Below are 138451 nucleotides of genomic sequence, written 5' to 3' on the forward strand. Positions count from 1 at the left end.
TAAGTTTTAAAATTAATTATTATAGTAGATTAATTTATATCTATATTCTAAGATCTTTATCTATAGTTAATTATATATAATTTTAAATTAAGTTATTAATAAGATCGATTTATTAATTATAGCTTTAGGCGATTTATTAAAAAGATAATTTACTTAGTCGATAAGATATATTAAGAATAAAATTATTAAATAAATTTTTTTTTTTTAAATAAGAATATAATTAATTAATAATCTATAGTAATAGAAGTAGATTATTTATCATATAGAAAGTAAATAAAGTCTAATTTAACTTAAGATTAAAGCTTTTATCTTCTTTATTAATTTCGTAATAATAGAAATAGATTAAAAACGTATAGCAAGCGATTAGAGTTCAATTTAACTTAGAGCTAAAGTTAAAATTTAATTTAATTTAGAAAAATCTAACTTTATAAATTTAATTTATAAGTCTTTACTTATTAGAGTATAATAAGATAATTATTAAAGCTAGCTATTAACTACGTATCTTTTATAATCGCTTTAATAAATTAATATTCTATATTATAAGACTTAATAACTAAATTATAAATTTAATTTAAGTATTATTCTTTATATTTCTTTTAAATAGATTTCTTAATATCGCGTAATATTATATCTCTAATATTTCTTTAAATCTACTTTTTAATATTTACTAATAAAGTAGAAGACTAATAAGTCTTTTCTTTATCTATATAAAAATTAATATAAAATGCTAAGACGATAAAATCGTTATAATTTTAAAGAAATATAGTTATCGAGCTATAGTTATTAAGATACTATATATTAAATATTTTAATAATACTTATTTTCTTATAACTCGAATTATAATAATAATTATCGCTATACTCGCGACGATATTTTTATATATTCTATATTTTAATTAACTTAAATTTTTTAATAACTAATTACTTTTTAATATTAAACTCTAAAAATCGATAGTATTAAACTTAAATTAAGTTTATAAGATAAAAATCTTTATTTATAAATAAAGAGTTATTAGATATAACGCTTTAATAATTATTATTTTCGTTAATAATATTATTAGAATTTCTATCGATATTAAAATTAGTATTATAATTACTTAATTATATAGTAGATATATTTTAATAAGAGTTATTTATTAAATTAAAAACGTTATTAGTTAATTATAATAAGACGTTTCTACTTTATAAGTTAATAAAATTAACTTATAAGTTACTTATTATAGCTAAATTAAGTAATTCTATATAAATAGAATTATTAGAATTATAAAATAGTAAAATATCTTTTAATAAAACTACGTAATAGCTATATAATTATAAGATTTAAATTAATAATTAAAAAATAAAGAAGAGAAAAAGAGAATTTATAAATATTTAAGACTTTATTAAGTATATTAAATACTCGTCTTAGCTACGTAGTTTACAATTTAGTAAGTAACGTAAACGAGCTTATTAGTTCGCTTCGAGTACTTTTACCCTTATATCTTATTACTTTTAAAATATATATAAGATAAATTTTATTAAATTTATAAAATAAGTAGTAAAGAACGCCTCTTTATTATACTATAGAAGTTTCTTAAATATATTAAATTAGTAAATTAAATAATCGATTAAATAATAGTAGATTTATAAAATCTATAAAACGAAATTATAAATTTAAATTTAATTTATATATTATATAATCTTACTATAATAATAGTAATTATAAACGCTTATTAGAGAAGTAAGTTCGATATAATTAAATATAATTTAGAGATTAACGATAATTTTATTATTAAAATAGTTATAAAATATTTATAAATTATAAAGTAAGATAGATAGATTAAGAATAAAGATTTATTTATATATAATAAATAAAAGAATTAGTTAAATTAAAAACCTCTTAGAGATATAAGTAAGATAGAATACTATAGTTATAAAAAAATCGAGTATTATAAGAGAGAGTATTTAAATAAGAAGAATAAAAAGAATAAGAATTATAGAATAAAGGATTTAAATAAGCGAAATTATAAATTAAAGAATTAATTAAAGAATTTAAAGATATTTAAAGATAGTAAATAAGAATATTTAGATTATATTATTATAATAGCGAATAAATTAGATAATAATAATAATATTAGTAATATAAGCGATATATATAATTAAAAGAAAGATTTATAAATAATTAAGAAAAAGCTAGAGTTTATAAATAGTATATTATTAATAAAGAATTCTTTTATAATAATAAATTTTTTAGAAGATAGTAACTAATTAATAGATTTCGAAGTAATTCGCTATATAATATTAAATAAAGAATTATTTATTAACTTATAGTTTTATTAAAAGAAGATAAAATTTAATAATTAAAGTAAGTTAATAGCGAGAGATAGAAGAATTATTCGAATTTATATAGATGATTATATATAGATTATAAAGAATATTCTATATATTTTAGAAATAAATAATAATCTACTATCTATTATAGTATTAGATTAATTTTTTTTAAAATATAATTTAAAAGTCTATATATTAGAATTATTAATATATTTATAAATAAGATAATAATAAGAAGTTATATAAGAAATAGCTTATATTAATTAACTAAATTAATATCTAATAGAGTATTCGCTTTTAGAGAGTTAAAACCTTCTAATAAAAGTATATCTACATCTACGAAATAAGAATAAATTAATTATTTTCGACTAATATATTAATAATTAAATTATATTAAAGCGTATTATTTAAAAAATTTATATCTCTATATAAAAGATATAAAGAAAATAAAATTATTAAAAGAATTTTAATATAATATATATAATTTTATAAAAATAATTTAATAGATTAATAAGAATTTTAGATTAAAGGAAATAGTATTAAAAGCTTAAATATATATTAATTTCTAGAAACTATATCTCGTAATTAATATTATATAAAATAATAAATATTTTATATTTTATATTAAAATAATATTATAGAATAATTTAATAGAATATTAATTAAATTTATAAGATTTATATTTAATTAGTTAGATCTATCTATAAACTTCTAATTAAAGATCGTAATCTATATAAATTATCTATAAAATAGATTATTATATAATAATAGAGAGAGTAAGTTATTCTATAAACTATAATTTAATAAGAAATTAGATTTAAATTATAAAAAAGTCTTCGATTATTTATATTTAATTTATCTATTAAAAAAAAAAAAAAAAAATAAGCTATATATTATAATCTATTAAAGTATATATATTAATTATTATTTATTTACTTAATATCGAATTTAAAACTCTTAAAATAATCGATTTAAATAATTTATAAATATTTATTTTTATAAGAATTATAAGGAAGTTTAACTAATAACTCTAACTTTATTTTTAATAGCCTATAATTTTATACGAGTAAATATTACTTTTATTTATTAAAATAATAATAATTTTAATAATATCTTTATTTAGAGTAGTATTAAGATTATATCTAATAATAATAATAATAAAAAGAATTATAGAAGATCTATATCGAATGTTATATCGTTATTATAAATTAAAGAAATTAAAGATATATAAGATTTTTAAATAGAGAGAGAAGTTTCTACTAACTTTCTAGAAAATATAAATAATAATAAAGATTCGGAATTAAGTAATTTAAACGTATATTAAATTAAATTAAAATCTTCGCTAGACCTTCGCGAAGTTAAAGAAACTCTTAATATCTTAAATAATAAGAAAATAATAAATTAAAGAATAATATCTAAGATTAATATTTAATAATCTATTATATCTATATTTATCTCTAATTCTTCTAATTATATTAAATAATATTTTATATTTTAAATTACTATCTTTATATAATAGTCTCGCATTAAAAAGCTAAACTATAATTTTTATAAATTCTATAATAACTTTAATATAAAGAATAAGACTAAGCTTATAAATATTATAATTAAATTTTTTATTTATTAGAAAGCTATTTATAAATTAAACGCTCGTAAATAAAAGTAAATTATTATTAAGAAAATTATTACTTTAATTATTAAAGGAATTTAAAAACTCGCTATTCTATCGATTAATAGACGCTTAATTATATATAAATAAGTTTTTAAAATTAAATATAATAGCGATAAAACTATTAATAAATTTAAAATTAAATTTATTATTAGAGAGTTTATATAAATAAAAAATATCGACTTTTATAAGATCTTTATTCTCACTCTATAATTTAACTTCTTATATCTATTTCTATTATATATAATAATAATAAATCTTCTAATAAAATAAATAAATATTAATAATACTTATTTTAATAGCGATCTCTATAAGAAAATCTATATAATTTTATTATTAGACTATTTATTAATAATTAATATTAAAAATAAGATATTACTTCTCTAGAAAGAATTATATAATCTTAAATAATTAGTTTATATTTAGAATAAGAAATTTAAATATATTATTAAGGAAATAAAATTTATAGCTACTATAGCTAATAGCTATATTTTTATTTAAGTATTACTAAAGAAAATAATTATTATAATACTTTATATAAATAATATTCTTATTAAAATTAAATTATAAAGTATTATAGACTATATTAAGTATTAAATTTATAAAGAATTTAAGACTATCGAAATAGGCTTAATTAATTATATTCTTAATATTTAAATTTATTATAATTAGAAATTCTATATCTTAATTATTAAATAAATATAATATATTAAAAAGATATTTAAAGAGTATTTAATATACTAAGCGACTTTTATTTATATCTCTATTAATAAATATAAATTAATTAGAGAAAGAATATATAAATTAACTATAATATTAAAAGTAAATAGAAATTTTTATATTCTTAATAATTAATATATAAATTAATTTAGTTTTTATTATAGAAAAGCTTAGTTAATTTAATTATAATTTTATTATTTATTATATAAATATCGTAAATTAAATACTTAAGTATATATAAGATATTATATCTCTAGAATTATATTATTAAAAGATAGAAATATTAAAAAAAATTATAGATTTAATATATAATAATAATTAGAAGAATTATAAATTTATTTATAAATTTAGTTTATTATATAAAAAAGTAATATATATATAATATAGTTAAAAATAGTAAGAAATAATTATATCTATAATAGAAGTTAAGTATATAATCTTAATAGAAGAAGATAAGACTATTATATAAACTATACGATAATTATAAGAAATCTATTTTCGAGTATTAGATAAAGGCTTTATAATATTACTCGATAATAATAAGAGAACTATTAACTTTATAAAGAATCTCGAGTATTATTAAAGAACTAAATATATTAGTATTTAATATTATTATATTAATTAATTAATTAATTAATTAAAAATAAGATAATTATAATAAATTATATATTTATAATCTAAATAGTAGTAGATATTCTTATTAAATTATTTAATAAAAAGCTATTTAAATAGTATAGAGAACTATTAGAGATATATAATTATTCGATTAATTAAAAGATTACTATTAAGAAAGTTCGATTATATATAAGATTTAAATATATTTTCTCGAAATAATTATATTATATATAAGAATTATTATATATTCTAGAAGAGTAAATTAAGAAGTTATATTAAAAGTTTATATTATTTCTCTACTTTCTCTATTTTCTCTATATTTTTTTTTTTAAAAAGTAATATTATTTATTTATTTTATTATTATTTATCTCTATCTTTTTAATAATTAAATAAAGAGAAAATATTAATCTTAATAACTTATAGTTATTAGCTACGATATATAATTATTAATTATAATATAATTAAGAATTATAATTAAATAGTTATAAATAAATATAATTATAAATAATATAGTTATTAATAATAGCTATATAATTATAATTATAATTATAATATATTAAGATAATTAGTTTACTTAGCGTATATATAAAACTAATATATTTAAAAGACTAAGATATAATCTTCGAAGTAATTCGATTTATTATAGACTATAAGTCGAAATCGAATAACTCGAAGAAATAAATCTCTAATAATTTAATAAGCGACTTTTTATATTTATATTAGACCTATATCTACTTATATAAAGTTCTTTTCTTATATTCTATCTATCTATATATGCGATCTATTTATATAGCATTCATATATAGCCCTAGCCCTAATTGTATTGGGCATAGCCTATCATATTGCCAACACATCCCAAGCAGGGATCTACAACATATGAACCTTCGGAAATGACATCGCGGCCCGGGGTTTCTCCGCAAGCGGGGTGCTCGGTTCTCTTCCGCTTTGCTCTTTCAAAGTCATTCCTTCCACTCACAAAATATATTGTCAGCTATCTAGTAAGGTCAGCATATTGATTCGTATGCACTAGTAAAGCAACAAAGCTGGGGAAGACACTATTTCCTGCATTAATGGTTTCAAATGGAAGGCTTATAGTTACTTTGAACATTATTAGCTCACACTTCTTAACGAACCAAAGATATGGGTCATCACATCTCAATAAGCCTCAGTTAACTCTTCAGTCGTTGAAGTTATTCTATCTTCTTCTCCACTACTGCTAACCATCCCCATCAGCTGAGTCCCCTAACTCGACGAAACCACCACCTACCGTAGATCAATCAAGGTTCTTTTCCCAAATCACATCTCGATCCTGATGCATCGTTGGCCACAGCGTTGAGCACCCTCCATATTCCACAAACATCACCCTTTCCCTTTACCTCTCTCCGCCCAACTCCGAAGAGCTATCAAGGAAGAACCCAAAAGCCTCCCTAGATCGGAATCTCCTTCCTTGGCCTCCTTGATAGAACGAGCGCGATGCCATCCGGAAAGATTGGTGTCTCCGTGTCATTGGTCTGCCAGCAGTGGCCCACGCATGTTCGAGCGGCCAGAAATACTGCCTGTCTCCGACCCGACCAAGCTGAAAGCCCACTACAGGCTCTTCCGAAAACCCATCGTGCACTCGCATCCATCCGATTTCAGACACGTCCTGAATCGCAAGCGCGCAACTGAGCCGATGTTCAAGAGATTCGAAGCCATCCACGCTCTCACACAACATCGACCGCATTCATACCTCGCTCTACCCCCACCCCCGTCCCATTCCCGCCTCCAAATCCCACTCTCCTCGTCCCCAATTCCACCACAAGCCCATTCTCAGCCCCCGACGTAATCCACCCCCCAGTCCTCTGATCGCCCCCCTCCTCAAACGGCAACCGGCACACGAGCAGCACCTTAACGGCCGCATTACGGATATCGACCCAAGACCCAATCTCGAGATCGAAGTCCTCGTTCAAGAGCACAAAGACGGTGCAAGTACCATAGCTTTCGCTGTGCGGCAGCCGCCAAAAACTTTCATCGGTGCCGATGTGGAATGTGCCGATGTAGGGGCTTTGCGGGAGCGAGCGGATGGCCCTGACGCAGTCTGGGGACAATGGCAGAGGAGGCGTGGTCGGTGCAGCTTGGGCGCAGTGGGCTTCGGGGTTGGGGTCCACGTTGGCTAGTCGTGTCACATTGACGGTCGGGTTTGAGACGGGAAGGGGAGGAAGAGTGAGCGCGGAGACGATGAGGTGGTATGGGATCAATGATAGAAGAATCGTAGAACAAAACATTTTCTGGCTCTGCCAACCGGACTCCGAGCTTGCTTGCTTGCTTGCTTGCTTGCTTTGAAATTTTAAAAGGACTCGAGGCCATGAAGTGCCTAAGCAGAGCCTGCATCCCATCCTTCTTCATACCATTCCCGAAGATCCATCGCAACGAGATGACGTGAAACGCATTGCCAGGCGCATGGCGCCTTTGAATCCTGGCAAAATCATTTTTCCTTCTCTACCGCGCAACAGACATCCCCACGCCGTGGAATTGGAACAATCGTCGCTATACAGGCAGCATGCGATTTCCAACGCTGCAGCGTTCCAACTGCCAACGCAAGCAGGCAACTCGCGCTGCTGGGCGGTTGTTCTAAAGGCGGGCCGTATCTACATTATCTCTGGCCGATGCAAGGGCGCGGGTAAGACTTCACGCATGCAAGCGCAAAGTGTATAATCCAATACCGTAGTTCTGCGGGGAAGCCGAAATTCATGAGTAGAGTTTCCCGCCGGGGTGGGTCCTTGTGCACTGACCTGAGACCACGTCGTAGAAGCGGGCCTCACTGCGAGAGATGCGTCTAAGAGGGGGGGATAATCACGGCAGTTGGCGGGAGTGTCGAAAATAGAAACGTCAATCAAAGACACTCCCATATCCACATTCTCCTTCAAAACCTTCCACTCCACACATCGTCCATCTTAGTTGACCCCGGCACCTCACCCATCACCCAGCACATTGTCCTTGATACTCCGCAGATAATTCTGTCAGAAAATCATCCGCATGGATCTTCATTGTGCCCTCAAACACACCTTCCTCGTAATGATTATTGATCGCATCCACAGCAACAACGTAGGGGTTACCTCTCGCTGGGTGACGAATGACCGATTCCATTGCGTCCCTATCGATCATGAGAAAAACAGCGCCGCATAAACCATCATCGCGCTCCGAAGGGACGACTTGATCCTCTGCCGCTTCCGGATCGACGGCCGGAGAGACGTAGGAAGGGTCGTGCCTCCTGTTGGATGTTCCGTCAGTCTGTTTTATACCGCAGACGACGGCTTCAGACCGATATCTGCAACGCAAATACTCACAGTCGAACTTGCTCAGCAGTAGCGCCATCGAGCTCGGGTTCGTCTTCGATGAAGTCGAAAATCACGCCATCCGGATCTCCACGTGCATCAACAATAGCATCACGTCCGCGCTCGACGTGTCTCGAAAGCTTTTGCTTGAAAGTCTGTCATTCGTCGTCGTTGCCGTAGACCGTGCGGTAGACGACGAAACCCCACGAGTCTGCTTCCTTTAATGCTTCGGGGGTACGTCCGTCTTCTTGGGAGACAGGGCCAGCTGGAGTGGATTCCTCTCGCTTCGAGCCTTCGGTCTCGTCTTCTCCGTCATCTTCGTGTTCTGATCCCTGCAGCGTTACTGATGATTCCATATGTGCAAGGGATGGTGGCATGATATCGGCGGTAGGGGTAGTAGACGCATGACGACGACGAGTTGATATGCGTCCTTGCTCGGAATCCCGGTCGCCATTGGCTGTTAGTGCTATTGTGCGCTTCGTTTGTAAAATCAAGTCTCGAGAATTAGGCGAAAATGAAGGAACGTGTAAATAGTATACTTGATCAAAGAGGTGCAAGGACAATCTTCTTGCCTATTGGGGATTTTAGCAACCAAGAAGGATCATAGATTTGCGATCGAAGCAAGACTGAGTGAGGTCGCCTGCTTCTGGAGGGTAAATCAGCCATCTCTATAATACTTACACAGCTGTGAATCCGAGTCTCTTGCGGATCGATCGTAAAGAGAAGACGGATTTCTTGGAACCTCAGAGGCTGAGCCGTGGAGGACCAGGAACACGGATGAGTGGAATCTAGACTTTGGCGCGCATGGATGACCTCATAGAAAAGCCGAGTCAAAATTCAATAAGACAGTCAGGAAGTTATGGTGATTACAATCAATCATCATTGGGTCTCAAAATGCCAGACATCACACTCTATTTCCTACAAGCATCCCGATCCATCAGGATTGCCTGGCTACTGGAGGAGCTAGGCCTTGACTACAAGCTCGAAAGTTATGATCGCGAGGATACGGGTCTAGCTCCTGCAGGATTTAAACAATCCTGCGGGACGGTATTGGGGAAGGCGCCTGTCCTCAAGGATGGAAATCTCACGATTCAGGAGAGTGGAGCCATCACCGAGTATGTTTTTCCATCCCCTGCCTTTATTTCCGCCCGTTCTGAGTATTGCACCATTTGACCGTGCCTGCCAGGTATCTCTGCGAGCATTACGACAAGTCCCACCGCCTCCTCCCTACAGACCAAGCCCAACGTGTCAAAGTGCGCGAATGGATCCACGCAGCGGAAGGTGCCTTCATGGTCCACTGCCTCCCAACGGTGTATGTCCGACGGATTGACGCCTCTGCCGCTGAGAAACTTGGGCCAGGTCTAGCAGGGAACGTAGCTAAAGACCTTGACTGGCTAGAAGCCGAGCTGAAGGGGGGCAATGGAGGGTATTTGGTGGGCGACCACGTCACTGCTGCGGACACCATGGTAGCCTTCTCCATTCAGTTCATCTTCTGGTTGAAATTGGCGCCGCAGGATAGGAAATGGGAGGATATTGAGGCATGGCTGAGGAACGTAGAGGCTGCAGAGACGTATCAGCGTGCTGTAGCCAAGACTGGGCACCACCTTTAGGTCTAGAGTACCGATTTATTTGAACGTTAGGTCCATCTCTGGCGTTGGCTTCTTGCCCCAAATGATCTTGATATCAGAGGATTCAGTCTCGTCCGCAGTAGCCTTGCGCATGACCTATCCTCGTATGCGAGCGTCTGAACCCATCTGCGCCAAATCTTCTGAACTTGCATGAGCGCAAATGCTAAGCTCTTCCTCGCTCGTAGGCCATCGTCTTGAAGCAAACGTCCCCGTATACTCTTGGCACAGCTTGCTCCTTCACTCCTGCAAATTCGTCAGTGGATCCGTCCGTTTCCTGTGTCGTCTTTTGAGGTCTTCAGAGGACGGGCAAGCCCGAGGATCGCGGAAACCGTTGACCATTTGGTAGCAACATGGACAACTGCGATGGATATGACGGAATTAGGTATAGATGAAATAATTGCAGAGTGCGGGATGTCTGCCTGACTGGTGAATTGAAGCTGAGCTTCTTCCGTGGCCCAGGATGATCGACGTGGAAAGTGCAGCGTTAGGAAGGGAAGCTTTTGCCGAAAAGCCAAGCGGAGACGACCATCCCGGGCCGTCATTTTCCCCGAGCTACAAGAACCCGCACACATTCGTTTTCTTCTTTTTCTTCTTCTTCGTCTTCGTCTTCGTGGATGCCAACGGTGGTACTGGTAATGTCTACTTCTCATAACATAACTGGTGTTGAGAATCTGCCGTCATACCGTGGGAGATTTGATTGCAGGATTCTCGCTTAAACATGGCTTCAACCGACACCATGCATGGCAGATGTCCATCTCTCAAAGGGGAAGGTGAATGCAGATTGATGTCATTCGGCCAACCAATCTTCTTCATCCATCTCCCACGTGTATCCAATCGCCTTTTTTCGATCAAGAAGCTCCGATTTATTCGTATCTGAATCGAATCAATCGTCATGCTGAACGCGTTGAGAATCCATTGCCTCCTGCCTCCTGCCTCCAAGCCTTAGCCACCAAGGCTTGACCAATTAGGCACAAAGAAGCCGTTACCGGTCCGAGTTGCTCAATCTTCACGAGTCCTTGCCATTCATGCGACAACATCCATCTATCATTGGTTCTCCACAACCCGAATACCCCCCCGGACCCTTTACATGCATCCTCTAAGCAGGTACCATGTGGAGCTTTCTATCATAGCTCTCACTCGGTGCGGTCACTCGTTGAAAAGTGACAAGTATATATGAAGCCTTCCCGGAATAGCAACTGTCCACTCCTTCAAACCCCCAAGGCAAAGATCATCCAGCTATTTCTCTTCGTCGCCTCTTGCGCTGCTCTTTCCGTCATGCTCTTCCAAAACATCGCTAGCCTTGCACTGCTGCAGTACGCAAAGCATGCAGCAACGGCAACAAACTATACGCCGCAAGCGCTGAACCCGCAACTGACCAACACGATTGGTGATAAGGGAGGCCCAACCCTCTATTACAATGGCTCCGGCCCAGTCCCGCCGTAAGCGTCTCTATGTACCCAAGTTTCATTAAACGCCGCTCACAAATTGCAGGTACAACGAGACCTCGCCAATACCAGCACCCTTTACTCCACTGTATCCGTATGTACACACCACGTGGCTCGTGTCCTCAATGCCATACTCATCAATCTTCTAGGACTAACCAGACGGAGAACTCCTTCTACAATCAAATTGCAGCCATTGTAGCCAACGGTAGTAATTACACCACCAAGTGTGAAAAGTGCCTTGCTTCCACCAATGTCTTCCACGAAGCCGCAATTTCACAACCAGTGTCTGTTATCACCGATTTGCTGATCCGAGTTTGTGGGTCTCCACCTATACACGTTGTTAGAACAATATTCGCATACTAATGTCGCCAAGGGAATCTGACGGATTTCGCAATTTATGCGGTGAATGGCGAATCCGAGTTTTCTGGTGTTGGCGGTCTCGGACCATACTGGGCGCAGTTGTGAGAGGCCTGCAGACTGGCAATGAGGAATCGCTTTACTGACCAGGTTTCAGATTTGCCAAAATGAACGAGTCTACAGGCGACTACCAAGCTTGGTGTTATTATCAATGGGTAAGTATAGAGGTCAGATCTTTGCTCAGCCGTGACTGAATAATTGCAGGATACGTGCACAGTCCCACCAACCATCGAGATAGATGAAAGTCTTTATTTCAGCCCCAAGCCACCGGCGGCTTCCATCGTTCCTAAACCGTCTGGAAAGACCATCAATGTTTTGCATCTTTCGGATTGGCATTTGGACCCTCGCTATGACATTGGGTCGGAAGCAAATTGTTCCCAGTATTTGTGCTGCAGACCTTATTCGACCAACACTAAGCTGGATACTGGGGTCAGCAATGCCTCGGTGCCAGCCTCGAGATTTGGTTACTTGTATTGCGACTCACCGCCAGACCTGGCGTTGTCTTCTTTCAAATCTATGCCCTCCTTCTTCAACGTCGACGATATCAGCTTCACCATATTCACAGGTGACATTGTGAGCCACGACGTAAGTTTCATTTCGCACTTCTGCTGTATGCCCGTGCTAATCCAGAATGTATCGGCAGAACGACGACCAACTGAGCAGAGCATACGTTGAGTACGAGGAAACTGTGACCTACGAGGTCTTCAAAGCTGAGATGGGTGACATTCCCATCTATCCAACTTTGGGCAACCACGACTCTTTGCCAGAGGCCTATAACACCCCAAACAACATCGATGGCAAGAAGACAGCTGGCGCAAATAACATTTTTAGCTGGAACTACGACCTTCTAAGCTCCATGTGGGAGCGAGACGGCTGGATCACTGCAGCAGAAGCGAATCACGCGTCCACGCATTACGGAGCCTACGCCCACACCACTGCTCAAGGTCTCCGAATCATCTCCATCAACACCGATTTCTGGTACGTTGACAATGTCTTCAACTTCTTCAACTTCACGAATCCAGATCAGTCCGGCATCTTGAAATTCCTGATCAAGGAACTTGAGGCTTGTGAAGCAAAAGGCCAACGTGCATGGATCATTGGCCACGTCTTATCAGGATACGACGGGTCCAACGGCCTACCCAACCCGACTGCGCTATTCTATTCGATAGTCGCTCGTTTCGCGCCTGCGACGATTGCCGCCATCTTCTTTGGTCATACTCATGAGGATCAATTACAGATATTTTATGACTATAGTGCCACTAGTCTCAACGGAACTCTCCGTAACACGAACGACATTGACATCTCCAAGCCACTAACAATGGGTTTCATCGGCCCCTCCATCACCCCCTTGACTGGCAACAATGCCGGCTACCAGCGATACCAGGTCGACGCGGAAACCTTCGAGATCATGGGCATCCAAACATACTTCGCCAACGTCTCCGAATCTCTCACCTGGACTAGCCCAGTCTGGCAATTCGAATACGATTCTCGCTCTACATATAATGTCAACGGCACATGGCCTGCTACGTCTCCTCTCAACGCCACTTTCTGGACCGATGTCACATACTCTATGCTAACCAACCAATCTCTTGTTGAGAGGTACAACCTTTTGGAGACCAAGAGTAGTGTCGTCACCAAAAATTGCTCAACCGCAGCCTGCGCAAAGCAAAAGGTCTGCTACATCCGGAGCGGAAGTGGTGGACAGGGTTATGCTTGTCCGTATGGTGATGGGCCATTCTAGAGCGTAATTAATGCACGCTCTGTCGTTGAGACGGCACTCAAATTGTGAGAGAACAAAGCATGTAGCAGTATACAAAAAGCTTATAATACATAGAGTAATCAAAGACACAGAGAAACCCGATTTCACGAAAAAATTCCAGTTAACAGTAGAATCCCAGAGCGTACCATCTTTCCCTGCACCCTGCGTAACCTTCTACTCTCGCTTTCTGGCAGACGAGAGCGCCAAGAGATTTCGGCAAAAGGTTCCGCCGTCCCGCTGCCTGATGCGCAAAACCTCGAACTCAGCACTTCGCTCAATCCAACCTCCATCAGCCTCCACCTTTGATTAGGATGGCAGAACCACCAGCCAAACGCGCAAAGCGCACTGATAGCTCCGCCATGTGGGAGCGTAGCAGCCCCCGCCCAACAGACGCCAGCAACCACCCGCGTGCTACAAACGGCACCAGCGGTGTCCGAGAAAAACGAGATGATAGAGACCGGCATCATGGACGCGACGATCGAAGATACAGATCTAGGTCTAAGGAGAGGCGGCGAGATAGAAGTCGATCCAGAGACCGGCCAGAAAAGCCCCGCAGGCAGCGGAGCGACTCAAGAGAAAGAGGAGGGCGAAGACATAAAGATGAGGATCGAGACGGAGCGAGAGATAGGAGGGATAGGGAACGGAGCAGGAGCCGGGAGAAGCACAGGTCGCGGCGAGGTTGGTGCACTGGATTTAATGCCAATACGTACAGGGAAGGCTGACCAGTGGTGCAGACGAACCCGCATCACGCCGCTCACGCTCTCCGCGAAAAGACCACACCTCCACCCGCGCCCGAACACGCACACCAGCTCGACCTTCCAAACCACCTCGATCTCGAAGCCCACCTTCGAAACCTGCCAACGACCGCGCCCCACCCACCGGTCCTCGCGCCTCGACCAGACCTCCACCGTCCAAACCTCCTCTCCCCGCCGCAGACTCTTCTCCCAAACCCGCCACCAAGATAAACGGCACCAGCTCCTCAACCGAGCCTCCTAAGAACCAGGAAACAGATGACATGCAAGTGGACGCAGATTCCGACCCCGAGATCGCCGAGATGCGTAAAGCGATGGGGTTCACGGGCTTCAAGTCAACGAAAAACACGAAGGTGAAGGGCAACAACGTGTATGGGGTGAGGAAGGAGAAGAAGACGGAGTACAGGCAGTATATGAACCGTGTTGGAGGGTTCAATAGGCCGCTGAGCCCGAGTCGGTAGCGGAGCGCTGAAGACGCGTCTCATGCCCCGGGGATCATGTAGAACAAGCGATTATTGGGACGGGGAGAATGTAGCATTCGGAGACAAGATGAACGGCCGTGTGTAGCAGATCTTGGCGCATGCTATTCACTCTTAGCAGCGATTCAAGAAGATAGCTGCCAAACACGAAGCATCTAAGAATGGAGCATCGACCATCTTGCCTTCAGCTCAGCCTCTACCTCGGAGCACAACTTTACACTGATAGCGCCTACACCTAGTTCAAATTTCATCCTCCTCCTCATCGAAATCATCCTCAACGCCCATATCATACAAGATCCTCCCCCCGCCGCCCCCTGCCCCCTTCTGCGCATCGAAATACGGCAACACCACACCCTCCCGATCCCTCCTCTGCTTCGCCGTCAAGCCCAATTCAAACGTCGCCAGCTCCACCCGAGCCTCCACCCCGTCCGACCTCCCCTCACGGTCATCGGACCGCCGATAGAGCTCCTGGTCCTCCAGCAGCACAACGCCCCCACTCCCATTCACCTCCGGCAGGAAAAACCACTCCTCGACCCCCCTGCCCGATTTCCGTCTATGTTCCATCTCGACGACGCAAGCCCGTTTGTCATTCGCGCCCACGCCCACCAGCACGCCCTCCTTGCCCTCGTCGGTTCCGAACAGCGGATCCGGCCTGCTTTTCTCCTTGGCGCGTTTGCGGGCGAGCATCTGCGAGAAGCTGTGGGTGGTGAGGACTGTGGTTGCGAGGTAGCGGAGGAGGGTCAAGGGGGAGGGGGTGTATATGCTACTGGTGGTGGTGGTGGTGAGGGAAAGGGAGGGAGAGGGTAAGGGGACGTCGGTGTGGTAGATTGCTAGGAGAGAAGTGGTGGGGGAAGGGAGTGAGGAAAGGAAGGATGAGAGGGGGAGGGAAGGGTGCGTGGTGAGGGGGTAGAGGGAGTCGAGGATCAGGAGTGTGCCTGCGGCTAGGGTTTAATATACTAACGTAAAGGAATTACTTGAAAAATCCGGGAAACAATTACTCACGTCTCGAGCTCGAAACACACCTTTCAATCTCCTTTCTCACCGCAGAAGGATCCTTCCCCCGCGCTTTAATCAAAGCAGTAACATCCGCCGGTGGCTTCAAGCTCTCATACGAAACAAAAACCACATCCATCTTCGACGCCTAAACCACCCCCCTCAGCCAAAGCCCGCACGAACAAAAACGAACAAAAGTAGACAAACAGATAGATAATAGAAGACATCAAGCATACCTTTGCATGATGGATATAATGCCGCACCAGCGGCCCCGCAGACTGCTCTACCGAATCCAACACCAGCGTAAACGGGGACGACGCGTCTCTGGACGCGAGCAGCTTCTGGATCAGGAGAAGGTTGTGCACGCGGCGGTGCTGGAGGGCTCGATCGGACATGTTTGCGCACTGGGAAGTGCATGTATCAACTCTTCCTCATGCGTACTCTACAACTGACTTCTCGTCAGAAGGTGGTTTCGTAGAGAAATTAAGATGAAGAATGACCCAATTGTGCGTGATGATGTAGCAGCTTGGCCTAAAGCGCTAGGGAAGGGCCTTGCCAATGTATTGGATGTGAGAGCGACCAGGTTACGAGGTTCTGGTGACTGGAAAGGCATTCGCGGAGGGATCTGGGAGATGTGATATGGCCACGGGTGGTCATTATATTTACACCCTGGAGTATCCCGACTAACTCTAGGTATTCTCAACATATTGAAAAGACGCTCTGATTACCATCCGATCGGCCACGGCATCCTTAAGTGTGACTTGACTCTAGATCAATCTCGCTCTGTAACTACATGAATCTTCATCAGCGGGAAATCAAATATACTGGACGTGAGTATCCGACCGTGCTTCTCGTCCTTCCTGCTGTCATAGCAATCCTCCCTAATTACCTTCACAATGAGTATGAGCTATCGAGATCCTATGTAAAAGCAGACGTGATCAGCACATACTCGGAACGGAGATGCGAGACTCAACGATGGTACGTTTCCCGTGGTGGAGCAAAGCATGTAGGCTACCGCAATGTTGTTTGCTGCCTACAAGGCTTCGCAAACATTTCCCAGCTTACTCAATGTACTTGAGGTTCTGTGAATCTTAATCATAATAATTCCAGATGAATTTTATGCTCAGGACTAGAGAATCTCGTTCTCATTCTCATTCTCATCTACCTCCGCGAACCCATGTAGTAATGTCTCATGGCAAACACAAGTTCAGTTATATCGTTGGTGGTTTGTTCTTGATGTTATTGAGTCGCACATGTGCATTTCCCGCGTCTGCAAAGCGATACGTAATCGAAGTGCTCGTCATCACTCGTCATCCAAATGCCCGCAGAGAAACAGCGTCTGTCGAATCTAACGCTAAATGATTGTCCATGGCCCCGGGTATGGTCCACCTACCCCATGGGCAAATCATCACTGTCTCATCCGTCTCTGCTGGCCTCTTCTTCAAAGCCAATGACCTGAACATCCATCACTCTATCTTTCCCCCCAGGCTGGACCATCATCCTCGAGACCGTCGACGGTAACGATGATAATAATGGCATCCGATCGCCTCCAGACGCAAGTGAGCAGCTCTATGGATTAGTAAAACATCCATCAAAGCGCTATGAGACTCCTACGCTACCTTACGACAGTATTATCTGTCCTTTATCTCGAATCCAAGCAATCCGGATTTCAAGCTCGCTACCTCTCCTACGCGACGAATAGCTATAGTGCTATAGGCGACTTTATAAGGATATTTATATCAGATAGCCCCCATCTGTGACGCCTTACGTGGACCATCAGACTGATTCTGGAGGCAAGCCCGCACCGAATGCGCGTCTCACCGCTGGCACACACCCAGATATACCAGAAGAAGGGAGGTCAACGGCGAGTCAATGTTAGAAGAGAAGGTGCATTTACATATGGCTACTTGGGCAGACATAGTTGTTCCTCTTGCTACACATTTTGTTGGGCGCTTCTGGTACAGTTTATGCAGATACATACCCCCGTTCGTAGCCTATTGCGTGATTGTCCATGAGGTCAATTGCTTCATGGGCCCTTCCACGTAACATTGCGCTTTCTGTCATTCACATCTGCACCGTTGGGACCTTTCCGTTCGAATCCTCATGTTTGTCATTTATCATTTACCATCATCTACTTTCTGTCACGCGCCACCGAGCCGACGTTTTTCGAGTCCCTTCGATCGATACTGCCGTCGCTGCCATCTATTCATCTTCATTACGCTGAGGCTTCTCCTCCTCTCCGTCGAAAGGCCTCAAAAACCCCCCAGCAGAGCCCGAACATTGGACTCAAAGTCGCCTCATTGCCGAGCGCTTCCGAAAGCGTCCCAGCCAGCCAGGCCTGAGGCGCTCTGCAACCTCAAAGATCGTCTGATACCGCTGTCCAGCAATCTACGACCATTCTGGATGCGAAGACTAGTACAGTCTTCTTTCACAGCACTTTCGCGGGGGGAGGGGGGGAATGAGGGAAAAAAAAAAAAAAAAAGAGGGGGGGGAAAAAAAAAAAAAGGTTTTTTTTTGATAACGCTCATAAACGGTCCAAGTACTTCTTCCAAAGTACCAAATCTATCGAAGGACCAGCTCTTGTAATCGGCTCTCAGAACATCACAGCTGATATCCAAAACCGATGTATTCTCGCCGGCGGGCAGTCCCTCCCTCCTGGCTCTACCACTACCATGGGATCTGGCACCTTCATCACAGTCCTAGCCCCCCAAAGCTCCGGCACCCAAACATTCCTCGCGTCAGGCTCCAGCACTGCGCTGTTATCCCACGCAACTGCCCCGCCTAAGCTTTCCAAGATACCACCGCTCCTCCCAATACGTTGGCAAAATATTATTAGCATTTTCCCATTCATCTTGTACAGACGCGAGACACATTACTCGTTGCATCGCATGTATGTAAGCAATGGTCCAAGCGCGACCGAGCCGTAAGCGATGCGTTGATGCGTTCTTTAGGGGTGTTACAAAATTGGCGACACTAGGCGCAAACAAAACGTGGGAATTGGGATTCATCCTTTTTCCGATACCTTTTCGATACCTATCTTCCGCTTCTGCACCTCCCATCCGAACTCCAGAACCATGTGCCCACTTCTCTTGGCCGCTTCTCTCCTGCTACCATTCCTCCTCGCTACTCCTCTCGCACTCGCCCCCACACAATTACTCGACCTGGCCCCCCTCACCCTCGCCCGCCTATCTCCCACCACCAACAACACCAACCTCGGCGCCAAAATCGGCTGCTTCAAACCGACCAGAGTCCCCCCCCTTCGTCGCAACCAACAAACCCGACTGCGAAGCCGCACTCGACGATTGGGTCCGCGGCCAATCTCTGATCCAGCCTCGCACCTTCAGTCGAAATCCCACCGCGGGCTCCACCCTCGATGACGTGCTGCTCCCTTTCCAGAAGGCGAGTGGGAGCTGTTTGATCTATTTGAATATGATCAATGAAGACGACGAGGACACGTTGACACTGGCGGAGATATATGCGGAGCTGCTCGGGCCGGACGGCGTGATGAAGCAGTGTTTGGGGCAGACGAGGTCGCCGGCTATTGGGGGGAGGATGTCGTTCGGGACGAAGGGGTTGTTGAAGGCTGTGGTTACTGGGGCGCAGGTTGGGGGTGTGGGTGCTGAGAATTAGCATTCGAACTTGGAATGATGCGGTCACTAGTGTGGCTGATGGTCTTGACGTGGGAATGGGTGAATTTTTCTGGTCAAAGGAGGAAAAACACTTGCGAGGACAGTGGGTTTCTCGACATCCGGGATTGTCTTCCGTTCGACTTTTTAGAGGAGAAAACAGCGAGTATTGGGAGGCGGTGAGGCTTGTTAGAACAAAATGGTATACAGAGGTCTAGAAAATGTCACTACCACTGATGATGTTGCCTGCTTTCCTGTGAAGTGCTATTTATGTTATAGGGTTCCAGAGTAAATTTATTCGGCAAATTTTGAGAGCCGATGACGACTTTCGAGGTTGCGGATGACGATCCGGATTTGGTATACGGGCATGAAGTATGAGAGGGTTGCTTTAGTTGATTCTATCAGGACGGTGGAGTGAAGAGTCAAAAGGAAATGCAACTGAGGTTGTTTATCAGGAACATACCAACATGACGGGGTCGGATGTGGCACAGAATTGAACTCAAATATATGAGACGGCATTGGCAAAGCTTAGTAGTGAACATTTTCCATTTGGGAGTGCATAAAACAAAGGTATGTGACTGTGCAAGATCAGTAATAGCTCGCGCCAACGATCGCATCTTATACCGGTAAAGGACACAGAAGAGATTCCCTTTGCTGGACGTTGGACGGTGTTGCGAAGGAACCTCTGCACAAAGGACATTCGGAAACCATGCCCGCTGTATCATCCTGGGCCTTTCGGTAGTCCCAGCGACGTACTTCAAGACTATGCTTCCACTCTTCAAAACTCTGGTGCGGATCAGGATTAGATAGTTGGGTTTCTAGCTTCTCCACGAGTATTGGCACCATCCCTGCTCGGTTGATCTGGTCGTAGCAGTCGTCCCACCAAAATATCCACGTGGATTGCTTCCAGTCCACGAAGTCCTAGTAATGAGGAAGGTATTCAAGGGCAGCAATCTCGGGCTTCATCACATACGATGCTAGCCACTCACATCCTGTGACTGAGCTCAGTTCCTACCAGCTCTTTGGGGGTTTGGTAGACGAGAAGTGTCTGAATAGAAGGGGCACAGCGGCCCCAGCCAAATTTTTGTTGACCATCCGCACGGCCACACTTACGGGCTTTTTGCTCTGTCCTGTTTACCTACAGATTTGTCGTTGTGTCAAATTCATCTTCCAGGTTTATCAAGGCCGCATTTCCTCAACATGGAAGCAGAGGGTAAATATAGGTGCCCTTTTCTTCTGACCTCCACTGCCAGAATGCCTGATAAGTACGTTGTAATTGACGGTCAGCAATTGCGTCCGTCGCAGCAGCCCGCACATACTGTGTTTGACTTGCAGTGACGGTCACAGGGTCTCGTGCTAGCAGAAGCTCGTGACCGTGATACCTCTCAGAGTTTGCTTGCCTGGCAATCAGAATGGCGGATGTCATTTCCTGATATAATTCAGCTTCCGCTCTCCTCTTCCACTTTCCAAACAGAACTTTGCTCTCAACAGATTGACATAGGCTCATCAATGACTTCTTCCGACCAGTCATCTCATGTTCCAAGTACAGCACACCAAACCCCTCTCGTAGAGACCACATACAAACTCGTGTACCCATGGATCAAAAGAGAAGCTCCCAGCGACTGCAGAAACTTCAACGACCATGTCCGTATCAAAAATGATACCGCCAGCTACTTGACCCCCGCCTCCCCTCCAACTCGAGACTAGTCCTCTGCCACGCTCACTCTGCCTGGGCCAAATACAGCGGTGACGTGAGCGGTGTCTACGACAAGGCGGAGAACACTTTCACCAGCACAAGATTGCTCGAACACACTTTGCTAAAAGACGTGGGAACCGAAAGAGCGATAGCAAACGCAACCATCACGCTGTTCAGAGAGCGCACACAGCTTTGGACGTTGGTGGAGAATGAGGGCCGATATCTGCGAGTAGATATGGAATTTGCTGGGTCTCCGGCCCGTTCTGCAAGGGTTTGTGGCAAGATGGTGACGGGCGACGATGTTTTGGGAGCTGTGCAGTTGAGCAGAGAGGAGGAATTGAGGCTTGGTATTGGGGGGAGAAGTGGACTTGGCAATCGGATTGACATGAGCGGCGCTATCATTCTCGACGTTCCTCAATTTAGGACGTAGGCTGTTGGTACGATTGCTTTATCTCCGGCGAAGGAGGATCACCGAGCCTTGAGCCTGGTTTTAGAGAGAGACCAATTATTTGTAAGCTTGCACTCGACGAAGAACAGCTTTGAAGAAATTCCCTCAAAACTCCGAATTTGTGAGGGTATGTATTGCAGCATTGCGTAGTCGTGAATGTGGAGGGATTCTGAGAAGACTTGCCCATGGGTAACCCGGTACGAAGAAATGGCGAGGTCGATATGGGGCACGAACGCTGGCGTGTGGGGCTCTCAATTTAAGTACCACAAACGCTATAGATCTTGGTATAGAAATCTTTTACTTGCTTCAAAAGCTACTGCGTATAGACTGGTGATGCAGCATCTTCCTCCACACCAACCCGAATATCACCCCTCGAACTGCCGCCCAGGTTCCTGAAAAAACAAGAGCCTTACAACTCTGACGTCCGTACCCGCCATGCACCAAAGCAGAGAACGCAGGAGCTGCAACGGGTTCGAGTAGGAGATGTTGCGCTCACCGAGAAGGTACCGCTAGACACAAATACCAGAAATCAGAACCAGGCTGTCCACCAAATGACTTGGAGTTGTCAGGGGTTTCCACAGAACGCTGGACCGAGGGCCAGCAAGTCTCGAATTTCTTGAAAACCTTTCGCTGTCTTTGCCAGCTGAGGATGGCCAAGCCGAACCGATACGATTCTTGCGCATGGTAAAGCCTTCGATGCCCCAAAGCAGTCAATGCGCTTTAGAAATTGGCGCAGATCTAACGACCATGTCAGGTTCTGGTGAATTTTTGTCCTTCGTGGGCCTATACAAATATAGAAATCATCATACCCTTTGGTGGTATTGATTGATCTTATTGCATCCGCTCTGTTGGGTTGGCCAAGAGAGATACTAAGCTCATCTGAGAATACAATCTTGGGGCAAAAATGTCGAATATGAGCAACATTTCTAAATAATGCATTTCTTGTATAATGGCATTTCCACTTTTCATCAGTATTGGTATATTATCTTTTCCTTTAGTCAATTCTCCAAATCAAATAATCTTCAACCAGTACTGCTGTGTAATCAATACGTCCTGGTCTCGATAACCCAGAGGTCTCTGCCCGTTCTCACAACAAGTAGCTGTGATCATGATCTCCGTTTCCGGCTCGCCCATGTGTCTCGCTGTGCTCAGCTGCTGCCTTCTACTGAGCTTCTTGAACAGCGCTGTGGCTTTTGCAGCCCCGAATCCTGGTTCCAACATCACCGTCAGCCGAGTCTACCAAACTCGTGGATCGAGTTCTTCTGTCTCTTCTCTCACCCATGTGCAATCATTGAAGGCTTCGTCGGTCTCCGGAAACAATGTTGTCACTGTAAACACCCCAGCCCATCTTGTTGACTCTGCCAATGCCACACTTAGGCTGGCGAACTACACAGCGGCGACGCCCTCTTTGGAACCCATAAGCCTTGCAAGCTCACGGGCTAAGGTGAACAAAACCGGTCCTGAAACTGTCACCTACGTCACCAAGGCCAAAGTACAATTCCCAGCTAACACAACAAGAAGCGCGATTGTACAGACTTTGGTATCGCAGTCGCTCAACGCGACGAGCCCTGTTATTGTACTTTCAACTGCGTATACTACCATTTTTCACACGCTGAAGACGGTCGTCAGTATAGCAACTTCGTCTGAGTATCAATCAGCCAATTCAAGCACTGCCGGTCTAACAAGGTATTTGTCGAGTCTCTCATCTATGCCCCCCGGGTTGGAACTCACGTCCGAGCACAACCCGACTTCAGCCACGATGGCTTTATCTTCTGGATCTGTGATGACATATCCTACGACTGGCCTCCTCAACGGTACATTGTCTGCTTTCTCCTGGGCGACTCAAGTCTTGACTTCTACCTCTAGCCGACCTATGACCACGGTCGGGAAAGTCCTGTCGTCTGAATCTCGGAAAGGAAACGCGACAGTAGTCAGATCCGTTTGCATATCATGTGCTTCTTCGTCGTTTATGACTTCGACTGTCATCTCGGCATCTGGCGCAGCTTCAACGACAAAATCTATCCCGCTTCGGATCCATGCCAGCAGCACCCCAAAGAGAACCGAAAGGTCTTCTATTTCGTCATCCGGAGCGCTGTCAACCCAAACAGCAACCAGTCAAAACCAGACTAATGATGCTACCTCCATTTCGCCCTCTGGTACAACACTCAGTAGAAGCCGTTCATCGAGCTCCCACAGGACGAAGACGACGAGTGTCAAATCGTTGAATAGATCCTTGAGATCGTCCTCAAAGTTTTCCAGATTCAGTTCAGAACCAGTCACCACTCGAACCCAACCCGTGAAAGTAACTTCATCTACTACCAACAACCCGACCACCACTCAGACCGTTTCTGCTGGCAATGACACAATTTTAGTTCTTCCACTCGCTGCAGTAGTGAGACCTTCCTCTACCCAAAGCACAGGATCCACGTCCGCAGCGATACCTACAGCTTTGCCACCCGCCGATCCTGCCCAGCATGCCAGGCATGTCGCCAAACTCGCCGAGATCCTCGCCCCTTCAATTGTTGGAGGCACAGGGCTCTCTATCACAGTTCAATGGGCGATCTGGAATTTTCTTAAGAAAAAAGCCGTGTCGGAAGGTAAAGCTGGGGTCGAAGTCGTCGAGGAGCAATCCGCCGTAGTACAGACACTTACGAGGGTGAGCAGCGTGTCACGGCTGTCCGAAGATACCGTGTGGCCGGGAGATATAGGAGCAGATCTTGACCGCGCTGCTGACATCGAAAACAGCATTTTGCAGGAAGAGGCTGTGAATCCCGGGATTTTGACGAATGTGCAGGTTGCGCAGATCGAGGATGCTGTTGTGAGTTCGACATTCTGTGTAAGCAGATGAATTGCTAATCTGTCAGACTGCTCCACCTCCCCCACCAGGCCCTCTTCCTGGGGAAGACACAGCCATTGAAGACCCGCCTTCCACTGGTGATCCACCTACTGTTGGACCGCCAAAGTTTGGACCTTTTGAAATAAAGCCTCCAAAATACGACGACCCAGAATCGGTCCAGTTTGCTGACACGCTACCGCCAATGGGGAGACCCGTGAAGGTTCCCGTCATGGGTGTTGTTCTGGACTACCCTGTCCGCATTGTTCCCCAGGGATACAGTTTATTATCCTTTGATGCCAAAATCTTCTATGCGAGCAAATACGGCGAGAACGTCTGGAGTCGCACTCTTGTATATGATAATGGGAGACCGGCGGCGGTAGGTCCGGACAACAAGCCCCTCAAGCTTCCTCAGGATCTCAAGTTGGACTCTGCGGGCAATGTTGTCAGTTACAAGGGCCTTACTGTTAAAGATTTGGAAACATTCGGTTTCCCGAAGGACGGTACATGGCGGGCACAGCAGGCCAAGCTAGACGAGATCAAGAAGCTCTTGTATCGATACGAAAAGAAAATCAAGGTAGATAGAGCCGAGCAAGAGCGCATCAAGCAGGAGCAAGAAGAGTACAAGCATCAAAAACACATGGCCAGGATCAAGAAGATGGAAGAAGGTTTAGAGAAGGTACGGAAAACGAAGGAAGACCGGAAGGAGGCTGAGAAAGAGGCCAAAGATGAAGCTGACCAGAAGGCCAAAGAAGAGGCAGACAGAAAGGCCAAGGAGGAAGCTGATCGTAAGGCCAAAGAAGAGGCAGGCAGAAAGGCCAAGGAGGAAGCAGAGGCAGATAGGAAAGCCAAAGAGGACTCTGACCGGAAATCCAAAGAGGAGGCTGACCGGAAAGCCAAAGAGGAATCCGACCGGAAGGCGAAAGAGGAATCCGACCGAAGAGCGAAAGAGGAAGCTAATCGAAAGGCCGAAGAAGAGGAAAAGCGAAAAGCGGAAGAAGAAGCTGACCAGAAGGCCAAGGAGGAAAAGGACAAGGAGACCGATGACCGTGACGACCCCAACACAGGCAAATGGAAGCACAAGTCTTACTGCGGGTCCAGCACTCCACCCTCTCAGCATCTTACATGCTAAACAGTCGGTACTATGCCGCGTCATGACCAAGACCACTGCAGCCGACAATGTATGATCAACATGACGAGGCGAGGGGACTGTAGTGATTTGCTGATTTCCGAGTTGAAGATACCCAGGTTGAGTTGTTGAGATTCTTGAAGGTATCGTTAGGTATAGGTAAGACCTCATAGAAATCTAGAAGAACTGATTCATTATGTAAAAGATACGAAAAGGCGAATATGCTCTTGATATCTGCAAAGTGCTAAAGAGACAATATCGATGCCAAGAGCCATAAGGCTGACAGATCCCTGCGAGCTTGGCGCCCAAATGCCGCAAAGACCCAGCCCTGCTTCTTCACAGCGGCCAACACTGTCTTATTGCTTTCCTCGACGAGTGATATCGCCTTAATTTGCATCTACAGTGTGTCGACAAAAACAAAACCATCCTCATCTATCAGTCTCTAAAATCGCATCTCTTCAAGTCCATCGGCATTCAGCGCATGCCTCCCCACTCAGCATAATCCAGGCCCCAGTCCGTGCACGCGACAGACCGACAGGATGGCAGCGGGCCTCAAGACTATCATCGCATTGTCCTTCGTATGCTCCTCCCTACTCCCCTTCTCTTCCACCCTCATCATCCGACCACTTTACCCCAACTAATCGCGGAAACGTCCTAGGTCCTCGCCATAGGCTTCCTCCTCGTCATCCTCTCCTCCGCTCTCTTTCACAGCTACCTGACCCTGCTCGTCGTAGCTACCTACATAATTGCACCCTTGCCGAACTGGATATGCGGAAGATGTGCGAATCCCGATGATTTCATGGAAAGTGCTGGGAGCGCAGTGGTGGATTTTGGAAGATTTTGTACGGGGTTTTTGGTTGTGATGGGTGTTGGTATGTGTGCTGTCCTTCCACAGAGTTGGCTAAGTGTTGGGCTGTGGGAGTGTGTGTGACGAAGGGTTTGTGCTGATGGGTGTCTGTCTACAGCTCTTCCGGCATTCCTGGCCCACTGCGGTCTGATCGCTGTTCCGGCTATGGCTATGTCGATAATTGGAGGACTGCTGATCTACGGAACCATCATAAGCTTCACAATGTTCTTCCAGGAGGAGCAGGATTTCTAGAGCCTGGTTTGGCATGTATGAATAAAGAGCGGGCGTCACATCGATAGTACAACCGAACGTCATATGTGAGATTGTGGGGTGTGGGCCATGGTAAAAATAAACAGCTGTATTCACGAAGTTTGTTTTGAAAGACGTTGAGAATGGTGTGGGCAAACGCTTGTTCCTTTCGTAATACCGCTGCTCCTCAACACTCTGCGAGGAAATGCAGCGATTCGTCTTAAGGTTCGTAATAAATTTGGCTTGCTCCTATCGTCGAAGATTCAGATGGTCGTAGATACTGAAGCAGGAAGTGGTGGTGATAAAAAGCAGCAGCAGCAGCCTGTTCCCATCAAAGCTTGACACAACTATGGCGCTTCGAGAAAGCTCGGACAAGGCTCGGAAAGTCTCGTAGAACTCGGAAGTGCCACTTTTGCCTCACGCGTCTCCACCATCCCTGCTAATATCACCACGACCAATTCATTATCCGCTCGGCGAATGATGCAACCCTCGACCGTATCACGCGCCGATAGGTCTGCATTAACCACGTCCACAACGTCCAAGCAATTGCCGCCCAGATAGCGACTCGACCTTGAGAGTTGAGACAATGCAGCAACAATGTCCCAAGTATGGAGCGGCAATATCAGCACGGATGATCTGGCTACCTGCATCCAAGGTAATGCCCGACCCCTGATGCAGCTACACGCACGCTGACCATCATGTAGATGTCCAAATCTGGGCTCCCCAATCTTCGACACAAGTCCCCCTTTCTCAGGACGCAAAGCTGCATTTCCTGTCCCTAGTAGAGGTCACTCGGATCCCTTTATATCTCGCCGCGGGACCATCCTGCGATGTTTCTACAGGAAATGAGGCTACTACAAGATGGTTGACGGAGGCACTGCTTGATTATGAGGAGTCTGACCTCCGTGGGGACGCGTCACGGGAGCCGTGGTGGTCGCACTCGGGCAGGCAGTCGGAAAATGGCATACTCCTCGGAGTTGAGACTGAGAAGGTGGAGGACCGTGAGATACGGAACGTGATCACAGAAGTGTTGCTCTATGCTGCGTCCACGAAGACTTATACATCGCTACCAACTCCGCCGACGTCTTCCTCCCCAGCGCCTCCGGATGAGGATACTTCGGACGCTTTGGACCAGGGTGGAAAGACGGTCAAGGTCTACGCTTTACCGCTATGCTCGAACAGCATCGGCCGCGCGAAACTTTCACTGGAAACCTGTCCATCAACCCTAAAAGAGTTCCCGAGCGTTCCGCAAGCTTGCTTTCTTCCGCACACGCATGATCCAGGTCGAGTCACGCAGCCGGTTCCTCAGAAGCGTCAAAGCATCTCCACCTTATTCGAGGATGCAACGAAGAAGAGAAGAAAGTTCAAAGGACGCGGCGGAGAGAGTATCTCTCAAGCCATGGCCAGCATTGACCGCCCACCTTCTCAGCATGGACTGCCGGAGAAGCAAGAGGCTCCTCAGCCGCAGCAAAACGACTTGAGAAGGAAGAGTCTCTCGCGAGCATCCAGCATGTCATCTGTCGCCGTCCCAGAACACCCTCGGCCTGGATCCCGCTCAGGGCTACTGGCCAATGGAAAGCGCTCATCGCTGCACCACGTAGAGAGGGCGATTTCTCCTCGCGACAGCCCAACACCCTCAGATTTAGATGGAAGCTGTGCCCAAAAAAATAGGGCCGCACTCACGAAGGTCATCATGGCTGGCATGCGCCTGCATGGACTACAGCAAAAGAAAAAGCCATCAAGCAAGCCACAGCCACCTAGTCAAGTGACATCGCACATCGACACGACTTCAGTAGCCAATGAGGCCGAGGACGAGTACAAGCTCGTCTACCACCAGACTTTCAAAGCGGCCATGTTCACATTTCGAAAACATCTCAACGCACAGCTCATTTCTCAAGAGACAATGCGGGATGTTGTGGATCGACTGCTGATCATGTTCTGTACCGACCCCATGGTAGTAGATCATGATCCTGACAGCGGCCATTTCCAGGCATCTGAAGCCAACAACGGGCTCCCTTCTTCCAGCCCATTTGACAAGCCGAGTAGCCAAGCTCGGTCTTCCGATCTTGCCAATGGCTGGAATACTCCGACGGTGAAGAAACGCTGAACGTCACGAAAAGACGAGATCGCATATTCTGCTAGCACGCAGGAAAGGTCATTCAGGATTCGTAGTGGTTTGCTGCTGCTGCAGCGCCCTCACGAGCGGCCGCTGTTGCATCCCTACAACGACTCCCTACTATACCCACTCTGTTATCGGGTAGCTTGGGGCAGTCGGTCGACGGTGGGCAAGGTCGCAAGCATGCTTGTAGACGACGATGGCCACCGAAAGATCCACTGGACACTCTCAGACTCAGAGTGAGCATTTTCTTCTCATCCGTCTCTAAATTCTCACACTATATCCGTACGTGACTTCGCTTATTCTCCATCCACGCTCGAGCGCTCAACTTGCTAACTCAACGTTTAGAAGTAGTATACAGCCGGCCACCGAGCAAGCCGGTCGCAGTAGCGCACTTGTATCCTTAAAAAGCACAAAGCTAGGAATAGAGCAACGACGGAATCCTGCGTGTTTAGAACATTGCCACAGGAGAAATCCATGCCCGTGACCAAGTGTGAAAAATATACTGCCTGTAAACATATCTAATGCCTACACGATCCGCTTAATCCCCAAGAACTTTTACCCTCATCCGCAGCTCAGCTCCTCAGGGCACACCAGTTCACATTAGACAGCGCTACCCTCGTCCCCCAGAAGCGTACTTTAATTTCCTATAAAACCATCCCACAACATCATACGAGAATAAGAAGCCAAAGCATAACCATCACCCTGCCTCATTGCCATAAAATCTACATCTCATACAACCCCCCCACTCCTCTCTCAAATCCACCACCACCACCATCTCCAACACATCTATCCAACACCACCGCATCCCTCGCAGCAAAAGCATGCAAGCGCCTCTATCACCCGACCCTGCCTACTCTCAGTCGGCGCATCAGTCCGCAGTCATACCCGAACGCGTGCACTCCGTCAATCTCTCGCGTGAGGAACCCGTGAGGGATAGGCGCGTGATGAGGCGAGGATCCCTCACTTTTGCGGAGCACTGTCGGTTTCCGGACTCAATATCCGAGCGTGGGATTTTCTTCTCTCGCGGGTTGCGGTTTGAGGGACGCTGGGGAGTAGGTAGGTAGGTAGGTAGGTGGGTTGTAGATTGGCCACAGCAATGATGATGACATCTTGTTGTATGGGCGGGCAGGGAATGAGGTGCGTGTTCGAAGCGTGTTCGAGTAGGGTGTCGGGCAGGGTGCGGGAGTCGTGAGCTATGGTTGTTCCCGGGTTTGCCGTGGGGACCTTGCGAGGAAGCTATGAGGGCGCATAAAAAGCAGAGAGCGGTGGTATCGTATCGAGCCCCGATGGAACCAGGCAATGATCTTTTCAGATCACGAGCCACTTGGCGTTCCGTCACCTTGAAATGATAATTTCTCTCTCAACCACCCATCCCACCCCTCCCCATCAGCCCCGCCTCCAACATCTGCGCAATCTGCGCCGCCATCGCCTCGTGGACCGCCGTGGTCGGATGCAGCGCATCATGCCAGAGATACTTCTCCAACTGAATCCCACAGACGTCATCGAAATCATTCTTCTCACCCGCCGACTTATACTCCTCGCAATTATCCGTCGTGTTTTTATACAGACTCGTTTGGGGATAGGATTTCGGGTCGTCGATGACCTCGTCGAAGAGGGCGTGGGTGTCGAAGAGGAAGACGGTGGCGTCGGCGTGGCGGAGGGAGAGGTCGGACGCGAGGGAGGCGAGGCCGGCGTTCCAGGCGGCGACGGCGCGCGGGGGCACGGGGTGGCCCCATTTGCGGGAGAAGGGCATGCGGTCGAGCGGGGGGATGTTGAGGAGGAGGAAGTTGCGGGCGCCGGCGGTGTAGAGCTGTTGCGGAAGGGTCAGCTTTGATTCCCATTCTGAGATTGGAGGTCGTGGATGAGGGCTGTTCACCTGCTCGAGCAGGAAGCCATAGATGGCGAAGAGACTCGCATAGATTTCTCCGCAATCGTCCTTCGAGAGGGGCTGATCCGTGCACCTTCTGACATCGTTGATGCCGAAAAAGGTAGCGAACAGACTATTCGTCGCGTTCCACCCCGCAGCGCCCGTGTGGTTGGCGATGCCGTAATGCGGCATGAAGTGCTCATGGTAGAAACGGACGAAGCCGTCCATCGTGGCGCCGTAGTTGGCCATGTTGTAGGTCCGGATGGCGCTGCTGTTGTAGGTCATTGTGAGATAATGGATCCATTTCTGGTCGATGGATGAGGACTTTGGTAGGGCGGGGTTGCCGAAGGGGTTGGTGGGGGAGGGTTGTTCTTTTTGGGGTTTGAAGTCGGTACTGGTGTAGGAGTCTCCGCTGGCGATGATGATGGTCAGTTTGCGTTCATCTTTTCCCGGGTCATCAATTGGTGGCATACAAAACGATCATATTCTCTACACTGGCCCAACCGTGCCAGTGGGTGGTGGTGGTGGTCCTTGCATTTCCCTTTGAAAGAAAAGATGGCAAGCGGTCATAGGACAGCAGTAACCAGAAGATGCTGAAGGGGACCGCAATAGTCAAAAAGCTCAAGACCCTGCGTGGAAGAGCGAGTGCAGGGTTGCGCAAGGAAGCATATAAGTCCTTGGGGATATACTCGTACATATCTTGGGCACCATCAACATCCTTCGGAACACGCATCGTGCTCTGAGGACCGGAAGGAAGAGAGACGAATTATGTATATGAAAGATATATTTAGAGAAAGAGAAAGAGAAAGAGCAAGAGCAAGAGAAAGACATGTTAAGAGACAACGAAGACCTCCCCACCCTCTCCTCGGCACTGTTCAGCCCTTCAAACACTCACATCTCCAAATCTGAGGTTTGCCGCAGCCCCAAAGCTAACGGTCTCGAACTAACATGACATTACTCTCGTGTCAGGAAAGAATACGGAGTCTAGCATCCCTTCTTTCACATTGCGTACGGCGGAGATGGGTCAAACCGCCCAATCAATTCTCGGACCCTAGTCGGCCGAGAGTGTCGCACGAGTATATGATAGTCCTTCGCATCGGCCACCGAGGCAGGGATTCGAGTGCTCTGGACACCACGCCGAAGCCACAGCTGACGGCGCTGATGGAGCTGATGGAGGGGGTGTGTGTGTATAAGGGAAAGGAGCTGTTATCATGGCGGCATCCCTCAGCATGATTCGATAGGAAATGAGAAGCACCGCAACACCATTGTATCAGCCCGCTATCAGGAATCGAACCTAATACGAACTAAATATCTCTAACAACATCGATGCGAAAAGAGTGACAGAGTTCGGTCGAATAAGCTGCTGCCCTCGGTGCCCGGCCCCTGGAGATCTTCCGACAATGCCAAGTCTCGCGCTTCTAGCTATGTTAGGACTAGAGTAGTTGTTTTTTGCCGCAGCCCTTCGGCAAATCTTGCTAGGATTCCGACAATGCCAAGTCTCGCGCTTCTAGCTATGTTAGGACTAGAGTAGTTGTTTTTTGCCGCAGCCCTTCGGCAAATCTTGCTAGGATTCCGACAATGCCAAGTCTCGCGCTTCTGGCTATGTTAGGACTAGAGTGATCACTAATCGTTTTGCCGCAGTCCTTCGGCAATTCTTGCTAGGATTTGTATCACCTAAGGTACATTAGTACTCGTGGATTCCAGAAGTGAGTTACTTGATAGAGCGAGGACACCAATAGATCAAGTGACATGCCGCTAAGTGGAAATATCTATTGGTGTCCTCGCTCTATCAAGTAACTCACTTCTGGAATCCACGAGTAGAGACTAGGGTTTGGAACCGTCGTACCTTTGGAACCGGGAGCTTTTCATTCGTTGTTTCATCATCTATCCGAAGTGTTACATAAAGTTATAAAGTACAATCTCCATCGTTACATACTCCATACATTTTCGGGATTCATCGTCTCGAATACCCGTTGGGCCCATGCCTTGAATTAGAAATCCATAGTGGACGTGTGCGAATCATCGTCAACCTCGCTGGCATTACTAGGATTACCAGTCAAATGTGTTCTCCCAACAGCGATATCTACCTGCATCCTTCGAGCTTTGTCTTTCTACATACGTACAGAGCAATAGTGACTATTTGCATCATCTCCGCTTCTTCGCACTTGCCTTCTGTGACCCAGTGGCCTTACTTGCCACCTTCATATCCACCTTCGTATCCACCGTCGCATCCGCGTCCGGAGGCGCCGCTAATGGCTTGTGAGCAATCTTCTCCTCCACCTCCTCATCATCTCCTCCTTGTCCGAACTCGTTGACTCTCGTGCTGTCAACTTTGTAAGCGTAGCTTTGGTACAGGTAGACGAAGAAGATGACATCGTCGCGCAGAGTGGCCAGTCGATGGAGCGTAGGCATTTTGATCGTGAAGGCGAATAGATCGTCGATGAATGTGTTGAGGACTTTGTATGTCATTGCCCTCGCAGGCATGTGGGCGACGCTCTGTGGCATGGTAAGTATGGAGTAAGGATGGGGACGGGTAAGCCTACCTTGAGCCTATAGTTGATGTACAGACTCGGGACCATCATCAGAAAGCCATAGGCGTAGACGCTGCCAACAAGTGTAGTAATGACAAAGCTGTACCAGCTCTTGTGTGTATCGTAGATGAGACTGTAGACTGCGTACGCTCCAAGCAGCGGTACTGCAACCATGTAGAGATAGCGGAAAGCGATCTCGTCATACTCTTTCGTCTTCTCCTCTGTTTGCGAAAGCTTATGCTTGTCCTCAAAGGTAACTTTATAAGGCAACAACGATCCCGGCTCCGACTCGCGCACTCGGACATCGACAGTTTTGGTGATCTTCCACGCCTCAAGCAGGATGCCCATTCCTTGCCCCAGAAGAATCATCCAGGAGGTGCCTTCGCTGTTGTCCATGAGATATAAAAAGATGACAGTCTGCATGAAGACGTTTGCAAGAATCGTCCTGACGGAGATGCCCACGTTGTCCTTCTTATTGCGCCAGTGAGAGACATCGCTTTTGAACGCCAGTGCTTCGAAGATCATATGAAGAACGCTGACTACCCCCGTGGTCACTAGCAGGTAGGTGTTCGTGTCGACAAGTACGCGCTTGAACATCTCGAATTCGCTGCCATCTCCGCCCGCCGGCATTGGACCACCGCTGGCAGCCTGTCTTTGCGTCTGCTTCATGCCCTCGTCAATACTGGCGTAGATACTGAACTTCCAATTGGCCATGTTGTTCAATGTGATATGAAGAGGAAGCTCTTTGACTGTGCTGTTCAGCTCCGTCATGTGGTCCTTGAGCTGCCAGAAGGTATTCACAAAGAGTATGGGGTAGTACCAGCCATTCTGCCCCGAGACATCGCGCGCTCCGGTAGTCTCAAGGTGCACAAATTGGCGGACGGCTGGGTGCATACTCGTGAAGGGTTGGGAGCCAGAGTCCGGGATGAAAGACATGGTGAAGTTGGGATGATAGTAGGATCCAACGCCCGGAGTCTTTGATATGTCCTCTTCCCCGGTTCCATTCTCGTTCGAACTGCCTAGGAGACTCTTCGTCTTCGTCACTTTCTTCTTCGGCAAGAATTGGTTTAGAGGCCGAACGAAGTGGTAAGCCTTAGCCACGTCGTAGCCTCTAGCTGTGGGGTCGAATGTGTGCCCATGCAGCGCAATATAGAAATGCGCCCATAGGGTACCGTTGTTCTGCACCTCCTTCGGGACCTTGAAGATTGTGTCGATGTCCCGACTATCCTTCCAATTCCCAATTGTGAATCCTTTCTCTTCCAATACCAAACCCTCAGTCTTCACCGAGCCCAACGAAGGCATGGCGACCGATGAGGACACGTATATTGACAGGTCCAGGGTGCTGTTTAACGGCCATATCGGAGCGATCACTTGGGGTATGGGGTTGTACGTCGCTACTGGGCTCTCCGCTCTTTCATCGAAGGCAGGGACTGGGGCTCCTGCGAGCGGCGCGGACGTGTTCGAGTTTCCACCTTTATTTCCGAAGAATTGGGATATGGCGAATTGTACGAGCATGAATATGGCTATACCTTGAAGTGCCGATTTCATGGTGGCCTAGTACTTGGTCAGCATCGATGGCGAGAGAGGCACGAAAAGTCTCAACGACCAATTCTCACACTTAGACCTGCTTGTCTTTCGCCTGCATCTGCAGGCTGCGCTGCTTGAGGAGGCATCTTAAACGGTCCTTCGATTGCTATTGAAGAGATGGGCAACAGGACAGCCAGATTTCGTTGTCACCATATTGGACCCTGATCGTCATCGGAGATGGATGTAGGACCAGCTCATATGTCGAGGACAGAGTATCCCCGGTTTTCGGCCGTCGGGCCTGCATCAACCCACATTGAAGCCAATTGGAGCACCCAGGCGTCCATTCACTTTGTAACCTTGCGATTTGCACTTGGGGAAAGACGAAAATGTCCCTCCATTATCGTTAACGCTGCCTTCAACGAATTGACCACCAAAAGGCCCTGAGCCTGGCCTTCATTATCTTGCAGTTCCGACATTCCTGGGATAAATACCCAGGCATCTGCTCAAAAGCCCAAAAGCTCCAACGTTCCCCTCTCTGAAAATCAATAATGGCATCGGAACCCTCGAGACCAGCTCTTCAAAGCTCCACCGTCTCACGCCCCGCCAGCAGCAGCATCTCCAGCACTACCGAACGTCGTGTTATTTGCGTCTTGTAAGCCTCCTCCCTCATATCCGGCCTCTGGCTCATACTAAAACAATAACAGCTGCGGCTCCTCCTCCGGCACCTCTCCCACTCATCTCGCCTCCGCCAAATCCCTCGGCGAAACCTTCCACAAGCACAACATCCACCTCGTCTACGGCGGCGGTACCGTCGGCATGATGGGCGAAATCGCCCGCACGCTCGTCTCCCTCTCAGGCCCCGACTCCGTTTCCGGCATAATCCCCACGGCTCTCGTGCAATTTGAACAAGAAGGCCGCCCGGGTACGGCATCCGCACATAACGGCTGCTCGATCGACGAAAACGTGTACGGCCGCATGACAGTTGTGGCGGACATGCATACACGCAAGCAGTTGATGGCGAAGAAAGTCATGGAGGGAGGGTCTGGGAGTGGGTTTGTTGCGTTATCAGGGGGCTACGGGACATTGGAGGAGTTGATGGAGGTGATTACATGGAATCAGCTTGGGATACATGGGATGGGAATTGTGGTGTACAATGTAGAGGGGTATTATGATGGGTTGATACAATGGGTGAGGACGGCGGTGAGCGCCGGGTTCATCGCGCCGGGTAATGCGGGGATTTTGGTTGAGGCGCTGGATGCGGAGGAGGTGGTTAGGGAGTTGAAGGAATATAAGGTAGCGGAAGGTAGATTCAAATTGGATTGGGCTCAGAAGTGAGTTGGGTTGAGGTGCTGGGCCGGGCTATTCTCAAAGTGGGCACGCATCACGAAGTCATGCCAGCATGCATAGCGAGGCGTTGGAAAATACCCACAGACGCATGAAAATCACCAAGCTTGAAGAGATATGCTTGAACAATTACAGCTTCCAGCGGCAGGAAGTCCTCTCTATGTGTCCACCTCCATGCTATCACCAGCATCTGCGCCTTCACCCCCCTCGGCCACCCTCGTCTCAGCAGCCGGCTCTGCGCCCTCCAAAGCAGCCTCCAACAACGGTCCCACCTCAGCCCCATCATACAACTTGAAGCTCTCCGTCTTCCTCTTCCCATCACTCGCCATGCCCGTAACCCCCACACTGGCGTTATCAATCGTCAGTTCCTTATCCTGACTCAAGCTCTCCTTCAGCGCCCTCAGCCCATGTTTGATCAGCTCATCCCTGCTGGAGTCCGCAAATTCCTCTAGATGCCTCTCCAGATACGTCCTGGCCATTTGACTTCTCGCCCCAATCGCACAAGCCACCATCTCCTGCGTCATCCCTGAGGGCTGGAACTCGAACAGATGCGGTCCCGTCTCGTCCACCCCAGCAACCAGCAAACCAACGCCATAAGGCCGCTTGCCGTAGACTTGTGTAGATGTTTGAGCGCGGTCGCCGATCTGGGTGACTATGCGTTCGAGGGGTATGGGACGGCCGTAGGTCATTTTAGATGCGAGCGCTTGCTGTTTCATGAAGTTGGAGAGGACGCGGGCGTCGGAGGCGAGGCCGGCGAGGGCGATACCGACGTGCGAGTCTATGCCTATTACTTTTTTCTGGTAGGAGGAGAGTTCTTCTGCATTTCGCTGGAGTAGGAGGGCGGGTTAGCTATTTGGTGTAGAGGATTTGAGGTACCCGAGGAAGAGGAAGGGTGTACCTTTAGTGCTACTAGCACGGTATGTGTCTTGCTGGCGATTCCAACCACCACTGAGCCTTGCTTGACAGCTTCTGATGCATACTCGACCTGGAAAATACGGCCCTGCGGCGAGCTGCAGTGACGGTAAGCTAGAGCTCATCAATGGTAGGACATGGAGCTGCATACAAGGTCACCGAATCGTTGTCATAGTTGTTTCTGAACATCCTGAAGGACCTCAAGCATCAGTGGTCGTATTATGAACTTCCAGTGAGTTTGGAACACCGGGTGTAGGATTATGAGGTGGTCGGTCGGAGGAAGCTTGAATCCTTGGAGAGCTCAGGCAGTCGAAGGCGACGTGATCCTCGTAGGGCTGAGTGAAGTGCACCACTGTCAGCGCCAAGAAGACAAAAGTCGGCGGTGCGACAGCTTCTACTGGCTCCAAGGACGGGATGCCTCGCTCTGCGGGCAAATACAATTAATCATATCCGAATAGATCAGCTCCGAGGATAATCCTGAGTAATGGACTCAAGGCTTCCTTGCCGGTTAACCAGACGCTTTGCGTTGAATCCAATGCATTTTCTGGAAAGACCGGCTGTGCATGCAGCTGCACGGCTACGCACCGAGGCATTTGAGGTCGACAATCACATGGGCGTTCCGGTGAGGCTGTGATTCACGCCCGGCAGTATCTTTTATGGAGTATGTATGATACATAAAGAGCCGATGCCCGGTTCGATTCAGAAAGGTTCCTAACCTAAGGACCGTTACTGAGAACTCCTACAAGCGATGATGGCGGAAGCCGCTGATGGAGATGACTCATACTCCAATTCCACAGGCCCCAATGTTCAGGACAATTCCAATATAAGGATAGAGAGTTCGGAGACAGCTCGTCTTTTTCGTAGTTTGTGGAGCAATATTACGGATGACAATGCCCTTACTCTTTATGGCTTCCGAAGGTTCAGAACGACTCATCTACTCAATCTACGACTCTTAGAGACTGAGATCGACAAAATTGATCACCAGGTCTATCAAGCTGGACTGAGTCTGGGTCTTCCAACGACAAGCGCAGATAAGTTGGGGTTGAAGCACAGCAAGAGAGATAGACATGCACCAAGCCCGGAGGCAGTCCTCAATCCTCAGCTTGTGTCGAAGCTACGCCAGCTTCTGAAGGAGTACGGTATGTTTCTATAACAATCACGAGACCAGGATTACTTAGACTAACTCAGTGTTCCATCTCAGATGAAGGATTAGTCTCATTCAATCAGATCATGATGATGGAGACCTTTGCTTTGGCGGACAACAGCTGGCAAGCTAGCCTTCGAAGTGACAACCAAAACCCCTACGAGATGTACAAAACGCGGCTCGTACGCGTTGATACGGTCAGTCGAAGCCGCTCAGGTGATCTTCTTCGGCGCAGTTTGCGAAAATGCTTGCGGGCTTTCTGGTTCTTTATTCGCTTTCGAGGACAACACGCCTACCAAAAGCGCAGCTCTTACTTTTCGCCCACCGAGCTGGAATCCAACCTCAAACGATCTTATCAGAATACGAGCCGACTCGCAGATATTATTACCCGCTTTTTGATTGCGCTGATAGCGGGTGCTTTTCTTGTGACACCGCTGGCAATTCTTTCGCATCAGTCAACCGTTATAGCACATCTGGTCACTATATCCGTTTGTATTGTTTTGTTTTCTCTGCTTGTGTCGCTTCTAACCAGGGCCTCGAACGAAGAAACGATGGTGGCTTCTGCGGCGTATGCGGCTGTGCTATCAGTGTTCTTCTCTAACAATTCGGGTTCATGAGCTGTTGGCAAAGCCATCGAACCACTAGCTAGCTAATATGAGGTTCTTGAAGGTAGCGTTGATGAATGAAAGCACTGAGTAGCCGGCTTTCAAATGGCGTTTTACCTGCTCAGGATGATTCGATGAACATGTTGTTACAACCTAGCATGTGTGTGTGTGTGTGTGTGTATAATTCCTATATCGGAGGGCTGTACCTCTATTTATATCTCTTCTCACTGAAAGGCGTAGCCTAGAGTACAACCGTTTTTACCCACTCGGCCTTACAATCATATCCGATATCTATATCCTATTTAAGGTACGATAGATAATTGTGATCCCGTAAAATTACGGCTATATATATTATATTAGGAATTCTAAAGCCTTTATTATAATTAGATATTATTATACTCTACAATGTACCCCAAAGCTTTTTTCTTATTTCTTCGAGTTAAGCTTTAATCTCTCTATTCTATATATCCTTAGATACCTAGTACTTTATTATATATCGTTATATAAGAGAGAGAATAATAATATTTATTAAATCGAAGTTAAAAGCTCGCTTCGATTCTCGTAAAAATATAAGATCTAATTAGACTTATTCGTATATCGATAGCTAACTAGAAGATATATAACTATTACTTATTACTTACTAACTTCGCTATTAAGAGGATATTTTTTAAATATATTAGATTTAGCTCTCTTATCTAATCTCTTTTCTATAAAAAATCTTTATATAATTTTTATAAACGAGCTAACTCGTCTATAGCTAAAGTTAAATATTTATAATATTCAAAAAAAAGTTATCGATTAATAAGAGAGAGAGATATTATTTAATTAAGAGAGATAAGACTCGCTATTATATTAATAATATCGAATTCTTCGTGTCAGGACCAGCATAGGTGCGATACCAGTATGGGTGAGGTAGATAGGATAATAAGGCTACCGAACTATGTAGGTGGGAAGGAGGCATGATATAGTAGGAGATGCCTCCGCCAAGGCCCGCTAGCCATAGGGCTGAGTGGTGTGTCAAGGGTACGCTCGTAACACTACCCCCCTCTCAATAGCCATGGCCCCCATGGCTGGTAGACCGGAGATGCACGCCCATCGCTTGCCCTGTGTCTCCAAACATCCATAGTCCGTGTAGGCCTCGACCGGAGAAGATTTGCCGAGGTGTAGTGGTATTGCCGGGCCGCATGCTGGTCTTGACTGTGCCATGCCTGCATTGTCCTTCAGAGATCCTGGAGATATAGTCCATATCTTGCCTGCGTGCCAGCAAGATTCTCCGAATTCTTCTCCTTGCCCAGTCTGCTTGCCATAGTCCTCCACTTTTTTTGCCTTCAACACCTACTGGCAGCCTGGCCTGGGAGCTTCACTGTAGATTTGCCCTGTGTCTCCCATGCTCTTGCCATCAAGTCCATCAATAGAATTGAAGAAAATCCAACGCATGCATGTGTTATGAATTCAACTCCAACACCTGTTGGCAGCCTGGCCTGGGAGCTTCACTGTAGATTTGCCCTGTGTCTCCCATGCTCTTGCCATCAAGTCCATCCTTTGGTGGGGAAAGAATTGAATGTGGTGAATGCCATTTGGTAGCAGGCTCACTATGTGTATTGCCGACATGCTCAGTGAAGAGGTCGAATCGTAGTCGTTTCGGGGCTGTTCCCGTCGCCATTGTAGCAGGCTCACTATGGTGTGGGGGGGTGTTTGTGACGATTTCTTTCTACTATCAATTCGCTAGTCGTACGAATGGTCCCTGTGCCTTATTTATCCCTCGCCCACTGTTTTGGCGAGGCCGTTCCGCTGTCCCGTGAGGCTCTTTGGAATCGAGTTACCCGTCTGGTGGGCTTACCCAGGGATACGATGGCTCAACTTGGTTTCTTGCCAAAGCCCCTGCCAGCGCATTTCTTTGAATTCGTCCGCTAATTCGAATGGAGTGTGCCCGAATTACATTTCTCTTCGCCGGGGGGTACGAAGGAGCCTTATTATAATGTCAGGACCAGCATAGGTGCGATACCAGTATGGGTGAGGTAGAACTAGGATAATAAGGCTACCGAACTATGTAGGTGGGAAGGAGGCATGATATAGTAGGAGATGCCTCCGCCAAGGCCCGCTAGCCATAGGGCTGAGTGGTGTGTCAAGGGTACGCTCGTAACACTTCGAGGAAGACGCGTTAACCCTCGATCTGACGCGTTTTATTATTCGATTTTCGCTTATATATAGTTAATCGTTATTATAATTAAAAAATCCGATCGTATATCTATATATAAATATACGCTCTTTTAAGATCTCTTAGCTCCTCTAATATATCGAATTGTAAATTTACGTTTACTATAACTAATAAGTTAAGATTTAATTAACGCGTAGTAGCTGCTAAACAGGTACAGAGTAGACTCCCGAAGGCATAAGAATCTTTGTCAGAGGGTTTGTAGCCGGCACCACGTACAGGTAGATCTCGTTGCCAGCCCACCTAGCATGTAGTAGAAGTATGCAAGGTGCAAAGACCTGGAAACCACTTGGCACGAGCTAATTGGTTGCTTGTTCAGATGCGTCCAGAAACATGCACCTCGCGGTCGGGCTTAGCGCTATCGCAGCACTGATTTATGGAGACGGGGGACACGAAAAACCTTTGTAGGTACCGGTACATTGTTCGATCCTCGCAATGTTGTGTGGCGACCTCGAATCTACGAGTGCTCGGACGAGCGGAGATTTGAGCACCAGTATGTAACGCCAACACAATCTTGAGCGTGGGGTTAGTACTTTGGAGTGAAGGCGACTTTCTCGCTAGGACCCTCATTGCTTATGCGGGCGCGGAGTTAGGTTGGATAGGGTGGGGTGTGGTGGGATATATTGTGATAAGCCCCTTTTGATGTAGGCTTACAGCTTAGTGCTCGGACGAGCGAAGATTTGAGCACCAGTATGTAACGCCAACACAATCTTGAGCGTGGGGTTAGTACTTTGGAGTGAGGGCGACTTTCTCGCTAGGACCCTCATTGCTTATGCGGGCGCGGAGTTAGGTTGGATAGGGTGGGGTGTGGTGGGATACATTGTGATAAGCCCCTTTTGATGTAGGCTTACAGCTTAGTGCTCGGACGAGCGAAGATTTAAGCACCAGTATATAACGCCAACACAATCTTGAGCGTGGGGTTAGTACTTTGGAGTGAGGGCGATTTTCTCGCTAGGTAGAACCCTCATTGCTTATGCGGGCGCGGAGTTAGGTTGGATAGGGTGGGGTGTGGTGGGATATATTGTGATAAGCCCCTTTTGATGTAGGCTTACAGCTTACTAAGTCAGATACTGGTACCGTTGATACATCGTCGAAGTGGTAAAATGATGTCCCGAGCGAAATGAAGGTGTCAAAAAAACTCTCGCTCAAATCATAATATGTGCTAGGGCGCGGGCTTCCCAGTGGTGAAAAGCTTGCCGAGTACTGGTTTTTAACTATATTTGATTCTCAGAGAGACCCCCTAAAACCCCTCGGACCCTTCGGGGGCTCTTTAAGGGCTCTCCGAGAGCTTATATCGGAGGGGCTATTAAAGCAAGCTCGAAATTTGATTATTTTAGAGATATTTGATTAATTTCGAGCTTGCTTTGACAGCCCCTCCGATATAAGCTCTCGGAGAGCCCTTAAAGAGCTTTAAAGAGTTTAAGGGTTTTTAAGAGGTCTAACCCTAAGAATCGAGAGAGATAGGTACACCAGTATGATATTTTATTTGATATACTCAGGGGAGACCCCCTGAAACCCCCCTAACCCTCCGGGGGCTCTCCGAGGGCTCTCCGAGGGCTCCTGCCGGAGGGGCTCTTCTCGCAAGCTCGATAATTTAAATAAAAATCTTAGTTTTTAGTATATCTTTACGAATACTTTATTTAAAAGCGTATAATTAACTCTATAACTCTATAAATTTACTTTATTATTATTTATTACATGACGTTAAAGGAATTAAATAGAATAAATTAATAAAGTTGATGTTCGAGGTTCAGCCTTATGGTGCTTCCTCTTTTGGATGTACCCGTGTGCACCCGCTTTTAGCTTAGAAATGAAGAAATAAAGTGAGTTTTAGCTTCAAAATCACGAAATCTGAAGACCTGATTGGTCAACTTTAAATTTATGGTTGTCGAACATTTTGTGATTTCAGTCTTGAGTAATGAGAAAGCAAGCTTTCCAATCAGCTGATATTGGTTTTAGCTGTGAACCATTTCGTCATGTTACTGTTATCTGTACAGCTATGAAGGCATGAAGGCACACTCGTAAGGTAGAGCTAGCCGTGCATTAGTTTGGGATCTTCACCACGAGGCGTCCAATCATTCTCAGATGCAGTCCACCACCTCGCTGATCCTTCAGCCGCAGTCGAGAGCTGAGCCTGGGGAACTGCTCAGGGCCATTCTTCATCTTCCATCCATTGACGAAACCAGATCTCCTGCTGAACCTCCGCGAGTCAAACACAATCATGAGTGCGCAAAGACGACTCAGGCCCGAAGACTACACGGTTGGGTGGCTCTGTGCATTATTTCAATCCGAGCAAGTAGCAGCCATCAAGATGTTAGACGAACAGCATCAAGAGCTTCCGAAGCCCGTCGGTGATGATAACACATACACCTATGGCTCCATCGGTAGTCACAATATTGTCATCGCATGCTTGCCCATCAGCCACCCTGGCACGACCTCTGCCTCAAGAATGGCAGACCTACTGCCCACAAGCTTTCCAAATATGAGACTACATTTGTTTGTGGGCATAGGTGGGGGGATACCGCACAATCCTCCACATCTGGATGCCAGTCAAGACATTCATCTGGGGGATGTTGTCGTTGGGGTAGCTGAGACTCCCGGCGTTGCAGGTGTTGTTCAGTATGATTTCATGAGAGAGAAAGGAGAGGATGGCAGAGACCAGCTGGGAATATTTGATAAACCGAACCCAGAGTTGTTGACCGCCTTGGGAAAGTTGTTCTCCAACTACGAAATGGGAGACAGTAATCCCCACTCACATCTGGCAAAGTTGACAGGAACGAGGTCAGATTTCGCCCGTCCCCCACCGGGAGGAGATAAGTTCTACCGGTCAACCTACAAGCACATCAACGGTGCCCCAAACTGCGATCAATGCTCTATCGATCAAGAAGTAGTCCGAATCAAGCGTCAGGGTTCGATTCCGTTATTTCATCAAGCTCAAATTCTGTCGGGGAACTCGGTCATCAAGGACGCTAAACACAGAGATGAGCTCAGCCAAGTATATCCTCATGCCCGCTGCATTGAAATGGAGGCTGCCGGAGTGGTGGACCAGACGCACTGTTTAGTGATACGGGGTATTGCCGACTATGCGGACTCTCATAAGAACGAAACATGGCAACCTTATGCGGCAGGGACAGCAGCAGCTTTCGCAAGAGAACTACTCTTGACCGTCCAACCTTCTGTTGTAAAAGAATTGGGAAACATAGCTCCCACCGCTGGGCAGGCTGCTGACCCGCAATCTAGCGGAAATCTAGAGCCAGGTGCGTAGGACTGTTTCACATCAGCAGAATCAAACTTTCAGGTCGAAGGGTGGAGCGGCGCCGCTTAATTCTGATTGTGTATAATCGCTGTATGCAAGCAGGGTCAATGCCCGGGGAAGGTTCTAGAACCGAAAAGAGGCCTGAGAAAATGTCAATGAATTTGTAGAATTGTCGTTAGGGAAGGGCCGATTCTCTTCAAACATGCACCTCATCATCCCAGCTTCACGTGTATCGGTTTTGACTGTAGAAATTTCTCGATGTTCTTTGTTTGGCATAGATGTTGAAGACGTAATACTGTTGGTTCAGCTTCTGGCGGATACTGACCACGGCTGTTAGGCAATGTGCATTGGATGGTTCCCAAAAAGGCCAACAAGCTTTTCACCGGCCGGACCCGGATTCTCGAAAAGCTAGGCCACAGCCTGGCGTCCCAGTCCCCTTCTTCGTCGGTGAGCGAAGAGCAAAAGATTTTTGTCATAGTTGGTTATGGCGGGATTGGAAAGAGTGAGGTGTGCTTGAAGTTCGCAAATGACCATCGTCAACAGTGAGACACCACTACATTGAGCACACGCAGTTCTCTTCGTCATCTAACACTGCTCAAACAGTTTCTGGGGCGTTTTCTGGATCGACGCTAGCAGTGAAGAAACAGCAAAGCAGTCCTTCATCGATATCGGGAAACTGTGTGGTGGAAAAGCGGAGACTTTTGAGCAAGTGAAAACATGGCTTGCCAACATCTGTTATTCTTGGATCCTTATCATCGACAACGCCGACAATCCTGATATCGACTATGCTATATTTTTCCCTTCCGGAGAGAAGGGTAACATTCTTCTGACCACTCGGAATCAGCAATGTTGCGCCCATGCAACCGTCGGTCGCGAGGATCTAGATCATCTGGACCTTCAAGATGCTACGTCGCTTCTCTTTAAAGCCGCTGGGATAGCCGAATCATCGCGTGGAGACAATCACAAGGCGGCAGAGAAAGTAGTTCAAGATCTGAGTTACCATACTCTCGCTATCGTTCAAGCAGGAGCATTCATCAAGCTTCGGTTTTGTTCACTTGAAGAGTATCCCATACTCTTCAAAGAAGAGGCAGAGAAACTCCTGAATTATCGTCCGATACAAGCACAATCGACCTATGGAAGTGTATTCGCGACGTTTGAAATCTCGGCTACCCATCTGGGATCCTCTCAAGACCAGAATGCTGCGAATGCGCTCAGCTTGCTGCCACTCTTAGGTTTCTTTCACTTTCAGGAAATACCTGTGTTGATGTTTTCAAGAGCGCGGGACGAGGCTATTGCTATACGTGAAAAGAGAGGCAGAGGAATGCCACAGGATGAGATTTACCGACTATCTGAGTTACAGATCTCTCGCCTACCTGAATTCATCATGCCGAGGAACCACATTGCCACAGGTTCTTCCCCATGGCAGTGGCGCGAAATCCTGAATCTCCTAGAATCCTACTCGATCATTAAATTTAGTGGGACTGGTGAAGATCTTTCCTTCTCGATGCATCCACTTGCTCACACGTGGGCTCGCAGTCGCCCCGGACTAACACCCAGAGAGCAGAGTTGGGCAGCAGCTGGCTCGGTCATCGCTTTGTCGATGCGTGGAACGAACTACAATATGTTCCATGAAAAGCTTCGATCGCACGTTGAAGCTTACCTAGGTTACCCGATTCTTGAGTACCGAGCGGAAATGACAGAACTGGAGATTTGTCAAACTCATTTCCGAATCTGCTGGCTCGTTCTACATCTGCTTCATACTTCAAGACTTCGAGATCTTCTTAAAATACTCGAGACATTTGAGGCCTGGACGGGCGCTAGTGGAGAGTCCAGCTTACAGATAAAACTCCTTACTGCCAACTGCTTTCTTCAAGAGGGACAGCACCAAACAGCGGTAGGGCTACTGGAGCGGCTAGTCGAGACTAATCATGCTGATGATCTCGGTCTGCAAGCTACACTTGCAAACGCCTATCTCCAGTGCAAGCAGCACCAAAAGGCAGTACCTCTACTCGAGCGCCTAGCCAAGATACAAGAGAGAACAGAAACGCCGGATGATGAGTATCTTTTGCGGTTACGACACCTGCTTGGATGCACATATATTGGAAACAAGCAATTTGAAAGAGCAGCACCGCTTCTTGAGCAAGTAGTCGAGATACAAAAGGGATCGATGGTGTCTACACATCGTAGTCGTCTAGCATCTGAAATTATGCTTGGAAGAGCCTACATAGGCAAAAGGCAGTATGAGAAAGCGGCAAAAATCCTTCAACAAGTACTTGACATACGATGTCAAATACTAGATGTCAAGGATCCCGGTCTCCTCGCTACGCAGAATTGGCTTGCAAAAGCTTATATTGGCATGGGAAACGGTCATTATGGAAGAGCAGCGGAGCTCCTTGAGCCGGTGGTCAGGAAAGATGAGAGTTTTCTGGCACCTGAAAACCCTGATCGTTTGGCATCGCAGCACGAGCTTGCAAAAGCTTATATTGGCATGGGAAACGGTCATTATGGAAGAGCAGCGGAGCTCCTTGAGCAGGTGGTCAGAGCACCGGACGACCCTTATCGTATGATGTCGCAGCAATTGCTCGAAGAAGTCCGTGGGCGTATTGAGGCTGAGAACGATGCCGAATCCACATCTGTCTCTGGAGAGACGACTTGACCTTCTATCTAGAGCGAAAGAGCAGCTGCAGGATTTCGCAAAGACATTTCATGGCATTAAGAGTTCATTTTGCCAAAGCGTTAGAACGTGGTTTGGTAGGAGAGAGAGAATCTCATGAGTCATGAACGAAATCAAAATATGGGAGCGATGAACTCAGAATCCAACCTGGAAGAGGGTTCCCAGTCCATGTTCCAAACTTGTTACGATGTGCGGCAAATGTTTCAGTTGTCCCCCAAAGTAATTGGCCTAAGTATGTTATACTAGGCCTCTTCGAATAGTACAATTAAACGGCCCCTTCTGACCACTTACGCTCGCTCGTCCCAATCTTCTCGAGTAATCTCCCGATAGGCCTAAAGGTGTACCTTTTAGCGCCAAGACCTTGTCATGCTCCGACAACGACAAGATTTCCATATCAGCTTTGAACGTGGCAGTGTAGACATGCATCTCACTCCAGCGCTATGGCTAACATTTGGGATATCGCCTGCTCCAAGCTGCCCGAGGAGCAGCAAGGTTTACTCACGTCAGGACTGCCTCTTCTGGCCCGGTTCGACGAGTTGAGCTTTACAGTCGAACAGACCCGGGGAGATGCGGAATCGCAGCGCAAGCATTTCGATAAGATGGTTTCGTGGATTTAGAGATTTATAATCCTTGCGATCGTAGGTCTTCCCCAGTTCAAGAAACCCTAGACAATGGTGATGAATAAGTCAGATTTTCTTTACTTCTACAGCTTTCTTGATCCGGAGGAGCTGGAGCGCGGGAAGGTCGCAGAAATTGCCCGCTCGATTGTGAAGCAGCTGTTGGTCCAGTCCTAAAAACTTCCAGCTTACGTAAATGGATATTAAGAGTTTAGCCTGGTTATCTTTGATGATACAACCTGCCCCTTTCGCTTCGCCCACACCTCAGTCTAGGATAGACTCTTGTATCAGCGGAGTGAGTACAAGATGCCAGACGAGAACTATGCACGTTTGCTCAGCGGTTCACTTTGATACTATTGCAGGCGTCCACCGTGTCATTGATTCGTCGAAATTTCCAGGACACAGCAACAGAAATTGAAACGACAGCCCCGGCCCGATCCCAAGAAATGCATAGAGATAGCGTGTCCCAAGATGGTCCATTGCTCTTCGAGCGGGCCTTAATTGATGCAAGAGGCCAACCAGTGAAAACAATCGTGTGGGTGGAAGACCACTGGCGTAATATACTACCAAACGTGAGGAACGACGCAAACTATCGTCACTGGTCCTTTTGGAGACCGAATTTCGAGACATGGTAAAAGTCATGATATAACCTACGATGGCTACAAATATTGCTGTCTTGCTTGAGTACATGAGAGGCCAAGAAGTGCTCTGTTCCCGAAGAACGATGTTGGAAGCTAAAGAAGTAAACAACAACACACTTCTCCGAACTCCTTCACTTTGCAAGCAAAAATTCCAAGCGCGCGTCAAATACGGTGATCCAATAGCCCTTTAAGGATGTGTTCCAACCACATTTGGGGCGTTAAACACTCAATTCTCGCTCATTTGTCTTCACGAACATCTACCCACATTCACCCCATACACCACCACCACGCCTTTCCAGCCAGTCTCCAGTCATGGCTACCATCCCTCCCTATAAGCCGAGCACAAAACACTCAGCCAAGACTACCATTCCTCCTGATGATCCCGAAGCAGAATATGAAACCGCCGTCGCCGCATACAAAGCGCAAGTGAGCGTTATGGGCCCAACGCGCAAACAGTACGAGGCGCTTTTCTTTCAACACAAACAAGCTCAAACACGCTATGACAAGATCATGGACAAAACGACATCGCAAAACACCACATACCAGCGCCATAAGCGATACGTAATCTCACTGACAAACGCCTTGCTCGCTTCAAACCTCACACTACGCTCCGCTTCAGGACCGGTCAGCGACTTGCAAGCTCTAACGCACGCAACTCTCCTTTATGATATTCGACTCTCTGCTCGCACGCTCGTCGACATGATGGTTCAGAACAAGCGCCTGGACAAGGCAAGAGAAAGGTTTTGGAAACTCGATCAGGAACTGCATGTGAAGTGTGAGGAGTTGTTTGAAGTGGTGGACAAGAATTGTAAAGAGTTGGATCGACTGCATGCGAAGGTGCTTGAGGCAGAGAAGAAGATGGGTGAGGAGTCCAGATGTGGGATGGCAGAGGGGAAATGTCTTTCTTGTGTCAGGAATAGTGAGAAGGAGGCGAGGAGGCTGGGGGCGGAGAATGTGGCGAAGGCGAAGGGAGGGTCTAGGAAAATAGGGAAAGGGCTGGGGGCGAAGAAGAAGTTGGAGGATATTCTTGAGGAGGTGGATTAGGAGAACGGGCTGAATGGAGTGCATAGACCGTTGAACGTGTGTATTCCCGGTGCGGAAGAGATATGCACATCACACTTGTCGTTGCCGCTTGTCAATAAGGATTCTAAGTTTGCAAAGAAGAGAAGCACCCGCAACACATCTGTCAATCTCATTAGCAGGAATGGTTATGTACTACCATAGTGACAGGAAGCACGGGTACCAAGTCTATCAGTGCCATCAGGCAGAACAAATATTGACGGTCACAGTGAAGCCGAGAACTGATGATCCCATAAGGAAGACCTGACGTGCAAAGTGACGATGTAGAGGAGCACCGGCAACAAGGCTATTAAAGCCATCAGTACACTATGCAAACAGCCCTAGAAGCGCACGACGCAATGGGTATTTGGCATGCCACGAAACGATCAAAAGAATCTCCACCATATGAGTACAATCATCATCACTCCCACCCCCACAAACGGTCCATACTGTTTAAGCAGTAACTCCCAGTTAATCCTGACTGCCGCCCTCCTATACTTCTTACTATCTTCCTTCAACCTCCCTGACATCTCACCCATCCGCTCCAAACTGTCCCCTCTATACAGCAAATCCTCAATGTTCTTTGTCATGACCTTCGTCACATCTCTCAGCTCATCATTCAGTTTATCCAGGTTCTGACTCGCGCGGCTGTCCTGGTAGGTCTTCTTTGTGCGCTGCATAAAAGTGTCAAATTCGACAAAAGCGTAAGGGCGGCAGGTGGGGGAGAGGTATTGGGAGGAGGAGTACGTGGTTGTGAATTCGGTGGCTAGGTCGGAGAGGTAGGTGAAGGCTAATTTGCGGGGGTAGGAATGGTCGCAGATGGTGAGGAAGCAGAGTTGGTCTTGTATCAAATAGCTGCAGTGCACCCAAAGAGTTCAGTATTAGTTTCTCGGCAAAGGGGAGAGGGAGCAGGCGACGTACTGCAGAGTGTATTTGCCAGCTTCTATGCTGGCCTGAGGCTCAGAATTGCGGTTCAGCCGCCGTATGATCATCTTCGCATTTGCTTTGGGATCTGCAAGCTCGGTCTCCGCTTGCTCGTCGTCAACGGTGGCTGCGAGCAGGAGGCCATCGATCCTGGCTATCTGTGTTGATTTGACCATCTTGCTTTGTTGCCCGTCCTCCCTTATAGAACCACCGCTACTACTAGCTATTCTAGTTATGTAGCTATCCCAGGCATTGGTAGTAGAAACGACTGCTCCGGGAAGAACCAATTCTCACTTCAATAGACTAGAAGAACAGCTGTAATCAAGGTCGGTTCATCAATTGCTGCATGCAGTGACCTTTCTGACATTAGGGTCGGGGAAGCTTCCGCTCGGGGTGCGGCTGCCGGAGGGCGCTTGAAGAATAGCCGCGACAGGAACAGCATGTTTATTGTTCGCAAACAATTCTGAGCTTCAAACTGAACACTTCATTTACTTGTGCCCAAGATGTGAGAGGCTTTGGTTGAGCACTTGTTAAAGTCAGTCTACCTCATGCGTAATGCCTATTCCACACCCTCTGTACACATCAAGATGACTCCTCAGAAACGCAAGGCGGACGCCGCATCACCAGCAGAGGCTTCTGACGAATCACCTCACAAGCGGGCCAAGTCTGAGAGTATTGATGACATAGTTAACAAGCCGGATAGTAATACTCGCTCTTCTGACGAGTCTTCAGAACACCATGTCGAGCATTCAATCTCTGTGGCCAGCCCTTCGAGTAATTCACGCACAGTTCCTGGTGGAGAGGACGAGACTGCCCTTCTTACAGATCTACCACAGACATGGGATCAAGCAAGTGACGCGGATAAATTGTTGGTGAAGATGAAGGAGGAGAACACAAAGAGCACCTGGGCTAAGATTGAGCAACGTTGGGAACGAGCGACGGGGGAAAAGCCTGCTGGAGGCGTATTGCCCGATAGATATTGGCGCCTCAAAAAAATAATGGCATCTTCAAAAGCCGGCGGCGCAGTTGGAGGAAACGTGGAGTCCAAAGTTGTTGAGGAACTCTTGGAGACTTCAGAAGACATATCCACGCTTCCAACAAATGGAGTCAGACGTCCGAGCCCTGCAATCGGCGGACCCTCAGAAAAGTCTCCACGTACTATCTCCAAACTCTCAGAACCTGCGATTAAACCTTTGACAACTGAAAGTGCAGCTTCTGCCAATGAGATTGCCCCCGAAAAAGACTTTCCGCAGTCATGGGAACATGCAAATGCCGGGGACCAGCTGATAGTGAGAATGAAGACAAGTCGAAAGGCCTGGCCCAGGATCGAGGAAGCGTGGCAAGACTTGACGGGCGAAACGCCTGCGGAGGGTGCATTGCGAGATCGATACATGGGCATGAGAGAACTAGTCATTTGCCCAGGAATCAAAGGCCCATACACGAAAAGCACTTTTGACAGAGGCACTGACCAAGCTGTTTCTCGCCGCGCAAAGGATACGCTCAGAACGCCGAGGAAGCAGAAGGTGGAAGCTGAACCCTCTGAGGAATCTTCAAATGAATCTTCTTCTGTAATTTCGAAGCATTCCAAGAATATTGCACGTCGAAAGCCCCGTGGTGCAGTTGAAAAGCAGATGAGAGCCAATGCTTTTGATGGACCGTCAGATGAACGTTTTTCTAGACGTACGAAAACTACGGCCGAAGAACCTAGCGATGGGAAGCCGGAGACAGGATTTTCGGATGAATCAGATGAGTCAGATGAGACCTCGAAGCAGTCATTGACGGTGGTCAAGTCTGCGAAACGTCCACGCTCAAAACATGCGAACTCCGGAGCTCAGAATACAGCGGGGACTGCTGACGAGATGGTGGTGGAAATGAAAGAAAGAGGATGCAATTGGGTCGAGATCAGCAAAGCATGGACAGAGCGAACAGGCTTGACGCACGCTCCAGATACATTGCGAAAACGCTACGCTCGCATGAAGAACGGTTCTGCTGCAAAGCTGGTATCTAAAAACCAGGCTTCGAGCAAACGGAAGGTGAAAGCCACATCTCCAGACGAAGGTTCATTCGAGGCGTCAGCGAAACGTAACAAATCGACGACCGAAACTCCTATCAAACGCAATATGGACCGTGGAAAGCGCAAGAGTTCAGTCAAGTACACGGATTCAACGACTGATGAGGATGAGCTCTTCGCTGCACCTGTCGAGCCTGTTGCCGTCGCCACCACCCCCGCCAAGCGTAATGCTGGTCGTGCTGCGAAGGTAAACAGAAGCGATCCAGAATGGCTAGTGACCAACGAGAAGTCACCTCTTGCCGACGAAGACCTTCATGCAGAATTCTCCAACCCCAAGACATACGAGAACTTCACCAAATCAGACTGGGAGGACCTTCGCGAAACCCTTCCTCCTAATGTCCCCATCAATTCTGATGGGTACTCCATTCCTATGGCATTCTTCAAGTACGACCCTGACTTCCGCCGCGGCATTCGTGAATTCCAGGAGGACCTCTCTTCCGGGCGTTTGGATCCCAAATGGCAAGCTGATGCAGCTCAGGCAATGGAGGAACGGGCTCAAGGGCAATTTGATGCGTACAAGGAAAGTCAGTTTGAGGCGTTCTGGGGACAGAAGCAGAAGCTGAACCATGATGCTCTTGCTGGGGAAAGCACTAAGATCAAGTTGGACTTGCTGATACAAAATGAGATATTCAAGGTCGGAGATTACTTTAGCTACTCGAGGGTTTTTGGTCGTGGGAAGAATGGGGTGCTCGTAGAGAAGGATTGCAAGGTGAGCGAACTCCTTGAGATTGTGCTAGTATGCCATAGGTCATCGCTAAAAATCCCTAGATTGTCAAGGTCGATGACAAAACACTAACATTCGCCATTCCTCCTGGGCAACGAAAATACTCTCGCCGTATGTTTGAATCAGGACCTTCAGGAGATACTAAACCCGAAGCAAAAGCAACAACGGCCGGTGACGATGAACAGTCCCCAGTCGATGTGAAGAACAGTCTCAACGATGCTGAAGCCGGTGTGGATAACGACATCAACGCTAGTAAAGGGCTACAAGGTAGCGAAAACGGTAACGGAGTCCTGACAACCAGTGAGATGGCCGAGAATGGCAACTTGCCGGACATGGAGCCAAAAGAGGATGAAGCCTTGCCAGATAGTAAGGCGGATGAGCATGGTACTGGAAGACCTACGCGGTCAGAAGGCACCGCAATCTCAGCAAACACCAAACCGCAAGAAGACGAGATTCACGAAGCCACGGCATCAGAAGGGGATAAAGAAGACGGAGCAACTGTCCAAACCAACGGCGACGATCAATTGTCTGCAGTTGCCTCCCAAGACGAGGACGTGCTACACAGCATCTCATACCTCACCCAGCTCGAGAATAAGATTGTTGACATCGATGGCCATTTCAATTCCAAGGATATTGCAACGCAGAATTCATGGAAAAATTTCCGTGGCATACGCAATCACCAGGATCTCGGGACGCTCTTCGAGATGCGCGAGGACTTCTATGTCTATAAGCACCCGCAGATCGTGAAGGAGGCGAAGAGAAAGAGGTAGTTGCGGCTGTGATTCGAAGGGGATGGGAAGGTTGGGTGCGGGTTTCCGCGACATTCCTAGGCGTTCATAAGATACCCCAGCATACCAAGCGAGCATGATACTTTTCGATGGATTCCTAGGAGAAAGCATGAGGAGAAAAGTTCTACAGAAAAACCAGTAGCCAGAAAGATAAACCGTCACGACCTCAACAGTCCCCCAATCTAGAAACCCCATAGCTCTACTCTTCTTCCTTCACCTGTCAACTCACACTCCCATTCCCCGCGCCCACCATCCCCAGCACCAACCCGTCCGGCCTATCAGGCGTGATCTTCCCAACGCCCACGGTGCCAAACTGATCATCCCGGACCTCAAACGCCGCCATCTGGAACCGGCCCGCTCGGTACAGATACAGCCACAGCCCCTGCAGCACGTTCATCACGATCCCGTACGTCAGGTGATGGTATCCGATCGGGAAGGTGGCGACGCCGAAGAAGCAGCCGGAGTAGCGGATGTCGGATTCGTAGGGGTCGTCGAGACGGGCCTGCTCGTGTCAGCTGGTGTTGCTTTGGGCTTGTGTGATGTGTGTATGGGCCGGCGGGGGAAGGGATGGGTACGACATGATGTACGTACGAGGGGTGTATCGTCCGCATCGTAGGCCTTGATGAACGCGGCCAAGGATTGCTGGGTGCGGAGGATGGTGCGACCGATATTGGGCTTCTGGATGGGGTTATCCTGGAGGCCGATACGGAGGAGGGTGCTGGTGTCTGGGACGCGGTATAAGACTATGCCTGCCGGATTCGAGGTGTTCAAGAAGAGGGCGAGCGCGTTGATGGATCTGTAGAGGAGATGCAGGGTCGTTAGTGAGAGTGGATTGGGGAAGAGTTGGGAAAACGGGGCTCACTCTTCGCTAGAGAGGGAGGGAATTGTGCGGAGATTCGGTGCAATAATGGTGTTCAAGGAAAGAGAAGCTGGATCGACAGCGGCAGGAGCCGCTTGGGCGCCGTAGAAGCTTTGGAGAAGGAGGAGCAAAAGGCACATGACCGGTAGCATGTTGATCAACGTTCATGCTTGAGAGGGATGTTCTCGGGGGTAACAGCATTCGAGAAGACCCTTAAGAATGTTGCGCATTGACTTTGAAGCGATAAACCCTTTCAAGGTCTCACGGTGCGAGTAAGTGTGGGGAGATAGAAAGCGACACGCGACAAGCGGAGAAGTGCACAAAAGAAGCCAACCATAACGACGCTACTGAAACCGAGAGTATAACTGTACATAGGCGTGAGCTTCGACCTAAAGATCGCATGAGAGAACGTATGGCTAGTATTCCCAACCCCACCCCAAATTCTTCGACACCACTGGTGCACCCACTAGCCCACCTCAGCATCTTCAAACCCCCATATCCATGTATTTTTTGGGAATTACTTGCTTCTCAAACGAAAAGGTCCAGCAACCCTACGTCGGGACTTTGGAATCAAGCTAATACACACGGAAAGCATCATCTTCCTGGCGCCATGCCAGATCGATGCAGCAACTCCCGGGCGGCATTCCTCCTAGCTCAAGTCTCCTTCATCCAGCGTTCTTGAAAAGATGCCAAACCCTCATCGTCTTCGATTTGGATGTCCGTACCGTCGCGGCAAGAGGCTCACTCATGATCTCTCCAGGCCCGATCAATTCCGATGTTCTCTGGCTGCGGTAGCATCCCTCCCTCATTCGAATCAATATATGGAGTCACAGATGCGTCCACGACAAAAGGGTCTGTGAAATTTCGCGATGCTTGTTGTTTTGGCAAAAAGAGCTGCCCTAGGTCATCTGGTGCACTGCTCGTGGACCTTGGAGCTATGCCAAAGACAGCAAAGCCAACGACTCGAGATGCTGACCAACATGGCCCTGTAAAGTGTCCTGGGACTTAACGCCGTCTGGGCAAAGGTTGCAAAATGGGCAAATATGGAAAATCGTATCCTCGCGTCGTCCGTTCACCTCCGCTTGCCAGGGGAGTTGCGAGCGCTCCATGCACCGCGGTGATCACGTCTCAAGTGCTCGATGTACGATTCAGCATCCACGAATGTCATTCTCTTGTGATCTGGACCCCAGCAGTCCCATTTCAAGGGCATGTGTGCCGATCGAATGTGCGCGATCCAACCGTCGAACGACCGGAAGATTCTTTGTGGCAAACAGCATTCTAGAAACACACAGATATAGGTCTCGAGGTCCTGCATGACATGGTGCCTTGATGGTTTAAACACTTGCAGCTCCACAATATAGAGGAGGCAAGAAATGGTCACCTCCAGTGTTTCCCAATCGACTTTTTAACTGGACACAGTATGTAGCAATAGGGACATTCAAACATGCCGTTGCTATCCACCTTGGGTACTGGGAGAAAGTCGAATCCTGCAATCTGAGGCGAGGAATCTGAAGTACTTGTAAAGACCTGAGAAGGGAAAGGTGATTCTTGGGGACGTAGTGGCTCAGGCACAATCTCTGAAGCAGAAATTCGGACAACCGATTACGAAGACTTTCATCAGCTTGCGGGTACTTACGATTCATGATCAGCGCCGCATTCGAAGATTGCGAAGTCATGTTGTTGTCGAGCTCGTCCATACCAGCGAAGGCCTCCACCTCTTGATCATGGTACCGAGACCCTGAATACCGAATGAGAGACGACAGTCCGTCCAAATCATAGATCTTTTAACTCACACAGGCTTTCGCGGCTGCAATATCAGCAGAAGGATCAACAACCCATTGGCTCGAGAGAAAGTCTGAAGAGGAACTCAAGGAGCTTGGTGGCAGGGTGGGAGAGTCATCGTCAGCTGCATCATTATTGAGGAGTACCTGTGGCTGGTCATGTTCTTCAGTAGCCTGTCTTGTAGGTATCGCGCAGAACCCTGCATGTCTGAATTCGGGATCAAGGGCCGCGATCACTGTTATACGATGAGCGTGTGCGGATGTGGCATTGGAGATTGCCATCGAAAAGTGCATTGTCCAAGGATAACTTACCGTAAAGGATATTCGCATGCAAACTTTCGAGCTTCCGAGTAACAAGCCATAGAGCTTCGAGTTGTATCTCAAGTGGTGCTCAATCGAAGCTTGTCCCAGAATGAAAACACCTTGACGCGGAGCCCACAAATTCAGAACGCTCATGTGATCTTCGGCTCATACTGTCCCGCTTTCGATCCATGCCTTGGTTGTCGCTTGCCCCTGCAACGTTGTTGTCGGAAGGTAGGAGGCGTTTGAAAAGGCAGAGGCAGGCATCTACACGATCTGCGATCGTGGCTTTGCCTATGCTCGCCATGGTAGAACAGCAAATTCAGGAAGAAGTGCAACTATCGATGCAAAGGCGAGAATGTACTCTTGTACGTGGATGGAGTTTATTTGAGATTGCATAAGACTGCAGGTGAAAAGTGAAGAATCTATTTCAAGTCGCTGGGGGACACGTATTATATAGGTCGCCGCTCGAGGGGCTGAAACAATACCAGAACTGGGAAGGGGGAATCCTCGATGCCGATGTTTCCAATGTTTCCATTTCATTCTAAGCGCCAATCCTCCCAATGCTTGTCAGGGTGGCTCCAGATTCGAGATCTTTGGCATTGGTAGCCATTGTACCTTCACCAGGTGCAGATAAACTCGACATCCAGGCACCCCTTCATACCAAACTTCGTGATGGGCCTACGTCCTTGCGGTTCCGGTGAAACAAAGGCTTGGAATATGGACGTTTGCGAGACCTTAGCACTTGAGTAGGCGGGATACCGACACAGTAGTCTAGATAACGTCGACCTACGAAGACTCATCTGTACCAGAGTAAGACTTTTTGTAGAGTAGATCATGTCTTGCAGACAGGGAGGATGAATATTGCGGGCCTTTGTTGAGTGCTGTACAGTTTGCTGTACATTTAATTTAGAGCACAGCTTGCAAAGCAAGGTGCAAATTGGAAAGGCCAGCCTGGCACAAGGTACCGAATAACTGATGGAGCCAGAAAAGATAGCAGGCTTTTAACTGCCAAGAAATCCCACTGGTTTTGCATACGCTAAAAATCAGTCATTCTCCCCTTGCATGAACACAGGCAACATATCTCTCTTGACACTTGATCACCTCGTCTTGACTCTCCACATGTCAGTCTTGACAACGAATTCCAAATCATGGCGCAGGAGCCGCCTTTGGATGAGATACAATGGCGATCTCCCAAGGCTCAGGAAATGGGCGGCATCCACACTAACACCGGTAAGTCACTGTAGAGTCGCCGCTTCCCAAGCTCCGTCAGCTCACTGGATGTCTCTGACAGTACTTCCCTACTTCGCCGAATCGCCGTTCTTCGATGCCACTTCCAACAACGCCATCCTGACTACGCAAGCGCTCTACAACCCCAACATGTTCTACATTATCCAGACTCGCGAAGCTTTTGAGGGCAGGTTGCGAACGATGCAAGGGCTGGAATTCATGGTCACCCATGACCCGTCTGAGAACGATTCCAAGCAAGACCATAGCGGGGTCTGGGTTATACGGAAGCAGAATAGGCGTAAGAGACAGGGCGCGCCGGACGAGGTCACGGGAATCAGCTCGTACTATGTGGTGGGGGAGAATGTTTACCTGGCGCCTTCGGTGGGGAATATCCTAGGTAGTAGGCTGGTATGTGCCATCGTACTGCTATTCATCGGCCGCGCTTACCTCGATGCGCCAGCTCTCGACAGTCGCCTCCCTCACCAAGCTACTCTCCACAGCGTCTTCCCTTCCCAGCTTCACCCCTTCGCTTGGCCATACATACCTCCCTCCAGTATCAAAAATTCCTACACCCGGTTCAAGCTTCCAGGCAACCCAGGCGAGCAAAGAGGGCACACCGATGCCGGCAGGAGGCACACCCTTGCCGGCAACGCAAGAGACTACTACCAGCGCGAAAACTTCTAAAGTTACTTCGGACATGGGCCTCCAAGGCGTCCACATGCTAGCGTACTCCTACGATCTATCTGACCGCTACGCAAACGAGTACATGGACGAGAATCCTATCGTGGGCGAGCCGGGGTCATTCAAGCTGTCGAAATCGCACAACACTTCTTTGACAACGTCTATGAATACGTCAAAAACCTCCAGCCAAGCCCAAGAAGTGTCGAAACCCTCAAGCCAATCACTTGAGGTGGCAACTCCGGCGAAGAGTGCAGCACCGACGCCGCAGCTGAAGACGGAGGACTTGCCAGCACCGCTCAGAAAATCAACAAAGAGCAGCGAGAAGAGTCCAACCACACCAGGAACCAAGGAGAAAAAGTCGAGGCGAAAGAGCAAAGCTGCCGGCGACAAAGGGGCAACAACGCCGAAAGCCACGACCCCTAAGCCTACTACGCCAGGATGATCACCACAGGCCTCGGAATCTAAACTTCGTTTTCTGGGATGCCTAGATACAAAAAAACTGGGTCCTCTGCGAAACAGGCAGCCGTCTGAAGATTGGCGCTCTGGCCAAATATAAAAAATGACACAGCAGAATACGGCCCTAGATTCCAGAGACCAGCGCTGTTGTCTACAACATCCCATCTATACTGCCGTTTGCATCTTCGATGCCATGGCCGTCATCGATATCAACCGCACAGCTGCAGTCCACGAAATCCTCCAGCTCCTCGCTCACAGTTTTCAACTTCTCTTTCACACTGGCTACACCTTCATGGCCAACGATATGTCTCGCGGGCGGATTGTCATGTCCGCCGATCGCTGTGATGGCATTGATCGTCTCCGCAAGAAGCGAAGACTGCATCTCGGGCGGAAGCTTCGGGTAGAGGGTTTGGATTCGGTCGCCTGCCAAAGAGGCAGGCTCATAGTTTCCATTCTGCTGGACAAGATCAAGACGATCTAACAGACCTCCAATTATACCCCTGAACAAAGGCGCCGGGTTGTTGTCCGGTGAATACTGGGGCATCGAGGGCGCAGATATGATCTTGTTGGTTAGGACACCAATTTCCATCGTAGGTTGGACGATAGTCATCTTGATATTGAAGGGAGCAATCTCATACGCGAGGCTATCGCAGAAGCCTTCAAGTGCCCACCCGGCAGCGCAATACATCCCTAAACCCGGAGTTCCCAGATGCCCGGCTGGACATTGTGTTAGTGCAGGCCTCACAAGCTGGGATATATGGACTGACTTATACCTGTCAATATCATTACATGTCCACTATTCCTTCTCCGCATCGTCGGTAATGCTGCCTTGATGCAATTGACAGGACCGAAGAAGTTGCTTTCGAATTGTTCCCGTACTAAAGTTTGTGTCCGTGGAGAGGCCGCGAGCTCTTCAACCGTGCCGACCAGCGCTGTAATAACATATCAGCACTCACTTACCCCACTCAAGCAATCAGTGTAGAGGCCAACCTTCGCTCGCGCAACATAGCAGAATATCCAACTTGCCAAATACCTCCACCGCCTCAGCAACAGCAGCTTGGCACAGTCCCATCACACTGTTCCCCCAGAATCAGCCCCTCCCTCTAACCCCCAAGCAGCCAGCCAAACAATCAAGCAACAAGGGGCCCTCACACCTCCCATCCAACTCCACCCCCTTACACCTCTCTTTCCATCCTTCCTCCTCACACTCCCGCCAGAATTCCCGGAACTCCTCTCCTCGCTGCGCATCCCCCTCTTCCTCCCCTCCGTCACCGTGCCCTTCTGCAAGGTGTCGCGGATTCAGGCCTGCGATCACGTTGTCGCCGTGGGAGAGCACTTGACGCGCGATGGCGATGCCGATGGGGGAGGTGCAGGCGGTGATGAGCCAGTTGCGGGGAGCGGGGTGAGGGGGGAAGGTGGGGTTTGGCGGGTGAGTGGTCGCGGGGGCGGGGGCAGGCGTCATTGTTAGAGGTGTTGGGGAAGCATGGTCGGTTGGATCTATAGGAGGATTTGAGGAGGAATGAGGCAGTGGTCGTAGGGAAGAATGCTTGTTGGAAAAGTACTTTAGCAAGAGAAGTGGGGGTGGAAGGTCAGAGCGGAGGCTTAGCGTCAAGCGCTTGCCGCAAGAGGCGCGCTGTTTGCATCCGTGCATCCCACACCGGAAGGCTCATCTTTGATTTCTTTCCATCTTTGTTCCCCTTGAGACGTTCTACTGCTACCTTTCGGGTGATGATTGAACTCTATGCATCCTTCAAACCTATTTTGATAACGGAAAGTACTCCGAAGATGGACCTGATTGTTCTGTTTCTTCGTCAAGTCGAACTCTGAAAGTCTTCCCTAATCTACCCGCGGATGTTCTAGAAGTGCGTAGCTGGAGTCATTGACTACCCTGCCCGATTTTCTTGGATCTATTCTTGTATCTTTGGGTCAGATACCTTAGACATGGTTTCGTCGACAGCATGCCGCGGAGCGCACTCATTGATCTCCGTTTGCTGCAGGCGTATTGATTGTCGTGTGTCTCTGGCATTGCCGTGTTTGCTGCTCTTTGCAACGATGTTTTGATCACTCATGCTCCGATCATGAAAAGTGCACTTCTCGTATTTGTAATTCCAATCTCGTTCAACCCCCGTGCCTTCTACTTTTATTGCAGGAGCTGGAGTTTCATCTTTGCACCCAAACTTTTTTCTTGTCATCTATTAGGAGTTTCAAGAAAATCCCCATGCCATGGCGACTTATGGGATCTCACAAGTTCTCCAACAGGACATTCTACAAATCGCGAATATGAGCTCGAGATTCACAACAGCAGATCCGCTAACAAACGTCATGTTAAGAGATCCACGCGGTGTATTTATGAGCCCCATAGAATCGCGCAGAGATGTGGCACTGCACAACTATAACAAGGGACTGATGGGTTCCATCGGACCCATCACAAATTCCTTTCTTTTGAAGTCATACAGTCACTGTGCGCCACAGCTCATTGAGGCTTCCGCCTGGATCCAACAATTTCATCCTAATCAATACTGGCACATTCCATGGAAAGACGAGCCGGGAACATTTGATATACCTCCCGACTGCGTGAATGCAAATCTTTACTACTATATTGAGAATGCTCTGCATACGAACCGGAAAACCTACATGCAGGGCAAAGAGCACTATTGTGTGTCCCTCATGTCTCTCATATACAAAACGTGATAAATGCTGATGCGACACTGAAGACATACGACAGCTCGATTTCAGAGTCTTCGAACTGCAAACACCAGGCAAAGAGGCGGCCAAATACCTGCTGGCGCGTATCAGCAAGATCCACCCGCAAGTGGACAAATACGCGCACTTCACTCTCGCACATCAAGACCTGCTCCAAGGCTTGGGATGGGAATACCTCGGCCACGTTGCTTTCAATCCGGAGTTCGCTCATGATGGCAGCCTCTTGACAGTTCCTCAAAGTACGAGAAGCTGGGTACTGAGAGGCGTGCCGCATTCGAACAAAGCGGCTGCGCCAGCGGTAAGCAATTCAGACCTGCCGCCGAAGCCAGACTTTGCAGGATTGGGTGATTCATATTTTGGGCGCTCTTTTTGTTGAGCAGAGAGTATTAACAAGCGCACAAAGTGCTATGGGTAGACGCTGGCATTCGAAAATAGCTGTATATAGTGTTCCTAGCTTTCTTCAAACGTTAGCAAAACAATTAGACATACGAATAACGTTATAGCGTCATAGTGCATGGGAATGAAACGACTTGAAGATTCGAGAAATTTTTACAAAGCCCCCAGAGAGAAGTATTCCAAGAAAGCAAAATCTCCATCGCCAATCACTGATACCTTTACAGTCAAATCCAAATTATCCAGCAGCATTGAGATCATGATCTAACCCATTTTTGACAAAATTGGTATAACATATACTTTATTGGGGTGGGAGCAATTGCTGATGCCAAGATTTCGCGCTTTTCTGAATGCGCTAAATTCTCTACCACCACCACTCCTCATCCTTTCACATCCTCTCGTTGCCAATATAATTCAAGTGTGAGCACCATGCATGATATTGGAAGACAGACTGATGACACCTCTATAGTCCGCTGGCCGGACAAGCTTTTCTCCCAATCGCGCTTATCAAGCCAGACGCCCCCCAACCTCATCTACTCAGTATGTAAAGTACCAAGTATACGAATCTTTTGTAGAATCTACTATACGACAGAATCGATGACTTTTCTTCATTGCTGTATATGATCGTCGCATCTTTCATTTTAGAAAATTTGAGAGGAAATGCCCCACGCCACCACCCACCGCGTCCTCTTCATCGACGCCTATGATTCTTTCACTAATAACATCATCGCTCTCCTCGAAACGAATCTCCGCGTCGAAGTCACAACTATCAAAATCGATGAACCTATCCGGAACTTGGCAGAGTTCCTAAGACCGTTCTCCGCAGTCGTCGCGGGACCTGGTCCCGGCGACCCGAGGAATTCTAAGGACGTAGGGTGGGTTCAAGAGCTGTGGAAGCTTGGAAACCAGGATTTATTGCCGGTCCTGGGAATCTGTCTTGGGTTTCAGAGTCTCGTGCTGGCTTTTGGGGGAACGATTGATAGGTTAGGGGAGCCGAGACATGGGATTGTGAGGAGGGTTAGGGGAAATGGGGAAAATATCTTTCAGGGGGTGGAGGAGGTAGAAACGGTTCAGTATCATTCCCTTTACGCTTCTCTTGGACCGGAGGGCAAGCATGAATGGACAAGGTCCTACGAAGCAAGAAGTTCATTACTCAAATGCTCGGATCTCCGACCTTTGGCTTGGGACTACGAAATGGACAATGCCGGAGACCGCACAGAGGACGCCATGTCTTCCAATCCGCCGCGAGTCTTGATGGCTGTAGAGCACAAGTCAAAGCCGTTCTTTGGGATACAGTTCCACGCAGAATCTATTTGCTCGAATAACAATGCCCGAAAGGTCATTGAAGCATGGTGGGAAATTGCAAAGAGATGGAGAAGGCCACGCCGAGACATTGGAACTTTGCCGAGTTCACCCCGTTCGTGTTACGCAGACCTTGGAATCGTTCAGATTGACTCGAAGGACGAGAATTCGCTATCAAAATATCGAAGAGTAATTGATGACTCGAAGATTCCTTCGAATTCAATCAGTGACGTCCGCAATGGAGCAAAGCACGGCCCAAATCTCCTGGAAGACCTGAAGGGATCCAACGGTGCCTATCCATCGCAAGGTCACCGTCAAAAAAGCAAAGTCCGGGTTGAAACACGAATTATAGATGTGGGGAAAGCCACTGTACCCTCGATTTGTGAGACTCTCGGCTTGACTGACGGAGAAGCGATTATCCTGGACTCCGAAATGCACCAAAGGCATGATGTGGGAGAGCACAGCATCATCGGCATCATATCCACAGACTCCATGCATTTCGATTATAATGTTGGCACGAATGAGGTCCGCCGAGTCCACAATCAATCGAGCGACACAATCGATCTTCGACGCTGTGGAGGGAGTATCTTCTCATACTTGAAAACTTTCATGGCTCAGTACAAGGTCGAAAGTTCCAACACAGGGGTTCCCTTTTGGGGCGGTCTCATGGGATTTATCAGCTATGAAGCATGTCTTGAGACCATTGGCATCACCCACTCGCAACGCCGCACCGAAAACGACTTCCAAAGACCGGATTTAAGTTTCAAGTTCGTCGAACGAAGTATTGTAATTGATCATTTCCACCAAAAGATCCATGTCCAAACAATCAAGCCCGATGATCAAGACTGGCTTGATAAGACTACCTTGCGATTAAACAGCACAAGACCTAAAACCCCATTATTTTCGCACCCAGATCCTCTCTGTTTCAATGCTCAAATGTCACTCCCCGACGCCGCCTCCTACCAGTCCAAAGTCCGAGCCTGCCAATCCGCAATCCGAGCCGGCGACTCCTATGAGCTCTGCCTGACAAACCAAGCCACCATCCATCCCCAGAACCGTCTTCCAACCTGGCCACTCTACCTCCGCCTTCGCCAACTCAACCCAGCTCCCTTCTCCGCCTACGTGCGTCTCGGAAAATTGACCCTTCTGTCCAGCTCACCCGAGCGATTCTTGCGGTGGTCGCGACCAACAGAGTCGTCAGGTTCCAAGACCAATGACGCATTTGACCGCAAAGAGAAGACCATCAGTTGTCAATTCCGCCCCATCAAGGGCACAGTGAAGCGCCAACCTGACCCCAACACTCCACCACTTACCCTCGCGGAAGCAACAGCTCAGCTCGCAACACCCAAAGAGCGCGCGGAGAATCTGATGATTGTGGATTTGATACGGCACGATCTCCACGGCGTAGTGGGGTCGGGAAGGGTCAGTGTGCCGAAGTTGATGGCGGTGGAGGAGTACGCTACGCTCTTCCAACTCGTCAGCGTTGTCGAGGGAAGTCTCATCGTTGAAGACGGCGATGACAGAGACACCAGCAACGGAAACGACGGAACTGACAGTCTCCGCACCGACAACACCCCCAATCACCCCAGCATGGGAAAGACCACGCAGAGCACCCACGCAGCCAAAACAGGCATCGACATCCTCGCCGCCTCCCTCCCACCCGGCAGCATGACCGGCGCCCCGAAACTGCGCTCCTGCCAGATCCTCCGCTCCCTCGAGAACCGCCCTCGCGGTGTATACTCCGGCGTACTCGGCTACATGGACGTAGGCGGCGGTGGCGATTTCTCCGTCGTCATCCGCAGCGCCGTGCGATGGGATCACGATGCCCGTCCCAAGCGCGAAGCGAGTGGAGAAAACGGCGTCGTTGGAAATGACAATGTTACAGATGGAGACGGAGGGAACGAAGCTGAGGGCGACGAATGGACGATCGGGGCAGGGGGCGCGGTGACGAGTCTCAGCTCCGAGGAGGGGGAGTGGGAGGAGATGCTCGCGAAGCTGAGGAGTACATTGCGGCTTTTCGAAGGAGATGGATGTGGTGGAGAGGGAGGGGGTAAGTAGAGTAGGTCTGCTGAGAAGTGTGCACAGGGCTGTTTCTGTTATTCCCTTGAATTTGGGACGAGAGGATCAACCATTAGGCGTATAAGGGTGTAAAATGTCATTTTGGAAAGCGCCAACCCTTCAACAACTGGGCACGAGGGGATGAGATCGGAAAACTTGGGCATTTAACATGTGAGATAAATACCAATGGGGGATTTTTGTTTTCGGAGGCCGGGAGTTTCAACATAAAGGTTGCGTGCGATCGATCGATTCAGGGTGTTCAGCCTTCAACATACTGTAAAGGATACTAAGGAAGACATGACAATCGGAGGCCGTGTTTGTAAAGAGGTGTGGATAGAGAATATAACAAACCTCATACTGAACGAACGTTGTCTGTCAATTGCCGCCTCAATACGGATCTTCGAATCAAGGATGGACGATGCTAATAACTCAAGTGTCAAGCCTCCTTCGTGCTTTAGATAATGGATAGATCCCGAAGCGATGCGCATTTTTGCCTGTTCAGAAGCCTGATATAATAGATATAAGCCAGCAGATCAAATGCATACCCATCCCGTTCATAGCTCCTCATATCATGAAAATACGTCAATCCAAGGGTTATAACATGTAAGCCACTCGACCTCCCAATCACCGTTCGTCATGTCCCAGCTCATACGGACCTTGAGAGAACGGTGGGTTCATCGAAGCTCCCATCATGCCCTGTTGCTCACTGCCCACCGGCTTGCGCAACGGTGCCTGCTGCACCCCACTGCTCATCCTGCCGTCAATCTCCGCAGCGCTCGGACTTCCACCCGGCATCATCTGGTGTTCAATTCCATGCCCGCCGGCTGGTACGCCCGGGTTTCCCATCGTCCCGTCCACCTCTGTTGGCGCACCATGTGTCACGGCAGTTGGGACGCTCGGATTCCCCATTGTTCCATCCACTTCTGTAACCGTAGGGGAGAGAGGTGGTTTATAATAGCTTTGCCTTTGCTCTGGCTCACTTGGCCGCGGGGAAAAAGGGCTAGTAGTTGCTAGGCTAAAGCGTGGGTCGTTTGCGCCGGTGGACTGGGGCGAGACGGCTGAAGCTGGTGGAGGAAAGTACGGCTGGGCTTGTTGATGGGGACCAGGGTATTGTGTATATTGCTGTTCGTGCTGGGGGACGGATTGGTAGCCGTCAAAAACTTTTGGTGGTGGTGGTTGTTGTGCTTGCTGTTGCATGGGAGGTGGGAAGTATGTAGGAGGAGTTGAAGCGGCGGCGATCCTTTTACGCCGGCGGACGCGGATGCAGCAGAATACGACAAGGCCGATTATCAATGCACCAATGATGGCGACACCAGCTGCGATGCCGTCGATTGCGCCTTGAGCGAGACCGCTGTGAGAGCCCGGATTTGAACCTGAGCTTGATCCCGAGTATGAGGCTGAAGTTGATTGTGAGGCTAAGCCTGTGTCGCTGTTTGTAGGGGTGGCTGCGAAGGAGTCGAGATAGGCAGAGGCGGTGAAGCCGAAGGGGTTTGTTGTGGCATCGGATGCAAGGGTGCTACCAATGGCGGTTATGTAGAAGTCGTTCAAGAACTCGACGTCCTGAATGGGCATCGATGTTACCATGCAGTCGAAGAGGGTGGTATCGCCAGGGAATGCGTAGGTGCCGCAGAAAGGTTCGAGTGCATCGCTGGAGAAAGTATCCATCAGCAAAGCTAGAAGAAGAAGCGTAGGAGATTCGTTGCACACCATTTTCTTATCGCCGGGTCTAGCTGGCACGGTTGGTCGCATTCATATTGATAATTGACACAGGTGGTGTAGAGCGCTGAGCAAATTCCCGTGGTAGCTGTACAGCAGCCAATTGCTTCGCCCGAGTTGACGCAAGTCAAGCCAATGCTGCAGGAGAGAGGATCATCTGCGCGACAAGTTAGGCGGTGACATCAAGCCGGTGACGACGCATCTACTCACCATAGATGCCATTGACGAAACCGCACCAATTCGCGGGCGGGGGATATTGCACATTCTCTCTTTTTAGGAGCTCTTGCGGTATCCCATTTGAGCCGGGAGCTTCAGTCGGTCGCGGCGACACCCCGGCTATAGCCATCAGGCCAACAGGTGTAGGCATCGGTCCTATCCATGGCATAGCGATAGCGATCCGCCAGAGCAGCAACGCGTAAAGGATTACTCTGTTCGCAGCCATTGTCGCGGGAGCTCACAATTTCACCAAGATGCCCGATGATGACTGTTGGGCATAGAGTGTAGGAGGGAAGGGCGAGGAGAGGAAGGTGTAGAGCCCCTCCATGGCTCCTCGACGGCAGCGGCTCCAGGAGTCCAGCCTCGTCTGGCCATGCGTGCGAGGGTGGACTAGCAACGAGGTTAGGAAGCTGAATTGGGCAATTTTGAGCGATTCTAAATCTTTGACTTGCATGAGTGTGCCTAGCAGACCAATCATGGCCCCCAATGCTCGATCTAGCCGCAGTAGAGCGGGTGAATTAGCAGGATAGTGTCTGGTGTGCCGAACGGGTTGGAGCTGTAGCCTTGGAGACCATGGTACGACTCAGGATCTGGTTCTGCATCGGTAGTAACGTTCTGAGCTCCAGCTTCAGCTCACCAATGTCATATCTATCGCAATGTGGGCGAGGAGAAGGGAGAAGAGCGATGGTGGGAGTCGAGGGAGTCGAGTGAACTTGTGGGTGACAGAATGGCAGAACCCTGCGTCGATCTTTCTCGTCTACTGTTACTACTTTGGGTTAGCGCGATATCTCCTCTAATGAAAATTGTTCCCGTGCAATAACGATCTGAGTCCCGCTACAACCTTCGCAGAACCTTCAGATATTCTGTTCGAGTCACTGCTCTTTAAAACACTCGGCTAGATCCATGAAGTACAGAGGGAGCCCCAATGTCCGGGAAGCAGACCTGCACCATCGTACCCAATAAGAATGTCGCAGTGAGTTCGAGATCTTTGCAGCAATAGAGTGAGGAAGAAGACTCGGCCGCGCGAGATCTCAACATGCAGGTCAAGACCTTAGGGCGTAACAAGCACCTCGATAATGGCCCATCAGTGTCACTTTGCGTGGGGATTTTGCAGTGTTGGACTACGGTGACCAGTCCCACGCCCTTCACAGTGTCTACAAATGGGTAGGCCGTCCCACGGTACCGCCCCGGGCTCTCTCGTACAGGTAACGCCATTGACTTGGGACTTGATGCGAGAATTCTTACGACTGATTGCAGCTCGATCAGGCGGGACCTTGTGATTCGGTGTTAAGAAGAGAACATCAATATTTGGAGATAAACATGATACCCCTTTTTTTTGCCAAACATGTTACAATCATACGTCAACCACGCAAGTTGAATTTGCCCTTGCTTGTTTCCCTTGCCGTGCATGACCTTCCGAAATGGCCTGTCTTGTACGCTGTCTGAGCGGGCTATCCGTTCCCCGGGTGACCTCTCGAAAAGGAGCTAACGGCACTCCACGGGTCTTCCTGAGGGTTTCCCTCCAACCACCTTGACATCTTGTCATAGATTTCGACGGAATTGTAGTGCTTGTTCTTTCTAGTGCCAGAGTCTGAGCGATTGGTCGGCGAGTCTTGCTTCAATCTTTCATGGTCCAAGTTAGCGTCTCCTGTATGACGTTGGACGGAAGCACTTTGAGGTTACTCACGAAGCGGTCTCATGCTGGCCCTCCCTTGCTTGAGTGTCGTCCCCTGGTCCCCTAGCTACTTTGCTCTTCTCTTTGCCGTGGCCTGTGACATGTTCAGCAGTGTCATACGGCCGGGCCAGTCTCATGTCTACTTGACGGGATGTCTTTACCCGAGTTGCCCATGTTTGCAAGAATTGTCAGTGGGACAAGTCCGAAGTCTTGAGTGAATGATGGTGTCTCGTGCAGGACTTTGTGAGAGGTATATTCTAGCAAACCCCAAGGATGTGGGTTTCTTTGGCTAGATGGAACGGATTGAGGAGGAATCGGTCAGGACCACAGGCCATAAGGGCCAGAAAGAGTGAATTGACACGTCTGGCGAGTGTCCATGAGAGTGTTTGCCTTGTTCGCAGGGATCAGAAAGGGGTGAATCCGACGTAATGAGGCCCCTCAAAAGTGCAAGAGGATGTTAGGAAAGATCACTGTATCAGCTGCAACGCATCGTGCGTAAGATCTCACACATTCTAGAGCAGGAGTCATCGCCTCGGGCTTTGGATCACAGTGGAATCCTTGCAACCAATTGAGTGGTACCACGCGTTTATTTCAGTACTATGGCTGGTTGCGTCTGCCATTGAAAGCCTGATGTGTAATCATCTGTCTCTCGAGATACTGAGACTTTGGTCTGAAGGATATCAAAATCCTATGATGTAGGGATCAAGGGTTCCTAGGCACAAAAATATCATTGGTCAAATCCTACTGCACTTGTGAGGATTCGGTCGGTTTAAGGTAACGCAGAATGGTGCCCTACGTAGTGCTCGTAAATAGTGAGGCTATACATAAAATAACGTATATATAAGTAGATATATAGATAGATAATTAGATATATCTAATACTAGAATAGCTAAGACCTTTTTAGATATATAAATAATTTAAAAAAAGGCTTTTTAGCGCTAGAAAACTCTTATATCTAAGCGATATATTCTAGAGTAAAATAAAATTATATATAGATATAGATAAGTAAAAGAAAAATAATATAGCTTTAAAGAAGATAAAATTAAATAAAGAGCTATTAATAGATATAAAATAGATGGCTATATAGCTCATATTAGATATCTATTCTTAATTTCTTATCGAGATATTAATAGAGGTATTAATAAGAGTATTAATAGCGAATAACTAATTAAATAGCTATTAACGCTATAATCTTATAATGAATCTACTAATTTATAATCTTAATTCTTATTATTACGATTAGTATTCGTAAATAGTAAGATTATATAAAAAATAATATATATATAAGTAAATATATAAATAGATAATTAAGTATATTTAATATTAAGATAATTAAAATCTTTTTAAATATATAAATAATTTAAAAAAAGATCTCTTAGCGCTAGAAAACTTTTAAATAACTTAAAACGTTATTTAAAGAGAGTAAAGGTCTTAAGAAGAACTTTTAACGATATTTATTATAGTAAATAATAAAGATTAATAATACTAGCGCGAATGGATTAGAAGATATTAATATTATAATAATACTCTAAATATATAGATTAAGTAAGTAATAATATATAGGCGATAGAAATCTAACTTTTAATAATTTAGTAATTAAATCTTATTATTACTAAGATCGACGTTATATATTAATATTATAATCTCTCTATAAAAGAAATAATCTAAATAATAATTCTTAATATTAAATAACGTTAATATCTCGCGAAGGTTATTAATAACGATTTTTCTAATAAAGAAAAAGCCTCTTAGTTAAAATAGCGATATATTAAATAAAGCTTTCTATCTAAAGAGATAATATAAGACTTTAATTACGTATATATTATCGCTTAATATAATTATAAGTATAATTTTATAACGAAATAAATTTATTTTAGATATTAAAAGTATAAGTTTTAGATAATTATTAAATAGTCTTATTAAGCGATATATAAGAAATTATTCGCCGAAGTTCTTTTATTAAAGATCTCGCTTATTATAAGTAAATTTATCTACGCGTAGAAATATCGCGAAGGTAAGATAAAAGAAGATATATAGAGTCGCCTTAGTATGAGTTAATTTATTAAAATAAAAAAGAATTTAAAGTAATAGATTCTTAATAATTAAACGCCTTTCTTTCGTATTAGCTTTATTACGAAAATATTAACTATCTATAATAATACGTTATAATTAAGAATAATAAAATATTAAGAGATTATTAAATCTTATATTTATATAGATTAATTTAAGATTAATAAGATATATCTTTATAGATTTCGACTTAATATAATAAATATTTAGATTAATAATTTAGTTTATAAGAGTATTTATAGTTATTAAAAAGAGAGATTAAATCTTTATAAGTGCGTAATAGATTATATAGAATCTTATTAAAGTTATATATATCTTTCTAATTTTAATAATAAATTCTTATTAGAGAAGTTATATAGTCTCTCGAGATAGTATAATCTAATTATATTAATATTCTAATAGATCTTATTCTATTTTAGCGAAGATATAAGATCTTTTAGCTATAGATATATATTAATAATTTTTTAATATTAAAAATATAATAGATTATCGACTAGCTAATTAGTCTTTAAGAAAATCTAAATAAATATTATTATAATATTATAAGTAATTATTAATATAGCTATATCGCGTAATAAGATTATAATTAATCTATATATAAAGGATTTATATAATTTATTAATATATGCGTTATTATCGTAGTAGAGAATTAAGCGAGATTCTTATAATTAATATAGCTATAGCTTTATCGCGTAATAAATAACCTTTATTTCTTTAAATTATATATCTTTAAAACGATAACGTATAGCTATTTTAATATTAAAAATGTCTTTAAATTAAATTAATTAAATATAATCGAGATAGTCTAGAATATAATCTCTTATATCGAATATTCTAGATATATCGATTTATATATATTATATAACTCGACTATTAATATAACGTATTAAGGCGACGCTATTTTAATACTTTAAAAAGATATTTTATTATAATAAGTCTATTCTTATATCGCTTATAATTTATATAATTATTATAGATCTTCGAAGAGTATTAAAAAGTCGTTTTAAGAATACTCTTTTTAAAATTATAATTTTAATAGTAAAAGAGAGAAAGCTAATCGCTAACTCGAGCTTTTAATATAAGATAATTATTCTTTTTAAAAGGTTTTTAATTATAATTCTCGTCTTAACTAGCTTATTCGAGAAGAGTCTCGCCTATATACAAATATTATCGAATTCGATTTCTAGAAACTCGACTATAAAATTTATAATATTCTTTATATAATTAATTTAAAGATCTAATTCGCTATATAGCTAGTCGAACTGCTAGGCGTATATAATTATATTATTATTTAATAAAAGAATTATAAAGAAATCGTCTAACTAATAAAGTATTACTTTTTATAGAAGAATCGCGATTAAAATTTAAATAAGGGTCTTTATAAAGAGATTAAATAGAAATAATAATATATATAATTTAAATAATAGATATCGTTCTTTCTAATAGCGTTTATCGTAATTAAAATTAAATAGTTATTAATTAGATATAGCGACGAATATATATCTAAAGACGTCTTTAAGATTTCTTTTAACGAATTAGACTTTTAAATCTTTCTATAATAATATTACTATTATATTATTATATATAATATATTCTAATATACTCTACTTTATCTAAATATTATTATTAATTAAATAATCGTATAAAAATAAAAGATTATAAATTCGTTTTTAATCTTTATTATATTTTAATATTAAATCGAGTAACGAATAGATATAATAAGACTTATTTTAAGAATTAACCTCGATTAGACGATATTATTAAAGCTATTTTTAAAGATTCGCCGATAGTATTTAAAGTATTTAATATATTAATAAATAATTTTAACTGCGATAAGTTAGGATATAATCTCGAAAATCTATCTTAACGCTCTTTCGAAGAATAGTCGAAATGATTTTAGTAAATATTAGATTTAGATAATCGTTTAATTATTTAGATTAATTATTAACTATTAATAATTTTTAATAAAGTAAATTCGAGTTTAGTAGATTATATAGCGCGTATAAGAATTTCTTAGATATATACTATAGCGATTAAAGTATCTATAAATACTCTAGAAATTATTCTATTTTAATAATATAATTATTTAATAATAAATAATTAAAGTTATTTATAGCTAAGTTTAGAGCCTTAAAGTATTTATCTATTAAATAATTTTATTAATAAATTATATAGATATATAAGTAGATATAGCGCTCGCGAAAATAGCTATCTCTATTAAAATTCTTATAAATTTTAATTTCTTTAATAATAATAAGCTTACTAAGATTAGACGCATCGATATTTAACTTATTATTATTTATATAAATCTCTTTAAATATAAAAAGATCTCTATAGCTCTAATTATTCGCTTTTTATATTTTAAGATTATTTTAATTACTTTAAATATATATAATAATAAAGGCGAGGTAGTAAGCGAGAATAGAGTTAAATCTATAGGTGATAAATAGTCGTAGTAAGCGAATAGTATACGTATATAGAATCTTATTTAAGCCTTTCTTCACACTCACATATATAAAGCGATTAACGACTATCGAGTATATATAAAAGTAATATATTATATAATTATAGCTATTAATATTCTTATTCTTCTTAGTTAAGATAGTATATATATAAGCTAATTTAGCGAAATTTTTAATCTTAAAGATCTCGAAGAAGATTTATTTAAAGTATTTAATATTTATACTTCGAAATCTTTTAATAATATTAAAAAAGAGCTTCTTATCTTTTATATAACGAAAGAAGACTTTTCTTCTTTTCTCTTAGTTCGATTTAGAGTTAGATAAATCTGAATTCGATATATTCGAATAATAATAACGATAATTACGACTATAGCGATGATAGTAATAGCGTAATTTATAAACTTTACCCTCGTAAAAATAGCGATTATTTCGCTTCTCTTAGATCTTAAATAGTTAAGCTATTAATTTTTAAAGATTTACTTTAATAATAAATAAAGGCGTTTTATCTATCTAATTCGGGCTTATAATATTTAATAACGTATTACGTATAAGAATATTCTTATAAAGAGAAGATATTTTAATCTTAATAGTCTTAAAAGCCTTTTTAGTCTTAAAGGTCTTATTAACCTTATTAGCTACGTTAAAAGTCTTTTTAATAATTTTAAAGACGGGGATAATATATTTAATCGCTTTTTTAAATCTAATAATAGCGATAAGAGCTATTACGAAGTATATAAGAGTATAGAGTATAATTATAATAGTTAAATAATACTTATAATAATTAAATAAAAAATAATTTATATAGATTTAATTACGAAAGAAGAAGAAAAAATAATATAACTTTAAAGAAGACGAAATCGAATAAAGAGTCGTTAATAGATGTAAAATAGATGGCTATATAGCTTATACTAAATATCTATTTCTAACTTCTTATCGAAGTATTAATAGGGGTATTAATAAGAGTATTAACAGCGAACGGCTGATTAAATAGTTATTAACGCTATAATCTCATTATTAAACGTACTTATATAATTAAGTATAAGTAGATCTAGAGTTATATAGCAATATAAATTTAGTAGTAGATATATATATATTTATATATATCGATCTCGTAGTAAGACTAATTCTTATAGAAGTAAGAAGAAAAATGAGGGTATTACTCTCTTAAGCTTTTATATTAAGCTTATATACGCTAAGAGTCTTAATTACGCTACGGCTTCGCTTAATAGCCGAGTTTTCTTTAAAAATCTTAGCTAATATTACCTTCTTTCTTCGAGAATTTATTCTTAAATCTATATTATATCTAAATTATAAGTATTAGAAAGACTTATTAAAATTCTTTAAATTCTAGAGAAAATATAAGAAAAAGAGTTTTTTCTAGATTAGCTATATATTAATATAATATAATTTATTCGCAATAGTAGGACTATAGGTTAGTGGATTCATTATGAGATTATAGCGTTAATGGCTATTTGATTAGTCGTTCGCTATAGTAGAACTAGAGGTTAGTAGATTACATGACATTATAGCCCTATTAATACCCTTATTAATATCTCTATTAATATCCCGATAAGGGGTTAGAGATAGATGTTCAGTATAAGCTATATAGCCACCTATTTTACATCTATCAATGGCTCTTCATTCAATTTCGTCTCTTTTAGAGCTATATTATTATTCTTTTATTAGTTATTACGAAAGAATTTTTCGACTATTTTAGCTATACGGCTATAAAGCTATTTAGCTATTTTAGCTATTTAAAATCACTATAATCACATAAATATTTCAGCTCTATTTCAACTCTATTTTAGTTCTATTATAGCTATATAATTATAAAGCTACTTAGCTATTTCCAGCTATATTAGCTATATAGAATTATTTAGCATATTAGCTATTTAAAGCTATTACAGTCATATAGATATTATATAGCTATTCACCTATTAAAGCTATGTCAGCTATTAGAGCTATTCCAGCCATTTATAGCCGTATAATCATACGATTATATAGCTATTATTTAAATATATACTTCAGCTATTTCACCTATAACTATTTATCTTAGCTATCGCAGCTATATTAATATTTCAATTACTTCAGCTATTTAGACTATTATAGTCATATAAATATTTTCAATTATTGCAGCTATTTTAGTCATTTCGGCTATCGCAGCTATATCGCTATTTTAGCTATTTCAGCTATTTAAGCTATTGCAGTTATATAGCTATTTTAGCTATTTAGGCTAATATAGCTATATAGATATTTCAGCTATTTAAACTATTGTAGTCATATAGATGTTTTTAATTATTATAGCTATTTCAGCTATTTCAGCTATTGTAGTTATTTAGCTATTTCAGCTATATCAGCTATTTAAACTATTACAGTCATGTGGCTATATCAGCTATTTAAGCTATTGTAGCCAGATAGCTATTTCAGCTATATCAGCTATTTCAGCTATTTAAGCTATTGCAGCTATATAGCTATTTCAGCTATGTCAGCTATTGCAGCTATGAGGGCTATTAAGCTATTATAGCCATGTGGCTATTTCAGCTATTTCAGCTATTATAGCTATGTGGGCTATTGCAGCCATGTGGATATTTTAGCTATTTCAGCTATTTAAGCTATTACAGCCATGCGGCTATTTCAGCTATTTCAGCTATATTAGCTATTTCAGCTATTTGAGCTATTATAGCCATATAGCTATTTCAGCTATATTAGCTATTATAGCTATAAGAGCTATTAAGCTATTGCAGCCATATAGCTATTTCAGCTATTTTAGCTATTATAGCTATGTGGGCTATTGCAGCCATATGGATATTTCAGCTATTTCAGCTATTTAAGCTATTGCAGCTATGTGGCTATTTCAGCTATGTTGGGCTATTGCAGCCATGTCAGCTATTTGAGCTATTGCAACCATGTGGCTATTTCAGCTATTTCAGCTATTTGGGCTATCACAGCCATGTGGATATTTCAGCTATTTAGGCTATTACAGCTATATCAGCTATTTAAGCTATTATAGCTATATAACTATTATAGTTAATTAACTATTTAAACTACTGCAGCCGTGGAGATATCTCAGCTATTTCAGCTATTTAGACTACCGCAGCCTTAAAGATATTTTAGCTATTCTAGCTATTTAGATTATTCCAATTATTTTAGCTATTTAAACTATCATAATCATATTTAGCTACTTAAGCTATCGCAGTTATAGAAATATTTCAATTATCTCAACTATTCGGGCTATCGTAACTATAGAGATATTCTAGCTATTTCAGCTGTTCGGGCTATTATAACCACGAGGATATTTTAATTATTCCAGCTATTCAAACTATTACAACTATAAAGATATTCCAGCTATATTAGCTATTCGAGCTATTATAACTATAGAGATATTCTAGTTATATCAGCTATTTAAAATATCGTAGATATAGAGATATCTTAGTTATTTCAGCTATTTAGGCTATCGCAGTCTTAAAGATATCTTAACTTTTCTAGCCGTTTACGCTATCGTAGCTATAAAGATATCTTAGTTATTTTAGCTATTTAGACTATCGCAATTATAAGAATATCTCAGCTATTACAATTATAAAGATATCTTAAAATTTTAACTAATCGAGCTATCGCAGTTATAAAGAGATCTTAATAATTCTAATTAATTAGACTATCGTAGTTATAGAGATATCTTAATTATTTTAACTAGTTAAGCTATTATAGTCAGAGGGAATTTCAGCTAATTCAGCTAATTAGACTATCGCAGCTATAGAGATATCTTAGTTATTTTAATTAATTAAGCTACTATAACTATAGAGATATCTTAGTTACTTTAATTATTTAAACTATTATAACCTTAAAGATATCTCAACTATTTTAGCTATTCGAACTATTATAATTATAGAGATATTCTAACTATCTTAGCTACTTAATCTATCGCAGCTATAGAGATATCTTAACTATTTTAACTATTTAGATTATCGTAGCTATAAAGATATCTCGATTATTTTAGCTATTTAGACTATCGTAGTCTTAAAGAGATTTTAGCTAATTTAGCTATTCAGGCTATCGCAATTATAGAGATGTTTTAGCTATTTTAACTACTTAAACTATCGTAGATATAGAGATATTCCAGTTATTTTAGCTACTTAGACTATCGCGGCTATAAAGATATTTTAGCTATTCTAGCTATTTAGACTATCATAGCTATAAAGATATTCTAACTATTCTAGGCTATCGCAGCTATAAAGATATCTTAATAATTTTAACTAATTAAACTATCGTAGTTATAAGATCTTAACAATTCTAGCTATTTAAATTACCGCAGCTATAGAGATATTTTAATTATTTCAACTATTTAAGCTACCGCAGCCATAGAGATATCTCAGTTATTTCAACTATTTAGACTATCGCAGCCATAAAGATGTCTCAGCAATTCCAGCTATTTAGACTATCGCAGCCTTAGGAATATCTCGACTATTATAGTCATAGAGATTTTTTATCTATCTTAGCTATTTAGACTATCGCAGCTATAGAATATTCTTATTACTCCGACTATTTAAACTATCGTAGCTAGAGAGATATTTTATCTATTTCAGCTATTTAGACTATTTTATCGAGCGATAACATATATACGTTAAAGCCTTATATTAGATATAAAGCTTTATCGAAGACTATAATTTAGGCTAATTTTTTCGTAGAGGGGCTATAACTTAATATTAAAGGTTATTATTTAGATTAATTCTTTTATAGAGAGGCTATATCTTAATATTAAGAATTATTATTAAGAGTTATTATTTAGATTAATTCTTCTATAGAGAGGTTATAACTTAGTTAAGGGCTATTATTTAGGCTAATTCTTTTATAGAGAGACTACAACTTAATATTAAGAATTATTATTTATATTAATTCTTTCGTAGAGAAGCTATATCTTAGTATTAAAGGTTATTATTAAGAGTTATTATTCAGGCCAATTCTTCCGCAGAGGGGTTATAACTTAGTATTAAAAATTATTATTTAAGCTAGTTCTTTTATAGAGGGATTATAATATTAGCACATAACGTTAACAATTTCTACTACTCTTTCGTTACTTACTCAACCTTATCTATTATTTACTACGATATTAATATCTTTTAGCCTATTCGCGCTAGTGCTATTAATCTCTATTACTTATTATAATAAATATCGTTAAAAGTTCTTCTCGAGATCTTCGCCCTCTTTAAATAACGTCTTAAGTTATTTAGAAGTTTTCTAGCGCTAAAGAGCCTTTTTTAAACTATTTATATATTTAAAAAGATTTTAACTATTTTAATATTAAATATACTTAATTATCTATCTATATATCTACTTATATATATATTATTTTATATATAGCCTTATTATTTATAAGCACTAATCGTAATAGTAAGACTATAGATTAATAGATCTATTATAAAGCTATAGCGTTAATGGCTATTTAATTAGTTATTCGCTATAGTAGAACTAAGAGTTAATAAGTTATATAATATTATAGCTCTATTAATATCTATTAATACCCCTATTAATATCTCGATAAGAAATTAAAGATAGATATCCAGTATGAGCTATATAGCCACCTATTTTATATCTATCAATAACTCTTTATTCAATTTCGTCTCTTTTAGAGCCATATCATTTTTCTCCCACCCACCCACACCTATATATAGCCTTATTTTATTTCAAGGTATGTCGCTTAGATATAGAAGTTTTCTAGCGCTAGAAAGTCTTTTTTAAACTATTTATATATCTAAAAAGATCTTAGCTATTCTAGTATTAAATATACTTAATCATCTATCTACATATCTACTTATATATACGTTATTTTATATATGACCTTACTATTTGCGAGCACTAAAACTTTTTAAAATATTAAATATTACTCTTAAATATTATAATATTAATTTATAAATTATAAAAGCTACGTAATATATACGCTTCTATTACGCTTTTATAGAATATCGTAGAGTAGTTATATATATAGAGTCTATTATTAATAACTTATTATTTATTATTATTAAAACTAATTATTATTATTATTATTAAGATACGTTATATTACCGCGTAGTATACGTTTATTAATATCTAAAGTCCGCGGTTATTAGAGTTTACGAATATTATTAAGTATAACTTCTTTATTTTATTTAAAGTTTTTCTTTTATTAATACTTCGTTAGATATTATATTAATTATTTATTTCGTCGACTTAAAGCGTATAAATAATATCGTCTCTTTACTCTCTTCTTATATATTATATAATAATCGTCGTTCTTATAAGTATAATAGCTAAAATTATAGAGATATTTTTAACGCGTTTATAGCCCGCTTAATAGTTAATTACTACACGCTTCGCTAATCTTATATCTTCTCTTAAAAAGAATATTTATTATCGTTATATTCGTTATAATTTTAAATATAACTTCGAGATCTATAATACTCGTTTTAATAAGTATAAAAATATATTTAAGAAGTATAACGTTTACGTCTATTAGTGTAATAACTATATCTCAATATAGTTATATTATATATTCGAATTTATAGCGAATATAAAACGCTAGCTAATTTTATTCTTAAAAGATATTTATTTATCTCGAGGTTATCGACGTCGTAAACGCTATATTACGTATTTATTCGCGTTATTAATATATTACGTTTTATAGACTTTAATCTAATAAGCTCTTCTTTATTACTTTTTAATAGTTAAAAAATATTATTATAATTATAAATATAATATTAATATAGTATTAACGCGTGCTAAATCGCTTTAAGAGATATAAGAAGTCTAATCTTATTACGATTTAATTAAATTAAGTAAAGACTTTATAAAGTATTCTAGATATAATAATCGAGATATATAATATTATACGTTTCTTAATAGTTATCTATATTCTTATAATACGTTTCGCGAATATAATATATATATTAATTATATATCTAGAACGACTTACTTTCTCTTAATTATTTATCTTTTAGCCTTTCTACGTTATTAAGTATAAACTTAATTAAGTTTATTAATAGCGACGATAATAGCGACTCGAATAATGACGTTATCTCTCGCGGATTTATTATCTATATATTTATTAACTCGCCTCCGCCTCGCTCGTCTAGGAAATCGCTTAATAGATATAATTCTCTCGCTTCTTCTTTCGAGAATTAGAATAAGAATAAGAAGATAGAGGATATAGCGGCTACTACTACTTCGATAGTATAGTTAAATTAAATTATAGAATCTCGACTATATTCTATCTATATTAGAACTTCGATTTATATAATTTTTAATTTAATTTCGATAGCTATATTATATCTTCGAATATATATTTTTTTATATATATTTATTACTACTATATCTTCGAGTATATTAAATTTTACTACTTATAATTTTTTAAGCTATTTTTAAAATCGTTAATCTTTAAACTCTTTTTTATATCTATATTTATTATACTCTTCGCTTATATTTATATAAGTTTAACTTCTAGAAAACTATATATAACTTCTTTATATATTTTATATTCTTTTCGATAATCTATTAGTTATATTCGATAGAATATTTAATTTATCGAATTAGATATTTTATTTCATCTTTTTACTTACGCTTATTTAATATCTTTTCTACTTTCTATTCTTTAATATTATTAATAAGTTCTAAGATAATATACTTAAATATACTATTATTACTAATTCTACGCTTATAAAGCTCTAAGAGAGATATATAAAAGACGTTATAAATTTGATAGATAAGTAATAACGCTAAGCGATACGTCTAGATCTTAATATGATTTCGAATAATAAACGAATCGATAGCCTTATCTAAAAGCTTCTTATTCGATCTCTTTTATTTAAGATTTTTCGTTAATAATATTATTAAGTCTTCTTTTTTAAATACTTAAAACTAATATTTCTTATTATAAATCTTTATTTATAATTTAATAAGTCTACGCTATTTATTTATTAGCGATTCGTATAATATATAAATCTTCTTTATATATTCTTTCGATATCGATATTTCTCTCTTAAGATCGCTATTTTTAATAATTAGATTTAAGATTAGATTATAGTTATATATTACGTAGAATAAACTATATTCTAATATCTTATATTCGCTTTATTAATAAATAAATTCTATAATTAATAAGAGTTTTATCTAATTATTCTATTTTTCGTTATAATAAACTCGTAAGTAATACTTTAGCGTCTAATTCTATTACTTAATTTAACTATTAGTTTAAAGATAAAATACGATACTTAGCTTACGTTTTATTTTTTATTAAAAGTAAACTTTTAATTAAAATATACTCGTAAAGACGAAATTACGATTAGATATAATACTATTTAATAAATTATATTTTAGAGTAATTTTCTTATAAAATAGATTTAATAATTATACTACGTTAATCTTTTTAATTATAAAAAGATATCTTATTATCTTAATATATCGATTTATTATAATAAGTATTATATCGTAAATATATTTATTACACTTATTTAACGATAGATCGATAATAAAATTTATTATAATTTCTTTTTAAGATTCGCTAGATTAAGAAAGCGTATTTAACTCGTTATAAAGGCGATATCTTTTCACCTTTACTCGCTAATAGACGTTATATATATTAATATATAACTTTATATCTACCTTTATACTACTTTAGTAATATTTTTAATTTAATAATTCGACTATTTTATCGAATTTAAAATACTTCGCTAAGGGGTTATTATAATAAAGTCTTAATAACTCTTCGCGAATAAAAGCCTCTTCAGAAATATATAATATATCTTTATACTTTAATAGTCTTTGGCTATTTATTATCTAAGCTCCGACGTTTTTCTTTCGCTTATTCTATATTATATCATTACGTCGCTATTAAATATAGATATTCTTATATTAAAGAGCCTTAATAAATTTAAATATAAATTTACTACTCGAATTATATATCGTTTCGTTAGTCGTCGCTATCTAGATAACTAAGCGTAAGATAAGCTATTTATAATTAATAGTCTTAATAATAGAGTTAAGCTACTTTTTAGCTATATTATAATAATAATAAATAAATATCTCGCTTAAACTCTCTAGATTTTTAAATTAAGATTCTCTAAGTCTTAAAGAATATACTATATCTAAGTATATCTCTTATATTATCGTAGTTATTAAACTTATAAATATTACTCTTTAAGCGATTACTTCTTTTATTTTATTAATATCTAAAAAATACTATATACTTATATCTAGACTATATAATATAAATAAATACTCTTCGCTAGAGATACGCTTTATATTCTTATAGCTTTTAACTTATCTATATATTATTCTTATTATAATAAAAATAAGACTTATTAAACTCTCTATTATTAATAACTTCTATTATAATATAGATAAGAGTTAATTTAACGACTTATTCTTACTCTTATAATTAAAGCGTCTAAATAATATATTAACTAGATTTATCTTATTAGATTTATATATAATAATAAAGTTAAATATTAATAACTTTATTATCTATCTAATCTAACGACTATTTAGATTAAATAATTCTATAAAGTATTTTAAATTATTATAATTTATTAATACTTTTATAAGATATAGACTTTCTTTTAGATAATAATACTAATATTTAAACGTCGTTATAATAGCGAGAAGTTTCTAATTATAAGTTTTATAATTTCGCTTTATTACTATTATCTTTCTAAAATAAAAGGCTACTAAATATTACTACTTATTATTTATTTAAAATTAAATTAAAATATTCGCTAAGATAAATTCTAAAGTATTTATTTTAATTCGAATTAGAAGCTTAAAATTAAAGTATTATAGTATTAGTGTATTTAAAAAGATATTCTATAGCTAACTAAATGTATATTTAGTATTATTAGATTATTCGAAAAATTCTAATTTAATACTCTTAATATTCTCTTTTAATACTTTTATTAGAGATTTAATAATCTAAAAATAATAATAAATAAATCTTCGATAGAAGTTTATAAATTTTAAGAAAATTTATATTTTATAATAGATCTTAGACTTTAACTAATCTCGAATAGTTTTTATCTTATATTTATTTATCGAAATATTAATAATAAATATAATAAAGTCTAGGAATTCGACCTTCGTAGTAAAGAATTTATATTTCTTTAGACTTATATATAAGCTAAATCATCTAAGTCTTTTAAGTATCTACTTAATATAATCTAAATATTTTAATTACGAATTAAAATAGATAAGAATATTATCTAAATAGATTATATAAAACTTATTAATTAATCTCGCTAAAGATTTATTAATATAAGCTTAAAAGATTATAGAGGTATTAATTAGATTAAAAGATATAATTAGATATTTAAAATAGCCGTAATATATATAAAACGTAGTTTTTTACTTATTATCTTTTTTAATTCGAATACGATAATATATATTCTTTAGATTTAACTTAATAAATCTCTTAATATTATTTAGATAATCTAATATCTTACTAATTAAGAATAAGAAATAGTAATTCTTTATCGTTATCTTATTTAGACTCTAATAATTAACGTATAAATATAAGCTTCTATTCTTCTTTAATATAAAGAGAATAAAAGCCTTAGCTAAGCTAATAAAATATTAAATTTAATTTTTCGCTAAGATATCGTTTAGATAATATCTTAATTTCGCTAATTTAGTATTAGATAGATTATATAGCGAGCTAAATAATAACTTTATTATAATTTTAATAGCGTAATTATAACTCTTATAAGATAATAATTAATTTACTTTCTAAATTAAGAATATATTTTTATATTTTTATAACTCTTTAGATAGTTTTAACGCGGCGGTATTATTATTTATATAAGTCGCGTTTATTTACGCTATACTAATTAAAAACTTAATTATAATTATATTAATAACGTTAATAACAATCAAGATATAAATAGTACTCTTCTCTTTTAATATATTAGTAAATTCTTATAGTAAAAGAAGATCTATCGATATCGTATTAATATCGAAATACTAGATTCTTATAGCGATATTAAGCTTAATACCTTTATTAGATAAAGTCGATATATTTAAAATAAGAGAAAGATTATCTTCCTTCGTAATCGAATAGAAGATATATTTATATCTCTTTATACGCTCTCAACTATTCTATAATTTATAAATTATATAATAGATATTATAATAATATATTAAATTGCTATCTATTTATCTTAGACTTAATAACGATATATCGAATTTCTATAAGTTATACTCGAGGGTAAAACGTTAGCTAATTATATTAACCTCGATTTCGTTATTAAAATAAATATTAATTAATATTAGACTGAATTCTATATCTTCGATAATTATTTGATTCTTATAGATTAAGCTAGATATAATAAGTACTTCTTTACTTACCCTCGTCGTTATAAAGTCTTTAATAAAAGTTTATTTTTTTTTACTATCTTAGCGATATAAATATTAAGTTTATTAATAAGTCGATAGAAATACTATTAATATTATTTTATTTAGATATCTTATACTTATTAATATAATAGCCTTTCTTATAATAATTATAGCACTTAACCTTCTTAAGATATTTCTTATCTTAAGTCTTTTTATTACAAGATCTAAATATATCTCATTTACGTAAAGTATACACTTTCTTATCCTTATAAGATCGACTTTTATATTTTTTCTAAAATTTATCTCTCTTATAGTTTTAAAAACTAAAAGCTTCTTCGATATAGTAATTATACGAGAAGTATATATTTATTCTACGCTTAATATTCTTCAAGCGGGCAATTAGCGAGATTAACTTATTTCTATTTATTAAAACGATATTTATATTAACGATAGCCTTCTAAATCTTTAAATAAAGTCTTATTATTAATTAAGTAATTTTTTATTATTTATTATATAGCGATAATTAGGCCTTTAATCTAATAAGATAAATATCGAATTAATACACGGTCTAACTAGACCTTTATCTCGTATTTATATACTCTTAATTAATATCGAGTTATCTATTAATAGAATTCTTAATTTTATTAAAAAGGAATTTCTTAAAATAGTTTTAGCTATCTAAGGCCGTAAGATTTCGTTTATTCTTATTATACTATTACTTCTTAAAATCCTTTCTAAGAAATTATATTATCTAAAGAATTTTATTTCTTTCGATTTTAAAATTTCGAGAGTTAATATAAAACGCTATCTTAGCGTTATAAGTTTACTCTTAATATTTATATATAGATTTATTATAATATAGATTTAGTTTTTTCGAATAAATATTACGAGAATATCTTAATGTATAAATCGAAGTTTCTTTTAAGATACGTTTTAATTTTATATTAGAATCTAGGCTGCTTTCGCGCGATAACGATAACGACGTATTAGAATCGCTTAAATATAATTATTATATATCTTACTATATTTAAAAATATCGATTTCTTTATTAAGAGCTATAAGACGACGTCTTTTTAATAGTAAATCTTAACGATAAGTACGCTACGCTATTTATTTATTAATATCAAAATTAATAATATCGCTATCACAATCCTCTAGTTAATCGACTTCGTTATTACTTATATAATCGAGGTTTATTAAATTTATAATTCGAGATTACATTTCATCTAATATCGTTCAAGATACGAAAGATTTATTATTATTCTTACTTCGTTACGATTATAATCGAGTAGCGACTACTATACTAATTTCGAATTACTATTCCTTAAAGAATAGAAGAATTAGAATTATTAAACTTATATAATTAAGTATAAGTAGATCTAGAGTTATATAGCAATATAGATTTAGTAATAGATATATATATATTTATATATATCGATCTCGTAGTAAGACTAATTCTTATAGAAGCAAGAAGTAAGAAGGAAAACGGGGGCATCGCCCCCTTAAGCTTCTGTGCCTAGCCTACATACGCTAAGAGTCTTAGCTACGCTACGACTTCGCCCGGTAGCCAAGTCCCCTTTAAAAACCTCAGCTAACACTCATAATGGACCCACTAACCCACAGTCCCACTGTTGCGAGTAGTAGTGTCCCGCGCCCGCATAAGCAAGCCCTAGCGGGATCCTTCACTGCGAAGAATCTCGCCGGGATCCACATCACAATGCACGCCGCAGGGCTGCAACGAGCACAAAAGTCACAAGATAGCTGAATCGATGACAAACACATATCACTGCATTTGGCTAGTCATCGATCTTGCATTTGACAAGCTCCACAATTGCCTTCCTGGGTATCCCATCGTCTGGCAAGCTGCGTGTAAAATGTCTTGGCAGAACATCAAAAATGCCATACCTTTGCTACGCATTAACTTTTTAATGATAAGCTTTACAGTAAAATATTCTGCTGCGAAGTTTGATATCTGCTTGAGAAGAACAATTGCGAAACTATAAATTTTTTCGTGGGTGTCCTCGTTGTTGAGTTGCGATAGGTTGTAAGAAGGGACTTTTTGATGTTCGGGCAGAACCCCTGAATTTTACACGCTGCCAGTCGATGAGATAAAGCCGATGGATTAGGGTTGTCCTCAGCTCGTATCTCTCTGCAGTCTCCGCACAGCTGAAGCATCCGACCTCTGAAACAATCTAGCGCGTACACAATCCCGACATCTCAACTTTCCGGCTAAGCTCAAGAATACCGCAAAGGGGAATAGCGAGAGGAAATTGAGTCTTGGCGTTTCAGGATACTGCCTACAGGGAGTTTTCCAGTGTTGGGATTGGGTTGAACGATCACTACTAGACCGGTCAAATCCCATGTACGTGCCCGCCTATAAACCTGCAAATACTAGTTGAGTACTGTACTGGTGGTCTGGAAAAGGCCCAAGAGACGAATCCTCACCTGGACAAATAGAGCCGCAGTCCGAATCCGATTCCTCATTATCCCTCAATACTCGATTGCATTCGGGACGAAGTTAGGGAGACCGAGTGCGCGATGGCTCGATGGTCTCGTCATCCAGATTGCATTTTGGATCCCATTCATCTATCCTCTTCACTTTCTGTATCCAAGGAGTGTAAGTAGTGAATTCTTCCATGAATCTTGCATTTTGGATCTCATCTATCTGTTCTCTCTCTTCACTTAGTGTAACTCAGGGGTGTGGATAGTGAATTCTTCCATTATTCTTCAAGCATACATCAGAGTAGCAACTCAATTATAGCTCTGTGATGTCTTGGAAGAGAAAATGAAATCGGCCCATGTAGCGTTCTCGGTTCAAGTCTCAGTTGAAAAGTGATGGGGACCTTTGGCAGAGTCAGAGCTACCTTACGCCATGTCCAGCTTGATGTGTATGTTAGGACGATATGATGCTCTGCTTAGTGACTAGTGTCCATAGGCAGTAGGACAGTGATTGCTCCAAATGTTGATCCTCCCTGACAATGGCATCGTTCGTTCTGCCGATCAGCAATTCCTCGTCTTTGGGAGCTCATGGCAGGCAACTGATCAGTTGGGCTGGCGGGTCTCTTGCATCATAACCTACTGCTAAGAAGACATGTTCGTGCGTTCCAGAAGTGAGCTACCTGATAGAGCGAGGACACCAATGAATCTTTTTACTTAGTGGGATGTCGCTTGATCTATTGGTGTCCTCGCTCTATTAAGTAGCTCACTTCTGGAACGCACGAGTAAGTTGAACAACAAACATGTACCGATGGTGGTACTTGTAGACTATGAGACTAAAGGTCAAATAAAGTCCCAAACGCTCTTTGAATGATTTTATCAAAGATGAGGCGACTTGGTGCTGTTTTAGGTCCTTCTGCTTCCTATTTCAAGCCCCCACCAAAACCGGGCGCAGAGCCTTGCATAACCCTCACAGCCATTGGAGTCGCTAAATCAATGTGGAAGACCCTGCAGTGAGAGGCCGGCTGGCAGGACACCTTTTTACCCTATGAGTTACCCATCAAGCTTTCCGCAATTCGTACGGCGTACAGAGGTCTGCACCGAAAGTCCTGCACCCACACTAGTGCAGCCCTAACCCTACTTTCGGAAAGCGGCCCTGTAGAGGGGAAGCCTAGAAATATCTTCTCACAGCGCATGGATGGGACTTTAGGTACTTCTTTTGGCTTGATAGGGGCATTAAGCCCCGAAACCTGGCTAGGGCTAGGTGCGATTCCGAAGAACTCCAGACGTATTGTCCAGGTAGCCCTTTAGGTGGGGCGTTATCCGAAGTCTGAGCGCAAGAGTCTTGGCGGGTGCAGGACTTTCGGTGCAGACCTCTGTACTTGTAACGTCCATGATCGGATAACGAGAATGACTGGGCTTCGAGAATCTTGGTAAGCGCATACAAAATTTAGTAGTCTAACCGCATATAGCATAGATTTGTCAGCAAGGGTCTTTCTGCAAAACAATAAAGTTCAATTTGGGGGGGAAAACAGTCGTATTCGGGCGACGTTCTCTGTATAAAGCGATTTGTTCTCCGAGGGGCTCAATTGACTCAATTGACTACCATATGGGCCTATTGAAGGCCACTCCATGGATAAATACATCATTGTTTTACTACATTACACATGGTTTATGGACTGAAATAGCGGAGAAAGGTGGCTAGCAGCAGCTTTATTATGGGGAACACTAGTGGTAGCCCTACCAAATTTGACCAATTATCTCTATGCGCTAATGTTAGTATGCTAAGATTCTCGAAGCCCAGTCATTCTCGTTATCCGATCATGGACGTTATCCCTTAACATCTGGAAACAGAACCAATACTGCTCGTACTAGGTAGTACATACGACTAATCTTTCGCGAGCAAGCGACCCGATACAAATTGTAGGAGTTTATCAGGACTAGTGAATCTATCTGCTATTTTCCTATGCCCTTGTGCGCGCAGCGGTTTTGGATGCATGCCATGTGTGACAGCTTGCAAGAAAGCCCAGAATAGCCAAGCCACAATGCTGCCCTCGTTCTCGGTCTTGCGACATAAATGATACAGGTGCTGCTCCCGTATATAAGCGCTGCGCAGTGCGGGGGGTGCATGGTGCTGCGTCCAATCAGAAACAACACTAAAGCCCGAGGCTGCGGCCATTCTTATCTCTACGATTGAACCCATCTTATCCCGCCTTGCTAGCTTTCAAAAAATCAACACGAAGCATGCCCGTTCCATACGGAGTGGGAGTCGGCGACTTCGTCGCTGTAGGTACCGTAGCATGGAGTGTCTATAAGTATTGTAGGTCCGAACCCTTTGTAGGCCGCCAGCCGACTAAACAGTGAGCAGGTAAAGCGGCCCCCGGGAGCTTTGGTAACATCAGCACAGAGGTCTTGTCCTTGCACGCTGTGCTGAAAGAGAGCGAGGAGACACTTTTCACACATGCCTTGCCGCCTGCGAGGGCGGAGAGGCTCAAGGTGATCAAAGACGGATGCGACACAGTCCTTGCAGACTTGCAGACCCTTGTTAATAAGTATGAAAGTCTGGGCACCAAGAGTAAGCAAACATGGGACCGAATGAAGTGGGGCAACGAAGACATAGCCGAGATCCGAGCTCGTCTTACCTCGAACATCACCATGTTGACCGCCTTCATCAGTACCTCTCAGATCAGTGTTGAAACCAAGCTCGACAAGTTCATAGAAGAGTTTCGTCAAGGAAAGAGGGAGGCCTCAGTTGCCTCGCTCCAGACTGCGGACAGCCTCTCAGCCGACGACAGGGTGGTGTGGCGGACCATTCGCAAGGAGCTGGAAGATATTGGCATTAGCGTGGCTGCATTCGACGCGAATCGAGGTTTCATCTTCGATTGGTTCGTCCGCGCAGTAGAGACAGGGGCGTTCGAAGAACAAAACGAACACGGTATTGATGAGGAGAGCAGTTACAGCGACGAGAGAGAATCCTGGAGCAACCTCGAGCAGGTTCGTCGAGACACGGGACGACAAATCGAGCGCGCTGAGTCTGAGTCTCTTGGAAGTATCAGCGAAGACCAACCGCTCGCCTTGGCACAGTCGTCGGGGTCTGCTCTTAACGCAAAACCCATTGTTCTCGAGCGTAACCCTAAGGCGTCCGACCGGATCTTCGCCTCTGCGCGTACGCCGCCAAGAGATAGAACAAACACTTCCCGTGTTGCAACCCTCTTAGCGAGAATACCACGTCCGAGACGACGACTCATCAAAGCTGTGGATATAGGAGATGTTTCTAAAGCGCTTAGGATTCTCAAGAGTGAGGCTTTGTTCCACGTCCTCGACCTAGAAACACTAGATGAGGCGCTGTGGAGTGCTAGCCGTCTAATCGATGATTTTGATCCTTGCCCTTTAATTGCTGAGCTCATAGCCAGAGGAGGTAACGTCAACTATATAAGAAACGACATTCGTGGAGAAAGTCCTCTTTGCAACAGTGTTGAAAGCAACTCATTCAATGTCGTACAGCTCCTCGTCGAGAACGGGGCTGATGTTAACGATATAGAACTCCCAGAAAAACGTGGATCGGCCAAGTCTGCTCTTCGAGTAGCGTTGACCAAGAATGTAGCCATCTTGCGGCTTCTGCTTTCTGCAGATGTGAACGTCAATCAACAATACCGCGAGACCTCTAGTTGCTTCCCCGGTGAGGTTACCCTCATTCAGGAAGCAGCATCACTGGGAGCGGTCCCGGCCATAGAGCTGCTACTCGAGTTTGGTGCGTTTATCGACGCTGTTTCTCTAGTACATGGCACTGCACTCATGATTGCTCTCTCCGAATCAAAAGCAGAAGCTGCACGGCTTTTGCTTGACAAAGGTGCAGATGCCAATTTTGGGAAGGCCTCAAACACAATGTACTATCCATGCAACCACTACTATAGGACATTGGACCTAAATAAGTACAGGAATCCAATCGAAGCAGCAATATTTGGGTGTGGAGACTCCATGGTGCAGCTTTTATTAACTCATGGCGCAAGGCCAGACGAGAGCACACTGAGGTACGCGCGGAAGGATTGGAGAAATTTTGGATGATTATCATGATGCTTGAAGATGCATTGCGTGCAAGCAGAGCCGCGCCACTTCTTCCCTCTTCGTAGACTGAAAGGGTCTTGGAAAACAAGTTCTCGAACTTGCTGGCATCGCGGAAAGACGTCTGAGCCGTACAGAAGCTGTCTCGGGCGCTATCAAGTGCAAATATGCCGGGTTATGCCTTAGTTGCGTCTTCAAGTATCATGGTCCAACGGATCCGTGTCAGGGTAAAGAACAGAGATATAAAAAGAGGCCGAAGGCAACGAATAAGGGCCCCTTGACGCACTATTAGGGAATACAACAGTATATTAAGAATTAGGGGTCGGACTCGGAATGAGTCTGAGCATATGGTTCTAAGTCAGAATTCACTTTCTTGCCTTGGTATACCTTTGGAGATGGCGCAACTTATAGATTCGATCGGTCGGCCAACTGAATAGTGGGAACCAACACGGCAAAATATCCATATGGATGGTTAGAAAGCAAAGTCTACATCCCGTCTCCATCCTCATCATGTAGGCTACATGTTCTTACCTCTTGCGCTTCTGTCCATACATGCCATCCCGAGTTACCTAACCTGGTACCGCCACCTCCATTTGAACCTCACCACCCTCTTGCATCGACTTAGTCGCCAAATTCCTCCACGTATTCATCTTGAACACATCACTCTCCACAAACCATTCCTCAACTTTCACGAAGAGGGTCACGTTATCGTCACAAACACCGACGACATCCCCCACAACTCTGCGACTGGAAAATGTCAAAGCTGGCTCGAGGTGTCACGACAGGGCAACAATGCCATTGAATTTGACCAGGAGGTAGAGGCACCAGCACAAGAGTCGAAGCCAATATTGCCCTCAAATTGTCAGAAGAAAAGTGCTTGGCGAGCAGCAGCCATGGTACTTTACAATGATATAGAGTCTGACTGCTAAAAGATAGCTAACACTTACGCAGATTTCTGCTCATGATAGAAATAGATTCAGACTGGATCAAGGAGACGAAGAGGATGTGTCGGAAGGACATAAAGCGATACGCAAAATTTTTAGAATTGAAGGAACGGGTACGTGCGCTCTAACCGTAAGATACTACCTACATCTGACCGTAAGATATCGGCAGCCAAAACCCCTTGGAAAACTCGCGCTCCCGGTAAAGCTAGACGTCTACTCGGCCGTGATCCAACGTGGCAAGCATGACGTGGCGAGCCAGCAAGTAAGAAGCGGCAGAAGGCCAAGAAAAAGGCATGCAGCCTCCCCAACCTTAGGATACCCACCATGGCTGGCCACTGATTGTGGAGAAAACAGCAGGCAGCCACCTTTAGAGCGTCAACTGGCCAGACTCTCGGAGAAACAAAGCAAGCGACTACCTCGAACGATCGACCCGGCCAAGTCGAGCGCCCAAAACTCTCCCTACGATCGCTCCCATACGTCTACACGGATCCCGAGCCACTCCTATGCGCGAACGAAGACAAGCTGCAACACGACTCCATGCGCAGAGAGCACTCATTGATCCTCAAAGCGGCTCTTCCCTTGACCCCCGCCACGTCCTCGGAGCTTCCGATCCGCACCACCCGAGACACATCATTCGACCTCCCGATCCGCAACCACAGTGGTCGGTTGCTCGAGCTCTTGGCGATGCAAGAGCAAGACCGCGTTCCAACGTGGAGAACTTGGGTGGCGAATAGACCTGGTGATCTACACGTAGCTGAGGTGAAAGATCGGAGCCAGGCTAGGGAGAAGCAGGATGCAGCTTTGCCGAGATGGCAATGTACACATCCAATCGGACCACTCCTGTAAAGCCACAGACCTCATATCATTCTCTGGTGACAGTAGTTGTCGATAGATGTTGAATTGAACGGTGCTGAAGGATGAGTAGTGATTAGAGCTGAACCATATAGAAGCCACCGGTTGCTGGAAGAGGCCTGTCGCCAAGCTTCATAGACATCGATTCATGCGGCGAGAACGGGGGTATCGGGCAGAAGCTTGCCCGTCGCCTCTTGTGCTTCTGTTCAAGAGCCTCTTTACTTTTGTTGATTTGTCAGGTTGAAGCGGCATTTAGATGAGAGATTGGGAGTTTCAGTGAGAAAGGTCAACGACTGCTCAGATAATCGCAAGAGTAAGGTACTATCCTAGGCCCCAGTCTGACTAGCTAATCCATTCGTGTGGAAAGAAAGTGAGAGACCTGCTCTTGGTTTCTAGAATCCCTTGAAACCGACCAGTGCATGAATGACCTAATGAGCGTGGATATCATAACCCAGGGCAGCGCCTCTCCAACTCAATATCCTCCTTCCCATTCTGTTTCCAGCGATACTCCCACCTTCTCACAGATTCCCCTCATTGCCTCGCCACCATCTTCGATGAGGTTGGTGCGAAAATCTAGAATCATGACCTTGTTGAGCTTAGGCAGACGCAGGTCTTTCTCCTCCGCGAAATCGACAAGTAAGTCCGAAGTGTGGCCGGAGACACCGTCCTGAAAGATCCCTATTCTTTCGATGGAAGCGGGCATGACGTATACCAGAGGCTGAATTTCTTTTCGATCGGATCCCCTACCAGGTGACAGGTCACGATAAGAGAGCAATTCGGTATAGATATCGCCCTGAAGATAGAATTGTTTCAAGACCTCGAAGCCTTGCAAACATGGATTCTTCATATCGTCATTCCCTTCGTAGCTCCCAGTAAGACTCAGATACTCCAGGCTGTGTTTTGCGTATTGATGGAGTGCGGCGACTATTTTGCAGGCTTCCATTCTCTGGTTCCAGCCTTGCTTGTACTCGTAGGTAAAATGTGTCAGTGCTTTGATTCCAATCAGCAGTTGCGCTACATTCTTGGCATAGACTGCACTTTGTCGAAGAAGGATCTCAGTGACGTTGGAGGTGTCTGTCCAATTGGTAAGGGGCTCATCGTGACCTTCCACGAACCTTCCTTTTATCTGCCGTAAAGATGGAAGCGCGGAAAACCACCCAAAGGCTTCAAAATTCTCACCCCCCCACACATTGTTGTCAGACCCCAGAAAGGTAATTACGGACAGTTTCATGAGAGGCTTTCGTGCCCCCGGACTCCGCCGCACGTTCAGCTCGGACATCGGACCGACAGCAGGATGCAGGTAAAGAGCGCTCAACGTGAATCGGTCGAGACACAACTCCTCCAGGTTAGGTATGAATAGAAGTAGAAGACCAAGCATTGCACTTCTCTCGCCTCTAACGGCTTCGATACACATGATATCCACGTCAAAATGGGTTGGGCACGGAAACCCTAACTCCACATATTTGTCTTCAATGTCGCCTTGTATGACTTGCATGGTAGTGTCGTTAATGATATCATCCTCCCTCTTCTCAGCCTCGTACATTCGAATATCTTTTTCATCATGCTGATCCTCAGGTACAAAATCAGGACCCAAAGGATGGTGGCAACACTCGATCATAAGAACTTTCGGATACTCTCCGATCCTCCAATCCGTACAGATATCCTGTATCAGTCGCAACGGATGAGCGTTATCTGCATGGCGGTGGCAACCATGTAGTACAACGTCTTCATAAGTCGTCTTCCGCTCCAGGTGGAGTGACACGGCGTCCCTGGCGACACGGTAGATGCGCAAGCGAGAAAGCGAGAAGTTGATGATGTCATCAGGATGGATCTGGTCGACGATCTTATCGAGGATCTCATTTGGGAGGTCGAGGAGCTTAGGCATCGTCTGCTGGGTCCTGCTGCGCTGTGCGTGGGTAAGAGTGTCGCGTGTAGGGACAAGGCCACCAGCGGCGTTCGTCACCCGTGCTGGTAGGTGGAAGTGTTTGGGGTGCTGTAGGAGTCAGAGGAATCGTTGTCTGGCTTGTAGCACAAGGAAAGGCTTCAATTTGCATGTTAATTTAGCATCGAAGCGAAGTCAGAGCCGAGCCTGAGGCCATGTACCTTGAGCCAGTGTTGCTTTGATCCAGATGGCGTGAGGCAGAAATTTATGCTGGCGAGAGTGATCAAATCTAAGAGTTATGGTTATGGTGCACAAATTTGGTGGGGGAGGATGGGGATGGAGACGGGAGCGGAGTGTTGACCTGCATCCACTAGCGCGCTTCGCGTTTAACACCTTTTCTTTAACACTTTTCTTCAACACTTTCCTTCAACACTTTACCCGTCTGGCTTAGCAGCTAGAGTCTTGTATTATTCGTTTGAATACTTTGCTTCCGAAGGTAAAGACATTCCAAACGAGCCCACAGTACTGCCTTCCCTAAAGCTGCTCTGACAACTTCACAATTTGTAGGTTCCAGCATGAGTCCATTCGAACGTGTACTCAGGTAGACTTTTGCACGACATAGGCACTATCAAGACGGGTTTCCGACCAACATGTTCTGATGTTGCGGTGAAGAAAGCAATCTTCAATCCTGAATCGGTGTATTATGCAACGGATCCAGCATTCGATCTCTCATCCAATGCACAAAAGCCTTTCCATGCGGCCTAGTTTCAAAGCCTCCACTCCATACCGGCCGCCACATACTTACTGCTCCGTAAAATACCAAGGCTTCTTATCGCCGTATGCTTCCCCAGGGACCTGCATTGGGACCGGGACGATGCCCTCAAACTCTTTCAGACCACCATGGTCGCTACTAGACACACTCAGACGGGCTGGCAGAACCACCCCACATTCCCAATTGCGACAATTGAGCTTGGGCTCTTTTGTTGCCCGATCCTTGAAAAGCTTGCCCCACGCGCTCTCCGAACAATTGGCTGACCCGATGTACGCCCAGGACTTGGATGGGTCGTCTTCCGACCGTACGAAAAGTAGCTAATGGTGTTAGCACAATCTTACAGCGAATAGAAGGGCATTCGAACCATACCTTGTTATGCATAAGCATACCAGGCCGTACACTCTTGCAGTCCCGTAGGATTTCCCGCGGGAAACTCGGCGATTTGTACCATTTGGACTGGAAGCAAATAGTACCTGCTGAGCCCGCGGTTGAATTCTTAACGGTGTCGTGAGTAGGGTAGTAGACCTGGAAATCCTGTCGTAGACGGGACCGTAATCGCTCGCTCACACTGTCAGTTGCTTGTATATCCTCATGCGCCGTCTTTTTCTTCCTAGATGTAACGGGTGGGTTTCGCCAACTGTACTCTGTAAGACCGTCATCACCCTGAGCAGCAAGGTAGAGCATCGCTAAGAAGTCGTCATTGAGTGACCCGACCGAAGAAGTGACGAATCCAATGTGGAGGGGCTTGTCCGTTGCAAGGCCCAGTTCCTGCACAGCGCGACCCAGTCCACAATAACCAGTACGCTGCCACAAATCTCCAGAATGCGTACCCCCAATATTATGAACGAATGCGACATCTTTGGTTAACGTGAAGTCGAAACTGTACATGCTGTCGATGATGCTCTGCTCAAGACCCATAGCTTCCAAAAAGTAGATCAGTTCCTTGCCGAAGAATGTCATGTCCTCTGCTTTGGTACATTGACCTTTAGGCAGACGTGGCATATCGACGATGAAGACCATATTCTCCATCTGCGTGGATTTCAGAGTCAGCTTGGGCTCAACAAGGCAATGATCTGAGACGGGTATGGGCTGTCAGAAAAGGCCTTCTACTCCTTCAGTAGGTGCAAATCGACCGGCTCTCGAAAGACAATACACGTACAATGCCGGTTTCACCCCAATCGTACGAGACCAAATTAGCGGTTGGAACCGCCACTCTTAGGTGATGAGGATGAGAAAGCAGCATAAGCTTCGAGTGCATGCAACTGATCTGGCCCTCCATGGATGGAAAACAAAGCCGTAGATTTAACATTGCTGCGGTTTCACGCCGGTACTGCTGCTGAGTCGCCTGATCCTTAGCCTGCATTACAAGCGTAATGTGAGTACTTCTCGTATTGATTTTTGCCAGAAGCCAGTCTATGTCCCACTGGAAGGAACTCAGAACGGCCAGATTAAGTTCATCTTTTTGTAGAACTTCTTCAAGTTTGATGTCATCGCCTTTGCGTTCATGGCCGAACGCCCAGGTCTTCTTGACTGTTCCTGCAAGAAACACAGGACCCTTGCCGTTAGAGGGGGACGAGGCTCGAGATGCTGGGGCAGCCTGATGTGCTGTTGCTGTTGTCTCTCTTGCCGATACCGATCCTATAAGAGGGCCACTTGCCCATGTTCTACGGGGTGGTGGAGGTGAGATTGACGGCGCTTTTCTCTTCCTACCCAACCGCTCCTGTTCCATTCGCTTACGGTCTAGGCCCGATAGATCTAGTCCGGCTCTTATGTCTGGACACTCTTTGATCACTTCTGCACGGCTAGCTGTCCTTGTGGGCCTTGTCTCTGTTTCGCTGTCGCTGTCGAGACTGATAGCTTCACGTGCTGTTTCTCCTGCGCCGCCGGTGGTTGGATCCTGAAGGGATAATGCTATGGCTCGCTTCAGGTCCTCGTCATCATCGGAGGATGCCATGATGATATGCAAAAGCGCGATCAAGATTGGTGTGATATCCTTCGTGCCTTGAAAAGGTCTCGTGGATGTTGAGTCATTATTTACTGCCCGATTACGTAAGATAAAGGATGACTTTTGATTGGTGCACTTGTACTAGAGAGAGGTCTGTATGCCGAGGTTTCGCCGTGATAGGCGACCTTGCAATCGACTTACCCAGACTTCAAACTCCAAAAGATAGAGGCAGAGACTCTTAGCTATTTAAGTTCTTCTTTTGAAAAACTCAACGCAGGTTCTGTGACGATGTTTGAAAGCAAATGCAGGAATTCTTCAATTTTCTTAGCCCAATCACAATAAGCGAGGCTTAATGGTCAGACTTCTGTCTGTAACCTGAGCCAAAATTTCCCCGACAGACTACTTCTCCTACTTTCTTCACCTGCTATCTCCTGAAACAAGTCGATAGCCCAAGCACTTGGACATGAATGTTATGGTACATCTGTCTGGAGGAAGTAATCCTTAACGAGATTGTGAGCATCAAGTTCATCTACCTCTCTTTTGGTCATCTAGCTAAGCACTGACCCTCCCCCACAGTCATCTGTCAACAAGAAAGGCCCGGTCAGGACCAGCTCCCTCTCACTCCCACAGTCTTCCGCCGCCATTCTAAACCCTCGATTTGGCCGTATCATTCTTGTCTCTCCCACCTCTACAATGGCTACGAGTCTAGAGAATTTCGATGTCTGCGTTCCAAATGACAAAGCCAGCCTATACAAATTTTCTCGAGAAGTCCGCGACGAAGTCTACCGTTACCTTGTCAAAGGCACATATATCATCGCTGTACCGCCCAGTCTGACTTCCGCAGCCAGGTTCACCGCTACCGGCGGTGTAGGATACGATCCCGATGGCGCCGACTTCAGCATCCTTCGAGTCTCGAAAACTCTCGGCCAAGAGGCGATTGGGGTGTTGTACGCAGAAAGCATCTTCGAGTTCTACCTCAACTTTTCTGAAGACGGACCGTGTACACAATACGCCATAAAAGTCACTGGTCGCATGATGAGGTTCAAGTACCAGATGTTTGGCCTCGGCGCCCCCTTCCAGAGCCTATTCGACCTTTCGCGCCTGTCGCGACCCTACTTGGAGAACATGAAAGATATCTGCGACAGTACCATCGACCATTTCACCAGCACGGACATCACGCGCCACTCTATGCAGATCATACTCCGTGTGACCAGGGAGCTCGACGACACGCTATCGAGTCCACTGTTCCTCGCCATGAAAAGGCTTGAAGGGTTCCGAACATTAAGGGTTGAACTCCGTTCGTCTTTACCAATTTTCGAGAAAGGACCCCCAGCACGCAAACGACCACTTGAACGAGGGATTACAGTCGGTCGAGGCACATCTTGAACCTTCATTGGGACCTGCTACCCTAGGATACTTTGCCGGTCCTGGCGACTTCGATTATCATAGCTACCTCACATTCCACCCGCACCAGCACCTGATCAACAAGCTGGGGAGGGAGGCGAAGTGGGAGGGAGGAGGTATCTAGAAGATGGCGCTGGAACTTCCCCAGCAGCAGACAAAGTTTGAGTAAGACCATTAGCTAGAGGAAGAAGAGTATGTATGGGTAATGAGCGGCAGACACACAAGCAATTGAAAAACTCAAAGAGATTTGCCCGGTGCGATGGTAGCCGAGTTTCGAAAATGTGATTTTGTAAGTAGTACAATAGCTCGATCTTGTGGCAACGGATAGGAATATCTGTCAATACGTCATTCGAGTTACGACGCGCCTTCGGCCCTGCCCTCCATCTGCCAGGTCTTCAATTGGTCTTGGCATCGTTTGCAGTCCATGCTACTGTTCTTCTATCGGGTTTAGATGTCTGCTGTCGCCGAAAGACCATGCTCATACTAATGTGCTGTCCGGGCCTAACAATTGCTGTCCAAGGTTTTGCGAGGCTGAGGTCATGTTTCAGTCTTGTATCCTCGAGGGCGAATTGGCCTTTCTCTATCTTGCGGAGGCCTATGTCCCTAAAACGGCCTTTCAAGATGGCGATAAAAGCCTGCAACGCCAATCTCAGGACTGCTGCGTGAATTTGGTTCCGCAAATCAGGAGGGAATACGTACCTCGGCGGAGTCGATGGATTCAAGATGAAAAGGAAAAAACCGCCCGCGAGCATCAAGCAAGATGACTGGTTTCGATAAAAGGACCCGGGCAGGTATTTCCTTGTCCACCCTAAGGATAGTGTGAACGTCTTGTAGCTTTGCTAGCATTTGCTCTTGATTCTCTATTATTCTATGGCTTTGAGTAGCACCATCAAGCAAAGTTGGAGCATTTGCTTCTGGAAAGGCGTCGAACCTCTGCGAAATGTCAGATACGGAGCTTCTGGCCTCTTACACCAGGCATATAAAAAATACGAACTCTGCAAGGGATCGCTGTAAGGCCAAAATGGCTTCTACTTGGGCGTTGGCGTTCTGGACATTGATGCCGATCTGAGTTGCAGCGGACTGCTGAGACGGGAATGCTCTTTCTTGATCTCGTGCTTGAAAGTGCAGATGGTCTCTGACCTCGGTATGCTGAGTGCTCATCGACCGCCCTAGGGATGCCTGCTGCTTGATGATCCTCTGAGTGTTAAGACAAATCCGTTTCGCAGTGTCTCGCTGGTCACTAAGCACACTTTTCATTTCCAGTTGCTGGGGGCCAAAATTTGATACCTAAGCGCTGATGGTCTCAGACAGAGCTTTGTGGGCGTCACTTTGCTTACTTCGATAGGTCAGTAAGAGATGTATCATACGCATGGCATGCCACTACACTTGTAGCTTAGCCAGCAGCATCCCGATGGCTCCCGAATGGTACTGAACCTGATCTCGGAACTTTCGATGGTGCGGTGTGGAATCAAGAAAACCTGAAAAGGAACGCTCAGGGTTGAACAACCTGGATCAGTACACCAACAAGAATCAAAGCTCGAGGCTCGGCCAGTATGAATGGCCTCCCTCATACCAGAATTCACCGTTCCACGTTATTCGGGATAGGCAGCTCCTACATTGACATAGCAGTGAAATGTTGACATTGAAATTGGGAGCTTCGTCACTCATTCGATCTTGGCAAGGTTTACGTTGTAAATTAGAGTTGGCCGTTGCTTGTTGTATCATCTAGCGCTAGCTCACCTGCTAGTGGTATTATTATTTCCCGTTGATTTGTCGTGCAACCGTAACTTATTAGCTACAAAGTATTCATGGCAATATCCAGCCAGCCGAAGCCAAGCTCCAAGTGACAAGTCCACACAGAAAAGCTTATGAGCTGAAATCCTGTATCATACTATCCGTCTCGTATCAGCAGTGCAAGTCAGATATCCTTAACACTCCAGGGATCAGAGCCGTGTGCCTTCCTCTATCTGCCTCGCGAACCCTAGCTCTCTCCAGACAATAGATTCGTGGACCATCCACAATACATAGCAGGCGGACGCCACCTCAACTGGGGAAGACTTTGACCATGTCAGTAGTCACCAATGTCGCAGGCTCGACCGCCGTGAAGCAGGGAGGCAAACTCTTCAACATACCGCGCGAGCTTCGTGACGAGATCTACCGTTACCTCGTCCAAGGGATTTTCCTTGCCGGTGGACAGGTGGAGTCGAAATCAAGTCATGTTGAGGGCGAAGAATACTACTCTGAAGTGGTAGCCCCTCCACGCCTTAATCTTGGAGTTCTACAGGTGTCCAAAGCCATCAGTGAGGAAGCCATGGTGGTTCTCTACTCGGAGAGCATCTTTCGAATCCATCTCCTGTTCATGAAAGACAAAGCCAACTTGCTCCCACCCCAAAAAGCTGTTGCACGTATGGAGAACATTGAACTGAATGTGGGTCTGGCCATGCGAATTGGGGACTGGAATTACGGGCCCTCCACAGGCTCGAGCTCGGGGTTCAAGAAGAACATGAAGCAGATTTGGAAAGCCACTTTGGACCGTATCAACCTCACAGACACCACCCACAACACTTTGAGAATCAGGTTCCGGCATTGGACCTTCAACATTGAGCAGGAGCTACCCCAATGGATGTACCGAAGGTTGAAAGCGCTGACGCGATTTCGAACAGTCATTGTGGAGCTTTCGCCTGAGCTTCAGGACCGCATCATTGACGGAGCGAGATGTACTGGAACGAACAAGAGCGAGGGTACCCTCGAGGACTTGGAGTCGAAGATACAAGCTGTCAAGAACTATCTCGAGAGTACATGGGGACCTGCTGTCGTCGGCCACCTGCATGATCCTGGTCATCTATATTATGCCAGAACCCTGAAATTTCATCCACAACGGCATCTGCCTGCGATCTTGAAGGGTCGAGCAGAGGTTTTGAGAGCGGAGGCACACAGATTAGAATTTGAGGCGGATAGAGCTGAGGTGGGGGTACGAGCCACGGAAAGGCTCTGAGTGAGGGAAGCTTCTGACTAGCAAAGGGCACTGAAAGAAGGAACGCTTTGAGCAAAATCAAACGGTGGTTGCGATCAGCTTCGAGCTTGACTTGGGCAGGACAGCTGGCTATCTCCTACAGTTACTGAGAGACAAGTGCATCATTGTTTGTCACCAACAGGGCTTTCTCGTGTCCCGAATGGGAAAGTCAGTGGTTGCTATTGCAGATTACCGATTCCCTCCTGTAGTAATCTCCTAAAGAAACAACCTGTTGTTACACTTCAGGCGTTTAGAACGGACACTTGCTGGTGCATTCACACAAGTCATCATCTAATCAGTACTAAAGAAATCATGACTTCATAACAACCATAATCGAACCCCCTATATCTCTTGGAACCGATTTCGGAATCATTGCCACGAATGTTCTAAGCAGCGAGGACTCCCTTGCAGCTACTAAAACTGTAATCACACAGACTCACTTATGACTGAGCTACTCGACAGCTACGCTTGAGCCAGCCTCTTATGATCAAAAGCAACTACATACTTTCTATTCATATTCCAACGCAAAAGGTCTTCATGACCGGAGTCGAATCGGCATAGTGCAACAGAAAAGAATGCTAGATAGATCCCCACCAGCGTCAGAATAATGTCGTCCAAGCAGTTTTTTCCATGTATATTCTCGAATGGAAGACGATCCCCAAAAAATCTTGTGGCCCCATTAAGGTTTTCTTTCTCTAGACTAATTTTACCGCTAGCTCGCGACCAGGAAATCAAGCACGCATGATTCATTTTCTTCATTCAACAATATTCTCATCCTCTTCAACCTATCGTTTTAAAGCCATCTCAACCACCCGACCCGCTATTCGAAGATAACAGACAACAGCATTCAACAACTACGAGAATATCTGTCTAGCAGCCGTACCGAAGCAGAAGCCTTGCCACTTTGAAAGCTAGCCATCGAACCAGTCAGCAGCCACATATCAGCACATCCACCTTGAGCCTAACCGACACCAACAAGCCTATTGCCAAAGAGCAGAGCTGTGAAAGACGATGGCTACCACCTGTCAGCCACCCGAGATACGCGTCATCATCTTCACCCAATTCTAGAAGCCTTTCGGGTGGTCCTGCCCGCCACTTTACCATATCGAGGGTCTGAAAATGGAGATAGCGGCAATACTGCTACCACTGGATCTGGAGTCAGAAAGGATGGTTCTGAGAAAGCGGGGGAAGCAGCAGCCGTTGCGAGATAGTCCGACGTTGAGCTCTTATGGTATCACTGATGGGTCGGCTTTGGAACTTGAGGTGATAGGTTGCAAACCTGAGTAGTGTAAGGGCCGGGAAAAGAGAGAGAAGGGAAAATGAAAATGGAAATGCAAGAAAGGGAAAGGGAAAGGGAAAGGGAAGGGAAAGAGACTAGGACAAGGAAGTTATCGCTGAATGTAGAAAACAAAATCAGGTACCGATCCAAAATTATAATCACAAAAAGAAGAAGAAGAATTAGCATCAGCCAAAGCCGAAGAAAAGACCAATAACCAGCACCTATCAGCCCGCCCTCTCTTCTCAACCGTACCCTTTTATGCAGCGCCCTCCTCCTACCCATTTACTTCTACCCTTGCTGTCAATCCAATCGCGCGTTAGAAGGTGCCGCGCTTACTATTTATAGATTGCTTATCTTAAAATTGTATTTAGCATTCCCGTGAGTTGATAACTATCTAGGCGCGGGAACGGGGAACATTCGCTTAGTCAGCCCTCGAAAAAGTTTAGTGACCGCGCTTATATTATAATTACGAAATTTTCGCGTAAGGTTTAAATAATTTATAAAATATTAATTATTAAATATTTAATAATACTTTATAAAGATCTCGAAAATTTCGAAGTATTTTTAAGATTATTATAAGTTAATTATAGATTTATCGCGAAAGTTTCGAATTATCTTTTAAAGTCTCGAATATTTCGAGTTAATAATAATAGAATTATCGCGAAAATTTCGAATTATCTTTTAAAGTCTTAAGTTTTTTAAATTAATAATAGAATTATTACGAAAATTTCGAATTAATAATAATAGAAATATTTCGAAAATTTCGAGTTAATAATAATAGAATTATTTCGAAAATTTCGAGTTAATAATAATAGAATTATCTCGAAAATTTCGAATTATCTTTTAAAGTCTTAAGTTTTTTAAATTAATAATAGAATTATTACGAAAATTTCGAATTAATAGTAATAGAATTATTTCGAGAAATTTTAGATAATTATAGAGTTATAACGAAGATTTCAAAGTATTTATAAATTTCAAATTTTCAAATTTTCATAGAAATATCTCGAATTTTTCGAATTATTTATAAATTTATTATAAAAAAATTATATATAATAAAAATATAATAAATAACTAAGTTATTAAATTTATTTAAAAAAATAACGTTTATAATATCTATAAATTATAGATATTTTTAAAAATATAATATTTTATATAATAGACTATAATATTTTATATAATAAAGAAAAAAAGCTTTAAAATATAAAATAAGAATAAAAAAGTAGATTTAATTTTATAATATCTTTATATATATTAAGATATAAAAAAATAATAAATAAATAAAAATAATAAATAAATAAAAATAAGTAAGTATATTAATAAAGAAAAGAATTATTATTTAATATATATTTAAATATATCAAATAGTTATTAATATTTACTTTTAGAGAATTTGAATTTTTTATTAACTCGAAATTATCATTCGAAATTATCGTTCGAAATTATCGTTTAAAATTATCGTTCGAAATTATCGTTCGAAATTATCGTTTATATCTCTACGATAATTTCGAATAAAAAAAAATCGAAAATTTTAAATCGCTTAAATTTTTACTAAGGATAACCGTCTCGGATAATTATTAAACGACTTTAAATTTAAATTTATTATATTTACTAGTTAAATTTATATATATAGAGAATATATTTAATATAAGTTAATAACCGTCTCTTTAGTAATAGTAATCGTTCTTAAAACTCGAATTTTTCGCTATAGTAAAAATTTACGAAAAATTCGCGCTTTACGCTTTTATAAATTTATTAATAGCAGCTCCTATAAAAGCCCTGCGATAGCTCTACGGAAGCCTTACGAAGGCTTTATAGATAGGTATTTAAGTTTAAATAGAGGTGTCTAGCTATTAAGCGTAAACACCCGATATTATTACGCTATTATAGAGCGAAAATATCGAATTCCGATCATTCTAATTATTTGATAATAGGGGGTAGGGCTTAGCGTGTGGATCATCGTCCAGGCGCGCCTGGACGGTTATCAGACCCCGTTGAAGGCCACATTCTAAATCTTTCTATAAAAGTAAAAAAACAACTCCGCTGTCTTGACATGAGGTTATATTTCTACGTCTAACGAGGCTACGTTGACACATAATAATGTAACATTGACTACGAGAGCGAGCTCACCCAGTTGGGTTGTCCAGAGCCATCCTTCGAGCATGGTTTTGCACAGTGATGCTCCAGACTCGAATGCCAGCGCCGCGAGGCAGAAGCTGCTTCCGATGCTCGACGAATTTCGTGCTCTGCTCACGGAGCCCCACCCTTCTCTTAACCCCCGAGCTGGCAGGTGTATTCGAGCGAACAGCTTCAGCGTGGATTTATTGACAATGACCCAACTAGCGCAATCCGCTGATCAGTGCGCACTCCATTATCCGCCTGGGCATCGCGGAGAACGTCCCACCTCAGGGAACCCACCCCCCAGGATCTCGCGACTTGAGAGGCAAAAATTATTCATACCATCAACGTACATCTCCATACTTCTTCACTGAATCTAAAGACATGGGTTGAATGTTTTCCTAGTAGCGTCTACATGATAGTTATAAGAAGTCTAGTTTATATGTAGAAAACTTTCCAATCCGAATTTTCATTTTGAAGTTAATATTTTGAATCCATGGAGTGCGTATAGAATCTGATGCAAAACATTAACATGGATTTTGAGTATGCTAGAGTGAGTATATAATTCCTGAGGCGACCTAACAAGCTAGTATGTAATAAACTCCCGTCATTTGGGCCATACGGGATACGGGCCGCTACATGGGCACCTGCAAGTTTCCGGATGTCACTGCGACATCCAAGTGGGTATCCCGAAATGCAAGCTCCTGCAATGCAACTCCGAGCATGATTTGCGCGAATGGCAATGCGTGCAGGGCCGCAGAAGATTGCGCTGAGGCAAGGAAAGGAAAGGCGGCCTGCAGTGCTATCGATAAAGAGTCAGCGCACTCCCCCATCCCGTTCCTAACGTAATCTATCAAACATAGAGCTACGATTTGGCCTACTAAAGAATTGCGCTGGTGCTTTCATAGTCCTCATTGCAACCTCACTCCTCACTCCTCCTGCCTTATCATAGGCTTGCCAGAGGACCTACACCCTTTCTCTTCCTAGATTTTGTCTCACGCCTTTGCAAGACCGACAATGTTCTTGGGGAACCTCTCTCTCATACAGACAGCTGTCACCTCCGTCTCCATCTATGCCGTTGGCTGGATCATCTATTGCCGCTACTTCCACCCTCTTTGCTCCATTCCAGGGCCCTTCCTGGCATCCTTCAGTCGAGCATGGATCGTCTTCAAGACCGTGAAGGGTGATATGGAACACACGCAGCGAGCATTGCACAAGAAATATGGTAATGACTATCGATGCGCCAATGCAGCTGCTCACAGGCTAACAGATCAGGCTATCTTGTTCGCATCGCACCCAACGAGGTTGCCTGCTCCGATCCCGAAGCCATCCAGGTATAGCATTGTCATGACTACTTCCAAGCCACTTTCTGACAAGTACAGACTATCTACGGTACTAAGACCATTTTTACCAAGGTACCTATCCGTCGCTCGCTTTCACAAGCAAAGCTCACTCCGTCAGACCGATTACTACAATGCTTGGGCCCCACCGAACAACGGATACGTCGGTCATTTCCCTGCACGTGACGAAAAAGAGCATTCTGAGCGTCGACGCATCGTCAATAATGTCTACTCAATGTCTAGCGTCCTCGAATCCGAAAAGGCCATAGACTCGTGCACGCAGCTCTTTTCCGAGACCATGCGCGAATTCGCAGAGCAGAAGTCAGTAGTCGACCTAGGTCTATGGACCAATATGTAAGCGAACCTTGCTCCAGACGCCTACCCGTGGGAGTTTATCTCTCCCCAAGGGATGAACCTGGGGCAGCAAGCTGACATGTCCTGCAGGTACGCCTTTGATGTACTTGGTGAGCTCTTCTACGGCAACAAGTTCGGCTTCATGAGTGAGCGCAAGGACATCGGCAACTACATGAAGGCCATAGACTCTTTACTTCCCGCATTCACCATCGGCGGCACTGTGCCCTCTTACCTGACTAAATTGTACCTTGTATCTACAATTTTGTTCTCGCCATCCGTTCGCGGGGCCTTGGGAGCTGTCAAGCACATTGAAAACGCCTCCGAAGCCGCCGTGAAAAGGCGGAAGCGGAAGATTGAGGAAAACAAGGATGACAAGCGGGATATGCTTCGGAAAATGCTCGAGATCCACGCCGACCGAGGAGAGAAAATCAACTTCACATATCAACACATTTGCGTCGAATCCCACAGCTCGATGTGAGTGACGATTCCCAAGACTTCCCGCATATGGGAAGCGGCATTTTGACGAGACTTGCCCCAGCTTTGCCGGCGCCGACACAACCGCTATTGCGATTAACAGTATCCTGTACCACCTCATGCGCAACCCGGCCGCCTACGAGAGACTGACCGCTGAGGTAGACGCAGCCGTGGCTGATGGCACGCTGTCCATGCCCGTCGCCTATGTGGAAGCGATCAAGCTTCCTTACCTGAAGGCGTGCACCAACGAGGGTATGCGTCTACACCCGAGCGTCGGGCTTACGATGCCACGACTCGTCCCGGGCGGCGGAGCGACCATCTCCGGTTTCCACTTTCCCCAAGGCTACCGCGTCGGCGTCAACGGCGCCGTCGTGCAGTACGACAAGGATGTCTTCGGGCCGGATGCCGAAAAATTCAACCCGGACCGCTGGATCGAGGGTGACGCTATGCGGATGGATAAGACGATGATTCAGTTCGGTGCCGGGCCGCGTACCTGCATTGGCAAGAATGTGAGTGCTGGCTTAGATACCGACATTCGCAACACGCTAACGCGTTTATAAGATCTCTCTGAGCGAGATCTATAAGCTGGTCCCTCACATCGTCAGGGTCTTCCACATCCGCCTCGCAGACCCGAGCAAGGAGTGGAAGACGCATAACTATTGGTTCAACAAGCAGACCGACGTCCATATTTACATCAAAGAGCGGACGTACGGTTTGAACTAGCGAACTCTGTTCACGGGTTGCTGTTGTACAATCACGGGAAAACTTGCGAGTCAGACCGAACCTCCTTCAGAGCTCGGCCGTACCTTTGTCGTGTCAGTGTTGTTAAATCCTGCTCGGTGTGTGATTGACGGAGCTACGCTAGCCAAAACGATGCATCTGCTCAAAAAGATAGCGGTCTCACGTTTAATCCGTATTCAATGACAAGAATAACATGACATTCCATGGCAAACATTCTTATTCAAAGTAGTATAGCACCCATCTCATGGGCAGAATTTCAACAGTGCACCGGATAACAATAAGTATATCCTCTCCCTACTGAACGATGAGTCAACTACAATCACTACTAACATCCTCAACCCCTTCCCACAACCTTCACCACCACCCTTACACCCCCTATCCACCAACCCACCCCCCTTACAGCATCCCACCGCCCCGCACAGCGCCATCGCTATCCGCTCACACTCTCCCTAACCACTTACTCCAAGCAGCCAACGCATCACCCATTCGACCCCTACCTGATCCCGAGACGCAGTCACCCTGATAGTAGAAGAAGAAACGAAAGTAGGGAATATACGCACTAAGGGCTTACCTGTAGAAGGTATATGTATATATGTAGATAACAAATGCGGATAGCAGTGAAGTTCGCGTATTTGAAACATATCAAACGGAAGGAGAAGAAGAAGAAGAAACCCCCCTACCTCCACTAGCGAAAAGATATATTCCAAAGGAACCAAACCGGATACAAATAGCTCCGAAAAATCCTCTATCGATTGATTGGTATGACATTTCCAAAACCCCGCCGACGACAACGGCCGTCGGATCTACGAACAACACACAGACAAACACCCTACCGACAACAGACCACTATTCCCCCCGGTATGGACGCCGTACCATCTTGGACACATAGACAGACAGACAAACAAATCCCGTTCTCGAATCCGGAGATACCGAACGAATGCACCCATATACGGATGAGAAGGGAAGGGGTATATGAACCCAACACAGCCGCGTTCTCGCGCACGAGTGCACGCGGGGTGTGTCGTGTCGTATCGGGCTCGCGTTGCGATTCCAGACGGGGTGGATGCGTTAGGAGGACGGAAGGAAGGAAGGAAGGAAGGAAGGACGGACGGAAGGAAGGAAGGAAGGAAAAGAGGGAGGGATCCCACCGTCCCCCAACCCGATGCGGAAGATGAGATCAGAGACAAACACAACGGAACGGAAACGGGGGAATGGGGATCCATGTGGAGTCGGGGTCGGAGTCGGATGTCCTACCTGTATTGCCGTACGGAGGTGGAATCGGATAATCTCGCGCGCCGGAACGTGTATATTCGCTGTTTTCTGACTATGGGGCTGCGTGACTGGGTGGCTGGCTGTGGAGAGGTTGGGTATGTTGTTAGGATAATTATTGAGGTTCGAAGATGCCTGCAATGGCTCGGTGGTTGATGATGCAGTTTGGGCGATCCGGCGCCAATAGCTTTATAGAGTGGAGAGTTAGTGTGGGTGGTCGAGGCTCGAGGATCACTGGTTGGTGTTCTGTCACTCGACTTGAACCGCTTTGGTACTGGGAATGTTGTGCAATAAAGTGTGGTAATTGTCAGGTGAATTGATTTCTGCAAGGATCGGAAAAAAGCTATGTACGATACCAAAATGCCAATCCATACTTCCGTGGCTGTCCATCCTTACATGTTGTAAATGCTCGTCGGCGGTGCGTAGCCCACCAAGCGATCGTTCTCTCCAGGCCTGAACTTAGCCTCCTTGGAGAACTCGTGAGCGCTCTTCGACAGTTCTTCGACCTCGGAGAATTCAAACTCTTTCTTGCTCATGAGGTCGTAGACGGCCTTGGGATACTCAGGGGCGATGTTGTAGATCTGGGCCAGATACTTTTTCTATACGACATTTAGCGATCCCTTCAGCGATAGCGTATCATCAGCGGAAATTTCATACCTGAATGATCGGATAATTCACGCGCGAGATCATTTTTGCGGTGTTCTGATGAGTGTGCTCTCTTGCAGTATCATTCATGACACGCCTATAAAGTTCCGTGGCCTGCGCATATTCACTCTTCTTGCCTTCATGCGCGTAATGGGACTTCCTCGAAACGACGTTGTCGGCGACGGTGTAGGGCGCCTCAGCAGTGTCAGGTCGGAAGGCATTCTTGAAGCTGTTCGGCACGTATTGCTTGTTACCGGCATGGTTGGCATCGACGCGCATTGCTCCGTCAAAGTTGAGACTGGAGTAATTACCGGCCATGAAGGGGCAGTTGACGGGCACCTGATGGAGATTGACGCCAATGCGATGGTACTGGGCATCACGGTAAAAGAACATGCGGAATTGCAGAAGCGGGTCGGGGCTATCTTCGATGCCCGGCACCATGCTACCAGGGCTGAATGCAGCTTGCTCCACGTCCCGATGGTAGTTCTCCGGGTTCTTGTTCAGGACTAAGCGCCCGAACTCGTGCATCTGATGGTGTCAGCCGATACCAAGCTCGTGGGCATTGGGGAAAGTACCGGAAATTGACCTCTTGGCCACACTTTCGTAACATCAAAGGGGTCAAAGCCCAGCTTGTTGGCATCGGCTTCATCGGGCTCCATGATCTGAACATGAGCCTTCCAGACGAGCTCCTTGCCTTCTTCCATGGCATCCCAAAGCTGTCTTTTGGAATAGTCTGGATCTTCGCCGGAGATTCGAATCGCCTCGGGTTCGGTGAGCTGCTTCTGTCCGGTCTCTGCGAGGAAGTGGTATTTGATATACACGAATTTCCCATCCTTGTTCACCCTGCCTTCCATGAATAAGTGATACACTGAACGGGAGGGGAAGATCATTTACCATTTGAATGTATGGCAGCCATAGCCATGTTCATGGATCCATCCATCAGGAGTCCCATGGTCACTGAAGAACATCAATCCAGCATGATTGCTAGCATCCGTGTTAGCTGAAACTTGAACACGGACAATGTTCCCTACCCTTCTGGTGTACAAGCCAAAAGGTCGAAGGTGGCATCGTAATCCAAGAGGAAGTTTCGCGGGTTACGTGCTTGAGATCGGATGACATCTGGTCCCTGGATTGGATCACGACAGAAGAAGATAGGCTGAAGATCAGTCAAACAATGCAGCACTTCGAGTTTCGGCAACCCCATACCCAGTTTAAGCCAACGATATCATAGTTGCCTTCTCCTGTATAGAACTTGATAGCGAAACCTCTCGGATTGCGAGCTGAGTCGGGAAACTCGCGTCCAAGGGTGACGGTGCTAAAGCGGATGAAGATTGGCGTCTTCTGGCCCGCGCTCTGAAGGAAATTCGCTTTGCTGCAGGCTTCAACATCAATATCCTTTTCTGTCCACCACGCCTTCACATTTCTCAATGCAAATGGAGGGCCACCAACGTCAGATTGGACATATCCTTGGTGCACTCGAAATGCCCAAATGCCCCGCTACCACAGGGATGCACCATGCCTAACCAAAATAGGTTAGATGGTTGTCGTCAGGGCACCTGAGAACGTCATGTCAATTATGGTGACGAGATGACTCACGTTCGAGATTCTTTGATCGGTTGAAGGTCTGCTGCTTTTGGAGCAGGAAAGTATCGCTCACGAGCGGAAGGCCACCAACGGTCTTACTATGAGCTCTGAAGATCTTTCAGCCATCATCTCGTAGGACTTGAGTGACGTAGGGAGGATGCTCACGGGTCAGGCCATGGAATAGCCTCATTGTTGGTGAAGTAGGCAGAATCATCCTCTCGCTTGCCGCCCAGGTTCACGCCGGAAATCTTTGCTGCAATCTCAGCCGGACCCTCGTTCGCACTCATGAAAAGAGATGTCTTGTTTATTCGAGGGTCACCACCTGCAGCTCCAATGGCTGATGCTGTGGCTGCCAATGGATGCTGGATGGGGTTGCTTCCTCCTGCGTTTGCCATGGTGACGATGAAGGTGTGTTTTCGAGATGTTGGAATATGTAGGAATTGAAAGTAAGAGGAAAGGCTGAAGTAAATGGAGAGGCAGCCCGGCCGTAGTATGTAAAGTATACATGCTTTTAGGGATGCGTCATTTACGGTATTGAGTAAAAGCTTCGACTTGCAAGTGCAAAGGTAAAGCAGAAATACCAGGCTCTCATAGGTCCCCGCAAATTCAAAAAAGGGTCTCAAATGACATCATGACATCATTTTACGCCCAGTATGGAATGGGCGTCTTAAGCTCTGAAGCCGGTGCATGTCAATACCTAATTTCGTCCTAGTTGCAACAATGAATGTGGGTATTGGATGCGAGACGATGATGTAAGGTAAAGTACCTTAGATAACACGCCCTGGTTTCATGACACCTGTCTTGGACTAGTCAGAACCATATTTTCAACCTAAGGTACTTTACCATACTTTACAGATACCCTCGTCTTCACAGCACTCATTATCTCTGCCTCACCACCTCACTCCTTGAAGCTACTGGGCCGCGAGCACTGCAACCACCACATATCCCATCAATATCCAGATCTACCCACCATGGTCTAAATATCTATTACGGGTACCTCATCGTCAGCATTGTGTACAACAAGCAAGACTGTTCCGGACAACCGAGGCCTTGGAACCCTCGGTACGCTTCCTCGAGAAATCCGAAACGAGATCTCTCGATACCTTGTCAAAGGGCAGTTTGTCCTTTATGAAACCTCAAATGATTATGATGTGAATAGGACCGCAGTACAACAATTCAAACCATCGTCACACATGATGAAGCCACGTGGATCTCTGATTCGGAGAACGTCTTTCGCTATTAAATCGACCACTTCATCGACTGGACCCCTTACCCCTCAGTACCAGTGTCGGATCACATCATGAAGGTCGAAGTCGATTTCTACTGTTTTCAAATGTGGAAATTTTAATCTTAGTGCTCGCAAACAGTGAGGCCATACAGAGATAACGCACGCACAAGTAGATATATGATTGGGCATATCCAACACTGGGGCAGCTAAGACTTTTCTGGACATGTAAATAGCCTAGAAAAAGGCCCCCCAGCGCTAGAAAAGCTCTCATGTCTGAGCGACATGCCCTGAAGTGAAATGAAGCTATATATAGGTGTGGGTGGGAGGGAGAACAATGACATGGCTCTGAAAGAGAAAAATTCGAATGACGAGCCCACTACTGGTGCAGTGGCCATACAAATAGTACTCGCCATGGCCACCTGTCTCACTACTATCGCATATCGCATAATGATGGAACGGTTGATCAAACAACTACCACCGCTATGGCCTCAGAATGGACCCACTAACCCACAGTCCCACTGTTGCGATCCTTGGCTGGTTGAAGACAACTTGAAGACTCTCGCTATCTTGGACAAACTCACCGGTCGGGGTAGCCTGCGTAGCACTTTGCGTCTCAGATTCAACCTGTCAGCCCTCGACTCTGAAGTCCAACGAAAGCTGTCTGATCACTTTTTCAGAAGACTGAAGGTATTTGTTGCTTTTCGCAGGATCATTATGGACGTCGGTCCCAGCCCTGAACTCAACAAGGAGGTGGGAAAGATGAAGTCCTGCCGACAATGGACCCTGCTTCTATGCGCCACGTGGATCCTCACACCTTCCTCAAATCCCATTCGCTCGAGCATATGCGGGCAAATGCCAGCCCCCAAGCAGAAGAACTGCAGCAGGAGATGAACAAGCTGAGTGAAAGACTGGAGGATAAGGTTGGAGCGATAGGAGTGCCCGAACATCCAGCTCTACCGACGGCAGGATTGTGAGACAGAAGCCGCGTTGGCGGTAGCTGAAGGTCCAAGGTACCTTGAGCCGAGTTCATTGGAGATGAGGAACTGATTTGTGGAGTGGACGATGCTAGAACATTAAGCATCTTATGGTAGACCTTATGGAAGCAAAGATCTCATCCCGTTCATAAAACCTCCTCTTCTTGTATGACTGTATGAAACCCAGAATAAAGAAGCCATGCGGAATCACAGAGCGGCCTTTCTAAGGCATCACCGAACGAACCTTTTCACGAAATCATGACGGCCCAATATCATAAACACCCATTCAGTCTGCCGTCTGACTTGATATCAAGCAATAGCTGTCTCCATATTGTCAGGGTCTCTCCAAAACCCTACGAGAGACCTCCATTCGTCGGTGACCGTGTTTCCGCACGACGCCAGCGTTCTTTTCAAGTTCTTGAACAGGGCACTCAGGTGATCAGATTTGGCTTGGCCTACAGGACCAAGAGTCTTCAGCTCGATAGGCGCGGGGTGAAGTTGCTTCAATTTCTTCCGCCGAGACACGAGGTTTCTTACTGTCATGACTCCCGAGCCGAGGCAACCACCGATCCTTTGCAAGGCTTGGAAGGAAAAACTGGACATCTTTCGAATCGGATTGTGGGGGGCCTTTGAGATGAGAGCCGCAGCGATAATCAGCCCGGTGGCGGCCCAGGGGCTCCAAGCGCCAATGTGTTTCGCAGATTCACTCTGGGGAAAACCCGACAGCAGCACCTCCATCGCGACGATGTTGAAGACGAACAGAAGAACGCAAAAGACAGTCGAGAGGACAGCCCATAGGTAGGCTATGGTCGCGAGATTTTAGCGGTCCTTTTCTGCCCTTGTCCGCCGCTCCTTGACGCCGTCCCGTGCCTAGAGCTACTCCCAATCTTAGGTATCCTGGCATGTCTGACGAAGTTGTAGATCACCATCCTGCATTGACGTGGACTTCTCCTACCAAAGCACATAGCCCAGATGCCTTGGAGCAACACGATAGGCCCCATTGCGGTGCCAACTATGAGGTACAAGTCGTAAAAGTGCAAACCATAGATCATTTGATAAGTGTTTTCGATCTCATGGAGAGACTGTAGTTGGAGATCGGAGAGCGAGCGGAAGATCGCTGCTGGTTGAGCAAACAGTCCCTGCGCGCAAGGATCCACACACCCGTTATCGCCAATCCACTCCGCATCGATGAGAAAGTAAGGAGAAGATTTCGCCAGATAGGGGCCTTGACCAGCAGTAAGACCCTGGCCAGCCGTAAGATTCACCGTGGTCCTTGGTGGCACGCAAACGACCGTCTTCACGGTGCTCTCGTTATATGGAGTAAAGCCATACCAAATCTTCCCCAGACACAGGATAAATCCCAAGGTGACCCAAAACGCCCAGTATATGATGATCATCCTTGTACCAGGTCTACCGCCATCGTGGGATCCTAGATTCCTTAGCGTGCTCGACCAGTTGACCAATGGAACTGCGATGAGGCATGATGTGCTCAATATGGCGCAAAGAGCATAGAAATCGAGTTCGCCATAGGAGGGTCCAAACGAAACTAGCATACACATATGAGCTGCTGCAGTGCCCGAGTATGTCAATGCAGCTGCTAAAGCACCCGCAATCAGCCACTCGGAATGCGAAGACAGAAGGCAGAACACTATCGTGCAGTAGAATAGGTCCCGTGGAAGACGGCCGTAGTTGCCCTGGAAGGTGAATTAGTCAAACGTACTGGCTCAGTGAGACGATCACCGTACGGATATGGGGTACCAGCAACGTGTGATAATGTGGGTCCCGCTGAGGTTTACGTCGAAAGCTGACAACTGAGTGAAAGTAGGTGCATTCGGTATTGTATTCATATCTCGAAAACCTGACAACCTTCTCACGTATGAAGACTCGTTATAGGAGCCAAGTGCTAGAATATCTAGTTGAGATTGTGTAGGAAATAAGGAAGGACGAAGAAAGCAAAGGACGAAGAAAGCAAAAGACGTGATATGAATTACTTGACAAGGTGTGTGTGTGGCAGAATATAAGAGATGAAACGTGCTCTGCAAGATCCGGCCGTAAGGATCTTCAGCCTCTCAGCACTAGTCCATCTTTTGTTAAGGTATGAAACTCGTAGCCCTTCTTTCAGCCAATCGCAACTCAAGAACGAGAAACACTCACAAGAGAACTTGTAATCTCGCACTGATTCTTCTCCGCCAGAGGATGGAGATAATGCTTCGTATGTGCATCATACCACTCGGTTTCACCCCAAAATGCAAATCAACCACCACCCAAAGTAGTAGATAGCTATAGCAATATATGCCGAATAGAGATGAAAACCAATGGAAAAAAAAACTTGTTGTAATTGTTCTTTTGTATCGAGCTGTGATATCGGAAATTGCATATCCTAGGAGGTTGCATTTGGAGGCGGAATCGACTATGATGTCTTATCACAGTTCCTCCAACCTACAAAGCTAAATAGTCAGCCGTTATACTCCATCACAACAATTTCGGACATCGGCGGTTCGCCTGTCCTACTTTTTCAATAATCTAGTGTGACGGAAGACTCGGAATATCCCGGTTTCCACAGGCTATGTTTCCTTCTTGATGCTTCAGGTGAACTCACAATCCGTTCAGAGCGATGGAATCTAGAAGCTTGTGACTTTGAATCCTGCTCTGTACACGTCAAATCATGTTGTGACTCTGTGGAGCCAGAGCGTAGATGATCACGCGTGGATGACCGACCAGAATCGTTACAGTACACTAGCGTGTATTACTAGCGGCCCTCTTCAATACCTTAATCCTCGGGCTAATTACCGAATCATACCCCGAAATTATGAATCCTTACCGGTATGATTCGGTAATTTACCAAACTTGCCATAGTGGCCTATGTCGAAATTTGATGCAGGGGCATGTCGAATATGGCCCCCACGCTTCCCAGCCACCGTGTTGATCAGCCACCTGATTTTGTACTGTATTTAGGACCTGGCCCCGGAGAGGTCTGGAGAATCAATCCGTCCGTTCTACACATCACATACCTAATAGTTTAACAGCCTACTTGAAGATGCAGCTAGGTGCCTACTTTATGTCTATACTACTAGGTGTCTATGCCTGTGTAGACTATTAGGAGTAGGAGTGTGTGTGAGTCACAGTGTTAGTAACTCAGCTAAAAAGCCTGGTCCCGGGGGTGTCTACGCTTGACAGCCAGACACCCCTATTTGGACCTAAATAAGGCCCCCGTAGGGCTGTCGCAGGGCCCCCGTGGGGGCTGCTGCTAACACACAGACTGGGTGTAGACAGGCCGGGGGGTCAAATTTAGCCCACTCGGCTTTCTATGGTCGGATGGCCCAGGTCGCGCATTTCCCCTTTTGCGATTTTTATCATGAATGGCAAATTACCGAATCATACGGCAAGTAATGACAAATTACTGAATCATACCCCTAGGGGTATGATTCAGTAATTATGGGTATGATTCGGTAAGGATTCCTTAGTTTCGGGGTATGAATTAGTAATTAGCCCCTTAATCCTCTCCGAAGAGTTGCATCAACGTCCTGTGACACGCAAATCTGGGTACGTTTCCCGTATCCTTTGTTCTGTGCCCAGATCTGTTTCCTTCCATTCTACCTGATAGGTCACGCACCGACACCGGAGACCTGAACGTGGTTGCGACCAGCAAAGTACTGTCTCCAACACCTGCGAACATCTCTCCGCCATAGCTATATCTTCCACACCACTCGGTTCCTTTGACCTCCCTCACGAAATCCGCGACGAGATCTATCAGCACTGCTTCTCGGGCCGCGATTCCGTCGTGGAAGGTAACGAGATAGGTGATACTATTACGCTGCTACGGATTCCAATCACACGTGGCCCTGAAGACACACATCCTCCAAGTTAACGCCGTTCGGGAAGTAGCCGAAATATCGTCGTATCGACATGGTTCCTTCACGACCTACCCACACCGCCAGTGTGTGTCAGGACTTAGTCAAGCGGTAGCGAACAGAATACTCGATGTACGCTTTTTCACGGACGTTGACCGCATCAAAAACTCGGAAACATACTACTGTGGCTCGGTTCTCCAGAAATTCGGCGGGAATGGTATCGCGGGAAAACCCTGCTGCATCAAGTTTGATGCATCGTGGTTTCATGGGTGGGATCGTCGCTCCGCCTTGCATACCTGCTTAGTCGATGCGCTGAAGTCTTTGACTGGATTTGAGGCGGTCATCATTATGCTCGACTGTGCGGGATCCTCTTCCCTATACGCTTCACTTGCTGAAACATTTCAAGGCGAGAGGCAATCAGAGTGGCCACTGGTGGAGTAACCAGAGCAAAAGTCTTTGTTGTTCCTTGAAGAGAAAAGGGAAAACCTTGGGGCAAGCTTGGGGCCTACGCTTGGAACTGGGACAATCTAAGATCAAGGTCAAGTGTTTTTGTTTTGAAATCCCGTCCTGGTTATCATTTGAGCAGACAATATGATTATTTTCACTTAGACGCTTTCGACCAAGGCAAATCCCAGTATAGAGGCACACATTTTCCAGATCCTTCCTGCCATCTCGAGCAGCATTCGCACCGACTTGCATCAAATCGAGAGCGGAGGACTGCGCTCGCTGCGCGAAAAGGTATCGTCACATCCAGCCCCTTCATTTCTTAGATCAAGGCCAATTGAAAAAAAAAACGGACTATGGCCAGGGCCTCTAAGACCGCCGGCTTCTTTGGCCCTCCCTGTGAAACTCGCAATGAGGTCCACCGATATTACTGTTCGGGGAGCTACCTTTTCCCCAGTATTGCCATAGATCACGAGATTCGTGGTCCCATTGTACTGCTACGCGAGCTGACGACTCGTGGTCTTCCAGATCTTGCAGAAGATGCGTTTTGAAGTCGAGGAAACTCTCGACCAAGATAATATCTACTTCCTGTTTTCAGACAACACAGTTCCATCAGGCCTGTTTCAAGAGTTGGGGGATCGGAGTAGCAATCTCAACGTTACCGTCGACATCACGAGCTTTACTGTCCAGGGAGAGCCGAACAGCGCTTGCCATGACTCCATCTTGCGAAAATTCAGTGCCAGCGGTACAGGGCGCAGATTTTGCTCAATCGCGATTTCTGGGGGCTTTCAAACCTAGGTCTTCGACTCTTGCCTCTTCAGTACTCGGAAGATTCTCTTCAGATTTGAGACGGCCGTCAGTTGGATGGAGGGTCCACCATCTTCGTTTGATAATCAACAGAAGCAGGTAGGCAAACATGAACACATGCTGCGTGCTGTGAGGGCACGCTTGAGGGCAAGCTAAAAGCCAGGCTTCGGATGTATGAAGACGTTAGAAGGTGAGATGGCTCGCTGTCTAGAATCCCACCATCAAGATCGAGCATTTGGTGAGGAAGCAAGAATCACGATTAGTATCATGCAACTGGGGCCATATTAAAGCCCACATGGAATGCCAAGAGTCCTCAAGGTTCTCTGATCATCATGAAACATCTTCCTAGGGTGGTGGTAGTAAGAGTATGGGCCCATGAATCCTCAAGGGCCGCATAGCCTATACGTTGCAACAGGATCCACGGCATAGCAGGGTTATTTGCATTAGCATACATGGTCTCTTAGGTAGGTCTGACGAAGCGAAGAAGCGGTGATGCTGGGCATTTGTCTTGCTGCGTTATTTGGATCGTCCCGCAGCATTAGTGATTACGCAAATGGCAAGATTCGTGATCAGATCGGTCATTATTGGCGAATCTTGATGTGTACTTCAATGCTTTGAGCTTCAGTCGCGCCTTACGCTTTCTATGAGGTCTTGGAGCAGGCAGCGGCCTCATCTATCTGCAACCACCTCTCAAAAATGCCGGGGCCTGCTAACATCACCTTGATACTCACTGAGATGTAGAAGGCCACCGATCAGAGGAGATTAGTGACTCTTCCGGCCGTCTTGCCCACTGCTTGACTCTGATGATCGCCAGATCTCGACCTATGATCCACGGCGAAATGTACCTTTACGAAGCCATTGTTCCAACAAGGCTTCTGTAGCTGGCACCCTCGCTCTACCCGATAGTGTCCCTTGGATGGACTGTTTCGCTTTGTCTAGCTCGCCATCCAAGAACGAAAAAAAGTCGCCCCGCTTCTGAAGAAGTTTCTGCTCCGAAAGTTTGAGCATAGCAGGCAGCGTGATATTGGAATCTTGCCATTCTTTGATCTTGGCGTCCATGCTTGTCGACAAGAGCTTGTTGAAGTTTTTCTTCAGCTGTATGTGGGTGCTACCATTGCAGTATATCGGAGAGGTTATGCGCTCGCGTGTGGAACCGAATTCATGGCAATGTATGACGTCTTTGACATGAGATTGGACATAAACATCCCATGGGATGACAGTGTTGAATTGTCCGTACTGGGCACCTGCAATGTCGAGCACATACTTCTCGCCATTCTTGAGTGTGACTTGAATGACCTCATGACCGTATTTCGTATTGTCGTTGTTATTAGGTGCTGTTATACCAGCGTTGATGAAGCGGCGACGGTGATTCTTCGTCGAGACCAGGACATCGCTTATCTCCTTGTAGAGTCCTGTACATATATGAGCGATCCAGCGCGATTCCTCAGGTATTCTCATCGGCTGCATGATTCACTCACCTTGAAGTAGACTCTTCACCAGTCCATGCATATATGCAACGGCGTCGGCGCAAGCCCAAGACGCCAACAAGGCTTGTTTGTCCGCGTGATCAACGCAGACCTCGTCTGGAAACGGAACAAAGAATTTATCCTGATTGGAAGCATACTGGATGTTGGTCTTGATGTGTTCCCCGTCGCGTTCAACACTCAAGACATATTTGTCAAAAACCTTCTCCCGGTACATGTAAAAAGCGTGCTGTACAACCTCTCCAGCTCTGAATAAAGACTTGCGAGCTTGGATTGCCTTACAGGCTTCCTTATGGTTATTCCAACCCGCCCGCTGACAACTCGCTCCACAATACCAGGTCGTCTGGACGATACCAGCTGCAGTGTCCGGTGCTGCTATACAGCCAGCACATGCTAAGGTGGCCTTCTGCTTGCAGTGCTCACAAGTGATGTGGGGATTTGCCGGAGTTGACATGTTGAAACTTGGTCACCATGTGAGACTGGGGTAAGTTGTAACGTAAAGGAGCTTGGGTCTGGATGTGGGGACCTCTGTTGATGAGCGCGTTTCATATGATATCCAGAAAGTACAACAAGGCTAGAGACTTAGTGTGAATGGTTGAGGAGACAGAGATCTTGTGGGCAGATTGAGTTATATGGTAAGAGATACTTGTGTTGAAGGAGAGACATCTTAAACACATAGGTAAATCGTAGAATTTTCCAGGAAAGAGTGTGCATTCCGGGATGTAGGAATGACGAGAATCTCAGAAGTCAATCGAGGAAAGTGTTGAGCCTCGCAAAATATGTAAGGTCTTATATCGTTTCCCTGCTGGCGTTCTCGAGGCAAGCTTTGAGTGTCAAAAGGCGATACCAAGCCTGAACAGACTCATCGCGAGTCGACGCGCGCAAATGTAACCACATCCGTTCCTTAGGTGGGCTCGCTGGGGGGCAAATTACCGATTCATACCCCGAAAGTACGAATCATTACCGAATCATACCCCTACACCAAATCACACCAAAAAATGGGGTGTGATTCGGTAATTTGCCATTGCTTGGGATATGATTTGACGAGGATTTTAAATAATAGCTTTCTAATATGAGACGGTCTGATAGATAGCGGTAGCGGTAGACTTAATCTTACTACACGTCTGATAGTAGTCGTCAACTCGATTATTGATGACGGTGGTATTATTACGCTGCGTAACGGGGCGAAGGCTACCCCGTCTCGCTCCGTTTTGGGGTCCCCCACTCCGTTGCGCAGATATCGTATTGTTAGGAATTATTCCTTCGGGGGCCCTACGTGGTCCGATATAGGCCCGAATAGGGGTCTCTGCAGCGTGAAGTGCGGACACCCCCGGGCTCGAAATTTCCCCTACTCGGCTTTCGTCTGATGTTCTTAGGCTGATATAATTCTCATCAAATGCGGTCGGAGAAACTCCCTTATTTCTATGATCGAATAAGCCAAATCGCGGATTATCTCCTTCGTAGTTTAAGGCTACTTTGAAAACTTATTATATCATACCCCGAGCAAGGGCAAATTACCGGATCATACCCCATATTTGGGTGAAATCTGGTGTAGGGGTATGATTCAGTAATTAGGGGTATGATTCGGTAATTAGGGGTATGATTCGGTAAGGATCCATACTTTTGGGGTATGAATTAGTAATTCGCCCGCTCGCTGGGGAAGTGGCCTACCCAGAAGGACGTGAGTGAGCGTGCCCAACGAGCAAGCACACCAATCTCTATAATCAACGCCGGAATAGTACACATCCTGTGGCGTAAGTGTCCCAAGTGTTCACTACCCATGATCGTCCATGCGTGCTTTCATCAGACTCGTCATTTTATTTTTGATATGTGTGTGTGTGTGTGTGAGATTTCTACATCGAAGGGGCGCCCCTCTAGCTATATAGACAAGAGTGGGACCATTTTTCCCCACTCAGCCTTTTAGCTATATTCGGTTTTTACATATAATATACTATTTAAAATAATTTATACACTTAATATATATAAAGATATAGAGAAAAGAGAAGAGAAGAAATAGTGCTAATTAAAGGAATTATCTTCGAATTATATCTCTCTAATTCTATCTTATCTCGCTTTTATCGAAATTTCTTATTTATATTATTTATATTATTATCTTTTATCTAATATTAATTAATTAATTAATTTTTATATAATTACTCGAGGGATAATATCTTAAATATCTTTTTTAAAGTAATTATCTTTATATTTTATAGCTATTATAATATCGAGTAACGACGTCTATAGAATATATTCTCTTCTAGAGAATTATCGTTATATTATAATTATACTTTAGCTATTATAGTCGCTAAATTAATTATTTATATCTTTTATATTCTTAAATCTTATATCTAAATAAAATCGTTATATTATTTTTTTATTTATAATATTTAATCTAATACTTAAATAATTTCTATCTCGCGAATAAACTTCTAAAAATTTATTCTAAGAATATCTTCTACGTCGGCTTCTCTAAGTATATTACTATCATATCGCATAGTAAATATTAAATATATTCTTTCTTATATATTAATAGTTATTATTTATAATATCGCCTCGAAATAATAAATTATATATTCGCTTAGGGGTAGGTCGACTAATTTCGCTAGAGAGTCTTTTATAAGAGAGTCTACGCTTATATCTATTATAAGAACGTATTATTTCTTTAAGTTTTTATTTTATATAAAGGCTATAACTTCGAAGTAAAGATATTTAAATTTAGTTATTTATTATAAATTATCTAACTTCTCTAATAGAGTAATATAATTACTATTATACTTCTTTAAAAGAGTATTTTATAAGTTTTTAATAATATTATAATCGATCTCAATTTTATTTTCTCAACTATATTTAAAGCTATAGATAATTATTTTTAGATATAATAATATTAATATATTCTATATTATATATAAAATATAGCGTTTTTATATCTCTCTAAATACTCTAATTATAATAATTATTATTAAAAATAAAAAGATATTATAAAATATTATAGACGAGATTAAGAATAATAAAATTTAACTTAATTAATTAGAGATTATATCTAAAATCTATTAATATAAATAAAGATTTAAAAATTAGAAATTAAATATAATCTATATTAAAAAGAAGATAAAAACTTCGAGGCTATATATAATCTCTTATTATAAAATATAACTATTAGCTATTTTATTAATAGAGTAATTATTTCTCTAATAATTATTTATAGTAAAAGTATTCTATATATATAGTTTTATCTATTAATTCTATAAATAGATATATTATAAACTATTTATTCAAAAGAGTAAGATTAAGAGAGTAAGATTATATTATTATAAATGAATATTAAGTTTATTATACTCTTTTATATTAATTTAAAATTTAATTAATCTTCTTAAATTTAAAAACTTTTTCTCTTATTATTATTTCCGCGAAGAGGAATATTTTAAAAAAATAATAATATTAATATTAAAAGAACTCTATAGTTTATATTTAAGTCTATATAATATATATCTTATTTTATAAAATTAAAATCGAGATATTATTTTTATTCTACTATTTAAGATTATAATAAAGCTATAAAATATTTATTTCTCTTTCTAAGATCCTTAAGAGTCTTATCTTCTATATTATCTATTACTTTTAATATTATACTTATTCTATTAAATTTATATATTTATTATTTTATAGACTATAAAATTATTATATTTAATTATTAAGTTAAAAAGACTCTTCGCTATAGCGTATATCGAGTTTTCGAATATAAGAAAATTAATTAATATAATTAATATATTCTTAGCTTATTAAGAGATATAATAATTATCTTTAAGTAAATTATAAAAGATATTATATTTAATCTCTAATAGTAAGAATAATAACTTCTAATAATAATATTCTATTATTATTAAAGAGCGATAATAAATAAAGATATTTCTTATAAAAATTAATTTCTATAAGATTTCTAGAGTTTTTAAGATATCGCGTTTAATACTTTTAATTAATATTATATTAAAAAAGAAAAGATAAATATAAAAAAAAAGAAAATAATATTAATAATATTAATAAAATAGCTTATAAATAAAGTAATTAAATATTATTTATTTAAGAGTATTAAAATATATAAATTAAACTCTAATTTTATAACTTTTTAAGAGTATACTTTTATTTATAATATTTCTTAATATTTAAACTATAAATTATCTTTAATATTAAATTTCTTATTATAATATTTATATTTATTAAATTAAATTATAACTTTATTAAAGACTTTTAGCGTTTATATTCTTATTATAAATTTTATCGCCTTTATTATAAAATCTAATTTAAATAGAATATTCTTAATATTAATTAATTAATTATCTTAAATAATCTATCTATCTTCTATATATAGAGAATATATTATAAAAATATAATCTCGAGTCTAATTATCTTCTCTATAGTTATACTTAAATAAATTAATTACTTAATATATATAAAGAAGATTTTTAAAAGTTAACTTCTTAGTTCTTAATTATATTATTATTAAGTTTATAATCTTCTTTATTCTTATATAAAAGATTATAACGCTATAATAAAGTATAAAAATAAGTTACTTAAGCTCGATATCTTAGATATATATTTTTTAGAGTATTTACTAATTATTATAGATTAGCTTTTTAATATACTATTTAATCGTCAAAAATAAGTAGAACTCGTTCTCTTCGATATCTTTTTTAATACTTATTTAATAAGCTTATTCGCTACTTTATTTCTTAGAATATCTTTATAAATCATAATCTACCGTAGAGTAATAGATATATCTATTTCTTTAAGTCTTACTAGCTTCTTTACTATTCTATTAAAAATATACTATTCTATTTATTCTCTAAAATTCGCTATTAATTATATTATTACTTAATTATCTATTTAGATAACTAAATTTAAAAGAATAATATTAATAATTATTTTATATATTATATTAATTTCTTTTAGCTCGCCTATATATATAATATAATACTCGCTATTATTAAGATATTATATTTAAATATTAATAACTTAAGAGATATAAATAAAGACTTTAATTTTATTTTCTATCTCGCTATTATCTATATATATATATAGCGAGATATAATTAATATTAATAATCTTATTATACTACTTAATAACTTTCTCTTTATTCTTACTAATTATTATCTTTAATAATTTTTATTATAAAAATATAATATAGAAAATATATTACTTTATTAAGTCTTATATTTATTATTAATATATAATATCTTTAATTTATTCTAGAGAGCTTCTAAGCTTCGCTCTTTTATTAGTTAATTTTTATTATTTATTTATATTTTATATAGATTTAATAATATCATAATTAAGATAGATTTAGATTTTAATAATAGTTATTATAATAACTTTTTTTAAGACGAGATTAATTAGAAGTTAATAATATTCGATATTTAAGATAATCTCTAAGATATTCTTTTATTCTTCTATAATAATATATATTACTCTCTTCTATATAGCTTAAAGCGTTTTAAATATCTTTTATTTTCTATTTTTATATTCTATAATTAGTAATATATATTAGATTATATATTTAAATAGTAATATAAATAAAATTATTTCTTAATAGAGTTTTTATAGATCTTTATAAGAGATATCTTAGATTAATCTCGCGTAGCTTACTAGTTTATTAAATTTTATAATAACTTTAACTTTATATAATTATATATAATTCTTTTATTCTAATTTTAAATTAAGTATAAACTTAAGAAATCTTATTATTACTTTAAGCTTTATAATATAAATATTAAAATCTAATAATACATTAAGATCGTTATTTATTTATTTCTTTATTATTCTTATTATAATTAACTAGAAATATATAAATTAATATTTATTTATTTCGAATTTCGATATATATATTATTATCTATTTCTAGATTTCGATATATATTATCTTTAGCGTCTTATAATTAACTTAAATTATAAGATCTTTTATAAATATATTAATATTATTAATATAAGTAAATATTAAATAATCTTTCGCTTTATAGATATCTATAATATCTATATTATAAAATAAATAGAGAATAGAGGAAATTAAGAAGTCTTAAGAAATTCTAATCTTAACTTTATATCTAGATAACTTGCCTTTAAATATAATAATAATTATTAATCTATTATCTAGAAAACTTATAATTTACTTAATAGCTTTTTTACTAATATCTCTTTTTTTTAAATTATAAATTAATTAAAGATAAGAGATATTATTAAAAATACTCTTAATATCTAATATTAATAGCGAAGTTATCTAATTATTCTTAAACTTTTAAATCTTATATACTTCTTTAAATATTATATAAATTATATTCTTAATTAATAAAAATTTTCTTTCGCTTATATACTCTTTAAAAAGTAATTAATATTTTTTTATTAAGTAACTAATTCTTATAATAACGATCTTTATAAATCTCTTCTCTAGTATACTAAAAAAAGTAATTAATTTATATAATTTAGATTAATATTATTATTTTTAAATAATGAAAGTACTTTAAGTAATATCTAAGATTAAGATATACATTATAGATATAATTTATTTATCTCTCTATATATTTAAAAGCGAGTTATAAAACTCGAAAAATTAATTTATCTACTTTAACGACTTTATTAAAATAACTTATAAATATTACTTATCGAACTTCTTATATTATAATTAATAGAAATTCTTTTAAATAAGATATTAATATTCTTATAAATCGTCTAAATTTACTTATCTTATTTTAAAAAAGAAGATATCTCTTAAAAGTGTTATTTTTTCCTTAATTTCGATAATAATAATATTATTAAATTCTATAAGTTCTAGCGTAAAGAATATAATTCTAATCTATTTACTCTTAATCTACTTATCTAATCTTTAAAGCTTTTTATCGCTATTATATTTCTTTATATATTATCTTTAATCTTTTATTCTCTTACTCTTAATAAATCTTAATTTTATATTTTAAGCTATATTAAACTTTTTTTTATTCTCTCTATCTTAAATTTATTACTATTATAACTCTAGTCTTCTAATCTTTAGAATAATCTTCTTACTTTTTAAATTTATATTAAATTTAAACTTCGCGATAATTAAACTAATTAGAATAATATTCTATATTATTTTAATTAGAATCTTAATAAAATAATTTATCTATTTATCTAGATCTTTAATAATTATAATAAAAGCGTTAATTAATAATAATTTAAATTAGAGATTATTATAAAATATTACTTTATTAATCTTCTTTTAATTATAAATCTCTTTTAAAAATATTAAATATATATTTTAATTTAATTCTATAAGAATCGCTTTATAATCTAAGTTAAAATTTAGTTTTTTTATAATATTATATTTAATTATAGTATCGACTATATTTATTATAATTAGAATAAGATCTATAATAATTATCTTACTTCGCTTTCTTAATTTAAAGATAAATATATCTTTTTATATTAATAAGTAAAGTCTAGCTTCGCTAATAATATCTATTAACTATAAAATCTCTTAATATTAATATTTTTTAAAGTCTATTTATAGAGAATAGTATAGATTAAAATCGCTTATAATTAAATACTTATTAATTATATTTTTTATAATCGCGATTTAAAAAATATCGAGAGAGATAATTTCTAAATAATTTTAGATAGTCTTATTTCTATTTATATAAAAATAAATCTCTTATCTTTAAAAGAATAATATATTATAAATATTATATATATAAAGAGTTTTTTAATCTAACTTCTAAAGCTTAAGCGTTATTATTATTAAATCTACGCTATATATTTAAAAGTATTACTTATTCTTAGAAATCTTAATATTAATATAAATATATACTCTAATTAATTCTTCGCGATCTAGATAGTAAATATAAAAGTCTATTAGAGTTAAATAAAATATCTATTTCTTTTTAAAGTTCTTTTAGAATTCTTAAATAACTAAGATATCGTATCGAAATAAAGTATATTTCTAAAAGAGTAAGACTATAATATCTAATAATTTATTAATATTATACTATAATATTCTAAATCGCAATTTTAATAACTTTAATACTTATTATTTTAAATATACTCTTATTAAGAGTTATTATAAGATAAGATATCTATAATATTTTCGCTAATATCGCTATTATTAATATTACTATTTTCGTTATCTATAATTTTAAAGCTTTATATAATTTAATAATATAATTTTATTAAGATTCGATAACTTAATCTAATTTAAAAGAATTCTATTTTAAATTTCTTTAATAATATTATATAACTCTTTCTAGCCACTTTTTAGACGAGAGTTTTCTTATTTATTAATTTATTATAAAAGAGTAAATTTAAAATTTTTTTATTAGATTTATTTACGAAGAATATCTAATTTTCTTTATCTACGTGTTACGGAAAAGCGTGCCTTACCGCTAATCGCAGCGTTAAAAGAGCGTGAACCTCTATCTAAATAGTAAGAATCCTTTAAAGCACACTAAATTCGTAATAATTACACACTTCGAAAAATGGCGCATATCCTTATGCGCTGGCCTACACGCATATCGTATTTAGAAACCCCCGGGTATGACCCCGTAAGTTACTTACGGCCTGGTGCGTATAGCTAAGAAAAGCACGGAAGTTATAAGCCTCCATCAAATTTAAGTGTAACCAAGTAACCTATTCAGACTGTCCGAGTTATACCCGGAATCGAACCGGTGTTGCTATTATTGTCACGGAAAAGCGTACCTTATCGCTAACCGCAGCGTCAAAAGAGCGTGAACCCCTACCTAAACGGCAAGAATTTCCTAACATCTGCAAATCTGAAAAGTTCCTGCAAAATTTGAAATTGCTGATCGCGCGTTGGTCGCGGAAATCACAAAATCCGCCAGATCAGCAAATCTAATTAAAATCCGCCTAAATTCCGCCTAATTAGTAACTATAGTCTACTTTTCACACGCTATCCACCGATTCAATAATTACTATTTACTATTAAAATACTATCCATCGATTTAGTAATTACTATATACTATTTAAATAACATTCGTCGATTTAGTAATTACTATATACTATTCAAATAATATTCACTAATTTAATAATTACTATATACTATTTAAATGATTTTTCTAAAAATAGTAATCGCCTTATACTAATATTTTATTATTTCTATAATTCGCGATATTAACTCGACTCTATAAGTCGAGTTCGACTTAACTTAGTTATACTATAAGCCCGATTTAATTTAACTTAATAATGCTATCGCTAGATATTAGATCTATATATATAAATTTATATTACTATATTAAGTAATCTACCTTCTCTATTAAAGATAAGAGTATTATTATTTATAATATATCTTATAAGTATTAATTATCTAAAAAGAAAAATTATTACTAATATACTTTTTTATCGCTATAACCGCGTTAAAGTTAATATAATATATATAAAAATCGATAATATATATTTATATTCTTATTATCTAATTTTAGCTCTATTAATCTCTTCTCTTAATATCTAAATTTCTTTAAAATTTATATATATTAATACTTATTAAAATATCGAGTATCTTTTTTATAAAATCGAAATTAACTTTCTTAAATTAGAAGTTTTAGCTTTTAAATAATTATATATATAAGAATATAACGAGTAATAATATATATAAATCTCCCTTTACAATATCTTACGTTAGAGCTTTATTCTAATTTATTATATTTTTAAAATAATATATCTTAATTCTAATATTATTATATAGACTATTAACGACTTAAAAGAACTTTAAATAATAATCTCTATTATAAATAATAGCGTTTTTTAAATTATAAAAAGTCGCGAATTAGTTTAATAGTAGTCTTCGATATCGAAATACTTAATTAAATACTTTTTAAAGCGTATTAACGTCTTTCTAATTAGAGAAAAACTTACTCTCTCTTCTCTTTCTAATTACGATATCTATATATATATTCTATAATTATAAGACTCCTCTTCGCTTAACGAACTCTAAAAATAATTCGAAAATTATTCGAATTAAGAAAGATATTCAAATTAAAAAGAATATCTAAATCGAGAAGAATATTTAAATTAAAAAGAATATTCGAGTTAAGAAAGATATTTAAGTCGAGAAAAATAATTAAGACCAATTTTACTTATTATATATTTAATCTTATTTCTAATATTCTAAGATTTAGATTCTTAATATCTCTATTATCTTATAATATAGCGTATATTAATCTTCTTTACTACTCTATAACTTTTATTTAGAAAATTTAAATTATAGATATTATTATATTAATTAAAGTCGATAAAGCTATTAATATAATAAAATTTCTTATCTTTCACCGACGCGGGTATAATATATATATTTCTCTCGATACTTGCGAGGCTATAGAATCGTCGTTTTTCGAGAATTCTTAAATTCCGCGTTATTAATAATTGCGCTCTTTCTACTTCCACTATACTATAATATTTCTAAATTTATTTATTATATTAATACTTAAATATCTCTATAAAAACATTTTATAAATAAGTCGATTTTTATCTAAAATCTCTACGAACTAGATTTATTACTTTCACTACGACTAATACTTCCTCTATCAATTTCCTTAAAAGAATTCTATTAATATTAAAGATCTATTAATTATATTTATAGACTTAAGCGTAATTCTTATATTACCTTTTTTGAAAGGGTTAATCGATAAATCTATATATAATAACGTCTTTGAATAAACGAGCTATATCTAGAGAATCCTCTCCAAAAGCCTTCCAACATCGAATATTAAAATAGATACGAATCGAATATCGACGTATTTATTTATAGTCCGCCTTATATATATCGATATTATTATCTCCCTTAAATAAATAATATTCCCTCGATTTTATTCGATCTATTTAAATAAAGGCGATTAGAGCTTTAAAAAAAGTATTCAATTTTAACTATTTAGCAACGACCCCTATTAATCGCTAATAACGACTATTATAATAATTTATCTATCTTATAATATTATACTTCTTATTATCCGCCTATTAATTTTAAATATAAAAATCTAAAGAAGTTCTCATCTCGATTTTCTTCTCTTTCTTCTATAATCTCTTAATTATAAATAATAATACTTCTATATCTTAATACTTAATAAGATTATATATTATAATTATCTTCTAATATATAATATCATAACATATAATCTATTTAATATAGTTATTATACTTATTTATTAATTTATAATACTTTTTAAAGAATTTAATATACGCCTTTTCTCTTATTTAAGTAATTAATTTATTAAATAAATTAAATAATTATATTATTTTAAATAAATAATTAATATTATAAAACTTTAAGAAATTAAAATAATCTTTATCTATTATTTTATTTAGAGATCTATATATTTAAAAAACCTCTTTTAATAGATTAATTCGAATTAGGGCCGCGAGTAGATATCGAATAATATTATTATTATAAGAATAATATCTTATTAGTATAATAAGATTAAGAATAGCGCGATCTATATATAGCGTATTTGAATTTAATTTAACTAAGATTAATATAAAGATAGCTATTATCGTTCTTTATAGAGTTTAATTATTCTCTTCTATTTATTATATCTTCTTACTTAAAGACTTAATATATCTTAAATTAATATAATTAGAGATTACCTAAAAGCGAGTATTAAGAAGCTTATTTATTTTATTCTCTATCTTTATAGCTCTAATATATTTAATCTATTATTTAAGTAGATAATCTATAAATCTCTTAACTATTAAGAAATATAAGATATCGAAGTATTATAGTCGATATATATCGATAGCGAAGTAATTATCAATAAAAGAATAACGGTTATAAAGTACTATATCTCATAAGTATTTTAATATCTTATTAATATATCTCTTTTATAGTCTTAGCTACTCGGCTATATACTTAGATATTTACTTAAAATATAGAATTAAGAAATATAATCGCTCTCTCTTTATAGATAAAATCGTATATATAGAATAGTATCTACCGCTTAAAATTAAAGTAATTATTATTTATTTCTTATAATTCAATATTATAGCAATTAATATTAAATAATACCTTCGAGTTAGATCGTTTACGCATTATATATTAACACCATATTCGAAGTATTCTTTAATTATTAAATATACTTCGTTAGTAAATAGTATATCGCGAGAGTATAAGAAGTTATTTTTAATTATTAAATCTAAGATATAGTAATAAATTTAAACTTTAGCTTCTTTTTCTATAATAATTAATATTATTCTTAGAATTACTATATTTAATCTACTATACGCGCATTACGCATTTTATTAAAGATTTTTAATTATAATATAAATTGGCTAAATATATTAATTTTTATATATTCGAGAGAAATAAGTTTTATTTAATATTAAAATAATAAAAACGACGATAGAGTTATTAGATAGCTTATTCTATATTTTCTACTACTAATCCGCGATATATATCTCGCTATAAACTCTCACTTTATTAGTATTTCTTTAGCGTATAAATCGATAATATAGACTTATACTAAAAGATTTATATATTAAAAACGCTTTAATAATACTTATAATATTAAAATAAATAATATAATATATCTTCGATCTTAATTTAAATTTAAAGTTATAAATTTTAAAAGACTAGCTAATCTAATCGCTATCGATATTACTACTATATATATTCTATATCTTATATCTTAATAATTTCGCGTTATCAAAGCTATAGTCGTCTTAAAATCGCTATAAATAAACGTCGCGAAAGAACTTATTAATATTATTATTAAAGAATCTCGACTTAAAAAACCACAGCGCCAGCGTATAATCTTCTCGGGATTTAAATAAATTTTAAAAATTATTCATATCGAATATCGACTCGATGTTCGACTTAGTTTAATAATTAGATAATAATTTTATTTAATTAAAAAACTTCAATTTAAATTATAATTTTATTAATCTTCTAATATCTCGCTCTCTTAAATACAATTCTATAAAATTAATTATTAAAGACGAAATTATAATACTATAACTTAAGTCTATTATAGAGATAAGAGATACTATTATCTTATTATTTAGATTTATTATTTATACCGCGTTTATCCCCTCTTTCTCTATCTTCTACTTATTTAATTACTATTATAATATCGAATTTATAGTTATATCACTTTTAAGTAAATATATATCTTCTTCTCTTACGATAATTAGAGTTATTAGATTATTAATATTATTAACTATATCGCGATTTATAATATCGAAAAACGCGTATAAAAGAATTAATTTTCGCTTTTTATAACCTCGTAGATATCTAATAAATCTACTATTATTTTTACATTATTTTTTACAAAAGCGATATACTCAATATATATTCTCTAATCTATTATTAATTAATTATAAGATACGTATTCTTTAATAACTAGCAACGTATTAACACCTTAGCGAATATATACTATTACTTTAATCTTACTTATCGTAAAGCTTAATTTCAACTTTATATTCTTTATAATCATATAAAAGATATTCATAAATTTATATATAAAAAATATCTTATATTAATAAGTATTTATAAAAAGGAAGAGTCTATAACGAGCTATTTAGGGGAGAAATACTTTTATTACTTTTAAATATTTCTTTATATTTAATACGTATATAATTAAAGCGCTTTTATATATATAAAACTATATTTATATATTTACTTCAAAATAGTAAAGCCGCCTATAGAGTATATAATTTAGAGATATATATTTTATATAAAAGAAATTAATTTTATTTTAATTTAAATCGTTTAATTTAGATAGTAATATCTTTAAAAATAATCTTAAATATTATAAAAGAAATATACTAGGTCTATTTATTATTATTTATAATATATAGCTATTTTATTATATTTAGCTAGCTAATATATCTTTATATTAAAATAAAAGTCTTTTAGATATAAATAATTAAAGTCGAATAAACTATTAAGAGCTATATATATTTAAAGAGAAGATAATCTAATTAATCGATTTTTATAGATATAAAAAAGAAAGAAGATTAATATATCTATTAAAAAAGAAACTCGATTATCTATTAATTAATCGAAAAATAAATAAAAATTATATAAATATAGCATTCATTAATCGCTATACCTTACTATTACCTCTTATATTAAAAAGTTAAAATAAGTATTAATTTCCAAAATACTAATTATCGAAGTAATCATTACTACTTAAATCCTATCGAAGATTATTAATCTCGAAATTATTAGCAGAGAATAGATATTAGAAAATTTATATTATCGTTAAATAAATTTATATTCCTAGTAAATATAATAATAAAATTCGCACTTTTATTATTAATATACGCGTTACTAATTTTAACACTAGTTAAAACTTCTATCGAAGTTTCTACTAATAATTAATTAAAGTTAATTAAAAATATAATATACTAATATTTAATTAAGGCTATCGAGATAATTATTAATAAAATTAATATCGATTAAAGTCTACTTATAATTAATTAAAGTTAATTAAAGATATAATATATATTTCGAGAAATAATATTAAATATTCGACTTAAATTCTATAGCTTTATTTAAATTTCTTTTATCTTATATCTTACTTAATCTAATATATATTTTCTTATTATTATATTATATATATTATTATATTAATATTTATATTTTCTTTAAACGATATACTTATAATAATAGCGTCTATCGAAATCGATTTTTATTTTAAATTTAATATCGCGAAGTTAAGTGTTATTATAAATTAAGATAATATTCGTAAAGAACTTCGATTTTTAAAATCTATATTTAAAGTTATAAAAGAGAAATTCTTATATTAATTAAGATATAAAGATCTTTAAAAAAAGTCTATTAAATTGTATAAGAAAAAGATTAATATTATTATAAGCGAGACTATCTAATTACTATCTATTTTTAATTATATAATTATATAAGACTTTAGTTTTTTTTTTAAATTCTTATATAAATTAATTTTATTAATTAATAAGGCGCTTATAAAGTAAGAGAAGCGATTATTTAAGAGGGAATCGATAAAAATATAGAAAGATAGATATATAAAGACTTAGAAGCTCTTAATAATTAAGAGATTAATAAATCTCTATTAATTTAATAAATTATTAATTAAAAACCTCTTTAATATTAACTTTCTTTAATTTATTATTATTAATAATCTAAATAAGTATAAGCTTATCTTTATTTAGAAGTTAATAAATAATTTAATAATAATCTCTTAATTCTAAAAGTAACTTAATCTTAAAGCTCTTATTATCTATTTTTAATCGAAACGATTTTAAAGCGATATTAATAAAAATTCTATAATATTATTTTATCTAATCTATAAAATAAATAATATAAATTTAATTATAAATAATAATAATAATTTATAAGAGGCGTATAAGTATTAAAAGCGAGTATATATATTTAAGTAGCGAATATTCTTATAGCGCGTAATTAAAGATTTATTAATCTCGCTTTTCTATATTAATAATAAGTATTAATATTAATTCTAGCTTTAATTAAGATATTAAATATTAAAACTAATATTTTTAAAACTTCGCGAGACTTATTAATACGCTTATATTTCTAATCTTAATAACTCTCTAGAATATTTAAGTATTTAATCTTTTCTTCTATTAAGTAAAAATAAATCTCGAAATTTTTAATCTCTCTTAAATTTATTAATATCTCGCCTTAATCTAAATCTATTAAAACTTTACTTTCTCTCTATTCTACTATTACTTCGCCTTTAATTGTATTATTTAATTTACTTAATATTTATAAAGAGAATAAGATAGATTCTTAATTTATTAATATTAGCTTAAATAAGAGTAATTCTTAATTATAAATTTATCGCTATTCTCTATAAAAGAAGTTTATTAATAATTTAATAAGTAATATTACTATACTTAAAATTTATAAGAGTAATAATATATTTTTATTATAAGAGAGAAGGCGTTTAATAATAGAAGATACTATATTAATAAAGCTCTTAATTAAATAAAATTACGCTTTTTAATTAACTAATTCTTATAATATTAAAATTAATAAGATTATAAATTAAAGAAAGATATAGAATAATATAAAGGTTAGCAATAAAGATCTAATATTAGAGTATATATTCGAGTACTATTAATTATTTATTCTTTATATTAATTAATATAATAGAAAAATAAAGCTTAATAAAAAAAGAAGATCTTAATAATTTAATATAACTTATTAAATTATAAAGTAAGTCTTATAGCTTAATTATAATAATATAAATATTAATAATACTTAAATATTTAGAGATTTAAACTATATCTTAAATTCGCGAAGGAAATTAATTTCTATTATATTAAAGATTTATTAACTCTATAATTTAATATAGCGATATTTTTAAGTAAATATTTACGAAGAAGCTATTAATATAAATAAGTCTAATTTTAATAAAATAAATATATCTAATTCTTTTATTTAACTCGCTAATATAAATATTTCTTTAAACTCTAATACTATTAATAAATTAGATATTTAAATAATAACTTACTCTACGATTTAATATTCTCGAAGGATATTAAGATATTACTACTATTAAAACCTTTAAAAAATCTCCCTTCGCGAATAAATATCTTATACTATAATCTATTCGAAAGAATTAATAATCTTAATATTCTTTAATTAAGATATTTAATATTACTTATTTATATAAAAATAAAGTAAATTATATAATCTAAATAATATTTAAAATAAAATTCTTTCTTATTATTATTTTAGTAAAGACTTTAGCGAACTAGTTTATAGAAATTATTAAATTTATAAATCTCGATAATCGCGATATTATATAACTTCGCGTATTTTATATATATAAATTAACTCGATATTATAAAGTTAGCGCTAAGCCCTTAATTTCTATAAATATTAAATTATTTAAATATATAATTAATAATTAAGCTTAACTTAAATAAGAGAGATTCTTAATTCTAATAATTCTTAAGTTATATAAGAATTATATAAAAGCTATAATTAAAGATAAAGAGAAATTTAAATATAACTTCGCTATTGACTAGATTTACGTTAACGAGTTTTATAATATAAAGTTAAATATTATCTTAACTCTTATATTAATTAATATCTATAAGATAAAGTAATTTAGAATTATAATTAATAACTCTATAAGTACGCGAAAACTATATAAGAAGAGGCGAGTATATTATAATAGACTAGCGAAGAAGTATAAGCACTATCTATTATTTATATATAAATACTTAATTATATTATAAATTAAATTCTTTATAAATATAATAGCGATAATTCTCTCGATAAAGTAGTTATAATAGAAGATAAATCTTATTATATCGATAATAATAGAGAAAGTATATTATAAGATTAAGAAGCGAATAGAGAATATAAAAGCTCGCTTACG

General features: G+C 41.3%; 35 protein-coding genes across 35 annotated transcripts; 21 read left to right on the top strand and 14 right to left on the bottom strand.

Annotated features, from left to right (window-relative positions):
• Window positions 1-8271: 8271 nt before the first annotated feature.
• On the bottom strand, window positions 8272-9004 carry HO133_000045 (uncharacterized protein; the record flags this gene model as incomplete). The annotated part of the gene is made up of 3 exons (XM_037290985.1): window positions 8272-8563; window positions 8640-8782; window positions 8810-9004. 3 exons carry the CDS (start codon window positions 9002-9004, stop codon window positions 8272-8274), a joined length of 630 nt encoding a protein of 209 aa, XP_037152420.1.
• A 517-nt stretch (window positions 9005-9521) lies between these two features.
• On the top strand, window positions 9522-10237 carry HO133_000046 (uncharacterized protein; the record flags this gene model as incomplete). The annotated part of the gene is made up of 2 exons (XM_037290986.1): window positions 9522-9742; window positions 9814-10237. 2 exons carry the CDS (start codon window positions 9522-9524, stop codon window positions 10235-10237), a joined length of 645 nt encoding a protein of 214 aa, XP_037152421.1.
• Window positions 10238-11530: 1293 nt separating this feature from the next.
• On the top strand, window positions 11531-13858 carry HO133_000047 (uncharacterized protein; the record flags this gene model as incomplete). Its single annotated transcript, XM_037290987.1, has 7 exons — window positions 11531-11694; window positions 11747-11794; window positions 11850-12016; window positions 12074-12161; window positions 12215-12272; window positions 12322-12702; window positions 12761-13858. 7 exons carry the CDS (start codon window positions 11531-11533, stop codon window positions 13856-13858), a joined length of 2004 nt encoding a protein of 667 aa, XP_037152422.1.
• Window positions 13859-14341: 483 nt separating this feature from the next.
• Window positions 14342-15089, top strand: HO133_000048 (uncharacterized protein; the record flags this gene model as incomplete). The annotated part of the gene is made up of 2 exons (XM_037290988.1): window positions 14342-14558; window positions 14611-15089. 2 exons carry the CDS (start codon window positions 14342-14344, stop codon window positions 15087-15089), a joined length of 696 nt encoding a protein of 231 aa, XP_037152423.1.
• Window positions 15090-15347: 258 nt separating this feature from the next.
• HO133_000049 (uncharacterized protein) lies at window positions 15348-16495 on the bottom strand (the record flags this gene model as incomplete). Its single annotated transcript, XM_037290989.1, has 3 exons — window positions 15348-16042; window positions 16110-16248; window positions 16337-16495. 3 exons carry the CDS (start codon window positions 16493-16495, stop codon window positions 15348-15350), a joined length of 993 nt encoding a protein of 330 aa, XP_037152424.1.
• Window positions 16496-18772: 2277 nt separating this feature from the next.
• HO133_000050 (uncharacterized protein) lies at window positions 18773-19730 on the top strand (the record flags this gene model as incomplete). Its single annotated transcript, XM_037290990.1, has 2 exons — window positions 18773-18994; window positions 19350-19730. The coding sequence occupies 2 exons, from the start codon at window positions 18773-18775 to the stop codon at window positions 19728-19730; spliced, it is 603 nt and encodes a 200-aa protein (XP_037152425.1).
• Window positions 19731-21368: 1638 nt separating this feature from the next.
• Window positions 21369-21852, top strand: HO133_000051 (uncharacterized protein; the record flags this gene model as incomplete). Its single annotated transcript, XM_037290991.1, has 2 exons — window positions 21369-21374; window positions 21397-21852. 2 exons carry the CDS (start codon window positions 21369-21371, stop codon window positions 21850-21852), a joined length of 462 nt encoding a protein of 153 aa, XP_037152426.1.
• Window positions 21853-22978: 1126 nt separating this feature from the next.
• On the top strand, window positions 22979-25835 carry HO133_000052 (uncharacterized protein; the record flags this gene model as incomplete). Its single annotated transcript, XM_037290992.1, has 2 exons — window positions 22979-24688; window positions 24735-25835. 2 exons carry the CDS (start codon window positions 22979-22981, stop codon window positions 25833-25835), a joined length of 2811 nt encoding a protein of 936 aa, XP_037152427.1.
• Window positions 25836-26371: 536 nt separating this feature from the next.
• Window positions 26372-26931, top strand: HO133_000053 (uncharacterized protein; the record flags this gene model as incomplete). Its single annotated transcript, XM_037290993.1, has 3 exons — window positions 26372-26410; window positions 26491-26704; window positions 26798-26931. 3 exons carry the CDS (start codon window positions 26372-26374, stop codon window positions 26929-26931), a joined length of 387 nt encoding a protein of 128 aa, XP_037152428.1.
• Window positions 26932-27525: 594 nt separating this feature from the next.
• On the top strand, window positions 27526-29035 carry HO133_000054 (uncharacterized protein; the record flags this gene model as incomplete). Its single annotated transcript, XM_037290994.1, has 2 exons — window positions 27526-27583; window positions 27633-29035. 2 exons carry the CDS (start codon window positions 27526-27528, stop codon window positions 29033-29035), a joined length of 1461 nt encoding a protein of 486 aa, XP_037152429.1.
• Window positions 29036-30407: 1372 nt separating this feature from the next.
• Window positions 30408-31398, bottom strand: HO133_000055 (uncharacterized protein; the record flags this gene model as incomplete). Its single annotated transcript, XM_037290995.1, has 3 exons — window positions 30408-30857; window positions 30924-31326; window positions 31388-31398. 3 exons carry the CDS (start codon window positions 31396-31398, stop codon window positions 30408-30410), a joined length of 864 nt encoding a protein of 287 aa, XP_037152430.1.
• A 1661-nt stretch (window positions 31399-33059) lies between these two features.
• On the bottom strand, window positions 33060-35118 carry HO133_000056 (uncharacterized protein; the record flags this gene model as incomplete). The annotated part of the gene is made up of 3 exons (XM_037290996.1): window positions 33060-33410; window positions 33458-34999; window positions 35062-35118. The coding sequence occupies 3 exons, from the start codon at window positions 35116-35118 to the stop codon at window positions 33060-33062; spliced, it is 1950 nt and encodes a 649-aa protein (XP_037152431.1).
• A 402-nt stretch (window positions 35119-35520) lies between these two features.
• HO133_000057 (uncharacterized protein) lies at window positions 35521-36307 on the top strand (the record flags this gene model as incomplete). Its single annotated transcript, XM_037290997.1, has 2 exons — window positions 35521-35624; window positions 35677-36307. The coding sequence occupies 2 exons, from the start codon at window positions 35521-35523 to the stop codon at window positions 36305-36307; spliced, it is 735 nt and encodes a 244-aa protein (XP_037152432.1).
• Window positions 36308-36474: 167 nt separating this feature from the next.
• On the bottom strand, window positions 36475-37417 carry HO133_000058 (uncharacterized protein; the record flags this gene model as incomplete). Its single annotated transcript, XM_037290998.1, has 3 exons — window positions 36475-37143; window positions 37215-37326; window positions 37380-37417. The coding sequence occupies 3 exons, from the start codon at window positions 37415-37417 to the stop codon at window positions 36475-36477; spliced, it is 819 nt and encodes a 272-aa protein (XP_037152433.1).
• A 562-nt stretch (window positions 37418-37979) lies between these two features.
• HO133_000059 (uncharacterized protein) lies at window positions 37980-38973 on the top strand (the record flags this gene model as incomplete). Its single annotated transcript, XM_037290999.1, has 3 exons — window positions 37980-38367; window positions 38430-38569; window positions 38905-38973. 3 exons carry the CDS (start codon window positions 37980-37982, stop codon window positions 38971-38973), a joined length of 597 nt encoding a protein of 198 aa, XP_037152434.1.
• A 4440-nt stretch (window positions 38974-43413) lies between these two features.
• HO133_000060 (uncharacterized protein) lies at window positions 43414-47104 on the top strand (the record flags this gene model as incomplete). The annotated part of the gene is made up of 3 exons (XM_037291000.1): window positions 43414-44449; window positions 44786-44990; window positions 45052-47104. 3 exons carry the CDS (start codon window positions 43414-43416, stop codon window positions 47102-47104), a joined length of 3294 nt encoding a protein of 1097 aa, XP_037152435.1.
• Window positions 47105-48692: 1588 nt separating this feature from the next.
• Window positions 48693-49424, top strand: HO133_000061 (uncharacterized protein; the record flags this gene model as incomplete). The annotated part of the gene is made up of 1 exon (XM_037291001.1): window positions 48693-49424. One exon carries the CDS (start codon window positions 48693-48695, stop codon window positions 49422-49424), a length of 732 nt encoding a protein of 243 aa, XP_037152436.1.
• Window positions 49425-49825: 401 nt separating this feature from the next.
• On the bottom strand, window positions 49826-50539 carry HO133_000062 (uncharacterized protein; the record flags this gene model as incomplete). The annotated part of the gene is made up of 2 exons (XM_037291002.1): window positions 49826-50294; window positions 50361-50539. The coding sequence occupies 2 exons, from the start codon at window positions 50537-50539 to the stop codon at window positions 49826-49828; spliced, it is 648 nt and encodes a 215-aa protein (XP_037152437.1).
• A 372-nt stretch (window positions 50540-50911) lies between these two features.
• Window positions 50912-53928, top strand: HO133_000063 (uncharacterized protein; the record flags this gene model as incomplete). Its single annotated transcript, XM_037291003.1, has 2 exons — window positions 50912-53143; window positions 53203-53928. 2 exons carry the CDS (start codon window positions 50912-50914, stop codon window positions 53926-53928), a joined length of 2958 nt encoding a protein of 985 aa, XP_037152438.1.
• A 238-nt stretch (window positions 53929-54166) lies between these two features.
• On the bottom strand, window positions 54167-54945 carry HO133_000064 (uncharacterized protein; the record flags this gene model as incomplete). The annotated part of the gene is made up of 3 exons (XM_037291004.1): window positions 54167-54448; window positions 54538-54742; window positions 54809-54945. The coding sequence occupies 3 exons, from the start codon at window positions 54943-54945 to the stop codon at window positions 54167-54169; spliced, it is 624 nt and encodes a 207-aa protein (XP_037152439.1).
• Window positions 54946-56589: 1644 nt separating this feature from the next.
• On the bottom strand, window positions 56590-57193 carry HO133_000065 (uncharacterized protein; the record flags this gene model as incomplete). The annotated part of the gene is made up of 2 exons (XM_037291005.1): window positions 56590-56822; window positions 57061-57193. The coding sequence occupies 2 exons, from the start codon at window positions 57191-57193 to the stop codon at window positions 56590-56592; spliced, it is 366 nt and encodes a 121-aa protein (XP_037152440.1).
• Window positions 57194-58037: 844 nt separating this feature from the next.
• Window positions 58038-59239, top strand: HO133_000066 (uncharacterized protein; the record flags this gene model as incomplete). The annotated part of the gene is made up of 3 exons (XM_037291006.1): window positions 58038-58119; window positions 58181-58524; window positions 58577-59239. The coding sequence occupies 3 exons, from the start codon at window positions 58038-58040 to the stop codon at window positions 59237-59239; spliced, it is 1089 nt and encodes a 362-aa protein (XP_037152441.1).
• A 165-nt stretch (window positions 59240-59404) lies between these two features.
• On the bottom strand, window positions 59405-60715 carry HO133_000067 (uncharacterized protein; the record flags this gene model as incomplete). The annotated part of the gene is made up of 4 exons (XM_037291007.1): window positions 59405-59970; window positions 60021-60185; window positions 60244-60329; window positions 60408-60715. The coding sequence occupies 4 exons, from the start codon at window positions 60713-60715 to the stop codon at window positions 59405-59407; spliced, it is 1125 nt and encodes a 374-aa protein (XP_037152442.1).
• Window positions 60716-61476: 761 nt separating this feature from the next.
• Window positions 61477-65709, top strand: HO133_000068 (uncharacterized protein; the record flags this gene model as incomplete). The annotated part of the gene is made up of 3 exons (XM_037291008.1): window positions 61477-61909; window positions 61968-62254; window positions 63007-65709. The coding sequence occupies 3 exons, from the start codon at window positions 61477-61479 to the stop codon at window positions 65707-65709; spliced, it is 3423 nt and encodes a 1140-aa protein (XP_037152443.1).
• A 624-nt stretch (window positions 65710-66333) lies between these two features.
• Window positions 66334-67867, bottom strand: HO133_000069 (uncharacterized protein; the record flags this gene model as incomplete). Its single annotated transcript, XM_037291009.1, has 3 exons — window positions 66334-67357; window positions 67417-67582; window positions 67636-67867. 3 exons carry the CDS (start codon window positions 67865-67867, stop codon window positions 66334-66336), a joined length of 1422 nt encoding a protein of 473 aa, XP_037152444.1.
• Window positions 67868-69092: 1225 nt separating this feature from the next.
• On the bottom strand, window positions 69093-69453 carry HO133_000070 (uncharacterized protein; the record flags this gene model as incomplete). The annotated part of the gene is made up of 2 exons (XM_037291010.1): window positions 69093-69264; window positions 69329-69453. 2 exons carry the CDS (start codon window positions 69451-69453, stop codon window positions 69093-69095), a joined length of 297 nt encoding a protein of 98 aa, XP_037152445.1.
• Window positions 69454-89877: 20424 nt separating this feature from the next.
• HO133_000071 (uncharacterized protein) lies at window positions 89878-91698 on the top strand (the record flags this gene model as incomplete). The annotated part of the gene is made up of 2 exons (XM_037291011.1): window positions 89878-89953; window positions 90002-91698. The coding sequence occupies 2 exons, from the start codon at window positions 89878-89880 to the stop codon at window positions 91696-91698; spliced, it is 1773 nt and encodes a 590-aa protein (XP_037152446.1).
• Window positions 91699-92588: 890 nt separating this feature from the next.
• Window positions 92589-93485, top strand: HO133_000072 (uncharacterized protein; the record flags this gene model as incomplete). Its single annotated transcript, XM_037291012.1, has 4 exons — window positions 92589-92611; window positions 92647-92752; window positions 92809-92901; window positions 92997-93485. The coding sequence occupies 4 exons, from the start codon at window positions 92589-92591 to the stop codon at window positions 93483-93485; spliced, it is 711 nt and encodes a 236-aa protein (XP_037152447.1).
• Window positions 93486-93963: 478 nt separating this feature from the next.
• HO133_000073 (uncharacterized protein) lies at window positions 93964-98099 on the bottom strand (the record flags this gene model as incomplete). The annotated part of the gene is made up of 5 exons (XM_037291013.1): window positions 93964-95459; window positions 95595-95662; window positions 96179-96462; window positions 96515-97174; window positions 97305-98099. The coding sequence occupies 5 exons, from the start codon at window positions 98097-98099 to the stop codon at window positions 93964-93966; spliced, it is 3303 nt and encodes a 1100-aa protein (XP_037152448.1).
• Window positions 98100-98557: 458 nt separating this feature from the next.
• HO133_000074 (uncharacterized protein) lies at window positions 98558-99476 on the top strand (the record flags this gene model as incomplete). Its single annotated transcript, XM_037291014.1, has 2 exons — window positions 98558-98602; window positions 98667-99476. The coding sequence occupies 2 exons, from the start codon at window positions 98558-98560 to the stop codon at window positions 99474-99476; spliced, it is 855 nt and encodes a 284-aa protein (XP_037152449.1).
• A 2083-nt stretch (window positions 99477-101559) lies between these two features.
• HO133_000075 (uncharacterized protein) lies at window positions 101560-102489 on the top strand (the record flags this gene model as incomplete). The annotated part of the gene is made up of 1 exon (XM_037291015.1): window positions 101560-102489. The coding sequence occupies one exon, from the start codon at window positions 101560-101562 to the stop codon at window positions 102487-102489; it is 930 nt and encodes a 309-aa protein (XP_037152450.1).
• A 4428-nt stretch (window positions 102490-106917) lies between these two features.
• Window positions 106918-108791, top strand: HO133_000076 (uncharacterized protein; the record flags this gene model as incomplete). The annotated part of the gene is made up of 4 exons (XM_037291016.1): window positions 106918-107594; window positions 107685-108068; window positions 108133-108577; window positions 108630-108791. The coding sequence occupies 4 exons, from the start codon at window positions 106918-106920 to the stop codon at window positions 108789-108791; spliced, it is 1668 nt and encodes a 555-aa protein (XP_037152451.1).
• Window positions 108792-110470: 1679 nt separating this feature from the next.
• HO133_000077 (uncharacterized protein) lies at window positions 110471-112702 on the bottom strand (the record flags this gene model as incomplete). The annotated part of the gene is made up of 9 exons (XM_037291017.1): window positions 110471-110677; window positions 110736-111251; window positions 111299-111566; window positions 111618-111707; window positions 111755-111879; window positions 111930-112095; window positions 112173-112242; window positions 112320-112414; window positions 112473-112702. The coding sequence occupies 9 exons, from the start codon at window positions 112700-112702 to the stop codon at window positions 110471-110473; spliced, it is 1767 nt and encodes a 588-aa protein (XP_037152452.1).
• Window positions 112703-113946: 1244 nt separating this feature from the next.
• On the top strand, window positions 113947-114509 carry HO133_000078 (uncharacterized protein; the record flags this gene model as incomplete). Its single annotated transcript, XM_037291018.1, has 2 exons — window positions 113947-114124; window positions 114283-114509. 2 exons carry the CDS (start codon window positions 113947-113949, stop codon window positions 114507-114509), a joined length of 405 nt encoding a protein of 134 aa, XP_037152453.1.
• A 5924-nt stretch (window positions 114510-120433) lies between these two features.
• HO133_000079 (uncharacterized protein) lies at window positions 120434-121549 on the bottom strand (the record flags this gene model as incomplete). Its single annotated transcript, XM_037291019.1, has 2 exons — window positions 120434-121023; window positions 121090-121549. 2 exons carry the CDS (start codon window positions 121547-121549, stop codon window positions 120434-120436), a joined length of 1050 nt encoding a protein of 349 aa, XP_037152454.1.
• Window positions 121550-138451: the final 16902 nt, after the last annotated feature.

The sequence above is a fragment of the Letharia lupina genome (assembly GCF_014066315.1).
Source record: "Letharia lupina isolate WasteWater1 chromosome Unknown contig_10, whole genome shotgun sequence".
Lineage (NCBI taxonomy): Eukaryota > Fungi > Ascomycota > Lecanoromycetes > Lecanorales > Parmeliaceae > Letharia > Letharia lupina.